This window comes from Cibotium barometz, chromosome 27 (genome assembly GCF_041138505.1).
Source record: "Cibotium barometz isolate CiBa-2024 chromosome 27, ASM4113850v1, whole genome shotgun sequence".
Classification (NCBI taxonomy): domain Eukaryota; kingdom Viridiplantae; phylum Streptophyta; class Polypodiopsida; order Cyatheales; family Cibotiaceae; genus Cibotium; species Cibotium barometz.
Window position 1 is genome coordinate 8,102,927 of NC_141072.1, and position 144,179 is coordinate 8,247,105.

Sequence of the window (144,179 nt, forward strand, 5' to 3'; positions counted from 1 at the left end):
AATTTAAGGCTGCTCTGCAAGTCTGACTGCCACCTAAATATTCTCTGACAAAGCCATTGTACCCCTTGGTTAAATGCAATTTATGTCTACTTAATGAAAATATTCTCTTTTTAATGTTAACTACCAAATTAAAGGCTGAAGATTTCCCAAGATTTACCTAGAAGAAATGGTACGGGCATGGCAGATTTGCTACGACTGTGTCCTGTGGGGATGAAGCAAGTGTTTGCTTCTTCTTAGAGGTTCATCTAGAGTGGGATTTTTGCCTTGTTTCCTCCTCTAATTATGGTAGATTTAGGTATCTTCCCAGTATTTTTTGGATTTTTGTTTTGATAGGGAGCTGGAGCTAGTCTCTAGCTACCTACTATTGATGCCTAGAATGCGTAAAGACACCTAATAAACTAAGATTAATTTGATGATTAAACTATGATGTAAAATTAACAACAAAAGATGAGCAAAAAAGCAAAAAATTTATGAATGTCAAGGGAAAAGATTGAACACTTACTTGTGTCTCCCACACTTGGTGAAGACCTCAATGCTCCAATGCTCCAGTTGACCTCCCTAGCTCCATTAAACACAGTCAATCAAACAAACAAACTCAAACAACATACATCCAACCTATGGATTTACACTCCAATAGGGCTAATTGAAGACTCTAGCACATGAAATGAGTGGAGGACCCTAAGCTAAGTGCTATCTCCATAAGTGGCACCAAATATGTTAATCCTAACATACTACCTTACGCACAAGAGAGGGAAAGAAGAAACAAAACAACCATGCAAGGGTCAAGTCGCAGAGATGTGCACTTAGCCAACCCTTGAGAGGGTTAACTCCCCCCGATGTGAGGCCACGAAGGGCTCACTCCACTACCACTTGTGCCACAAGAGAAAGGTGAAGAGCAAGAAGGAGGGAGCTATGGAAAGCTCAACCTTCACTCCATGCCACATGCATGCAAGAGGGACCTTGGTAGAGAGGCAAGAGAAGGGAGAGGAGAAGAGAAGCTAGATCAACACCATCTCTTCAAGCACACACAACAACAATCAAGCATGCAAGCAATCACCATGCAAGAAAGGAATCACAAGCTCAAGAGAGTGAGAGTGAGAGTGAGAGGGAGAGAGAGAAAAAAATTCAATTGAGACTAATGGGATTGTCCCTTTTCATATTTCTTAAAATGCCATATATACAAGAGCTCTCATTTAAAATGGTTGACCACCCTGGCCGGCCACCACTGATTTACAATTTGGGGTCCCAAAACTAGTTTCCTAGCTCTATGTACATCTCTGTCCTATGACTAGAATTACACAAGCCATAAGCTCAGTCATTCCATGTCTCTTTTATTATTCAGTGCTTTGCGCGGTTACAAAAGATAAGTTATAAAAGGAGCGTATCCACGCGCTTGGAAATAATGTTAACCGGAGTGGTTAACACCATGAAAGCGAAGTTGAATCTCAACTCAATCAAGGTGGCTACGATTCTTCCTATGAGGTCACTCATAGTAATGGTGGTTGGAACCAAGAAATTGGAGTTGAGTCTTACCTTAACACCCTTGAGAGTGATCTTATGAACTCAATTGATGAGAATATTGATGAAGAGGATTTTGATGCTATGCAAGCAAGAAGCAATGTTTATACCAAGCAACCTTCTTCAATCATATATATTATACAAGGACAAGGCTTCTCTCAAGCAAGCCCAAACCAAAGAATTTTCATCTTCAAGGATAACAAGTGGAAATGCCTATCAAAGGCCTTTTCAAATTGAGATTCAAGACAAAGGACAAATGGTTTTAAAGACATAAGGAGTATAGAACATTATGGTGGTAATGTTTAAAGTCAAAGGTTGTAGATGAAAAAGCAAGATTTAGGCCATGATCTATGGACTTTTACATATAGGTTGGTTTTGAAACCAATGAAAGTGCAAGATTTTCTTGAGTATATGGTGTCTACTCAAGTGGGTAGTTTATGGTTTAAAAGTGGAGAGCTATATCTTGTTGGTTGAAGGAAATGCCTAAATATGGTTGGGATTGACTGAATTTGGCATATGATGGTGTGTAACACTTGGTGACCACCCAAGAGGAAAAGTTCTTTAGAGATCAATGCATGCAATTTTCACAAGAGGACCCTCTATCTAGTTATATGGAGAGATATTGGTGCTTTTCCTTTTTCGTTCCTGACATCAAAGAGAAAGAAAGTATAGAGGGTTTATGCAAAGATTAAACAAATATTTCATGCAAGTATCTCAAAGTATTGTGAAAATTGATGAGGACATTAGTCTTGATAAGATCATGGGGTTGGTGGGACTTGTCCACATGCATAAGCAGAGGGTCAATCACAAGGGCAAGTTTATAGAGCTAATCAAGATAGAAATGAATGAGTTGGGTGTACCCATTCTTGTCTACACTTCACGCTTGAGTGGGGATTGAATGCTTCAACTCATATTGAAAGATTTGGATATCAAAAGGGATAAGAGGTTACCCACTCACTCAACCTTTTGGTCATTGCATGGACTATGATTATGTCCTTTGTAGGTTCATTGAGAGTATCCTTAGGGAGAACACACTTGCTAAAATTTCTAAAAAGAAAGTAATTGTGAAGCCTTACACTCAAGTGCAAGAAGTTTTGGACACTATCTCATGTGCCAATTGTATTCCGGCATGCATAGATCTTTTTCCTATGTTGGAAACATCCATATGTGTTGATGTAGTGGCCCATTATGAGCCAATGATGAGCTTTATGATGGCTGGAAAATTTCATCCCATTGATAGTTCATCTACTTTGTGTGATGCTCATGGTGTGGATTTAATCTTTTATTACTGCATAATCATCTCTAAAGCTACTGTACTCTCCCCAATCTCATCTTGCTCTCTCTTGCTCACCCATACTCTGTTTCTTCATAATCTTCTATTTCTTTATAATCTTCTATTTCTTTAATCGTTTCTTAAGCTGTTGTGCCCTCTCTTTTCCTCACTCTTCTTCACCCATACATCTCATTATGCCTACCTCTAGTAAGAGACCAAGTGATTCCATCTTTGAATACCTTCTCTACAACACTACAGATGATGACGGCGGTGAGTGGATCGGGCATCCATTTAGGGTGAAAGATTGGGTCTATATTCAACCAAGTGCCTCAACTCCACATCAAGTTCTTAACCGTGGTGTTTTGGAACACCATTAGAAGGGAGGGATTCTTCATTTCAAGAAGGATAAGAATGGAGAATGGAACACCATTAGAAGGGAGGGATTCTTCATTTCAAGAAGGATAAGAATGGAGAAATCAAGGCAATAATATAACATGTCTACATGGCTATAGACATGTATCTTCCTCCTTCCATGGAGAGGAATAGGCTCCCTTGCAACTGTAAGTATGTGGTTGTAAATTTTTTTAGAAATGGCTTATTTTGTTTTACTAATGATGTTATGTGGGTTGCAGACATTTTCCCATCAAGCTGTATTGAAGAACAACCTTTGAGAAGCCTCACTGGTGTGTTTAGTGTTTTTTATAGTACAATAGGTGAGCTTATGTTTCCAGGTGAGAATTATAATCATAGAGCCCTCTTCAACAAAAATATATTCTTTTACACACACTCTTACAAAGTCCCTTCTCAGCCTACACAATATGGTAGCCTTGAGGAGATCCCTATATGGACTCTTTACATTGTAGAGTGGCTAGTTCTTCCGGATAGGTGGAGTGTTAATGCTTTCAAAAACAAGATGTATTCTGACATACACTCCTCCTTAAAATTCTCTAAGGCCTCTAAGTCTGTGGGGCTTGGATGGTTTACCCCAATCCATCTATTTGTATTTATATTCTCTAAGCTTTCTCCACAACCCACCCCAACAATGTTCGTTTGCAAGAAATTGCAAATTGAACAAATTAACAATGTCTTGGGAATTGTGTCTCTATAAGCTCATAGCTGAATCCTTTTCCTCCCATTTATAGCATAAAACACATGGGCGGAGATAGATATCACACTTCCTTTGGGGTGCCAGACATGTAGGACTTTCAGATTTAGGACAATCCTTGAATCTGAATTTATCCTCATCCCCTTGGAAGCTTTGCAAGTGTAACCTCTTGGATTTGGATGGATCCCCTTTTTAAGAGAATCCATGGTACCACTTGAAGGGGGATGTATCTATACTTCCATTCCCATGGTGCAGAGGGAGCATAGCTTTGGGCAGAATAACTACACAACACTGCACCTCCCAATGACCCAGGACCCAAAAGATGCTCAATGCATGATCTGCTATACCATCTAATGAGGAGCTGCCAGGATATCATGGCAAACTTCTATGACTTTCTAGGAGCTAAATTTGTACTAGTGTAACACTGTTAGTGGGAAAGGAAAAGTCATTAATTCAAGTATGAGGAGGGTTCCACTATAGTTTTCATTGCCAAGGACCCCCTTGAATAATAGAGAATAATAGATTATTTTCTTAAAGAAATTATGCGAGTTCAACCAGAAGATTCTATGTGCAAGTAAGGATAGTTCTAGCTTATACATGTTCTCCAAATATGGAGTGGATTTTTTGATTAAAGACTACCCTTACAAATTAGGCAGAGATGCTTCTTCCAATCTTGCCATAAGCCTTTGCATAATTAGGATATACTTTGGATCGATAATGTCCCATTAAATATTTTTGTGCTCAAGCCCAACAATAGAGCAAAGATAAGGTAGATGTTCAATGACTGATTTCAACCTTTAAACTAGGCCAAAGGAGGCGGGTTAAGGAAGTGGGAAAGGGTGAAACTATGGCCCAAATTTAGGATGGTTTGCATGAATAAATCATAGAAACATGGTCAACACAACTTAATGAAGATGATTTTTTACTGCAAGAATGATGACAGATCCTAAAAAATAAGATCAACAGGCCAATGATAGACCTAAAACTCCTCAAGGAGAAAACGATTACCCAAACACCGAGAAATGTTTAGAGAACATTAGGAAAGACTAAGGACTAGACTAAGGGTTGATACATTGAATCCACGTAGTAAAAATGTGAAGGCAAGGAGAAAACGATTACCCAAACACCGAGAAATGTTTAGAGAACATTAGGAAAGACTAAGGACTAGACTAAGGGTTGATACATTGAATCCACGTAGTAAAAATGTGAAGGCAAGGAGATTGAGTGTTCTTGAGCCAATCCTTGAGCAAGGTGAGAAAGATCTCAGCTGCTTTGACTATGATCTCCTGTGTGAACCAAAATCCTATTTTCTAGATGGAGGGATGTGTTCAGTCATATGTCATTCCTTTTGTCATCATCATAGATAAAAATGTTAATAAACGATGTTGCTATGAAAAGCTTCCCTACATTATGTGAAGATGTTGAGGTGTTAGCACACTACCCTTCATGACCATTATTGGGGATGCTCGAGAAGTCATTATGTCATGTGTATGGTTCATGGGTGATTCCATTATTTTCGGACGCCAGACTAAGCATTGTGGGTGATACCATGTGAATCACCACAGTTGTTAGGTGTACATTTGGCCTAGGCCCTAAATCATTATTAGTGTGATTTATATTTACAACTTTGTGCGCCACTATGTTGGTGTGTGTAATTTGGTTTATTCACAGATTTGCACGGCACCGACATGATTATCTTTATGAGTAGGTGAAAAAACGACATAGGTGATGTCGAAAGTGTGTGCATTGTGATGACGGTCACAGTATATGCGGGAAGATGTCCGATGGTATTTTTATGGTGGTGTGATTGCCATGATTATTTTATTGACCACACACCATTATTTGTACATATTATTTATTCACCTTGGGTGATGCTATTTGTACTAGCACATGTGAAGTAGGTCTATTAGTTTTAAAGTCTTTATACACACCCTATGTGTGAACTACTCTATTTTTGAAAAGTGTAAGCTTAATTTTGTAGAGACAATATCTTTAGCTCCAAAGCTAATTTTGAATATACTCATGTCATGAGGAAGGGGGCTACACGCATGAGCAGGAGATTTAACCCAATCTTGTGTTGATAATTATGTTTAATTTTTGGATTATTGTTATGCTGAGGTTTTTGTGTTTAATTTTCTCAAGGCATACGTCTATGCTTATGTTTATTAATATGTGCATGAGGTAATTTTCTCAAGTGGTACAAAGGTCCTGACATAAGGAGTGGGTAGCTGGTAGCTCAAAATCAAGAGCTAAGCAAGGAAGGGACATGCCCCAACTTGAAGTTCCACTCCAACTAAGGGAGGATGGTAGTGTCCCCTCGATTTTTAGACTCAAGTGAAGGGTCATTTACTATGAAATTGATGAGACTAATGCCACAATTCTAATCCACCACAATGGATATCATGCAATTGCAATTCCAGATGAAGGCAAAAGAGTGAGCATTACTACCAAAGGATGTTGGAAAAAATGGAAACGCATTGGAAAGAACAGAGATGAACATTGGAAAGAACATTTGCCTATAGGGTCATGTAACAAATGCTCTTGTCTACCAACTTTTATCAATGGTAGATGTGTACATCATTCAAGGATTACCTATAAAAGTGGTTGGAACTCTTCATAGATGACTTGTGTGCTCACTCTAAATGTTTTCCTATAGAGTGATGCTCTTTGGACTGACAAATTCTCCTGAGACTTCATCAATGGTAGTTGATCTATACATCATTCAAGGACTACTTGCAAAAGTGGTTGGAAGCCTGCATAGATGACTTGTGTGCAAATAATTTTTCATTCACTTCCTTATGTATGTAGACCTTACACCAAGTTAACCCCCTCTCTCATACATCATGTGGAATATCTTTTCTACTCATATCTTGAAATCGTTTTATCTCAAGTTTGCCATAAAATGTCACTTACATCAAGCATACTTTGTCACATATTTCAAACACCCACGACCTAAGTATTTATGATAGATTTTGTCACAATTTTTGAACACCCAAGCGCATTGTGCACACGCTCAAAATCCATACATGAGGACATGTGCTAAGATTAATTATTTTTTACTCGTCACGCATCAACATAAAAGTAAAAACAATGTAAATTCTCTCTTCCTCAACAATGTCTATCAGCTACTTCCACTATCTCGGTGGTCATGGTTCTATCTATGTGTCTCTCTATTAATTCCCTACGCTCACCTTGAGGGATCTCTACAAATCTAAAAGATGGGGTTTATTTTACCTTGGTTATCTGGGCTTGCAAAGAAGGCATCATTAGTGCTGAGAAAGTCAATACTCTCTCCATGTTGCATTAGTAATTTCTACAAATCTAAATGAGTTTCAAACTATGGTAGATTAGCCTAAGCCTAAATCAATTAGAGCAGTCTCGGAGAATTTATTGGCTTAACAGGTTGGTATGAAATCTTTATACACCAAGGTATGCTAAAATAGCTTTGCCTCTCACTAATCTATTGAAGAAGGATATTGTTTTTAAGTGGACCTCAATGTATCAAAGTGTATTTCACAAATTAAAGAATGCTTTGGTAAACCAACCTAGTTTTAAAGTTCCCTGAATTCGATAAGCCATTTGAAGTTATTATTAATGGCAAAAGGATTTGCGAGAAGGGAATCCTGTAGCTTACGAGTCTCGAATTCTCAAACCTCACAAAAGCAATTATGTAGTGTATGTGTTAAAGTTGTGGAGACATTTTCTTGATCAAAGGTTTACATTAATATAACTGACCACAAAAGCCTCAAATGGATTTTCACTCAGGATGACTTGAATATGCATTAAAGAAGATGAATGTAGACTTTGCAAGAGTTTGATTTTGAAATCAAGTACAGACTAGGGGAAAAAAATGTAGTTGTTGATGTACGTAGTAGAAAAGTCTCCTGATGGTGATTGGGGTCAGGAGAAAGGTTGGCCTTTCGAGAAAATGCCATGTTTCACAGGACATTAAATTGTGGTTAGCACTCATATGAACAAGTGTTAGTTTTTGTGTGAAACTTGTCGGAGTGATCACTTCTAACCACAAGTGGGCAAGTTTCACTTCCCAATCCTCTTCCTCAAGGTCAACTACATGTGCCATGTTTACGGTGATTTGTCGGCCTCTAAGTTTTGCTTGTCATTCCTTGGCTTCTAGTTGTGTTATTTTTTTCATCTCATCGAGTTTATGTTTCTCCTCCTTTTTGAGGTGTATTTCCCTTAAGGCATTCAGCATGAGCAGTCCATAGTAGTGTTACAGTTTTCTACCATTGAAATGCCCAACCATCTTGACACCATCAAGAGTTTCAATGTGCAGTGCACCTTGCGGGGTTATTTCGATCACTAGAAAAGCTCCTAGTCCTTCGTATTTGAGTTTTTTCTTATGATTTTTAGTGTTGTAGAGGAGGACCATATTCCCCTCCATCTCCTTATCCTTTAGTTGGTCATCAAACCATTACTTGCACCTTCCATACTACACAGTCCTTAGACATGTTTCGTAGAGTTTCTCAAGCTCGGAGATGCGATCTCTTAAGACATTACAAGTGATTCTTTCCTATATGGTGACCCTTAAGCTTGGTACTAAGAATTCCATAGGCATAATCATGTCACTGCCATATATGTTAAGTTGAAGGGTGTTATGTTAATGGCCACTATATGTGGGGCGATAAGCCTAGAGTGCAGGGCTTTGGCAACTTCTATTCCCAGTCCTTGGGCGACTCACCTCTACAATCTTGGTTAAGATAGCGCATAGAGTATTGTTTGTGCTTTTTCGCTTGGCCATTGGATTGGGGATAATAGGGTGAGGATTTATAGTGTGTGCTTTTTTGCTTGGCCATTAGCTTCGGGGTAATAGGGTGAATATTTATGGTGTGTGAATTCTTGTAGCAAGAATTGTATTACCTCATTAATGAAGTGGGTGTCATTGTCACTAACAAGCTCAAGGGGGCACCCAAAGCAAGTGATCACGCACTCAACAAAAGGAATTTAGTCGTGGACCTTACGTTGGCTTTTCTTGTGGCTTTAGCTTCAACCCATTTTGTGCAGTAATCCGTGGTTGCTATGATGTATTGGGCTTGGGTGTGTCAGGCAGCTCGACTAATGGGTCCCACAAAATTGATGCCCCATTTCTCAAACAGTTATAAGGACATGACATGGTAGAGGTGAATCATGTCCTTCTTGTGTGGAATCCTCATCCGTTAGCACACTCGTCTCGCAACATTTGACTTATTCGGTGGCGTCCCCAAACAAGGATGGCCACCATAGGCCTGATACTAGAAGGATCTTTTGAGCAGCGGTATCTGCTCTGCGAAGTGTCCACCTATGACTCTAGAGTGGGCTTTACACAAAATAGACTTATTTGTCCTCACAGAGACCTCGTCTTTTGATTCTGTCCTTTCCTTGTTTGTAGAGTTACCCAACAACAATCCATCAGGGGTAGCTTTCTTGATGAGGCATGTTGCTAGATCCTTGTTGGTGATTGGTGCTTGGTGTGTAGGCCATTATATAGAAAGTGTGCTACTTCCTCTCCCCATTCAGGCCTCAAACATAGTTGGAATAGGGGGGCATCTAGCAAGTCATCATTAACACCCACTTGGGGGCCTCCATTTAGGAATACGCGACATATGGTCAGGATATACATGCTGGGAGCCTTTACGTACCATGATGGTAAAGTTAACTTCTAGTAGAATTAGGAGCCATCTGGTGATTCTTCACATGGTGCAAGGTTTGTTTACCAGATAAAGAATAGTTTGATGGTCTATGTACAAAGAAAACAAATTTAGTTGCCAAAAGGTAATGATGAAATTTTTTAACCAAATATACCATGGCCAATGCTTCTCTTTCTATGGTGGTATAGTTTTGTTCTTCTTCGTTTGATTGGCAACTTGAAAATCAAGGAAATCCATGTTGGGTTCTCCAGGTTAAGCTAGCACACAACCAATTGCAAAGGCAGAGGCATCTATGGGACATGGAATGGGAGAGCTTGCCAATGCTATTTTGAGAGTCCCATATGCTCATTGGCACTTTGTCCATTCAAAAATTACCAGGAGTCCGTAAAGGGGATGAGCTATGTTGGCATACATAAAGATGAAACGCTTGTAATAACCGACATGCCTCATGAATTGCTAAAATCCTTTGAAATTGTTAGGGGATGGCAGCTCAAGAATGAGTCACACCTTGCTGTCATCTGTGGAGATACTGTGTTTTGAGATAATGTGTCCCAAGATTACTCCATAATACAAGACCTAAAATTTATATTTCAGAGGGTTAAGAGAAATTTTGTAAAGTCATCATCTCTCGCACTTTCCTCAAACACCACAAATGCACTTTACATGTAGAGTTGACACAAAGGTCATCCATGAAGACTTCAAGGAATTTCCATAGATACTCCTTGTAGACTGTGCACATTAGGTGTTGAAAGGTGCCTAGGGCATTAGTCAACCCAAATGGCGTGTCACGATATGCATACGTGCCCCATTCGATGGCAAAAGTTATTGTGTTAATCTTTTGGGCAATCAGCACTTGGTTATAGCCAAAAAATCCATCAAGGAAGCTGTAGGCCTGCTTCCCTACTACTGTGACTCGCTCGAGCACATGTTCTTTGAAGGGCAATGTGGATAGTGGTCCCGCACTGTGGTAGCATTGACCGTTTTGAGGTCCACACACACTCTCACGTTTCTATTCTTTTTGGGAACTATTACAATGGCTCTGAGACCCATTCGGTGTGCTCTATCTCATAGATGAATTGAGCATCTACAAGCTAATCAATTTCTTCGCGATATCTTGGAGTATTTGGGGTTCATAGGGTATGCACTTTGCTTCACTTGCCTTACTCCCTCAACCATGGGGATGGTGTGTTTGACCACTTCAGGAGGTATGCCCTTTATATCTATATATTTCCAGGCAAAGCAATCGTGAAATTCTGTGAGGAGGTCAATAAGGTCTTTCTCTTCTTCCATAGAGAAGTTTTCCCCAATGTAGATGGGTCATGGATCTTCCCCTGTGCTTGTTGCCAGGCTGATTTCCTTGACCTTAGCCGAGCCATCATAAGATGTTCTTGGCTTCCCATCATGGGTTCTTTTAGCCTTTTCGTATTGAATGAAATGGTCTCCTACCTTGTAGGCTCTGAAGTGTTCTTGGACTTGTTTAGTCTCCTTGGCTTTAGCATTTTCCTCGTTCATTCTTTTTTTAGCTTCCCACTTGGTTAGTGCCAACTTTTTGTTTTGTGCACAGAAGCAAAGCTTTTAAGGTTCAGACTGGGAGACTTCTTATTTTGTGATCACGATGTTAAGTGAAATAGGGAACTCATCAAGCTCCTTGCTAGACTTGGTAGAAGTAGGAATGTGTAGCATCAACATCTTGCACAGAAGCAAAGCTTTTAAGGTTCAGACTGGGAGACTCTTCTTATTTTGTGATCACGATGTTAAGTGAAATAGGGAATTCATCGAGCTCCTCTTGCCAGACTTGGTAGAAGTAGGAATGTGCAGCATCAATATCTTCCACATATCTCAACCAGTGTTCTTCCAATTCTATTGGGAAGATGTAAGCCTCCTTTCCTGTGAAGCCATTTGATTTATAGGTTTTTCAGGAGTGTTTTTCTTGTAAAACGGTCTTTCATCTTTGATGTTCACAAGTTCTTGACTTGTAGCATCAAGCATACACGCGACTCTGAGCATGTAGAGGGATGTGATCTCTTGCCCTCGTGAGCACTGTAGGGAATCTTATACCCGTGCATTTAGGAAGTATGTCCATGGTAGCACGGATGTGCATCCAATTCTCAGAGTCTTCTGGCTCTGGGGACAGGTGCAAATTCCATTCTATCTCGTTCATCATCCAGCGTTTTATGGCACATTTGACATAGGTGTACTGTCGTGGGTCTTGCAGTAATTAGTGACTCCTTTGCTAAGGGTCCCCCACTCATAATAGGATGAATCTTCCAAATGCGTAGGTTGACCTTAAGCATTTGATTCTTTTTTTTATGTAAATGTGATCCGTGTCCCAATCATGGATCATCCTAGGTTCTCTCATAAAGGGGTGTCTTAAGATGCAATCATAGGAAACATGCTACTGGCCGAAGTTCATCACCACAAAGGTGTGTCGAAAATTGGTTCCAAGGATCTTAATCCTCGAATCCCACATAAGAACTATGGGCTTTGCAGTGGCTCCATGAGCTAGTTTCACAAAATTAATGCAGTGTCATCCATAGGAGGCTTCACCCATTTTTCCTAGCATTGCTTGTAACAATACTTAATCCTACCCTGCCAGCTAGGATGGTGATGGCTTTAAGGTCATTGAAAGTTAAGGGTAGGGTTGCGTTAAGTTCCTCTCCTTCAAAATATTGCCCTAACTTGTTCACTCGGAATGTGGGAACGTTGATAATTCCATCTGGTTCTATGAATCCATCCTTATCGATCTCGTCGAAACTTCCTAGTTCCATTTGATCTTCCATTCCTGCTCCAAGTCTTCCTTCCATCCAATCTTGCAAGTCCTTTCATAGAATCGGGCTTCCTCAGAGTAAGCTGCCAATGGGAATCTGGACTTACGAGGACAAGAAGGAGAAAAGATCTGCAATGTCTCTTGGAATAGGTGGGGGTTCATGAGTCTAATTATCCCTATTTATGCTTGGGCTTTTCAAGGTGTAGGTTATAGGGATATGAACTTCAATGTCAGTTCTTCTTGGGTGGTCGTCCCTCATATTCTTAAGATATGCAGCAAATAGAATCTACCTGGGTGTGGGATAGTTATGACTTTTGGGTCTACCTCTTGGGGGGGGATTCTCAGGAAGTGCTTGGTAATTGGGACTTTTGGTAAGATCTTGGGTTTCCTAGGTGATTATAAGTTAGGCATAGAGGAACTTCTTGCAAGTTGAATTGCTTGAGGGTTCCCCTCCGTTTGAGCTTGACAACCTTTGACCACCTCCTGAGCGGCCTTTAGCTTTCCCTTCTCCTCTATTGGGTTTGGATATTAGTCTAGCTTTTAGGGTAGCCGATTGGGGTCTATTTGCTCTCTTGCTTGAGGGGTGGATGGTAGTATCTTTTCTTTATTAGATGAGGAAGATGACACATTGGGTACTGGTCACCTCGTTGGACCTGCTTTTTATAACAATGCAGCTTTCTTCCTTGTTGATCTTTGTGGCCTTTTTCTTTCGAGAGTTCCTAGTTACTTGTGCTTGTTCAGGAATCTCCTTAGAATATAAGATCCTTGCATGTCCTGGGTTTTCCTGCTTCTGTGTGAAATAGATGCTTCAGCGGCGGCAGCGTATGCTTCTGTGAAGTAGATGCTTCAATGGCAGCGTATGCTACGGCTCTCCTTCTACTTTGCATTCGAGTGATTGCATTCAAAGGCAATGTGTGAATGAAGCCATTCCGTATACTTAGCAAGTTAATGCTGGTGCTAGGTTTAACTTTAAATCCCTTCCCCATTGTTCTCATTCTCATCAATGGAAAATCCTTATACATATGATCTATCCCACATCCTGTGCATAAAGGAGTTAAGGTGGGAGTATTTACATGAGTACTAGCCATCCCTTTTTTGACCGGACATTCAGCTTTTCGATGAGGTCGAGCAGAGTGATAGCACTCCATAGGTGGTCGTTTAGACATGCTATTCAAGTCTTGTCCCCATAGTTGTGCACTGCTAGGTATACGAGATTCTCTCCTTCCATCACGTAGTGACTTAGGATTTGCGAGGGTGGGCTGCTTGGCTCCATGGGCTCAAAGATGGTGTTGTTCATAGCATCTCCCTCCTCACCTTCTTCAAAGATCTCTGTCATGGTCAATTGGTGTGAATAGGGATCACTCGAGGTAATGGTGGTTGTGGTGGAAGAACTGTGGGTGGTAAGGGTGCTTCGGGCACTCTAAGGATTCCTCGGGGGGCACTTCATAGCCAGGTTGAGGTGCACTATGTTACGCTGGGGCTAGCAAGGCCAGTGGTTATCTCGGGTTTAGGTGGGAAGGCTTGTGGTAGAGCCCTTGCTTAAGCAGCTCTTTGGTGATAGTAGTTGGAGGTTTCATGGTGATTACCCCACTGTTGGTAGTAAGCAAAGAGAGTGGGTCAGAGTCTCAAATGTGGACACTCCGTAGTACTAGTGTGGTTTACTTGACAAATCGAGTACCATGCTAGTTCTCTCTTGGGGTCAGAGTCTCAAATGTGGACACTCTGTACTAGTGTGGTTTACTTGACAAATCGAGTACCATGCTAGTTCTCTCTTGGGGTAAAGGTGAGGTTCTCCAACTTGGTCATAGCCTTGGCATATTCTCCATTGCAAGGTATGCTGGTGCTAGTTGCTTTACTTGTTATCCTGAAGAGGACTCTTTTCCCTTTCCTTCATATTTTGAGCTCATGGTTTTGAAGGAAGCTTCAGAAGTTCCTTCATGCAATTCTTGGGAGGAGAATGAGTTCCCTTGAAATTGTCCTCAAAATCCATGGCACCTCTGCAACATTTCTCAAAGGAAGTATGGGCTAGAGAATACAAGGAGTTATGCACCACTACATCTTCAAGGCCCTCTAAAAATCGATTGATCAGTCTTTTGTTAGAGAACTTGTCTCTATCGTTACAATGAGAGTGAAGGTATCTCACTTGGTTGATATAGTCTCCTGAATGGATTCTCCCTCTTTCTTCCTTACATTGTGTAATTGCTCGATTGGGCTCCATTGATTTCCTTGTCTAGAATACCCGACTTTGAAAGCCTTTTTCAAGGCATCAAAGGTAGCCTTGTCTTCTAATCGAAACCATTGTCTCGCTTTTTTGTCAAGGGTGAAGGCCGAAGGCACTCACCTTAACCTGATCATCCACAACATGACCAAATGCCTCACAAATCTAGTTGAACATCTCCAGATGAGGTATGGGGTCTCTGGACCCATCAAACTTGGTGATAAGGTTGGAGATGTGGGTTTGTTTATTCCTTTTTGGTCATGGCTATTGCACCAGTTGTGCAGGTGCCCCCGTGGGGGGGTGTAATTCCTAAAGCTACTCGCTTCCTATTTTCATGGCTATCCTCAACATTTTTGATGTCAATTCTACCATGTATGGGGCTGTGCAGGTTGGAGTATAATAGGTGGGGGAGCTAGGCTTGGAGGATAGTATCCCATCTGTGGACCATGCCTTAGTGGAGGGCCGGTGTGTGCTTTGTAAGGAACCACATGGTACTCAGGATACACTCCACGAGGCAGGTGTAGCGGTTGTACATTTCTGTCGTGTCTTGGTTGAAATGTTCTTGGTGGGCTCTCTCCCTTTGGTAAGAGGTCTCTAGACCTCAGTGAGCTTGCCCTAATCTGTTGTGCAAGCATGGCTCCCCATATTATTGGATTGGTCTAGATTGGGTTACTTGGGCCCTGCCCCACCTCCATTCTAGGATCTAGTGGTGGTGTGATAGTTCTCTGGCTGATGTTCCATCCTTGTGTCCCTGGGGGATGAGGTTCTTCCGATCACGTGTTTCCCAAGATAAAGTTTCTTAGTCTTGAGGCAAGACTCCTTTGCGAATGTGCAAAGGATCCAGGGTCTTGCTCGTGAGTCAATGGTATGTCCATGGATTGGGTAGCCAATCCTCTTGTCTCTAGATCGAGGGTAGTGTGTCACATGCTTGGATGTTCTTCACTTTCACTGGTGCTGCCAAGGACTAACATCGTTTGACTCCACGCTGTGCCACTTTTGTCACCCAAGTGGAGCTTTCCTCAAGCTCATGGTGGGGAGCAATGAGAGAAGGAGCTATGGAGAGCTCAACTCTTACTCAATGCCTTCATATATACGAGAGAGAGAGAGAGAGAGAGAGAGAGAGAGAGACAGAGAGGAGAAGAAGAAGAGAAAATCAAAGAGAGCATCACCTAAATGCACACACACACAACCAAGTAAGCAAGCATGCACACACACAAGCTCACCACCATAGCTACGAGAGATATATATATATATATATATAAACTTAATTGTGATAATGGGATTGTATATCCTTTCATATTTCATAAGTCACTTATATATACATGAGCTCGGCCACCCATTTAGCAATTGGGGGTCCCAAAATTGGTTCTTCTGGCTCTATGTACACCTAGGCTTATGCTCATGGCCAACATTACACGTCGTAAGCTTGGTCATCCCATATATCTTTTACATTAAGAGCTTAGCACAGTTTACATAAAAATGAGTTACATGAAGCGTAACCATGCTTTAAAATGATGTTAACCATGGTGGTTAGCACTTACCCTATCCTTTTGAGAGAGAACCATCACAAAGGGCCATCTCTTCTTACTCCCATCTAGGCATTGTGAGCTCTCCCTTCACGCCTTGGGCAAGGATCATTCTGGTGTGATAACGGAGTGAGGACGCAACGGACGAGCTAGTGCACCCACATGGAAAGTTGCATTTACGACTCTAAGTCAAAACCCAACGATACATGTTTTGTCAAGGCTAAGGTAAGCTCTTGACTTTAATAATATAGCTTTTCACATTTTGATGTATGTTTGTAGCCACATTGGTGTATGAATTGGTGGTGATGGTAAAAGCTAGGTACACAAAATTGAGTTAATGACAGTTGAGATCAAGGGGACCTACATATGGTAGGTATCTTGATTCCCTAAATGCATAGGTTAAGTATATGTCTCTGTTGCATTGAACACTAGATTAGATCTCTTCATGAATAGAGATACACATTGCTTGACGTTTTCTATCTAGGATCATGTTGTTTACTTGCTTTTCTTGAACTCCAAATTAATGATGACTTGAGACCCAAGATAGTGTAGCCAATGATAGAGAATTCATATCCGGCTAGGGCAATCATGTTATCTTGAAACTATATGGTCATTTTACAACATGTATCTAGCAAAGTTTGTATGGATGCATATTTGGGTTTTGTACTCCCTTACAAAAACATGGTAATAAATGATCATCTCCCAAAGTATACACCAAGAGTTTATATGTTTTAATCGTGAGACATAATCTCTCATTGACTCATGCGCATGCTGCTTAATATTATGGAGTTGTGCCACTCAAATTTACTTGTCACCACTTCTTCCAATACTTGGAACAAACACATTTTAAGACTGAATGAAATTGATTTTTTCCTCAAGATTTAATAGTCACTTTAATGTTATGTACCATTGATCGAATCCCACGTGTCTCACGTCCACACAAAACCTAGTGGGGAAGATACCTATGAGCCATGCCGACTGTGCTACATATAGAGCTCCATCCAAGCCCCCCAATTTGCATGTGGGATTACTCCATGAGTTTCGTCTCTCTTCATGCACTCCACCACAATGCATTGGTGGCAACCCAATTCTAACAACCATTTGTGAGCCTTCCTATCTAAAATTAGGAAAAAATCATGAATTTTTGTCAAGTTATCTACTATTGGCACACATGTTTCACTTGTCGACTCAAAGATTTTTATGTGTTGGATTAAATACCATCACCCATTAATCTTTGCATCAATTTAGCAATGTGATATGGCTTCATATGTGCTTGTCTTGGTGTGTGGGGGGATGTTCTCCCTTCCTATTTCAATAGCCATTCTCAATAGACCAGTGGGGGTGGCTGTAAGAGTTGTGGGGTTGGCCTGGAAGACTACCACTTGTATTTGGTCTTTGACCAGGTCTTACCGATCTAATACTCCCCTTCCTTGTCCTCTTTCCCTTCCTAGGTCTGACACATATTGAGGTATAGAACCAAAATTGGTCATCATAGGAGTGTAATTATCTATTGATTCTCAGATGTTGTCGATTGGATTCCCCTCATGATTTTGTGGCATTGTTGCTTGCATGTATGCAGCTCAATCAACAGATTGCATCTTTTATGTACAATTGCTCGATAAGTCATTTCACATTATCAAGATTACACTCCACAACATCAAGTTTAGTTATCTTCCAATCCTGTTTTGAACCTTCTAAAATTGGCTCTAAAGGTGGCATAGGGCTTGAGAAAAAGCTTAGGCTTGTGCAACCACAAATCTTCTCAAAACTTAGACTAGAATCCAGTTGAGTCTAGAGTTCATTGTCTCATTATTTCTCCATTCAGCATTGGCACTTCGTATACCCAAGCCTAGATGACACAATCCTCTTGTCAAATTTCTCCTCAGTTCTTGAAGTGTTCTCCATGGATTCTCCTCACTACTAGTTTCAATAGATTGCAAACATGTCTAAGAAAATAGCCACAATTGGGTACTAGCCAAGTGACCAGATCCCACATTTAACTGATAGGAGCATCTTAGGAGATTAGATGCACTATCTTCTAGAGTGAGATCTCTCTCACCAATCACTCTCCCACATTTTAAGCGCATGAGAATAAGTCTAAACAAGAAAATTATGACTCACAACACCTATGTCCACATTTTGTCAATATTCTCATTTTCACATATTTAAGTTTTTCATGGCATGAAAAAATACTTGGTTTTTCATAGCATGAAAGTGTTAAGTTTTTCAGGGTGATATCTCCACCTTACAATTGATGTTTTTTCAATGTATGATGTATGTACAATACTCTAATACCCCAAAAATTAACACGATCTTCAATTTTTCACTATATGAAAAATTACATGGTCTTCCATGATATGAGAAAGACTTTCACATGTGAAAAACTAAAAATTGATTTGGAGTTTCCTAATGATGCAGAATGTTATCCTTTGATGATCAATGATGATTAATCCCCCATGATCAAAGAGGCTTGAGATTTTCACAATTGTGAAAAACTAGTGGTTTAGTTTTTCATGGCATGAAAAACCTCATATTTTCATGGATAAGAGGATAAGATTCTACAAATAAGGACTTACTTTTCTTAGCAAGGTAATCTCTTCAATCACGATGTGAAATCAGGGAACCTTTCACAAAGTGAAAGTCATGTGGCAGCTTTAAAACCCACTATTTGTCAAATTTCAGATTGGAGGTGCAATGAAAGTTTTTTTTGTCCAAAACTCCTAGATCAAGTTACTCAATTTTGCTATCAATAAAACTCAAATTTTTGCTTTTTATGATTTTTTAAAAACACAAAGGAACCAAAAAATTACACTTTCACATCGTGAGAAATTGCAATGAAAAACATCGGGAGAGTGATGGAATCTCCCACCCCCCACCGCTACCTCGACTCTCGCATGGGATTCCATCCCTTCGCATCCTGTGTTCTTTTTGCCAGTTTCAGTGCCTCATTGCATATCTCTTCCTAGCCTGCAGAGGGTGACCCCATCCAGCAGCGCGTGGAGTCTTTAAGCCAATGTTTCATTTGTAGACGGATGGGTCATTAAGCCAGAGCTTGCCCTTGGCAGCAATCCACGAGAAAAGTTCCAGTCGTTCCCCCCCCCCCCCCCCCCCCCGCTTCTCATGCTCATCCCCACCAGGAGGCAAAGAGAGAGGTAGACCCTTAGGTAGCTGAGCATCAGGCCCCGACTACATATGACCCAGCTGCTGTGCTGTTGGCGAATGGCGGACGGTTGGCCTGCGCCCGGGCTGCTAACAGACGACCACTAGAGCCAAGCGCCACCGTCGCGCACCAGGCTGGCACAGCTCAGGAGGATTTGGTTATGTCAGAGAACCGTTATGAGCATTTATCTCAACATTTTTCCATTGGTAGCGCGCCCTCTCCAGTCCCGGAGCGGGCCCCTCCAGCCCCACCAGTATGGCGGCCGATCCCTCGTCGAGATCCCCACCCGACCCCAGTGTTCTAAGAGGCCGGCCAGCTTCTCTAAGCCCTCAGCGAGCCCCTCCCCTCAGCTTTCCTCTCCGGTGGATCCCTCACAGAGCAGCACCCCTCCCTGGCCTCTCCACACCTCCACCCTCTCTCGCCGCCTCCCCCACCTCCTCCCTAGTCTCGACATCGACTTTACCTGCCGTAGTACACTCCGCCCCGCCTTTATCATCAGAGCCCCCCCCCCCCCCCCCCCTTTGTGCCTCTCCAGAGAGCACTCTCGATGCCCCCTAGCAACCCCTGACTAGGAGCGGAGGCAGTCAACAGGATCAGATCGTTGCTTGATTCACCGATTTTCCAAGTTGGTAGAGATGGTCCCCAGGTGGGGTCCCCAGGATCCTAAGACAGCCTGTGGACTACAATTTCTTTCGGTGTCTGTCTCGAGGGAAGGGACCGACATGTTTGAGGAGATAGTAGCCCCTATTCGGGTATGTGTGGTTTCTCACCACTCCAGGCCCTCTACGCCAGATAATGGCGTGATGATCTTCTCTTTCCCCTTCAGTGCAGCCCCCTGAGTTGGTGGCAGCTGCTATCCAGGGTCATGTAGTCGAGCTCTCCCACCATCTCCACGATCTCCACATCACCGACATTCTCACCCATTTTTGGCCTTTGGCTAGGATGGAGCTTGGAAATTCAGCCCATCGAGGCCAAGACAGGAAGATGGTAGTCTCCAGTCTAGAGGTGCTGCTCTTTGTGTTCATGCATACTGATGTTGTGGTACCTCTTTTCCCCTCTTACAGATACCTCCACTATGATCGATGGAGTCCGGAGCATGCATATGCACGCATGGCATATTGATCCAGCACCGGCCAAGGTGGCCAAGGAGGGATTATGGCGACTATGGGTATGGGAGTGCCGACCTCTCACGCGCCTTCAGTGGGATCCGAGAGAGTGGACTTGGCATGATCCATCAGATTGGGAGGAGACTTTGGATGCCCCCTTCTTTGCATATACTACGCGGCTAGGCCGCAAGATAGAGATGCCTGAGATAGAAGGCACACCGACAACAGCAACACATTGGTAGTCTAAGGGCCTCACATCCTTTCCTTTTAGATTTTTGGAAGAGACTGTGGGACAGCTTTCGGCCAAGAAAGATCACCCTCTTTCTTTAGTTGATGGCACATAGGAGTTTGGTGGTCGATACTTGGCTAGTAGTTGGTGTGGTCGACCAGCGACTTGTCCGCGCTGTGGCCACCCCCAGAAGACTCAGAGACATTGCCTTGGGAATTCCCCGAAGGCTCAGCAGATTTGGCATTTGCTATGGACAAGGCATCGACCTGGATCATCACATGGGGCACTGTCACTTGGACCATAGAGGCTAGAGTGGTCAGGGCTTATGTGAGGAGATGGGGGAGGGCTAGGCCTTCAGATCTCTCACCATCATATTACAGCGATACCAGTCACATCCCCACCTACAAGCAACTGGCGACCATGCTCATGCCAGAGATGGGAGATTTGCAGTACTCTCACCATCATATTGCAGCGATACCAGTCACATCCCCACCTACAAGCAACTGGCAGCCAGGCTCATGCCAGAGATGGGAGATTTGTAGTAGCATAACAACCTGGCACACCCACACTCCGCCAGTAGAGACCATCAAGAGCATATGGCTTGATATCATTCACACCCTCCGCGATTAGTGGGGAGAGTTACAAGGAGGTTCTAACCACATGCGGAAGCAGCGGGACGCTTTCTTGAGACTTTGGAGGCCTGACCCTTTCCTCAGATAGAGGCGGTGACCCCATTTGGCACTACATACCACCTGTGTGGTTGTTCCACCCCCCCCCCCTTCGCCCTATATGAGATAGCCTTCTCCTTACACAGAGCGATCAGTCGGAGGAGAAGCGTCTACTCCCCTCATGATCATTTGATTCTCGCCGTTAAATGAGGCAAGTTTGTATTTAACCCTCTGTGTTTGTATCTAGCCCTTTGTGGCTGTTTTTTCTTTCACTAATTGAAGGATCTTTTTCCCGAAAAAAAAATGTTGATGTGAGAAAAGGTTGTGACATATCACTCAGAGAATAGCTTCTACCTAGCAACAAAGCTTTACGATCTCACTCCACTAGTGATGAACCTTCCACCTTACCTTCTGGCCTCTTTAGATTGAAACCCTTTCATGTTGGCGACCGTCATTTTAGTGGACCCAATGGTGGTTGTTGCACTGTTGTCTTGGCATGTGGACTTCACAAGCTCTCACTCCAATGCTTGTGAATTCATCCTAATTGTGGCAAGGAGATCACAAACATTGTATTGACTAATGGAATCCAATGGCTTTTTTAAGTTAATGACCAATGGACCATATCATCATTCATTGATGAACAATGGACCATACACCTCGTATCAAAGTTTGTTTAGTGGTAGTAGGTATTGATAGTCAAAAAAAGCTTCTTGGACCTCTCGATCATGCTTATCGTAGTCGATTGGCTTATCATAGTGCCTCACCCATGGAATGATGTAAAAAGGTTCTCTCCTTGATGCTTTATGATGTGTCCATTTATGCTCCATCTTTTGTAGCTAAAATCCTTCCTAATTTATGTGCCTCATGGTGCTTGGCAATAGTCAACTTCCAAAAAATTTTGATTGCATGAGAATGGCTAAGTTAGTTTCCATGAATCTCCTTTTTTTGATACCTTTCATAATTTAATATCCATCATGTGACCCTTAAAAAAACATCCAAAGTTGAGAGCTTGGGTGGCCTTAGATCTTCTAGAGCCTTGGAAGGCTTTCGGCCCGCACTCCCTCTCTTGGTGGCCCCTGGTTAACAACCCTTCTTGCACGGATTTTGGCCCGCACACCCTCTTGGTGGCCCATGGTTAATAACCCTTCTTGTGTCTTGATATTCAAGGCGACTAGTTGCAGATTGCTTTTTGTTGGCTCAATTCCACAAATCATCCAAGCCCATCTAAATAATGTGGTTGACCAACCAAGAAACCCAACAAGACCATCTAAACAATGCGCTTGACCGCCAAGAAAGCCAACAAGACATCAATAATGAGGGGACGAAATCACGTGGCTACCTTTCAAAGATTTTCCATTGAACACTTCAATTTCGTCCCTTAGCCATGCATGACAAAGACCTCGAGTGGAAAATGATGATCTACACTTGCTTGATAGCATGATGATGATTACCCTCTCTTCTAATCCTTAGTGAGCCTTGGACTCTTTCACGATGCTAGCTTGACACCACCCTTAATATACCATTGTGATGCACCTCCTGTCATCTATCTATCTCTTCACCATCACACTCTCTTCTTCTCTGCTCATCTATTAGTCTCTTTACTATCACATTCTCTCTTTTTCCATCTTCACATATGATGAGGATGCAAGGAACAGAGGATAGCTGTACATAAGCAGGCAGTTATGGCTAGGATGAAGAGTGGAGTACCCTACAGACATAATAAATTGGCATAGGCAACTAGGCCTACAGCACATCGCTTGATCTCCCAAGGACATATATACACAAGTAATGAAAGTTAGGTTTAAAAAGCACCAAGGGAATCTTATGTAGGCTGATGATGCAGCTAGTAGAGGGCTAGCCAGTAAGGGATTCTTAAGAGGAAGAAAACCCTTTGCAAGCCTCAGCAACTCTAAGGGGCTTCTTAGAAAGACAAATGAAGCTTGAGGGCTTAAGTCACGAAAGGCATAGGAGCCCAGTGGATAAGGAGGGTGGCATTAGATCTCGGTTGGAATATCCTGTGATGGCACAGTTAATCCTTTCTTTTGGGCACAGCTGTTTCACAAATGGGCGGATGCGACCAGTCAACCTTTTCTTTTGCTCCATGGGTATTATGACATGTGGAAGATCATAATCCAGTAGTTACAGCTCACATGGAAACCAATCTATTGATGCTATGAAGATCCCAGGCATATGTTATCCATGCTGCTCATTGCACTGATCAAGAAAGTGCTGCTCTACTTGGTCTTCATTGGTTTGCCTCGACGGCTACATAGTGTAGCCACTTCATGGCCTTTCTACTTCTCCTCGAGGCCATGAATCCACAAGCTTTTGCCAAGCTGCCACTCTGACCTGCACCCTTCTCTCCACTTCCATTGCTGCACCTTTTACCAGCGGGTAGTGTGCACCCAATTCCTTCTGCTAATGTTTCATAAGGAGTGCTGCTTATTAATGACTTCTTAAGGTGTTGTACATTTGACAGTATTCCGCTTCCAGCTACCATCATGAGCTCAAGTTTGACTCTCAATTTGGGTATGGCTTGTAGGATTCAGTTTGGTATAAAAATCCCTCACCCTACCCAAGATACAAGGGAAAATATATAGTCAAGTATATATGCCCGAAAATGATGTGGGGATATTTAGCATGGAAGGCCGGCCTCATGTACAGAAAGGGGAATTTTTTTTTTTTTTGTCCGTGTAGGCAAAAATAGAAAAGCTGCATACATTACACTTGAGAAAAAGTCTCTCTGAAAAGTGAAGTAAAGCTAAGCCCTACCCGAGGAGGCCAAAAATGTAGTGAGCCCACTGTTTCTTATTGCACTTCAATTGGCAACTCACTCTATCTCCTGGTTCAATAATATGACAATGTGTGAGGTATCTCCTAATATCTACTCAACCCTCCATATCATTAACAATGTCCACACCTCCCAACCTGTAATTTTAACCAATCCACTTGTAATATAGTAGTAATTAGTACATAATAATCTTGAAGAAATACACTAGGGATAAAAGAAATCATGAAATGTAAATCTATATTTCTCCTGGACAAATTTAATCTCTCAAGGTTTAGCATTGCTATCAATTTTAAACCAATATAGATCATCCATAATAAGAACTTCAAAGATTAGTAGCACTTTACGATAAACAAACAAACCAATGTAAATGCTAGATCAAAGACAACACAAGATTAGTATATCCAAAACCCTAAAATGGTTATGATGACAAGCTTCTCGACAGTGTCCATTTGCTTAACTTTTTTGAGAAAGATACACATTACAGTGAATCACCCAGATTTTGATTTTTGAAGCCCTTTGGGAAAAATAATAATTGAGGGGTAATTCCAATCTCCAAAACTCTGGATTTAATGCTCATCTTAGATGTGTATTCCCAGGGTTTTCTTGGAGCTGACAAAGGGCTCTCAATTGGCAAAGAGAGACCAATTACGGATTTTGAAAGTCGCGAGCACAAGTCGGAAAATCTCACTTGCAGGCATGACTCCAACGACTTCAGCTGAAACCGTCACTCCAGGGCCCACCACATTTGCGCTTTCACTATGCTCACTGATCAAAATTCACAGCATAACACACACAAATGAGGGAAATGCTGCTACAGAGAGAGATGACTCAACATTAGCAACACTTGGAAAGGGACTATTTAAAGACTCATAGACAGAACCCATATGTTCACAACATGATTTTAATTATCCCTAAAATGAAAGTGGAGTTGTGCAAGGTTTTAAAAAACGATCTGTCTGGATCTTGGTTGCAATTTTAGGTCCCACACTGCATCACAAGAGAGCAGATTTAAGAGGGCAAAACAAATGACCTCCCCATAGGAAGGTTATGCCTACCAATCACCATGTGGAGTAAGAGCTCCCACTACCAGCACGCAGCCCCTCCCCTCTGGCTTATTGTCCATTCTTGGTTGCTCCCTAGTAGCAATGCACTTTTCTTTCGGCAATTGGTCAGCCACTTCTGGTTTTTCCCTTTCCCTTTCCGGATGACTCCATAGTAGCTGACCCATCTGCCCTGACCCAGGCAGCCCTCCAATCTCTTTTTTCAGAGCTGGACCTCTTGCTCCTCTCCAGCTCAGTGGCTTCACAACTGCAAGTTCGTTGGTAGCAAACCAGCTAGGGGTCAGGTTAGAGACCTCCTGCAGGCACATCATTGACATTCAGGCCCAGTAACAGATCTAGTTCAGCTCAGCCACCCTTGTTGGGAAGACCGGTGCTCACTACAGAACCTCACCCACTGCTCATGATTCTGCCGTTGGATGGTTCAAGCAGATTGAATTCCCACTTGCTTGGGCATTGCTTTGTGTGCCACCGTAACGGCCACATTGCGCGCTCCTGCCCTCAACATTTCATTGGCGTTTGGACAAAGAGCATGCACCTCCATAGGAGGTCCCTAAAGATCCTGGCCCCACCCTAAGCGCCAATACTGGCAATTTGATGCTCCCCCCAACACCACCCCCCGCACGGGGGCTGCGAGGCATTTATCACAGGATACTTCTGCTGAGCAACTCGAGGTAGAGGCTTTACCAGACCACACGCTGCTCCCACTTCCTTGGAGGGGTCCCAAACAAGGGCCCATTCCTTCCTAGTCAGAGGGTCATTAGACTGAGGCGATTGACTCCAGTGGGGGAGGTCGCCTGTGTGATCCTACATATCTTTGGACTGCTGACTTGACTTTTCACACCTTTAGTACAGCCCAGCAGGACCCCGGTCATTTCATCAATTCTTTGATTGTGTGGAGACAATAATTGCCTCTTCCCAGTATCAACTCTATCCCCAGAGTCCCCGGGTGGGCCCCCTCAAACCATGGGGCACCCAAGGGATAAAGGATTCTTCGAGTGTCTCCTGGTCAAGACGAGCGACACTGTCGAGGTGGCCGCCCCCCTTCAAGTCTGTCTAGTATTCCCGATGTACCAAGCATGATGTAGGGGCTGCTGTCTTCTCCTTCCCACTGAGTGTGGCCCCCAACACAGTTTGAGACAGTTTCTCAGAGGCTAACACCATTTGGGACCTAGTCATTGGCTTCTCCGTTTGTTCACTACCTTTGCCTCACGGATGCCGTCAGCTAGGCCTCACCAGAAGCAAGTCTGGAGCTTGATTGTTCCAGCTACAAAGAGCTTGATGGCTCATTTCACATGGACACAAGGCCATTGCAAAGTGGTCTTACTTGGAGACCTACATTCGCTCCCACTTGGAGCATCTCCACATCAGGACAAACTATCACTATTTCCCATCCAAACCAGCTCCAAAAACCTTGTGTGTCAAGGGGACTTGATAGAGCTCGCAACCTTTTCCCCTAGGCATGTGGATTCATCTGCAGACCCTTTCACTGCCTAGCTGAAACTGTCTGCCACAGCTGGGCATCTTTCCAGCCAGTGAAGATAGTGGCAACTTTTGTTCTCGGCACCCAGACTCCAGAGGGTATCAACACCCACCTGTCACATGCACTCTGCATTGCAGTGCATGGTGACAAGCTGGCTCATCATCATCAGTGCAACAGTTTTACAGTATTAGTTCCATTTAGGATGATATTTGCCGTACGCCGTGATCCCATTGTATATCCTCAGTCTAGGATAAGTCAGGCACGAGCTACGTAGGTCATTCTCAGCCATAGTCAGTCAGTCAGTCAGTCTAGGTCCCTTCACCCACTTAAAGAGACGCATTCATGCATATACAGTCAGTAGAAACCTTAGGGTTTGTGTCAGAAAGCATCCTGCATATTGCACATCATTCATGCATAGCATCTAGACCATTTCAGGAACCCCAGATAGCATCCAATATCTAGGATTTTTCTGGTATTTTTTCCAGCATTCTTAGCATTTTATACATCATTTAGACATTTTATTTGGAACATGTGCAGTCAGCCAGCACTGTAGCCAGCCGACTGGCACATCTTGTCCATAAAAATAGAGGCTTTGCATAATCATTTAGTCATTCATCATATTCAGCAAGAGAGCCATCAAGCGCTTGTCATCCTCAGCCTCAGAAGCATAAGCGATTGCAGTTTCAGCCCTCTCTCTTCAGCGTTTGTCTCCTACAGCCCTAGGCACCTCAACCGCATGAGCATTCAGCCATCTCTATCAATAAAACGCATCAGTTCAGCATTCAGCCTTGCGTTTTCTGCATCCATACAGTTTTCAGCATTCATCCATTCTTCATTTTCCTCCAGCCACTTGGTGAAGATAAAACGCAGCATTCTCATTCATTTACAGCATTCATATACAGTCTAGAACAGTCCCAAACAGCCCCTCTCTTAGCCCTAGCTTTGCATCCCTCCCTCATACCATTGGGAAGAGTGCATAGGCTCGAGATTGGACATCTTTGGTGCTTCTATAGCAGTGCACAGTTCAGCCCAACACTTGGTCTTCAGAGGTCTTGCGTTTGGCTTATCGTCCGTCACACCGTCAGTCTCTTTAAAGATTATAAAGCAAATACTATCTCGGTAACGGGATAGGGGACCCTTCAGTGGGTAATTCGGGACCCCATACGGTGTACAGTTCTCATCTCTCTCTCTCATATCTCTCTAAAGTTTGAAGTATTGAAGTGGATTGCTAAACTCGCGAAACTCACGATACAAAAGACGATGTGAGCCTGTGTGACAGGATCCTCCAATACGAAGACTTCCACTGCATGTTACATTGGTATCAGATTCAGCTTGTCCACACACACCGTATCCTAGCCTGAGGGCATCCTTGGATGGTCAGATTGCGTTCCGGCACAACCACGGACTTCAGCATCATGTCTACAGAGGAGAGTACTCATCAGCCGGAAGACGTCTCCCCCAAAGAAGACCTTGCTCCTCTGTCTACCGTAGACACCATAGCTCTTCTTAGAGCTCAGAACCAGCTGCTCATGGAGTGTCTCCGACTCTTGGAGGCAACAACAGCACGTCCTCCTCCGCCTCCAGCAGCACCCGACTACATCTCCCTCTTCTTTCAGATGGAACAACAAAGGAGAGAAGATGAGGCCCGAGGGAGAGAAGAAAAAGCAGAAGCAAAAGCTAGAAAGTAACAAGAAAAAGCAGAAAGATGGGACTATGAGGAAGCCCAATGCAGGATCGACGAAGACCGGCATCAGGCTGAACTCGCCGCTCGGGAGCACCAACGAGAGCTCGATCTAGAACGTATGTTACTCAAGCACCAACGGGAAAAGGAGGCCATCCATCTTAGATACCAGCACCTCTCTTCAGCATCCCCAGCCTCAGGTGCCATCAGCCCCAGCAGTCCGCAACATCAACTACCGTCATTCGCAGTCACCCAAATTTCAATAAGTATGATGGTAAGTGTGATCATCATTTAGCAGTAAGTTAGTTTATTCATCAATTTACTGCTCATTTTCCATTAGCTAGGATCACAGATCCTCAGGATAGAGTCCACGTAGCGGCCCCCCATCTCACTGGTGAGCCAATCACTTGGTGGCAGCATTGGTCTAATCTTTATACAAACCAGACCACACGTGTCACAGCTTTCAGCTGGGATACCTTTGTACATGACCTAAAGACCAGATTCCTCCTGCCCCAGTACATGACCGGTCTGGCATATGAGTTCTATGGACTCAAACAGAACGGATCCCCAGTGCTTCAGTTTTCCACCAAGGTTATCACTTTAGCACACCAGTTAGGGTTATATGCGCAAGCCAAGATGGAGCAATTCATTCGTGGATTGGATTCTAACATTCAGTTCACAGTTCGTATATTTGAACCCAGTATATATGACCGGGCTCTGACTCTCGCTCAGAAAGAAGAAATGAAGATGAACGGAGGCAAGCCCAAGCAGTCATCTCAGTCCAGTACCAAACCCCAACAGCACCAATTCGCTGCCCAGCCAGGGAAAGGTAACGCGTCTTCTAAAGACACTAAGACAGACGACAGTCCTAGCTCTAGTTCAGGGGGTAAGGAATCCAAGCCTAAGAAAACCCGTGAGGAAAAGGCTCAAGCAGGCATCACTAGAGACTATCTTCCTCCAGAGGAGCAAAGACAACATCAGCCAAAAAACTGATGTTTTTTATGTCATACCATTGGGCATGGTAAGAAGGATTGTCCAAAAAGGCAAGCGGAGCAAGCCTCCAAAGAGTCTTCTGCCACGGTTGCCGCAATATCCCCCGCTCCTCCAGACCCGCCTGCTACCACCAATGTGGTTCAGATCTTACCTTCTATGCATCCCATGCCATCCGTGGTACTTGATGCTAAGCAGGAGGGTGAGGCGACAATCACACAGAAAGGCCTGATCCGAGCCTATGGCTCTGCCAAGGGCCGACAGTTCATAATCTTTTTTGACATGGGCAGTTCTGAGGACACCATCTCTCCCCAATTAGCTACCAACATGAGCTGTACCTTAGTGCCCTATCATTTGGAGGTAGACGGGTTTACACCTGGTCTCCGCACCCACATATCTCAACGGGCACAACAGTTTTCTTTTCAAGTTCAAAAGGCCTCATTCCAGTGAGATTTCATTGTCGCTCCTCTTTTGGAATGTGACATGATTTTAGGAATTCAGTGGTTTCGTCAGTATGAACCTATTTCCAATTGGGGACAGGACACCTTTATTATCTCTAAAGGTTTTCCTGAGCCTGTCATGATTCGAGGAGATAGGAGCATTCTTGGCACTCCTATGATTTCTCATCTCTAGGCCCGACATGCTATCCGCAAGGGAGTAGAAGGAGCATTGATTTATGCTCAGACAGCTTCTATCTCATCGATAACCGCTGTCTCATCTTCTTCAGTCCCTCGGTTGGTAGATCTCCTTTCTCATTCAGACATTTTTAAGGATGATCTCCCACCCAGTATCCCACAGTTAGTAGAACCTCCTAGCAAGTTTTCCTCTTGTCTTTCCAAGACTTTCAAGGGCAAGCTAGAACAGCAGTCAGTTCTTAAACATTTGAAACCTGTTCCTTATGGACGCATTTTCACAGTCATCACAGACCACCAAGCACTTAAGTGGTTCCTGACGATGCCAAGTGCCCAGTGGAATAATCAGCACACTAGACAGGGTCAGCTCTTCCACCAGGTTGGAGGAAGGATCAAGTACATCCCTGGTCAACATAACCCAGTAGCAGATGTTCTTAGTAGAAAGACCAGCATCCAGACCATTCAGGAGTCTACCATTCTCAACATCTCTGAAAAAGACTTAGATAGCATAGAAGATCAGTATTCTGCAGAGTTTGGTACTCAACTCAGTTTGGCCCTCAATTTTTGAGTCTCGCCATTGTTCAATTCACAGACAGGCAAGTAAGTCTAGACGAGATGTCCACTTCAAGGAAGGGGATTGGGTCTATCTGCGTATCACGAAACAAAGATTGAAACAAGTGGACAAGCATTATCCCAAGCTTTCATTCCGTAGTTTTGGACCTTTCCCAATAGTTAAGAAGTTAAGTGATGTCTCCATGAAGTTAAAGTTGCCTACCACTTGGACAACGCATGATGTTTTCCATGTTTCTTGGCTAAAACCATATGTTGGTCCAGAAGTGTTTGATGTTTCAGATGAACAGCAACCAGACGTGGTAGACGAAGCAGAAGTCATCGAGCCCGAGCAGATCCTTCTTCATCGTTGTCAGCATGGTTCCAGTCGATGGATACGTCAGTTCTATACGAAATTCCAAGATCGACACGAAGCCGTATGGCTAGACGAGGAGTTCTTTCAGGAGCACCCCCAGTTGTTGGCGGACTACTTGAAAGCCATTAACCTGTCGCCAAGCTAAGCAGGAGGGAATGTCACATGCACTCTGCACTGTAGTGCATGGTGACAAGCTGGCTCATCATCATCATCAGTGCAACAGCTATACAGTATTAGTTCCATTTAGGATGATATTTGTCGTACACCGTGACCCCATTGTATATCCTCAGTCCAAGATAAGTCACGCACGAGCTACGTAGGTCATTCTCAGCCATAGTCAGTCAGTCAGTCAGTCTCAGTCCCTTAACCCACTTAAAGAGACACATTCATGCATATACAGCCAGTAGAAACCTTAGGGTTTGCGTCAAAAAGCATCCTGCATATTGCACATCATTCATGCATAGCATCTAGACCATTGCAGGAACTTGAGATAGCATCCAGGATTTATCTAGGATTTTTCTGGTATTTTTCCCAGCATTTTATGCATCATTTAGAAATTTTATTTGGACATGTGCAGTCGGCCAGCACTGTAGCCAGCCGACTGGCACATCTTGTCCATAATATAAATAGAGGCTTTGCATAATCATTTAGTCATTCATCATATTCAACAAGAGAGCCATCAAGCGCTTGTCATCCTCAGCCTCAGCAGAATAAGCAATTGTAGTTTGAGCCCTCTCTCTTTAGTGTTTGTCTCCTACAGCCCTAGGTGCCTCAAACGCATGAGCATTCAGCCATCTCCATCAATAAAACGCATCAGTTCAGCATTCAGCGTTGCGTTTTCTCCATCCATACAGTTTTCAGCATTCATCCATTCATCGTTTTGCTCCAGCCACTTGGTGAAGGTAATACGCAGCATTCTCATTCATTTACAGCATTCATATACAGTCTAGAACAGTCCCAAACAGCCCCTCTCTCAGCCCTAGCTTTGCATCCCTCCCTCGTACCATTGGGAAGTACATAGGCTCAAGATTGGACATCTTTGGTGCTTCTACAACAGTGCACAGTTCAGCCCAACACCTGGTCTTCAGAGGTCTTGCGTTTGGCTTATCGTCAGTCACACCGTCGGTCTCTTTAAAGATAATAAAGCAAATACTATCTCGGTAACGGGATAGGGGGCCCTTCAGTGGGTAATTCAGGACCCCATACGGTGTACAGTTCTCATCTCTCTCTCTCTCATATCGCTCTAAAGTTTGAAGTATTAAAGTGGATTGCTAAACTCGCGAAAATCAAGATACAGAAGACAGTGTGAGCATTTGTGTGACAGGATCCTCCAATACGAAGACTTCCGCTACATGTTACAGTTCTCATCTCTCTCTCTCATATCTATGTGACAGGATCCTCCAATACGAAGACTTCCGCTACATGTTACAGTTCTCATCTCTCTCTCTAAAGTTTGAAGTATTAAAGTGGATTGCTAAACTCGCGAAACTCAAGATACAGAAGACAGTGTGAGCATTTGTCTGACAGGATCCTCCAATACGAAGACTTCCGCTCCATGTTACACCACCCAGCCACCCACCCCACCCCCCCTTCTACCCTGCCCCCCGTGTTGTCTCTTGATGTAGCCTCCCTCTGAGAGCAGCCAACCAAGGAGGAAGCATGCCTTCCTATTCTGCATTGTCCTCACAGGGTTGTGGTTGTCTACTTTCTGCAAACATTCATTTCCAGCTGATAAATGAATCTATTGAGAGAGGATGAGGGGGAGGGAGGGAGGGGGGGCGGGGAGGGGAGGGGAGGGGGGGGTGTGCGTGGGGGTTTATATCAAGTGCTGCACAGTCCAGTTAATGGATTTTAGCACCAAGTGCACATCCCACAACTAGGTTCTAGCAGGCCCAAAACCAAAAGCAAACATGCTTTACCAGCTTCAACATCATACATAAAGGCATCTTTATAATCTTATTTTTTTCCAATAAAAGGTTCCTCTATTACTTAAAAACAAACGTCCACCCAAAAGCAACCCAAGGAAAGGAAGAGGGTGCTCCCTTTATGGCTGGCTGCTCTCAGTGTGGAAGACTATATCCTGGGGGGAGGGGAAAAAAGCCACAAGTAATGTCACCATCCATGAAGGTGAGGAAAGAGCCACTACTCAAAATATGCATGCAGCAGCGTTGCATGCAGTCTGAGTCACCTGCTAACAAATTTCAATGTCCTCACATGGTGTGGATAATGTCCGTTCAAATGCCACTGATGGACTTTGCTGGAAGAGTGAAAGGGTCCCCTATAGCCTCATTGTAGCGCTACACCAAATGTGTCAGGTCACGATGCTACTAATGATCTCCCATTTTCGGTCAGTGTGGGTGTCGGGTATCCAGGGGGGGCACCGAGGCCATCAATGCTGTGATGGCGGCGATCCTGAAGTGTGTAAGCTGAAGTGCCATGCCATCACCATCCTCCTCGTAGAGGAGGGCTGGTCCTGCCTCTGGCCCACACAATGGGCCCCCAAGTGAAGTCCCTGGATTTGTTGTAAAGAGCTGAAGGATCCACCACCAAACGATTTGCGCCTTTGGGCAAATCCCAAATGAGAATCCTAGTGAAATCCACACCTGGTACAGGAGACTGGCCATCCGCCACCAACTAAGTACCAACCACAAGGCCGCTGTTAGCAAGCTGCCAATGGAAAAGAGTGACCTTCCTGAGTCAAAAACTATCCCACATCCGCTTCCAACAGTCAGAGAGGAAGCGAGGGGAACGCCGTGAGAGCTTCAGTGCCGTGCCACGGCTGGTGTGCCGTCAACCCCAGCCATCTGGATCTGCCTGCCCAGCCTGACTAATCCAGATGAATAGCCAACTTGATGTCAAGGATGAGCTTCCTCCCTCCTCGGAGCCAGTCTAGAGAGACACTTGGTCTGGACAGAGATAGGAAGCCGTCTGAGGGTGGATCAATCACCAAAGGACTGGGTTGCACCCACGCAGATCTGGCCCCACGGAATGTGAGTGCGTGCCTTGCACTAGTGACCACTCGGTAACCAGAGTGGTTCCACATCAAGGGCTATTGACAGCGCTCCTTGGCGGTGGAGGGAGGAACCTAGAAGAGGGCGGGGCAGAGAAAGGCCCAAGTTCGCAGAAGGCTGGTTGCAAATTTGTCCTCAAAGGAGGATTTAAATTTGCACGTGCCAGCTTGCATGAAGATCCACCCGCAGCTCGGGACCCAAGACCGCCAAGAAAGGGAGTGCAAGAGATGAGATGTGGACAAGGAGGAAGTCCTTCCACAGCTCTCCGCCTCGAAAAAGGCCACAGACTATCAACTTGCCCAGTACAGCCCTGCTCTAGACCATTGGATCAATGAATCAATGACCCCCACGCCCCCTTTGTGTCGCGGCTGAATTATGACTCTCCATGTACCCTTGGCACAGGCGGCTCTGCCATTGCCCCTTGCCCAAAGAAAGTTCATGATAAGCTGTTGAGCCTGGCGGCCCCTGGCCTATGCAAGAACGCAAGAAAGCCCAGCATGAAGTGATTTACCACATGGTGACCAAAAGAACCTGGTTGGCCACAATGACCCGACCAGCCAGAGAGAGCCCCCCGGAGCTCCAGTACAAAATCTTCCTCTGAATGCTCAGAAGAAGGGGAGACAATCTGCTGCTTCAGGGAGATGTCTATACCCATCTCGCACCCAAGATATCGCATGAGGGTGCCACATGGGATCCACTGAAACCCTCAACTCAACACCAAGCCAAAGTGGGAGAGGAACCCACCCAAAAGACGCAAGTTGATCTTTGCCCTTGAGGCGAGACACACCTCATCGCTGCAGCAAAATGTCGCAAGTTCCCCTCATCTCCAGAGAGGAAAGCTGCCTGTTGTCAGCAAACTCTGCATCCAAAAGCTCCTCCAAAGTCCTAATGGGCAGCCAAAGGCCCTGGGTACCTGCCTCCTATGTTCTAAGAAAGTTGCTCGTGGCTTCCGCCACAAACAAAACAAGAGAGGGCCAAAGGGCAGCCCTTGCGCACACGTCTGGAAATGGAAAGCACTCTCCCCTGGTGCCCTAAATAAGAACCTGAGTGTGAGCAGAGGAATATAAGTCCAGCAGACCATGACGCCTCACACCCATGCAGCTGAAAATACCATCCTGAGCATGGTGCTGGGGATGAGATGGATCAAACCCTGTGGTGAAAGCCGCTCGGGCATGACTCCCCATGCCACAATTTCATTGAAGGCACTCAGCAAGCCAACCTTCATGAGATCCAGTGCTGCAGGAAGAGGCAAACTCATAGGCCATCCTTGCCTGGGAACTTCCTGTGGGGAAAAGCCTGCAGTGCTTCCCCGATGGTGCAGGGAGAATGCAAGTAATTGCTCACAACTGGCCACCCTCGTGTTCTTCCATACACTCTGGCGCACTAGAGGGAATCAAGGTCTACAGTAAGGAGCAAGCTGTAAAAGTCCAAGGCGATGGCCCATACCCAAGGTGGGTGTGATTCCACTGTCCCGTCAGGTCCCCTAGGCTGTACACACCATCCCACCAATGGTGTGGACCTGTGGTTGAAAAGAAATCACACTTGACTCTGTACTTTGATTGGGTCCATAAGGAGGCTCTACCATATACATGTACTCCAGTCTCTAGTCCACCAAGGCACTGAGCAACGTGCAGTTGTGCAGCATGGAAAAAAAATGGCAAGAGTTTAAGTAGGAGCCTCGGCACTTGTAACTTGGTTTAGGAATGGATGGTGTAAATCCATTCGGATTGCATTCCACAACATGGTCCACATGGCTAATGATTTTGGGGAATTATGGAATTCCACCATGGATGAGTATCAAGAAGGAACATCTGATGCTCGCTCTTCTCGTACTAGGAAAATATAAAGTAAAGAACATGGATGTATACATGGCACCATTAATTGCAGAGATTTAGACCTTATGGCAAGCCGTTCATGTGCAAGAAGATATGTCCAGACTACAGACCTCCTAGAAATCAATGAGATGTGAGCATCAACGCTATATTGATGTGGACCATGCATGACTATCCAAGTCTTGATGAGTGCTCAGGTATACTGTTGCAAGGATGGTATACGTCATATTTTTAAAGTTTATTATGCATGTCAAGCGTATCCTCTCATAAACATATTGAGGTTTTATATCACCTGTGGGTTCCTTATACGGGTTTGTCAACTAGTGGTTACCATGCATGTCTAATTTGTGGACCACATTTGGATGAACGCCACTCTAAACATCTTAAAAAGATGGTATATCAGGGTCATGTTTGTTACCTTCCAAAAGGTCATCCCTTGTGAGAAGACAACATTGGTCAAAAACCACCATCTTTGAAGGCAAGTGATTGGCTACAGCTGCCATCAGTGCACCAATCGAGGGTCTGTTCCTCTAGATGCTAAAGAGGCGCAACGCTGCAGTGAAGGCCTCTCTCCTCCTCACGGAAAGTGACTGCATAATCTAGCTGACCTCCTGAAGAGTCCTGTCCATGTCATGGGCAGCGATGCCAGGGTAAAAAGCATAAGCCTCTCATGCTTCCTCAATGCTCTGACAAATCTATAGGTCCTAGATAAGGCGATCCAGGATACGAGCGGTCTGCTGGCAGTCTTGACTCCACGGATCGCCTAGGCGGAGGATAGGTACCTACCAAAATGTTAATTGCACCACCAACCAAACTCTGGAAGGTGCCAGGCATCCTGGCCCTGAATGGTAAAGATCAGCTTCTCCCAAGATATGCCCTCCGCACCCATCACATTACTGTCTTGACTGCCACCACTCCGGTCCTCTGTGGACTCAATCATGTTAAAATCCCCTCCCATGCACCAGGTGTCCGCCTGATGTAGTCGTTGCCGAACTTGAGTCCAAAAAGCACCACGGTCTGCAGCCCCCTTGGGGGCATAGATGTTGAAGAAACCAACACGGGTCTCCTTAAGAGATAATCACCCACTATGCACGTCCAGGAGTTATGACACCAGAATCCACCATCTGGGCCAGAAGTTGGCTGCTGACCAAGATACACATTCTGCCCTGGTTCCTCTAGGGACCCATGGCGGGAGACCAATAAGTGTAATTGCGCCCCGGGAGAATCTTCTCGCAGCGTCAAACGCCACCCGTTGTGAGATGATGCTCCTGAATGAAACACATGTCCATGTCACCACCCACCAAGGTGTGTTGAAGCTCCTCTCTGACAACCATCTTCTGTTTGCAGCATTGGGCACCCCCAAGGCCTCGGGCGTTCCAAGATGCTATCCGCATGTCTAAGAGAAGAGACTATGGACCCTGCTCCAGTTCCACTTGGCTCGTGAGGCTTCCGAAACTAGTTTGGAGGGCAACTAGTCACAGCCTGTCTGAGTACAGAGACGCTCCAAAGCCCACTCTGCTCAGGCCGTGTTGAGAGTGGACTGAGGGCAGACCTCGCAGTTTATCTACCTGCAATCTTGGGTCACAGAGAAGCTAACAGATGTACCTCAATCCCTTCCATCTCAAAGGACCCGTCCTCCAACCTGTGGCCAGAGCTGTCTAGCTCCATCCTAGCTAGCAGCTAACTCTGGCTAATGGTGTCAGTCTGGCAAAGGCTGCCAATGTGGTGAGAGAAGTCAATGGCCTAATCCCGGATGGTCGAGGCAATCAAGTCGCGGTCCCAGTCATAGCCAGGGTGACACTCAACGGGAAGGAGAAGGTTGTGGCTCCCACATCCGGATGAGAGTCGTGAAGGATCACACAAGTACAGAGAGGGACCACCATGCCAGATTAAGAACACGACTCCATCAGTAGGCACCGGAAAAAGAAATAATCCACCGTTTACCCCATGATCCGAGGAGCCGCCAATAGACTCCGGCCAGAGGACTGCTACCAGCAAGAGGCTGAAATTGAGAGCCGTCAAGGTGGGGGATTGTGATTAACTGGGGGAGGTTCTCTCGTGAGGCTATGAGCACCCTCATGGATGGGAGACCAACCGCCCTCGCGACCTTGGAAGCTGCCAACGAGGGGGTCTGAATGACCTGTCCAAGGATACTGCCAAGCGCATCAAAAGGAGGTTGCAATACTCTTTGGGAAGACCAGGGAAGCAAACTGTCACTGGGAATACTGAAACAGTCACCGCACGCGCCGCGCGGGGGAAGGGGGGGGGGTGGTTGTCGGGCGAGAAGCTATGGTGCCATCAACTGAAAACGCATGAGCACTGCATAACACGACGGGGCTCTGCAGCAGGACAATCACTATCATTTACCCTTTCAAGGGGCTTGTGCCTTCCTCGTACAGCATCAGAACCACGTGAGGCACTTGATGGGCCCCTCAAATTAGGTACTTCCAAAGGGTTGCCTTGGCTGTCCATTGTGTTAAGTGTGCTAGAAGCGGGGTGTCCAATACACAAGTTCGTTTCCCCACTAAGAAGAGGGAAACAACCGTGCTCTGATACCAATGAAACCGATCCCGACAAGTAGAAATAGACTCCGTTGGACACCCACACGCGTAATAGCACAACTTAATATCACAATTTGAAATGGACAACTTAATAACAACTGAAAATTGAAATGAAATGAAATGTTGATAGATGGACACAAGCACTGGGGCCGGAACGGGCCGACCCCCCCTCAATATATGATATATTATTGGGAGTATTTAACAAATACAATGCTCCATAGGTTCAATGAACCAAATGATGTCCATGTACAAAATGAATACAATACCAAACAAGAGGCTCGAAGTAGATGTTCGAAGGAGAGCGACCACTTGAGTGGTCCAGTCTCTACGGTCCTGTGCCTTCACTGGAATCCGTGGAGAGCGCCCCACTGGTGTTCCAGGACCACGCACAATCTCCCGTACTAACGCTTGGCTCTCCCGATCACGGCACCTTTGGACCGTGGTTCTCCAAAAGCTTGGACTACCCGGCACTGAACGGGTGTTAGCCGTAGAGAGAATCCTTTATCAGATATACAACGAAGTTCTTTACTTAAATCTGAATTTACTTACTTGTAGCTCGCAAATGGAAGACAAATACCCGAGGTGTCTGTGTGCAGCTACTTGAGAGGGACACCAGGGCACAGCAGCCTGTCGTGCTGCCTGTGTAGAAGGTGTAGCCACCTAGGAGGTGCAGAGCCACCAGTAGCCGCCTATCAAGGGAAGGTGTAACCGCCTATCGAGGGAACGTGTAACCGCCTGTAGAGGAGCACAGCCAACTGATGAGCAGATCACAGCCGCCTGCTATGGAGGAGATGGAGCAGCCACTATGCAAAGTAGGTAGCCGCCTACTGGAGAGGAAAAGGGACGTGGCGCAGCCTGAGGAGATGGTGGAACCGCCTGGCTACAGGAGCACAGTCGCCTGCTATGGCCGCCTGCAAAGGAGAGGGTCGCCTGCTAGAGAACCAACGCAACCACGTACAGAAGCCACAGCCGCCTGCTGGGATGCTGAAACAGCCTGGCTGCAGCCTGTAGAGAAAGAGGCGTGGAGGAGCAGCCTGTAGAGAAAGAGGCGTGGAGGAGCAGCCTGAGGAGATGGAAGCGCACGATCATGTGTGTGTGAGCAGAAGGGTGGTCGCTTTATTTTGTAGATGTTGGAGGGGAGTTAAACGATCACAGCTGGCCGGCTCCCCACGTTTGCATGGGGGCAGCCAGCTTCATGGTGTGGTGTGGGTAGGTGGCCACGCACCCACCCCCACGCACTTAAGGGGTTAAGTGTGGGGTTTCCCTCCCCACCTTGGCCCACAAGTGGGTGCCCATAGTGGGTGCCCACTTTTAAATGAATGTGAACTTACAACCTTATAACATTAAAGGTTAGGAATAAAACTATTAAACCAACAAGTGCAATACACTTACCACCTGTTCACATGCAACAAAACTCGTCAGAAGACAGAGCAAACTTCATGACTCACTGGCAGGCATCCCCGCTCAGTAAGTGACACGTCAAGCAAGCAAACACAAGAATACAAGTCATGCGAAAACAGTTTCAAACATGCAAAACATGAGTGCATGTGCAAATAGTATCATGGACATATCTCCCGTTCATGGAACAAGTACAAAATATCTGTCACGCACAAAAATGGCACGACATAAAACATAAATCCTGGTCTTCCTATGGAGTGACAGTCCCATAGGTAAAACACAGTTCCAGGCACGAGCCTCCCTATGGAGTGACAGTCCCATAGGCAAGACACGGCACAAATACTGCCTCTTCCATGGCGTGACAATCCCATGGACAAAACACAGTCCAGGTCATACACGGGTGGCGCCAGTCTGGCTCCCGTCCATACGACACCATCCTGCTAACACACGGGTGGCACCAGTCTGGCTCCCGTCCATGTTAAGCAAAAATACTAGCCTCTTCACATGAGACACCGGCCTGGCCTCAAGTGAACGAGACACAAAACTGGAGATGGACCAAATGGTCGGCCAATTGGTGACATCCCCCCGGGCTTCTAAAGAGTTGTCCTCAACTGAAAAGCCTCAAGATATGCCTGCAACAACTGTGGGTAGTCAACAAAATAATCCTCATTTACCCACTTTGCATCAATAGGCAAATAATTTTTGAACTTCACAAGGTATCTCCTAGAAAGCTTTCCTGCAGGTAGCTTTCGCTCCTGTGAGAGACAATCTGTTCTAGCTGGAGGATCTCCTCAAGCTCATCAATCTCTGGCGGATCTTCTGTGATGACAGGCTCGTCAGGATCTGGCCCCACATATTTCCGAAAAAGACTCACATGAAATGCATTGTGAATCTTCCAATGACTAGGTAAAGCAAGCCTGTATGACACTTCATTGATCTTTTGAATCACCTTGAAGGGTCCATAATAGCGAGGAGAAAGCTTAGGATATGATCCTTCTCGTCCTGGCCTCTTCTGAAGCCTAGCCTTCTCAAATTTCAGCAAAACCCAATCACCTTCTTTGACTTGCATGTCCCTTCTATGCTTATCAGCAGCCATTTTGTGCTTATCTTGTGACCTTGCAATGGCTGTCCTTACTTGAGCAAAGGCTACATCCAAGTCACGAACATATTCATCAGCTGCAAAAATCTCATCCTTTGTACGAAGGATGGGTGGCAATACCACTCTGCCATAAATAATCTCAAACGGAGCCTTTCCCGTGGAGGCATGGATGGTATTGTTGTAGGCAAACTCAACAAGTGGAAGATACTTCTCCCATGCAGTCTTTTGGTCTGCCACATAACACTTCAACAAATCCAACACAGCTGAATTTGCAACTTCACTTTGGCCATCCGTTTGGGGATGATAAGCTGATGAAAACTCAAGTTTAGTACCCATGTTATCAAATAAAGCCCTCCAAAAGAGGCTGGTAGTCGTGGGATCTCTATTCCCAACAATGGATTTAGGCATACCATGATGCTTGAAAATATTAGCAAGAAAAAGCTTTACCATATGATCAACTTTAATGGTTTTCTTGACGGGCAAGAAATGAGCTTGCTTGCTAAACCTGTCCACAATGGTTCAAATAGCATCATTCCCATGTTGGGATCTAGGCAAGTCCATAATAAAATCCATAGTAATACTTTCCCAAGGTTGCGAGGGAATAGGCAATGACTGAAGCAAACCTGGAGGTTTCTGCCTGTCAAATTTCACCTTTTGGCAAGTAATACATGCACGTACATAAGCCTCAATGTCTTTTCGCATGCTTGGCCAAAAGAAATATCTCTCAATCATGCGTGTAGTGGGCATGATACCTCTATGACCAGCATAAGGTGGAGCGTGACATTCCTCCATAACCTTTGGACGCAAATCCTTCACGACACATAGGCAATTATCCTTCATAAGATAACCCTCATTGATAATATAAGAGGCATGTGAATGACCAGCCATCAAATCAGTCCATATATGGCAAAAATCAGCATCTAAATGATACAAATCTCGCATAGCAGATAAGTCTCCATGAGAGGCCACTGAGACTGCAGCTACATAAGGCCTCCTGGATAATGCATCTGCCACCACATTTTTCTTTCCTGGAGTATGCACAATCTGAAAATGAAACATGGAAAGAAAGTTTGCCATTCTCATCTGTTTCTCCGAAAGCTTTGTTTGAGATAAAAAGTATCTCAAGCTTTGATGATCTGTCTTGACTACAAATTCAGTCCCAAGAAGATAATGTTTCCATATCTTTAAGGCATGAATTACAGCCAAGAGCTCTTTTTCATAGATATCCATATGAAGCTCAGCATCATGCAAACGACGGCTCTCGTATGCAACTGCATGCCCTTCTTGATTTAGCTCCTATACAATCGCCACAAGCATCACATTCTACCACGAATGATTTGTGCAAGTCAGAAACAATCAATACAAGTCCACATATGATAGCATGCTTGAGTCGCAAGAAAGCATCCTGTTCTTTTGAAGTCCATTTGAAAGAGGTTTTCTTCTTTGTGAGATCATGTAGAGGGGTGGCTATCATGGCAAAATACCTTATGAAACGCCTACAATATGAACGTAATCCCAGAGAACTACGTACTTGATGTACGTTTTGCAATTCTGGCCAATTCCGAATGCTCTCTATCTTTGCAGGATCCATTGTTACTCCATCCTTGGATACAATGTGACCCAGATAATGTATCTCTGAAAGGAAGAACTCACTTTTCTTGGCATTAATGAAAAGTTTATGCTTCCGCAACTTTTCAAACACTGTGACCAAATGAGTTCTATGTTCCTGCTCATTCTTAGAGAAAACCAAGATATCATCAAAGAATACTCTTGTGAATTTGCGATGGGGTCGGAATATCCTATCCATCATACGATTAACGTAGCAAGAGCATTGGTGAGACCAAAAGGCATCACCAAAAATTCATATAATCCAAAGGCTGTCCTGAATGCAGTTTTATGGACATCTTGTGGCACCACTCGTATTTGGTGATAACCACTCTTCAAATCAAGACGGCTGAAACAAGCCGAACCATCAAGCTTATCCAAAATGTCATCAATACACGGAATTGGGAATCTGTTCTTGATGGTAAGCTTATTTAAAGCTCTATAGTCCACACACATGCGGAATGAGCCGTCTTTCTTTTGAACAAGAAGTACAAGAGAGCAAGAAGGTGAGGAACTAGGCTGAACCAAACCTTTCTCTAAAAGCTCATTTACCTGCTTCATGATCTCTTCTTGTTGTGCGGCACTCACATGGTATGCAGGTTTGTTAGGTGGAGAACTACCTAGCACAAGATCTATGCGATGATCTTCGGGCCTTTGGGGAGGTAATTCACCTAGCAATGCATCAACAAAACAGTCATTGAATGCATGAAGAAAATTCAGCCTATAAGTCATAGCATCCACATTTTGATGACTTGGTACAATGCTATCACGAACAAAAACCAAGTACGCAGAAAGACTCTTTTTCATTGCTTTATTAATTTGGATGTGAGATACAAGTGGGATGGAATCCCCTTCTTTGCCAGCATCAATGAAATGCATGCGGCCTTTATGCATAAAAGAAATCATGTTGGTCCTTGTATTCTTTGCGGGGCTCAAGCCTATGATGCCATGGCTTGCCCAACAATACATCACATCCATTTAATGGTGCAACTAAGAAATGTTCATTATCAAGGTAGCCCTGGATATGTATGCGCAACTTTCCTATCAGCGGAGTAACCTGCATCTCTTTACCAACAAAAGCAGCTTCGGCTTCAATCTGAGGTCCCATGTTCTCAACCTCAATACCCAAGGCAGCTGCCGTTTGTATAGAGATGAAGTTATCGGTTGCACAATCATCAAACATGAATCGGGCGAGCTGATCCTTGATTTAACCCCCCGCCTTGCATACCATCCGCTCTTTTGCATCATGATTTCTATTTCCCTGCACGTCGGGAACTGCATGTACATTAGCCTTGGTCTGCTTGTCCTCGTGCTTTGGTTTGCGGTCAGGGCATTGTCGAAACATGTGCTCTTTGTTGCCACAAGTATTTTCAGCTTTACCTCCCTTGAGAACTCCCGGAAGTTCTTTTTAGGTGGCTGTCCACCTTTTTGCAGATTTCGGACAGCCTTGTCTTTCCCCTTTGAACCACCTTGATCTTGCTTAATTTTGAGCACCAATTGCTCCGTAGCAAGAGCAGAGGCTGTGAGCTGTTGCAAAGTATGTTTCGGGTGCAATTCAATGCCCGAACGATAAGTTGGTTGCAATCCGGAGCGAAACTTTCTCTTTCTTTCATCCTCAGTGATTTGCATAAAAGGAGTTACCTCCAACAACACTTCTCAAAACTTGTTGACATACTGTTGCACACTTTCATTATCTCTTTGCTCAAGTCTATCACACTTTTGGGTGAGAGTTTGCTCCGCATTTGGTGGCAAAAACTGAGCATAGAATCTATCCTTAAACTCCTTCCAGGTGCAAATGGGATCCTTGGTGATCTTTTCAGTGATCCACCAATGAGCAACGGTCCCCTTCAAAAACATGCTAGCATGGCGTACTTTAAACTTCTCAGTGAAGTCCTCATCGCTAAAAGCAATGTCAAACTGTGCCACAAATGCTAACACTTTGGAAGCATCATGCTCTCCATGAAAAACATCAAACTTAACGGACTTGTCACCTGCATTAAATTCCTTGAGCTTTCTGGCATGAGGCTCATGGTCCTCTCTTTTTCTTTTCCCCTTATTCAACGGGGCAGCCCTATCTGCATGGGCTTCATGGGCCATCATGGAAGTTTCATGAAGCACGGTGACATGTGCTCCATGAACTTGAGAATCAGATGCATGTGACTTTCCTGCATAAGGCAATGTCTCTCCATGGGACAACTCAGAAGGCAAAGCTCTTCTAGTGGTAGACCTGTCACCCCTACCATGGGATACATGTCTTGAATGCATGTGACCATCATGCCCTCCATGAGCACTAGCATACATATACCTATCAGGCTTTATGCCTTGTGGAGAAGATGCATGACGAGAGGTGACTGTCACCTCTTCCTTTTGCATAAATGACCTCAACCTTTGAGATGCAGGATCTCCATGCTTCAAGCGAGGTGGATTTCTGAATTTCAGCTCTCTATCTTCCCCCTCTTTGATGTCACCTTTGCGGAGGAGGTAAGAAAGTGCAACCTCCCTTGGCTTCTTTCCCACTTCCCGTGCCATGGACTCAAAAGTCACATCTACCATTGCATCGGCTTTCCTTCCTTCAATGGCACTTTGCACATGGGGATCTTCATGCAAAAATTTCAGCTCTTGCTCTTGTGCCTGCAAAAGCTTTCTCATATGCTCCATTTCAGCCCTCATTGCATCAGGCTCTTCTTCTTGCATGACTGTCTTTCCTTGAGACAATTGCCCCTTTGAATCACTATCATTTTTCCTTTCAAGGGGCTTGTGCCTTCCTCGTAGAGCATCAGAACCACGTGAGGCACTTGATGGGCCCCTCGAATTAGGTACTTCCAAAGGGTTGCCTTGGCTGTCCATTGTGTTAAGTGTGCTAGAAGCGGGGTGTCCAATACACAGGTTCGTTTCCCCACTAAGAAGAGGGAAACAACCGTGCTCTGATACCAATGAAACCGATCCCGACAAATGGAAATAGACTCCGTTGGACACCCACACGCGTAATAGCACAACTTAATATCACAATTTGAAATGGACAACTTAATAACAAAACTGAAAATTGAAATGAAATGAATGTTGATAGATGGACACTAGCACTGGGGCCGGAACGGGCCAACCCTCCACCTCAATATATGATATATTATTGGGAGTATTTAACAAATACAATGCTCCATGGGTGTGTGTGTGTGTATATACACACATACATGCATGCATACATACATACATACATACATACACACACACACACACATACATACACACACATATATACATATACATCCATACATACATACATAAATACACGCACATATATATCTATATCTATGTATGTATGTATATATATATGCATATATGTATATAGACATATATATAGATACACACATACATACATATATATATTCATACATACATGTAGACACACACACACACCACTCACACGCACACACATACATACATACATACATATGTGTGTGTGTGTGTGTGTGTGTGTGTGTGTGTGTGTGTGTGTCTATATATATATATTGCTCACAAAAATCTCAATAGGGCATATTTAATTACGTTTCTTGCTTCGTGCACAATCCAACAAGTGCACATAAGCCTGATTACTTAGCAAAAGCCTTCCTTTGGATACTAGAAACCGCCTGGCTGCAGCCTGTAGAGAAAGAGGCGTGGAGGAGCAGCCTGAGGAGATGAAGCGCACGATCATGTGTGTGTGAGCAGAAGGGTGGTCGCTTTTTTTTGTAGATGTTGGAGGGGAGTTAAACGATCATAGCTGGCCGGCTCTCCACGTTTCATGGGGATGGCCAGCTTCATGATGTGGTGTGGGTAGGTGGCCATGCACCCACCCCCACACACTTAAGGGGTTAAGTGTGGGGTTTCCCTTGGCCCACAAGTGGGTGCCCACTTTTAAATGAATGTGAACTTACAACCTTATAACATTAAAGGTTAGAAATAAAACTTTTAAACCAACAAGTGCAATACACTTACCACCTGTTCACATGCAACAAAACTCGTCAGAAGTTAGAGCAAACTTCACGACTCATTGGCAGGCGTCCCCGCTCAGTAAGTGACACGTCAAGCAAGCGAACACAAGAATACAAGTCATGCGAAAACAGTTTCAAACATGCAAAACATGAGTGCATGTGCAAATAGTATCATGGACATATCTCCCGTTCATGGAACGAGTACAAAATATCTGTCGGGCACAAAAATGGCACGACATAAAACATAAATCCTGGTCTTTCTATGGAGTGACAGTCCCATAGGTAAAACACAGTTCCAGGCACGAGCCTCCCTATGGAGTGACAGTCCCATAGGCAAGACACGGCACAAATACTAGCTCTTCCATGGCGTGACAAGCCCATAGATAGAACACAGTCCAGGTCATACACGAGTGGCGCCAATCTGGCTCCCGTCCATATGACACCATCCTGCTAACACACGGGTGGCACCTGTCTGGCTCCTCCCGTCCATGTTAAGTAAAAATACTGGCCTCTTCACATGAGACACCGGCCTGGCCTCAAGTGAACGAGACACAAAACTGGAGATGGACCAAATGGTCGGCCAATTGGTGACAAGGACCCAATCCGCCAAGGCAACAAAGTCAAACTTTACCTGAACATAGCCGTTCCTTACAAACAGGATGCCAGAGATCCCACCCTGCTTGTGGATAAAAGCGGCTTGCAGGAGATCCCAAATTCAATCCATGGCCGGTCGGCTACCAACAAGCTTGCAAACCAGGGAAGAGGCTTGACACGAGCTGGAGATCTGGCAATGGAGGGCAGTCTCGGTAGGGGAAGATGCTTGCTGCCATCATGTAGTCCTCCAAAGGGGTGGAACCATAAGCAGAATTCCAATGCCGAATGAAGAACAAATACAAGACTGAGCAGACTGGAAACAGGAGGCAAAAAGATGGAGGGGGCGCGGGCGGCTCAGGGAGGCGGGAGGCCAAAAAGGAAAGCACAAGGGGAGCAGAAGGGAACGTTAAAAAGAGGAGAGCGGGGTGGCTGCAAGAGGAAGAGAGGGGTGGAGGGGGGAAGGAGGGAAAGCGCTGCAGAGGGGCGCCTGCTCAGATGCGCACGCAGGAGCTCGAGCTTTGTACAAATAGTTTTGTGCATCGTTGCAACCTTACACACATTGAGTGATAGAAACACTTGATCAAGCGAAAGGTGCACAAACACACCGAGCCAATCATGTGCTTGACATGTAATCAATCAACTAATTAAAAGTGCAGGCTGAAAGCATGTCTTCTTGTCATTTACCTGGTCATCCAATCATGTGTAAGCTGAATCTTATGTAACATTGTCATGAACAAGAAGCATGGCATCCAAGTGAGATGTAACATCAAGTGGATCCCTAGTCATTAATCATGACACTGGCCATCTCTCGAGTCCAAATTTTCTGTTATTGGCATTGAGGCATTTCATACTTGTGAATGGCATGGTGTATGTGATCATGAAGTCCAATAAGCAGGCAATCAAAGTTCTTGTAGCAACCTCTTGACCAGTCAGAAGGACAAAGACTCAATTCTTATCCTGACCTTCTGAAGCAACCACAGTAGTGCAAATAAGCCATCTACAAACTTTGAAGCTGGCAAAAAGATCGTAATGCAATAAAGTACCTTATCATTAGAGGCTCGTGCACAGTCACAAGGACATCCGTGTTTGCATTGCGCAACCGTATATTGGCAAGATAAACCTGAATTTTCAACAACAACAAAAAGTTAAGCCCACGATCTTTGCGGTACAAGGCTCTAATGTGAGTGTGGCATTAAAGGGTGTTTAAGTTCATTCATCGCACATACGAAGTCTTACATTTCAATGATGAGTATTTATCATGCAGTACCAAACACTTATCTTGCCTTCATATGAAAAACTTGTTGGGCATGCCCAAATACTCCCCTTGCAACTTCCATAACTCTTTAAAAGAATGTCCAAATCATCCTCCGTTGTAGTGCAAGATTTAAACTTGCAATTTGAGTGCAAGTTACAGGCTTGTTATAACAGCACAAGATACATGGCCTGTCAAGCCCCCACGCTTACAAAGCCTGCGATTAACCATAAACAAAAAAGCTCACCTCCCAACCATAGAGGCATTCTAGCTCGCCCCCAAGCACGGGGGAGTAGTAGCATCAGAGACATGGCTCCATGTGCAAAGTCTCTGGCATCCCATACCACCAGTACATACTCGTTGAATGTAAGCACATGGTAGTCTCAAGGCCTCAAGTCTAGGTTTGAGGAGTTGTCACCATTTGGTCCCTTCACTAGTCTTGATCAGTGTTTTGAGGCAAGCCCACAGGTGAGAACCGGGATTTTCTACTGAAGAAAGCTGAAGCATTCACCGGCAAAGTTTGGCCTGAAAAATGGTTACACAGCATGGGCGTCATGAGATTTTCATCTGACTTACAAGGTTTATAAGTCAGTGTGTTCACACATCACTAACAACTGGCTCGACATATTATTATTTTGGGCATGTACAAGTGGACAAAACGAGGCACCTAGCTTCAGCTTGGGGAGTAAGCGGGGAAAAGCAAAAGCTAGGGATATTTTGAGCAAACCCAGCTACTTTTGGCAAAAAGGAAAAGCATAGCCAAATTAGGAGCTGGTCGCCCCTATTGAAAAGCAAGGAGGGCTGTTTTTGAGATCATGTGCATGAAAGCACAAGCGACAGTTGTTGGTTCTTCTTCTTCTTCCTTGGCCGTTTTCCTGCTGGTTATAAGGCTGCCCGTACAACACCGTTTCTCTCTCTTTTCCCTGTTTTGGTGCTGGTCGCTTTTACAGGGTGATCAATAGCTGAATTTCGTTTTTGCTGGCCACCTCCAAAACTTGTCGACTAACCTGTTTACATCATACATGTATGATCAATGATGTATCATGTAACATGTTACATAAGTAGGGACTAGGGAGTGTGGAGTGCGCAAATGCCAAAACCTATCACCTGTAGGCTGCAGGTTGTGCCATGTGGACAAACATGAGGAGGTCCAAGCCTCAAGAAACTAAATAAAACATGAGTGGAAGCGAGCAAAACATGGATGATGGAGTGCTCACTGCTCAATGGGCAAGCTGCAAAACCTGTAAACGAACTCCTAAGCAGTAAGGAAAAACATAAGTAGGAAGTGGACAAACACAGGTAGAAAGTGGAAGAATACTAAGTAACCCTAAGCCTCATCAAAGCTCCCCTCATCCTCAGCATGATCAATGGGCTCCTCATCCTCATCTGCAAACTCCTCCTTCTCCTCATCATCATCATCAAACTCATAAGCCTTGGCAGCAACTCAGCATGATGTCCCAACATGGCCAAAGGATGGTTGGCCATCTGTAGAGGGTGGAGCAATCAAAAGAGGCTCCAAAGCCTCATCTGCCTCTGCAATAACCTCTTGCAAATCTTGCAAGGCAATCAAGCGCTCCTCATCTTTTTCTTTGTTAAGCATATCCAATGTGATCTCCATTCTCTCATGGCCTCTTTCTTTGATCTTGCACATGAACCTCAAGTTTGTGTGTATGAAAACAAGTTTCTCCATATGAGAAGGAAGAAGCCTGTTTCTTCTCTTAGTATGAATGAGAGAAAATGTGCCAATTTCTTTCACACGGGGAGGCACATGTGCCTTGAGAAAGCACCCTAAGTGCAAGAGCTTGAAATTTGGGTGTACAAGTCCCAAATGTCTCCCACCATTTCACACCCTCTTGCATTCTTTTCTCATCTTTTGCAATGGGACGAGTAAATGTGCCGCTTTCTCGCTTATACTTGTCCAGCTCATCAATGAGATCTCCTTGCAAGGCCAAATCACCCTTAGTGTATTTTTCCAACAGTGTCATCCTGCACCTCTAAGTCACTATCTTGCTCTTTTCCTTTCCATACAAGGTGCAAGATATAGCCCACAGCATGAAATGGTGTGTGCATCATTCCCCATCTACCAATGCATAGATCTTCGATCTCTTTTATTTTATTGGCCTCAATGCCTTGCATGTTTTGCACTTGCTCTACCATACGATCTGTAAGCTCATACATGAGGCCCATGGTGGCTCCTTCCCTGTCAGCCAAGCAGAGAATTTTCAAAATGGGAGCTTATATCGTGACAATGGTTCTTGCCTCTTGCCAAAAGATGCACAGAACACAATGTCTGACACCTCAATTCCCTGAGGGGTCTTTGATGCCTTCATTTTTACAAATTTATCATCAATCATCAGCTTGCGCACACCCTGCATACATCTCTCATCCAAGAGAGTAACTAGCATAATAAAAAAGTACGCAAACCGAGTTGCAGAAGGCTTCACCAAGTCCTTCTTGCTGAGTTTTCTAAACAGTGCCAACACTGTGGACTTTCTTGTGAGAAATGTGACAGCTTGAGTTGCTTGGTTTAGCACTTTTGCAACCCAAGAAATTTTGCCAATGTCCTCAAACAAAAGCACCAAGCAATGACATGCACATCTAGTGAAGAAAATGATCAGCCACTCCTGTTTAACCAATTCCCTAGCCCGAACGCAATTCGATGCATTATCCATGCATACCTGCACAACATTTGCTGGGCCAACCTCAATGATAACCTGCTTTAAATGCTGGAAAATAAACTCCCCAGATGTGTCCACATATTTCAAGAATACAGTGCCATGAATGGAGCATGCAAGAAAATTTATGATAGGCCTGCTCCTAGTGTCTGACCATCCATCAGAAACAATGGTGCATCCATATTTTTTCCATTTCTCGCGCACATCCATGATCTCATGATCAATGCATTTGACCTCATCCACTAACTCAAGCAATGGTAAGATGAAGGCACATAAGAAGGACCAACATGTCCAATTGCCTTCACCATCTCCAAAAAGTAAGGACTCCTCACTTTCCAATGGGAAATGTCCTCCGCATAAAAGAATCTGCACACTGCAATGGATGCTTGCTTTCGTGCTTGTACATTCCATGCATTTGCCAGATCCCCCTTCCCTTTAGACATCTTTCTTTTCTTACATGATGACCCAACATTTGCACTACCGCTGACTTGTGTACTTCCTTGTGTGCCCATTGATGCAGACCCTGCACCCTGAGATACATCTCCAACCATATCATCCACCAAAGCATCCACAAAAGCCTCTCGGCCATGAACACTACTACAACTATTTGCATGCAACCTCCTGCAAACATCTTTAACCTCTTCAGATACATTTGCGCAAGGCCCCATACCATGGCCAACCAAGCCCAAAATGTGTGCCCGAATGCGTAGTGGGCCTCCATCCCATTGATGAGGGCAATAATTGCATTTAAAAGTGAATTGCCCTTTCCCAAGGGCCTTTACTTGGGTCACATATTGCCACTCCGGACGCTTGGATTGGCTCATCTGTAAAAAGGGTGATTTAGACAGAACTTCGTTAGAGGTTGAAGAGGCCGACATTGGGCACAAAAATTGAAGTTTAAACAAACTCAAGTCTTGAACTTTGAAGTTTGAAGTATGAACTTTGAAGAGAGCTCCGAGGGAAGGCACACAGTGCACAGTGCACACTTGTAAGTTGTAACGTGTGAACTTGTCACTGCACGTGCCAGCAGGCAACAGCACTGCTCAGTGCTAAGTGCACACATGAGTCGTGACAAAGTCTCACGAGAGGGGGAAGGGGGCAAAGGCAGAAAAAAGGTGGGCGCAGGTAGAAAAGAGGGGGGTGCAGGCTGTAAAAGGGGGCGTAGGCAGAAAAAAGCTTAAAGGAGACTCGTAGAGTCGTACCTGAAGGCGAGCCTTGTGAGTTGTCTTGCTTTGCTTGGAAGTCGGGAGCCTCAACACTGAACGCGGTCGACCGTCAGGTACAGGCTACAGCAGCCATGCAGGCAAATTCGCGAAACGTCAAATCGACAGACCAAAAACCCAAAAAGCCCCAAAATTTAGGACACCGTACGGAATACCATATCGGACGTGATAAGACACTAACGTGGGCAGACGTACGGAACCTGAAACGGACGCATATGAAAAAAACTATGCGATCAAGGTCCACCCCCCCACTCAATATTCTTCGCCACCCTAGAAGGGATGTCTGATTGGTCATCTCTTACACCACCTCGTCCCAACCCCTCGGTCAATGTCGTTCAAGCCACATCTGAGTTAGCCTCTGGCCACTCTTCCGAAAGGAAGAAGAAACATCGGGCTAGCCAAAGCAATCAACGTATAGAAGCTTCTACCCTCGTTCAGATCTATCAGTTACCTGATGATCCATCTGTGCCAATCATCAAAGCCCACCCAACTCTTCCTTGTGGCCATCAAGTCACTTGGATAGTCGACAATGGAGCTACACACCATATGGCACGCAATGCCACATTTCCATCTCTCAGCGTCTTGCTAAGGGTGAAGTTCGATGTGGCAACAATACCCTGATGCCCATCAAATCTGTTGGCACCGTATTATTTGACACTACCATAGGCCCCAACCAATCAACCTTGGGACAATGTCTTATCTTGTTTCTAACTTGGGCCTCAACTTACTTTCTGTATCCCAGCTGACCCAACTCGATCGTGGAGTTTACAACAAGTGATTTGTCGAGCTGATTGATAAGACTACCGGTCCCGTTGTTGTCCAAGGTCAAGCATAGAAGGATGGCTTATACCGGATGTCTACCTTTCTATCTGAGCCATCTTTCGAGGGTTCTGAGTTTCATCGGGTTTGCGCCTACGTGACCAGAGCTCCTTCGGACACTGAACGACTATGGCACTATCGCTATGGTCACCTTCCCTATGGCACTATCGGATGTCTTACCTTTCTATCTGAGCCATCTTTCGAGGGTTCTAAGTTTCATTGGGTTCGTGCCTACGTGACCAGAGCTTCTTCGAACACTGAACGACTATGGCACTATCGCTATGGTCACCTTCCCTATGACACGCTCTATGAGTTGTCCAGGGACCAGCTGGTTGAAGGCATACCTCACCTCAAACTGACCAAGGATGTTTGCCAGGCATGTCAAATGGGTAAGCAGCATCGTACACCGTTCCCACAGCATGCTCCTCATCGTGCTCAGGGTATCCTCAAATCGATTCACTTCAACTTGAGTGGGCAATGTCCAACCCCCTCCTTGAACAAGTCACTCTACTACATGCTAACTGTAGATGACTATTCAAGGTACATGTGGGTGTATATCCTGAAGAGCATAAATCAGATGCTTTCCGATACTTCACCACGTGGGTTCGGTTAGTCACTAATCAAATGGGCCTCTCGATTGGGATTGCTCGTCGCAGTGACAATGGTGGTGAGTTTCTCCCATCAGTTTGCCGAGTTCTTGCAAGAGCGGGGCAATCAACGCTAACTCACCTCCACCAACTCCCCCGCACAAAATGGAGTAGTCGAGCACAAGAACCGTACCGTTATGGATATGGCACGCTCCATGCTCTTTGCAGCAGAGCATCCTAAACGCCTTTGGTCAGAATCAGTTAACACCGTGGTGTACCTTCTGAACCGTTTCCCTATAGTCATCGTCCCTCACACGACTACATTTGATGCATTTTATGGAGAGAAACCGACTGTTTCCCATCTCCAAGTCTTTGGGTGTCATGCTTACACACACACACTCCGAATGACACGAGAGGCAAGCTTGAGCCAAGGAGTGAGTTGCTTATTTTTGTGAGGTACTCTTCTAAATCAAAGACCTACAAAGTCTTTGATCCAAGATTGAACAAAGTCTTTGCTCGTCAGACATTGTCTTTGATGAGCAGGACTTACTTCGCCTTCCGCTGCCCATACCACCCAATCAAGAATCTCCGACTATGCCACATGAACCCAATTAGTCGACTCTTACTCCGCCACTTGAGGAGCCTTCCTCCTCCCGACAGCTACCCAAGGACCCTTTACCCCGCTGGTACCAACAGGCTCAATCCTCGTGCCTCATTTGCCTCTGTGTTTTCAGCAGACTGTGGCGCATGATGAGCCAACATAATCGAAAGAGACAATCAAAAAGCCCGCCTAGAAACAGGCTATGGAACAAGAACTCAAAAGCATTGACCGTAATGGCATGTGGTCCCTTGCGGATTGCCCTCATCATAAGAAGGTCATTGGAACCAAATGAATATTTTGCACCAAATTTAAGGCCAATGGTACCTTGGAGAAGTCCAAAGCCCAGCTTGTAGTGGAAGGTTTTCGCCAAAAAGAAGGCATTGACTTCTACGAGACTTTCGCACCTATAGCTCGAATGACAACCATCCGTCTCATACTCAATCTGGCCGCTGACCACAATTGGCCAGTCTACCAGATGGATGTCAAGAGTGCCTTCCTAAATGGCATTCTCGAGGAGGAAGTCTCTATGTTGATCAACCTCCAGGCTTCCCGCTCCCGGGGCATAAGGACAAAGTCTTCCACTTGCATAAAGCTCTTTACGGGCTTAAGCAAGCCCCCCAAGCGTGGTATCATCGCATCAACAAATTTCTACGCAGCCAAGGTTTTTAACCATCCCACTGTGATCGCAATATCTATATCCATACAAATCAGGGGATGGTGTGCTACCTAGTGTTGTATCTTGATGATCTCATCATATCCGGTTCAAATCAAGCCAAAGTGGCTGATATCATGGCACAGCTGAGACAAACATTTGAGAAGACTGATCTCGGACTTCTCTCGTATTTCCTTGGCATGGAGATTGTCCAACATCCTGAAGGTATTTTTGTGTCACAACAAAATTATAGTCTTCAACTCATTACTTCCTATTTTCCTGATGGTGCTATCCATGTGGCCACCCCACTGGATCCAACCATCAAGCTTACAAAGGAAGTGGATTCACCGCCACATGAAGAGCAAGCCTACCGCCAAGTGATCAAGAAACTCATACGGCTCACTAACTCTAGACCTGACATTTCTTATTGCACATCCGTATTAAGTCAGTATTTCAATGCTCCGAAGGAGCCACATTGGAGTTCAGTGATGAGGGTTGTTCGCTATCTAGCGGGTACCTATATGTTCGGACTTCACTACAATTGTGGGTTCACCCTGCGTGGTTACACGAACTCCGACTAGTGATATTGATTCCCGGCGTTCACATGGTGGTTATTTGTACTCACTTGGATTTGGCCCTTTCTCTTGGTCTAGCAAGCAGCAGGATACCGTTGCACGCTCTTCACTGAGACCGAGTACCGGGCCCTCTATGATGCCACAACCGAGGCTATGTATCTCCATCAACTTCTTGAGGAGATGCGCGTTCCCATGGACACTTCTACTACCATCTACGTCAACAGTCAGAGTGCGATTGCCCTCACTGACAATCCTATTTTTTCTAACCGTACCAAGCATGTTGGTATTCATTTTCACTTTACTAGGGAATAGGTTGAGCTTGGTACCATCAGGCTCCAGTACATTCCTATGGCGGAAAACCATGCTGACATTCTTACAAATTCCGTCAATCGGCCTATCCTCAAGCGTCTTCGCGAGCGGATCGGCATCGGTCCTCTACCATCACTCTTAGCATCTTGAGAGGGGGGCCATCCTCACCACTTGTATTATCTATCATTGTTGTAAAGGGCGCATGAGTAAGTGAAAACCCACAAGGGCACTGCTCATGTGAAAACCCATTGCATAGCATTTACCATCTTGCATACCCTTTGCATCACATTCTGTTTTTTGTGTTTGGAGTGCATGTGTGAATGAAAACCCAAATGGGCATTCATGCATGTGAAAACCCCTTGCATTGTGGCATTGATCCAGTACAGTCCAAACTCAAAAGACTCTACAACATACGAAGAGAAGAACGAATGATCTACACCCAACCAAACCTACCTAATGCCAAATACTTCATCATGTTCCTCTTCACCCACTTACCTTCTTCATCATCTTCATGGTCCCCTTTTGGCCTGAGAGGGGGTGTGCGACAATCAGGCCCAAAAGGGCAAGGACCCAACAAGGCCCTCATTAAAAGGCCTAAAAATGTTTTTATCTAGTCGGCCAGGCTGGCCCGACAGGCCAGCCGACCAGGTCGGCTGGGGGGCCAGCGCTATATAAAACTTGCGCGCAGCCCCCTCATTATTACATATTGATCAACGCAATCATCATCGATCATCACCACTGCAGCAATCCTGCGCAGCACACCACTACAGCAGCCCGGCTCAACCCAGATCATCACAAAGCATCCAGTTGCAGCGCTCCTGCCCCACAACATACAGCATCGGGCATATATCCTCAGCATTCCGCAGTGCGACACTCTGCCCCCGTTGCTACAGCAGTTCAACAACTCGCCCTGCCCCTACACCTGCATATCCATCTATCGTCGCCCTGCCTCTTGTGCAATCCTGTGTTTGCAGCCTTCAACCTCTACATCACTCAGAGTGCTACCCTTGTCTTCGACACGAGCCTTCGTCATCGATCGTGCTCGTGCTCCAACTTCGTCCTTGCTTCATCGCCACTCAGAGTCGCTTCATCAGTACCTCATATCAAAGGCCCTCTTGTAGTGGATTACATTCATCCATTTCATGCTGTGTTGATTTTCTCTGATCTCTCACACATCAGGTTCTTTCGTCCTTTTTGCCCTCACAGAGGACACCCATACAGTGGATCTTGTGGACCCACCTCGAGTTGCTCCGGACCCACCTTGCCCGAGAGGAGTTACCTGAGATAGGGCCTCCGCATTCTAGTGTGCCCGACACCCCAAGCCCCCCAGACCTCGGCCACGATCCCCTCATCAGCTCTAGATCCAGGACATGCTCCATCGCCACATCGAGCTACCTTTCCACGTGACAGCTGCGGGAGACCTCTCAGCCATACTCATTAGCTCCAGGCCTGGGTGGTTTTTCTTGACCACAATTTTACCATCGATGGAATGCTCTCACTTAAGGGTAGCCAATTTGGGTTACGATCTGCAGCTCTAATACCAATGTAGCATGCAATAGGTTGGTCGTCGTAACGCGCAACAAAGCCTTCTTTATACCCATGAGTCTATGCAATTCCACTCTGAGAGAGAAGAGAAGAGAAGAGAAAGAAGGAAAGAAAGATATATTAAGTGTCTACTAAAGACCCAATGGGCCTGTGAGACCAAAGTGATACAATAATGTCCATGGCATATCTCATCATGGAATGGAAAATAAAACAGAAACAAAAACATAGCTATCTCACTAGGGTGATCCACAATGTCAAGAGAGACATCATCATCAACCTACAAAGGAGATATTGAAGAAGAGATACATAGGGAAACACACTACCACTACAGAAACGCTTCTACAAAGTAATGACGACTTCATCAGATTGCTCTTGGAGAAAAACAGGTTGCTAAAGAAACAAATAGAGGCCAAAGAAATAAAAGCTAAGGAAGAGGCTGAAAAAGCCAAAGTAGCAGCTGAAAAAGCCAAAGAAGAAGCTCAAAAGCCAAAAGAGCTCTCAGAATTGGAAAAATTATTCCTTCTCATGGAGCAACAATGGCAAAAGGAAGACGCCAAAAAGGCAGAAGAACGACGGGCCAAAGAAGCTCGACGTGAGGATGAACTAAGGGCCGAAGACGCTAAACGTAGGGCTGAAGAAGACCAAAGACAAGCAGACCAAGCTACCCGAGAAAGGCTTACACGTGAAGCTATGCAACTCCAAAATCAGCACTTGATATCCACTATGCAGGCAAATGTGTTGTCTCTCTCCCTACACTGGCGAACCAAGGAGCAAGTTCCTCCACCACCCCAACCACCACCATCATATGAGCTCAACCGAACATCAGTAAGTATGATGGTAAGTGTGATCATGTTGCAGTAATGCAATTCATTCATCAGTTTGTAGCATATTTTCCATTGGCTAAGCTTTCAAATCCCCAAGATTGAGTCCACCTCGCAGCATCTCACCTTTCCGGCGAAGCAGTCACTTGGTGGCAGCATTTGTTGAGTCTACAGGGGCTCCGCAGTATGTATGGGACACCTTTGTGTCCGACCTAAAGAAATGGCTTCTACCTCCACAATATATGACCAACCTTGAGGATGAGTTTTACAAACTCTCCTAAAACAGGTCACCCGTGTTGACATACTCTAATAAAGTAATCACATCAGCACAGCAGTTAAGTATATCTGAGGAGGATAAGTTGAAACAGTTTATTCGAGGTCTGGATACTAACATTAGGTTTACTCTATGTAATTTTGATCCACAATCCTATGGCAAGGCTCTCACTCTTACTCAGAATCAAGAAATGATGTTGAACGAAGGTAAGCCCAAGCAACTTCAGGCTAGCTCCAAACCCCAACAGCAATCATCCACTACCCAATAGTACTCATCTCAAGGGGGGAAGGGAACTCAAAATAGCAAAGACACTAAGAAACAATCCCAGAGCACCTCAGGAGGCAAGAAGGATAAAAACTTCACATCTAAGAAAACACCTGAGGAAAAGGCCAAGGAGGGCATCATTGGTGGATATCTCCAACCAGAAGCGCAAACGCGCTAAAAAGGGGGGCATATGTTTCTTCTCCCACACCGTGGGACATGGTAAGAAAGACTATACCAAGTGGCAGGCTGCACAAGCTGCCAAAGCCTCTGCCTCCACAGTAGCCACTGCCACAGCTACATCTACACCTCCCGCATCAGCCCCACCAACATGATCCAACTCTTACCCACCTTAAACGCACTACCCACAGTGGTATTTGATGATAAGCAGGAGGGTGAGATTGAGGAGCAAAAGAAAGCCCTCATTAGTGCTTATGGCACATCAAAGGGACAACAGTTCATTGTTCTCTTTGATATGGACGGCTCTAAGGATGACATTTCTCCTCAGTTGGCTAAAAAGATGAGTTCGGGCGTAGCCTTGGGAGTCTGTGCTTCTCGCGGTCTGACAAGAGGAGCACCGGCCCCAATCTCATATCCCTCCTCATAGGTGCCCCATTATCCTTGCAAGTGGAGGACGCGCACGAGAGGGTCTTGCGGCACACGAGAGAGATGCCCCCCCCCCCCCCCCCCCCCCCCCCCCCGGCTCTCCGGACCTTATTGTTGTCTCCCTTCACAGCTGAGGAGCCGGCGGAGGCCTTGACGGCTCTTTTAGGGGCAAATGCCCAAGGGCGGACGAGCTTCCAGTTTCCTTCTTTCTTTGCCACTAGGATCTCATGGAAGGCGGCCTTCGAGCAACCTTCAATGAGATTATGACTACAGGCACCATGCCAAAGAGACTCTTAAAGGGTCCGATACAATTGATTCCTAAGGAGGGTGGTGATGGATTGGAGATTCGGCAGTGGAGACCCATCACCCTCCTTGGGACAGACAGCCTACGAGATTTCGGCCAAGGTCATCAGCCGGAGACTTCAACCTTTCCTCCCCGACTTGATCCATGGCACTCAAACAGGTTTTGTTCAGGATGCGGCAACAGGACCTCATTGTGCTCCTCCTGCATTTTGAGAAAGCTTATGATAGAGTTGCTTGGGGCTTTCTGGAGGGCACAATGTACCGGATGGGGTTCCCAGTAAAGTGGATCCGCGGTGTTATAGGCCTCTACTCGGCCTCTCACACTCAGGTTCTCATTCAGGGTGCCTGAGGGACAGATTTCCCCTTTCTCACTCGGTCCGGCAAGGCTGTCCACTCGCACCTTACCTCTTCCTATTTGTCGCCGAGGCCATGAGCAGTTTTCTCTCAGCTCAAGAGACAGGGCTCCAGGGATTGTCTCTCCCCATCCGTACTCAGGAGGAGCTGCTAGACTCAAAGTTTGCAGATGACATAGCAACATACCTATTTGGAGATGTGGGGAATCTCCAGAGATTCGCAGAGGCAATAGAGATTTTTTGTCGCGCATCAAGAGCGCAAATCAACTGGCACAAGTCGTGTGGTTTTTGGGTAGGCTCTACACCCACCCTGACTTGGCGTCCGGTTGAGGCTTTCCAGTAGATCATTAGGGGCACTCCAATCCACTACCTTGGATGCCAAGTGGGCATCGATATCTCCCCGGAGCAATAGCTAGCCCCTCTCCTTCTGAGCATTCGGAAAAAGCTTTTGTACTAGAGTTTTGTGTGGCTCTCCTTAGCTGGTTCAGTGGTGGTGGCGAACCAGGTCCTTTTTCGCACCATGTGGTATATTACTTCGTGTTGGGCCTTCTCCTGAGCCTGCATTGCTCAAGTACAGCAGTTGATTCGCAACTTTTTGTGGGCCAATAGTGATGGGAGGCCTGCCTAGGCCAAGGTGGCCTGGAGAGTGATCATTCAACCAGCCTCCGATGGGGTACCAATGTTGGATGAACAACCGAGCGTTGTCTTCAGCTGTGGCCGTTTCCTTGAACGGGATCAACATGCAAAACTTACTGAATCCGTCCACAATGGTCAAGCACTGTGTTCCGAGATCCAAATGCAACGAGAGGAGGTCCAACAAAGTCCATATTGATATCTTGGTAAGGATCGTATCACCTTCCTTGGAGGCCAACAAGACCACCAAAACATTTTCAGAGATCACTGAGTCTGTCAAATAGTGCCTTGCCAAAGCACAGGAAGCATACACTAGGCAAGCCAACAAATCAAGACGAGACTTTAAAGAATTTTTTTTATTGGCCTTAGGCCCAAGATCCTCCCATAGTTACTGATTTTCTACCACCCGTAGGCGCTTAATTATCCGCCCGTAGTAGGCAATGCCACCAAGGAAGCACCAAGGGGGGTTTTGAACCCAAGACCTCTAGGTCCTAGGCAAACACCTTCACCACTTGAGCTATCACCTCATTGGCGAATGGCCTTTCGGCAGATAGGCAGCCTCTTAAGCTTCTATACAGCCCATTTTGCTTCCATACAGCCCAATCGTGAAGGTACAAGGATGTGTGGCTAGAAATGGCCGTTTCCACCCTTGGGAACATTGAAACGGCATTTTCCTGAGCTCACATTTCTGAATCAGCCATTTTCAACTTCCCTTTTCTTGTTTACGTTTTTTTCTACTTATTTTATTATTTCTCCTGTTCGTCTTCTTCTATTCTCTCTATTACGATTTCTCTCCTAGTTTTCACCATTTTCTCTGAGAATTCAATTTCCCCCCAATATTCCCTAATCCTCAAAATTCTTAATTTTTCCACAGCCATTAGTAAAACTCCATATGAAGCAAACTTTGGTCGTCTGGACTCGCTGAGCCAGATGTACTTCAAAGTATGTGGATGCAATGGATAGAGTCATGGGACTGAGTGTAGCACAGGATCAATGAGGCCCACACCAATTACAAGCACCCGATAACAGGATAAATGTAAGGTGGGTGTGGGTGTACCACAAGATCCGATTGACAAAAACAATCAAACACCTACTAAAACCCAAGAACATGCCCATGGAGCACCAAGTGTATCCTCACGTCATCACAGCATTGATACCACCCACCACAAAGACCAGTGACTATGGTTTTCCCACCACCTTGGTCGATGCCCAACATGAGGAGTGGATAATTGCATGTCTTACACTCAAACATCTGCACAAATCCTAAGCATACAATCTATATTCTGGATTGTCGTACTATCCACCATCACAAATAAAAGCTTGCAAACTTCCTGTACAAAGGCAACGCAGGCTTACCCGCAAGATGTTCTGAGCTTCTACCCCTTGCCTGCCTTTAGAAACTGCCTGCAAGAAGAAAGACATGTGAGCCTATAAAAGGCTTTCACTGAATCTTGCAAAATTGCAACATTATATGCTACCATTTTGCCAATAGCCGCAGTGACCGTAAGTGGAGAGCCAAGCAAAGGAGTATCTGCCGAGGTCAAGGTTTTCACAGCTTCAATGACCTGCTGACAAGCTCCAAATGTCAAAATCTCAAATCCAGAAGCACATGATCCAAAACAAAATAGACACACCCTGCCCATTGAAACATTTTACATGAATTAAGTACAAAAACTGAGTATGATCTGCTTACTATGTTGAACCATTGTGTTCCTAGCGTGCTATCAAATATCAAGAAGCATGCAATTTTAAAGTAGACATGCACAAGTAACTGGTTTGTTCACTTCCCTACTCACTCCAGAGCCTCGCTCCCCGCAGATACAAGATGCAAGAGAGAGGGTCTGGCAACACACTCGTGAGGTGGTCCCACCGGCTCTCTAGAGTTTCTTGATGACACCCTTCTCTTCCGAGGAGATTGCAGAGGTGTTGCATGTGAGGGCAAAAGGACGAAAGGACCAAATGTACGAGAGATCAGAGCAAAAAACACAACATAAAATAGCTGAATGAGTCTATATATAATGGTGAGTGAAAATATGTACAAAAGGTCCTCTGATGTGAGGAGACTCTGTGAGGAAGAAGACCAGTGCAGAAGCAAAGACGATGTCGGAGCTGAAGCACGGTCGATGATGAAGGCTCGTGTCGATGTGAGGCAAAGGCACTCCGTGAGGTGGTCGGTGTCGAAGGCTTGTGTTGGTGGATGCAAAGGCACTCCAAGGTGGTAGTGAGCAGTGGAAGCTGAAGTGATGATGGTGGTGGTGACAAGGGTACTGCAGTACCTGAATGGTGATGAAGAGCAGAGAGGGCTGCCATCCCGAGTGGTGCAAGCTCTAGTGACAAGGGTGCTGCAATACCTGAGGGGTGGTGAGGAGCAGAGAGAGCTGCCGCCCCGAGTGATGGTGGTGCAAGCTCTGGTGACAAGGGTGCTGCAAAACCTGAGTGGTGGTGAGGAGTAGAGAGGGCTGCTGTCCCGAGTGGTGGAAGTGGTGCAAGCTCTGGTGACAAGGGTGCTGCAATACCTGAGGGATGGAGAGGAGCAGAGAGGGTTGCCGTCCCGAAGTAAACTGTAGAAAAACGATGATGAACTGTAGCAGAGAGTGGGCTGCTGTCCCAAGGTAAACTGTAGGAAAAATGATGAAGTACTGTACTCTAGCAGAGAATGGGCTGCTTCCCATGAACAGCAGAGAGGGCTGAGGTGCTGTATGTAGCAGAGAGGGCTGCTGTCCCATAAACTGAAGATAAAACGCTGGTGTGCTGTGTATGAACTGAAGTAAAACACTGATGTGCTGGAGCTGACAAGCGATGATGATGCAGCAGATGTAGTGCAGTCCCCAGCAGCAGCAACAACCAGCAGGTGTGGTACCAGATATGTCTATGAAGTGGTACTGACTGCTGAATGATGAGGCAATTGCTAAAGGGGGCTGCTGGTCGGCCAGTGAAAGGGCAGTCGGCCAGCAGCAAGACACAAAAAAGATGAATAAAATCTAATAAATCCAGAATAATCCAGATAAATCCCCTTTTTAGGGCTGGACTAAATGCCATTTTCAGACATTGCAGGCACTCCCTAGGGGCGAGTGCCCAGGTGAGGATGGGCTTCTAGTTCCCTATTTCTTCATCTCACTGGGAGCTCATGGAGGAGGATGGCTTCCGAGCGGCCTTCAGTGAGATCATGATTTCCAGATCTATGCAAGAGAGACTGGCAGAGGACTTGATTCACTTGATCCCCAAGGAGGAAGGCAACAGGTTGGAGATTCGCCATTGGAGACCTATCACCCTCTTGGGGACAGTCTACAAAATCCTAGCCAAAACCATCACTCATCAATTGCAGCCCCACGTCCCAGATCTAATTCATGGCATGCAGACAGGTCAGGTTTTATCCAGGATAGGAGCATCTTGGATAACAACTTCACCTTTTGGAGGGCGACCGCCACGGCCCGTTCGCATCAGCAATCGCTAGTCTTGACACCGGCTTGGCGATCACTTGAGTCCTTGAAGTGGATTCCGAGGAGTAACCCAGTTCATTATCTTGGCTACCAAGTTGGGATTGAAATCACCTCTAAGTAGCAACTTGCCCCCCTCCTAAGCATCAGAAGAAGCTTCTTTACTACGGCACAACCAAGCTCTCTCTCTCTCTCTAGTAAAGTAATGGCGGCAAACCAGGTCCTTCTCGCCACCATGCGGTACATCACCTCCTGTTGGGCCTTCCACAGGGCGTGTACTGGTCACGTGCAGCGGTTGATCCGCAATTTCCTTTGGGCGGGTAGTGATGGCTAGCACCGGCCAAGGTGGCGGGGACAGTCATCATTCAGCCTTGCAACAAAAGTATGTTGGGCATTATTGATCCTTCTATGTAGAGCGGGGCCCTTCTGACTCTCCCCGCCAACTTGGCGAGCACCGATGGTGTCACCATCTGGCCGCCCATTTAGTCCATCTCCATTTCTGGTGCCACTTCTATGGGACTGTCACTCCATAGAGCGACCAGATTTGAGCCATGCTCACATGAGGCCAAGCCGGTCTCTCGTGTGAAAGGGCCAGTCACTTTGTGTCACATGGACGGGAACCAGTTTCATGCCACCCATGTGTGACCAGGATCATGCCATATGGACAGGAGCCTGTATCGTGCCACCCGTGTATGACCAGGATGGTTTCCTATCCATGGGATTGTCACTCCATGGAAGGACCCGTGTTTGTATCGTGTCTTGCCTATGGGACTATTACTCCATAGGAAGGCCAAGGTTTTCACATTCTGTCGCACCAATTTTGTGCCCGACTAGAATGTTTTGTACAAGTTTCATGAAAGAGAGATTTCGTCCATTACATGTGCACGTGCATCCATCTTTGTATGCTGGATTTGTTTTCGCGTGATTTGTTTTCGTGTGACTGCCTGTTATGTCATGCCAGTGCACTAGACGGGGACGCCCTCTAGTGTACCGTGGGTGTGCCTATCTGCTGACATGTTGGTGTGGCATGTGAACAAGTAGTAAGTATTCTTTTTAACCCACTTTCTAAGGTTATATTTATAACTAATACTAACCTTTGTATTTATAAGGCTATGTGTTCACATTAAAACTTCTAGCCATGGGCAATAATAAGTGTGGGTGCCCAAAAATTCATTTGAGGAAAGTTGTGTACTTGCCATGTAAATGAATTACACGCAAGGAGGTTGGGGAGGGCCACGTATGTGTGAAGGCAAGGAGGAAAGGTGGTAGCTACCTTCGTCGACTCCTCTCTCTCTCTCTCTCTCTCTCTCTCTCTCTCTCTCTCTCTCTCTCTTCTCGAAGGTGCTACCGACTACTCTCTCTCTCTCTCTCTCTCTCTCTCTCTCTCTTCCGGCGTGCTGCAGCAAAACCCGATTTGCTCTCTCTCTAAGGTGGACAACAGCAACCCGACACAGTCTCGAGAGAGCGCCTCTTCCACCGCTTACAGACACTGGGCATACCCCCCGACATGATGTGGGGGATTTACAAATTATATGAGCAAGTGTTTGGACGAGTTAGATGCCCAAGGGGATTTATGCTTAAATATGGGAGCAAGTACCAAGAGGGAGGAACTGGATTACGAGATCACATACCCTGTGTAGTGTTCTCTTGTCCTACATGCTCTCTTGCAGATTGTTGCTACCATGTGTTGGTGGAACAATAGAGAGCAAATGGTAGGAAACATGGGCACTTGAGAGGGTAGTGTGGGTTGCAAGTCTACATCGACAACCACTTGTTTGCAATACTGTATTCATATGCATTGGTATGGAAATCTGGTCAGAAATGCCCATGACACTATGTACTTGATTCTCCCAAGATCAATATACTTTATTTGAGGGAGGGGTCGGCCGTTTCGGCTCATTGTGTGTCTCTTGTCAATTCAGCAATTTACTTCTTGTATTTGAACAAGTGTCCATCAAATCTTAGTGTATTTAAGTGTATTGATTAGCATTGTGTTCAACCAAGTTACAGTGGCATCATCCTCTGGGCTCTGTTGTGTCTCCACCTACTCATTTCCCTCCTCCTGCTCCATCTCCCACTGAGTAAAGGAATCTGCCTTTGCAATCGCACCCTTGCAAAGCATTTGCAAGTTTGCGCTTACAAAGACAAGATCATTGGCCTTTTCTACACCAAGGTTTCTCTTCTTTGATGCAATATGGCTGTAAGAACTCCAAAGCTGCTCCAAACAAGAGGAGCTTACAGCTTGGCTGAGAATGCGGATAGCCAAGTGTTGCAGCTCAGGCCCATCTAAACCATAGTCTTTCCACCACAAAGCAGCCCCAACCTTCAACCTATCCTCCTATGCATCCGCACAACCAAAAGCACCACAAAAGGACCTGTATGCAGCAAGTTGGTCTCTGATTTTGCGCCTAATGCCTCCATCTGGCACTAGACGATCCAAGATACGCCTCCAACCATCACTGACCTCTCTGTCACTCTCTTGTCCATTACCCTGAAACTCAAGGTCCACCATATATGTAGTTGCATGCATAAGAGAGGCATAGAGTTCCACCTCGTCACACATAAGGAACGAATCTCCTCGTATCTATCCTCATCGGGCTCTAACTCTTGCAACTTCTCTATCATTCTATCCATTGCCTCATACACCTTCCCGATGCATGGCTGCATAGCATCTACAAGCCTCAACAAGTGGACAATAGGCCTCACCATAGCATCAATGCGTTTCACATCCTCCCAAAAAGAAGTGCTCTCTGCATGCTCCCTGCATAATATGCCTATGGCTGTTGAAGTCAATGCAGAAGTGGGGAACTCGTCGCTGATGAAGAGCTGCCTCAATGCACCACTACACTCCCTCAAGCGGGCCAACATCAAGAAGTTGAAGGCAAATCGGGTATTTGAGTATTTGAGAAGTGAGAGCCTTGATTTCTTGGAGAACTCGTGGCGGAGGAACTGGTGGTTCAAGACAAATGTGACCATTTGATTGGCCTCCTGAATGATTGGCTCAATCCATGACTTCTTTCCAATATCCTTTAAAAGATTGTTCAAACAATGTGCCATACAATATGACACAGTCACGTGTGGATACATGCCCTCAATAATAACTCCAGCTGCCCTATTTACAGCCTCGCCATCTGCAACAAAACCCACCACACATTTCGGGCCCATGAGCTCAATGCCACTTGCCCACTCTGCTGCAAGCACGTCTACACTCTTTCCTGTCCCTAAGGCATCATGTGAAGCAATAAAGTACATCTCGCCACGGGAATATGCAACGAGACCATGGATGGACCGCTTTCGTGTGTCACTCTCCATCCATCTACAATGAGTGACACTCCATTCTTTGCCCATAGCCGCTTTGTGTTCTCTGCAGCTTGCTCGACAAGGCGCTTCTCCTTGTCGAGCAATGTGGTGCGCAGAGACTGCAATGATGGGGGGGTGTAGTTTGGACCACACTCCCCAATCCTCTTCACCATAGCCTTGAAGTACTCGGATCTGATTACAAAAAGAAACAAGTGAACTTTCAAGAATGAAACTTAGAAAAATCATGTCAAGAGGGAAGAGTCAAGGCTTACCTAGCAGTATGGAAAGCAATATGGTCATGGAAGAAGAAACGATCCACAGCTGTATCGACCTCTTCCTTCTTCTTAGGATCCCAACTTCCCTCAAGTGTACTCTGTCACCGCGCGGGTGTGGGCATCGCAAAGGAACCTACACCATGTGGCCGTGGTGTAGATGTGGTAGATGCACCCCTTGACTCTGAAACAGACCCCTCAAGTGGTGTCACAAATGCTGCAGGATCCACAGCCACACGTGCCGGCCTTGCAGCCCTCAAAGCCTCATGCCCGGCAATGCGCTCAAGAAGCTCCCTTCTCTTCTCCGATGTGATTCCCGTGCAAAATCGAACCTTGTGCTCGGACTCATGCATAAGGTGGGCTCTCACTTTGTCTGACCCACTCGTCCGCCTATAGGGGCAAAGCTTGCAAGACCACGCGCGTGAACCTCCTCCACTTCCAGGGCGGTTGGCATTAACCTCTTCCCACCATGACCAACCATCGGTTCTTCTAGCACCACCACGACGTGCGGAGCCGAAGGTTGCTTGTGAAGAGAGAGTGAGGGAGTGGGAGAGGCTAGAGCCTAGAGAAAGCTTGCAGGTTGAGACGAGAGAGAGAGAGAGTGAGGGAGTGGGGGAGAGAGAGAGAGAGAGTGAGAGTGGCCCGTGGGAGGGAGTGGGAGAGAGAGAGAGAAAGAGAGAGAGTGGGAGTGGGACCGGGGCCCTGGGCACTGGGAGAGAGAAATGAAATGAAATGATATGATATGATATATTAACATCTTCAGAAGGCCAAAATGACCTATGAGACCAAAAAGGTTACAACAATTGGTGGATCTGATACAATGTCTGTGTAAGAAAAGCTAAAAACAACTAAACAACTAACTGAAACTGAGAGAGAGGCTAGAGCGCTTGTTGCTTAAGCCTTAAGCTCTAGAGTGGGGCGGCTGGCCAAGAGTGAGAGAGTGGGAGAGAGAAGAGAGAGAGAGAGAGAGAGAGAGAGAGGAGAGCACAAGCCTTATAACTCATGGCAGTGCAACCTTGCAACCTGCGGGTCACGGGTGATGGCAGCCAGGCCAACGTGAGGAAAGCAACGGGCAACTGTCAGCCACCAACAGGAGGAAAGTAATGGGCAAAAGTGAAAAAAAAATGGCGAAAAAAACAAGGCGAAAAAACAAGGCGAAAAAATGGCGGAAAAAAAAAGCGAAAAAACGGCGCAAAAAAACTACGAAAAAAAAGGGTGCACGCGGCCGTCCCGTTTCAATCCCGTCCCCGACTTGCGTAGCCCGTTCCGCCGTTCCCAAGACGGCGTCCCCTTGTGATGCATCTGCCCGAGGCGTCCCCTCCATCCCCAGCCTCTGCCGGAACGATTCGCCGATTCGGGATAGCGTTTCCGCGTCCCGGCCCTTCGTCCCCTGTTACTATGGAGACTGCCTATGACATAGTCTTTATCAACAAATGGTTTCGACACCAACAACATCTACAATATTTGATTCATTTGTATTCACACCATGAATGGAGGAGTCTGGCTTATAAGCCCTTGAAACTTGTAATCATCAAATACTCCAAGAAATACATATTGTATTGAGGGGGGGGGAGGGGGGGGGGGAGGCCCTTTCCAGCCCCAGAGGTGGTGTCAAGTTGTGCATTGTCATTTTCAGATTTGTGGATGCTTATATTGTTCATTATTTATCAAGGTTAAGTGATCTAAGTTTGTGCATTTGTTTTATGATTGTGGTTGGTCTCCAATGAGGAGCAGCTGCATTGGTATCAAAGCCCGGTCACCTCTCTTCCTCAGGAGGAGACACGATGTTTTGAAATCGGAAGCAAACACATAGACACTTGATTCAATAGACAGCCAAGGCAATCCTTTGGAAGTGCCAAATTCAAGGGGTCAAACAAGTGCCTCTCGAGATTCTGATGCATTGCAAGGAAGGCACAAGCCCCTTGAGAGGGCTTATGACAGTGCTTTGATGGGATAGCCATCTCGTGGAAAAGAGCCAATGCATGAGGATGAGCCCGATGCATTGAGGGCTGAATTGGAACACATGAAGAAGCTTTTGCAGGCAAAGGAGCAAGAACTGAAATTTTTGCATGAAGATCCTCATGTGCAAAGTGTCATTGAAGCAAAGAAAGTTGATGCTATGGTGGATATGACCTTTGAGTCTATGGCTCTTGAAGTGGGCAAGAAGCCAAGGGAGTTGGCACTCTCCTATCTCATCGAAAAGGATGATCTCAAAGAGGGAGAGGATGGGGAATTAATGTTCAAGAACCCACCTCATTTGTGTTAGCACTTTCATCCCCAGTTTCTGCTCTGTATGGTGCCCATTTGGTCCCCTTTTGCATGGCCCTTGTTTGTGGGCTGGCCACCCCTTTTTTAGTATTTTTCTGGGATTTTTCCCAGCCTTTCTGGCATTTTTCTAGGGAGCCATGTCCAACAGCTCCAGTCGGCCTGTTTCCATGCTCCAGTCGGCCAGCTCTTCCCCACTATAAATAGTGGGTGCTGGCCTCTCATTTTTCATAGAGTCTTGTAGTTATTTGCTCCCTCACTTATGAGACTATCACTGTCTCTTGCTTGGGACTGTTTTGGTTCAGTATATTCAGCATAGTTTGCTCCATATCTCTCTCTCTCTTGCACTCTCTGTTCAGCACATTCTAGTGCCACTCTGCTTCCGCTCTGTGCACTCTTCCATGGTATCATCGCTCTAGGTTAGCAACCTTTCTGCTGCCCCAGTTCAGCCCTGTTTTCAGCACTTCTCCTCTGCGTTTTCTTCCAGATCCATAGCTTTTTGCTGCTGCGTTTTCTGGACAGCACTCTGCTGGTCGGTTCCTCTTCAGATTGGCTTCACCGATTCAGCCGTCTGGCTCTTGGAGATCAGCGTTTCTTTGCCCACTTGGAGATTGGACTGCAGGCGGCCTGTTTTCTACAGGACAGCACTTCTTCATTGCTGCGTTTTCCTCTCCAGTGGTTCTTTCCCTTTGCAGAGGGGGCTTGTGGTGTTGCAGGCTTTGGTGGCACACTTGGTACCTGTGGAGGACACCTTTTTCAGAGATTGTGCATTTCTTGAGATTGAGCCCAAGCTCTTGTGATGGCTGCTCCCACTTCTCTTCATATGTTTGCAGAGTCTGCCAAGTTGGATGGTTCCAACTACACCCTATGGAAGGTGAAGGTGAAATCGGCCTTGCGTGGCGTGGATCTCTGGGATTGGCTTGTTACACCCGCCAATGCCACCCCTCCCACCCTTGCTTCCGGTGGTGTGACTCAGGCACATATTGATATTTGGCAGTCGAATGATCGACGTGTTTTTTCCTTTCTGATGTTGAACTGTCAGGATGCTGTTCTCTCTCATGTGCGTACAGCTGATGCTACACATGAAGTTTGGAAGGCTTTTGCAGATCTCTATGAGATTAAGTCTCCGGGTCGGATTTTGGCATTGGAAAAGCAACTTATGAACTTATCAGTTCCTGCGTTTCCATCTTTATCTGCTTTCATCTCGAAGATGAAAGATCTCCGGGACGAGCTTGCTGTTTGTGGCAAGGACATCTCCACAGAGGATATGGCTATTCGGCTGCTCTCCAAACTTCCAGAGAGGTTTGATGCATACTTTCAGTCTCTGGTTTCTTCTCCTCGTCCTGTTCCAGTTACTTGGGAGGATGTTCTCCCCTCCATTATGCAGAGGGAGTCTCGCTTTGAGGAGCGGACTGGCACCTCCGGTGGCCCTGATGGAGCTTTGGCAGCACGAGATAAAGGGAAGTCTCAACAAAAGAAAGGTAAAGGGGGTTCTGACAAGAACTCCAAGGATTCCGATAAGGATAAAGACAACAAATCTTCAAAGAATAAAGACATTGAATGTCACTATTGTGGCAAGAAGGGTCACAAGTCACCCCAATGTCACAAGAAGAAGCGTGATGAAGCAGCAAAGAACTCTTCCTCAACGGCGGTGTCTCAACCCAAGAAGGATGATGGAATACTTCTCTTAGCAGGTACTCGGCGTATACTTGCTCTTGTGACTTCTCAGTCACGGTCTTGGATTGTTGATAGCGGTGCTACTGCTCATATGACACCCCATCGAGATTGGTTCGAGGACTTCACTGCCAGATCAGGCGAGATCACTCTGGGTGATTCTTCTTCTGTGCCAGTGCATGGTCATGGCACTATCCCCATCTTCCGTTCTGAAGAGGACAAGAGGTACTTCTCTGACGTTCTGTATATTCCAGATTTGGCTTTTAACCTTTTGTCAGTGAGTGCTCTTACAGCTCAGGGTGCGGAGGTGATCTTTTCTCGTTATGAGATTACCATTCGTGATAAAGCGACTGGTAGCATCTTGGCTCAGGGAGTCCAAGATAGTGGTCTTTACAAACTGACCGCTCTGCTTTCCTCTGGTGCTTCTTCTGCTCTTTGGCATGCTCGGTTTGGCCATTTGAGCTATCAGCTTCTGCAACGAGCTTCGAAGGATGGGTTGGTTGATGGATTACCAACCATCAAGGCTCCGTCTTCTCCTTGTTCCTCTTGTTTGCAGGGGAAGCAGCACCGAGCCGCCTTTCCGAAGGAGGCGACACACAGATCTTCGACATCACTTGCTCTCATTCATGCAGACTTATGTGGTCCTATGAGTACCGCGTCTTTGAGTAAGGCGTTGTACATGCTCGTGATGGTGGATGATTTTACCAGATATACTTGGGTTTTCTTTCTGAAGACCAAGGATGAGACTTTTCATCACTTCTGTGATTGGAAAGCCGAGGTGGAAAAAGAGACCGGTCACTCGGTCAAGGCTCTCAGGACCGATGGAGGGGGTGAGTTTTACATCCCAGGAGTTTAAGCAATATTGCAAGACACATGGCATTCGGAGACAGCTTACTACAGCATATACTCCATCTCAGAATGGAGTTGCCGAGAGGAAGAATAGGACCATTATGGAGATGGCCCGTGCTATGCTTGAGCATTCCTCATTACCTCGACGTTTCTGGGCTGAGGCGGCTTCCACTGCTGTCTACATTCAGAATAGGTCTCCTACTGCTGCTCTTCCCGACAAAACTCCATATGAGGCTTTCCATGGTGAGAAGCCCTCTGTTGTTCATTTCCGGATATTTGGATGTACCGCGTATGTTCATGTGCCTAAGGAGCACCGCTCCAAGTTGGACTCGAAGTCTCAGCGCATGACTTTTCTCGGATACAGCACTGTGTCCAAGGCATATCGTCTTTATGATCCTCAAGCCGGTAAAGTTATTGTGAGCCGTGATGTGGTGTTCGACGAGACTCCTACTTCTTCAGAGGGGGGTGGTGAGCTTGGTGAGCTTCTTCTTCCTGCACCTCCTTCTCCTCCTCCTACTCATCCTCCTGCTCCCGCTGTTACTGTCACACCTCCAGCTGAGGATTCTCAGTCAGATGATGATGACCCTGCTCCTCCTCCGGCGAGTTCGAGCAGATCTGTACCTGGTTGGTATTATCAGACAGTTCGTGACTCTGGGTTACGTGAGCTTCCTTCTGCTCCTCCGCCTGGTTCTCTTCGGCGTTCTTCCAGAGTTACAGGGAAACAAATTCATGAGGGCAACATGTTTGTTAATTATGCTCTTATGTCTACAATCATTAATGGTCCTTCTGATCCCACTTCTGTAGACGAGGCTCTTTCACATGAGTCTTGGCGTCATGCTATGCAGACAGAGCTGGATGCTATCGAACGGAATGGCACTTGGATTTTGGTGCCTCGGCCTCTGCAGCGTAAGGTGATTGGTGTGCGTTGGATTTTCAAATCAAAGTTCCGAGCTGATGGCAGCTTGGACAAGCACAAGGCGAGGTTGGTTGCCAAGGGTTATGCTCAGCGCCCCGGTGTCGACTTCGATGAGACTTTCGCTCCAACGGCCCGAATGACTACCATTCGTACCGTTCTTGCACTTGCTGGACATCATAGATGGCCCGTTTTCCAGATGGACGTCAAGTCGGCTTTCTTGAATGGAGAGCTTACACAGGAGGTTTATGTTGATCAGCCGCCAGGATTTGTTGTTCCGGGCAAACAGGATCATGTGTACCGGCTGAAGAAGGCTTTATATGGTCTAAAGCAGGCTCCGCGGGCTTGGTACCAGCGGATTGATGAGTTCTTTCAGAAGCTCGGCCTGCGCCGCTCTCATGCAGATTCGAACCTTTATATCCTCCTTGAGAGGGGGTTGATTGTTATCATTGTGGTCTATGTTGATGACCTCATCTTTACAGGTTCTTATTCTGTGCGGATCCGTTCTGTTATGGATGCTTTGGAGACAGAGTTTGAGATGACGGATCTGGGCCTCTTGCACTATTTTCTTGGCTTTGAGATTTGGCAGACCTCGAAGGGCATTTTCTTCTCTCAGCAGAAGTACACTCGGGAGATTCTCGACAGATTTCAGATGACTGGGTGCAAACCAGTATCTTCTCCTTTGGATATTGGTGAGAAGCTTTCTTCACTTGATGCTTCTCCAGGGACTGATCAGGGCCAGTATCGGGTTCTCGTCGGTTGTTTGGTATGGTTGACCTACTCCCGATTGGACATATGCTTCGCAGTCAGTTTATTGAGTTCCTTCTCATCCAAACCCCGTCAGCAGCATTGGCGGTGTGCTCTCAGAGTTCTTCGGTACTTACGTGGCACTCTGGATTTTGGCATCTTTTATGGCCAAGGACGCACTCTTGTTGGATGGTCTGACTCAGACTGGGCTGGAGATCCAGATACACGGCGTTCGACCACTGGTTGTGTTTTTTCACTTGGGTCTGGAGCCATTTCTTGGAGCAGTAAAAAGCAGCCTACTGTGGCGCTTTCCTCTACCGAGGCGGAGTACCGTGCAGTTTGCTATGCTGCATGTGAGGCGATATGGTTGCGGAGATTATTGGAGGAGCTTGGCTGTCCTCCTACCGGATCTACTCTTCTTTGGTGTGACAATCAGAGTTGCATCGCCATCGCCAAGAACCCTGTGTTTCATGCTCGTACGAAACACATTGAGATTCAGTATCACTATGTTCGTGAACGGGTTCTTGCTGGAGATTTGCGTTTGGAGTATTGTCCTTCCGCGGAGAATGCTGCAGATTTGTTCACCAAGCCGGTTTCTCAGGCTTCCTTGGCTCCTCATCTTCGGCTTCTCGGAGTTTGTTCAGCATCTGGTGCTGAGAGGGGGTGTTAGCACTTTCATCCCCAGTTTCTGCTCTGTATGGTGCCCATTTGGTCCCCTTTTGCATGGCCCTTGTTTGTGGGCTGGCCACCCCTTTTTTAGTATTTTTCTGGGATTTTTCCCAGCCTTTCTGGCATTTTTCTAGGGAGCCATGTCCAACAGCTCCAGTCGGCCTGTTTCCATGCTCCAGTCGGCCAGCTCTTCCCCACTATAAATAGTGGGTGCTGGCCTCTCATTTTTCATAGAGTCTTGTAGTTATTTGCTCCCTCACTTATGAGACTATCACTGTCTCTTGCTTGGGACTGTTTTGGTTCAGTATATTCAGCATAGTTTGCTCCATATCTCTCTCTCTCTTGCACTCTCTGTTCAGCACATTCTAGTGCCACTCTGCTTCCGCTCTGTGCACTCTTTCAATTTGAAGCGTAAAGACCCAGCATCTCAACGGTCGAGATCTTATGTGCACAAGGAAGAGGTGTCGGTCACTTCTCATTATGCATCTTCTCCACATGGGACAGGAGGAAACAGGTATGTACATGTTGGAGCCAATGGAAGCCATGATAGCCGGATTCAAAACATGTATTTCATGGTGAGAGTAGTTGGCATGCAAGCCGAAAAACTTTGTCCACTGAGTTGTCCCGTAGTGAGACATTGCATCATTCAAGGAGGTCACATGCATCTAGGCCACAGATTCATAGAGCACATGCCACCGTGCCTCGTGAAACACCGTTGGTTGCTCATGAAGATCATGCAGAGAGGTCTGTCCCGTTGGATAAGGGGAAGAGAAAGAGGGAAGAACATGAGTCACATGCCAAAAAGCTTAAGGAGTTTAAGGCTAGTGATAAGTCTGTCATGTTTGATGCCTTTCATGGGGAATATGATGCATCTAAGGTGCTAGCATTTGTGGCACAATTTGACATTGCTTTCAGTGATGAGGACTTCATCAAGAAGTCTAAAGTCCGCCATGCAAGCATGTTCTTGAAGGGGACAACCGCACATTGATGGATCACCGAAAAGACCACCAAAGATCCCATTTGCACTTGGAAAGAGTTCAAGGACAGATTTTATGCCTAGTTTTTGCCTCCAAATGTGGAGCAAACTCTCGCACAAAAGTGAGATAGACTTGAGCAAAAAGACAATGAGAGTGTGCAACAATATGCATCTCTCCGAAGATGAGAAGAAAAGGAAGTTTCACTCCGGGTTGCAACCAGCCTACCGTTCAGGTATCGAATTGCACCCGAAACACACCCTTCAGTAGCTCATAGCATCTGCTCTTGCTACAGAGCAATTGGTACTTAAAATTAAGCAAGATAATGGGGGTTCTAAGGGCAAAGAGAGAGCTGTCCCAAACCTGCACAGCCACCTAAAAAGAACTTTCGAGAAGCCCAAAAGGAACGTAAAGCAGAAAATGTCAGAATACGCAGCAGAGAGGATGACCAGATCTGGGAACACGAGCAAAAAAACGCATGCAAAAAAACAGCACGAGAGAGAGAGAGATGTAGGCATGTAACTCTGCTCTGATATACACAAGAAGATCCCGAATATGATACAATGAGTGGTATGGGGGTGGGGGCCTATTTATATGCCCCCACATGTGCAGTCGGCCTACTGTAGGCAGCCGACTGGACACAAGAAGCCTTAAACACAGTTTGCCAGCATCAAGAAGGGTCGGCCAGCAGAGCAAGAGAGTCCCACGACTCATGAGGTGCAGTCGGCTATCTCACAGATGCAGTCGGCCAAGCTCAGGATCCACCTGCCACTACAGGGCTGCCTCCCAAGCCACAGAAAAATGGGAAAAATAGGGGGAAAATGCGAGGAGTGAGGAAAAATGATAAAACACCTGATAAGGGCGGGCACACCCACAACAAAGGCCCTGGTGTATAAAACTAGACAGGAGATGACTTCTAACACCCCCTCTCAGCTCCTGGCTGTGAAACCAACAACAGGGAGCTGGGGTGCCGCCTGAGCAAATCCTGAGAGAGCGACTTCGTGAAGAGGTCCACCGTACTGTCCTCCGTCAAACAGAACTCCAGCAAGATGTCATCAGCAACGATCTGTTCACGACTCTGGATGACCATGGGTTCCGCCAGTGGAAGCCCAAACCTGCCATGCAACCTCTGCATCTTCACCACCTCACACACAGCATCACAAACAGCCCGGTACTCTGCCTCTGTTCTCGACAAGGCAAAAGATGACTGTCTCCAAGTGCTCCGTAAAACTGCTCCTGGGCCTAAAGTAGATCCCCTCGTGTCCGGATCTCCTCCCCAAACTGAGTCACTCCAACCGTGGAGTCGGACTCCATCCAGCAATCCCCCTCCTGTGTACAAGAGTCCATGATCCTTCGCATGCCGCAGAAACCACAGGAAACGCAATCCTGCCTCCCAAAGAGACATCTGCAACCATGAGCTCAACTGCCTCATCAGGAAGCTCTCGTCCAAACTGGTGTCCATCAACCAGATCAATGAACCATCCTGCTTCTGAGTCAAAGAGGCATCACACTGCTCACAAGGATCAACACCTGTTACGGTGCACAAACAAGTCCTAGAAACCTGATGAAACCTGTCAACCACCCCCTCTGAATCCGGAACCACAAAGCCTGGAGAAACCACCTCCTTCTGCAAGTAATCACCTGCCACCTGCCTGGTTTTCCGAAAGGTCCCCGTGGAAAGAACATCCTCAACTACTGGAAGTTCTATGTCTCGAACACTATGAGACATCAGAGCATAAGTGACTTGTTCAGCTTTCTCTGACTGACGAACACAAGAACTACCAACATCAGTATTGGAAAGTTCCTGCCAACTGTTGCCATCTACTGGTAAGCTATCCACCATCTGGTCTCGGAAAGCCTGTACCTGCAGCGTATCCACACACAAGTGGCCATTACCAGACTGCCACTCATCACAAACCTGAGGACCTGGGAGAGAGAGTGCTGAAAGCCTGTAAACTCCATTCTCCACTCCACCTTCCCAAACCACTTGGCCTGTTGCTTTGTCCCGGAGAGCAACAAAATGCTCATCAAACTCCACCCGTACGCCAGTCTTGCAAACCTGATGCACTGACAACAGATGAAAACCAAGTGCCGGAACATACAACACCTGGGAGGAATGCTTCCCCCCTCTGCCAGCGGGAACTATCTCCATCCTGCCCTCACTGTGAACTGGGATAGTGGACGTATCCCCAGTAAGAATATGACCAGAAAGCCTGCAGAGATCCTGTAAACCGGAACGGGAAGGAGTCATGTGCCTGGAAGCACCACTATCGAGAATCCACTCCCGAGTATCCGTTGCGGAGAGTCCTCCAATCTCCTCCCTGCCTGAAGAAAATGAAGCATCGGTGTCCATCACCTCCAGGTGCACAAAAGCCGGAGTCTTCATGATTGCTGCTGAGGAATCTTCACCCTTCTCGGTCTTCCGCTTGGGATACTGCCTCCAATAGTGGCCTTTCTCGCCACAATCATTACAGGTCCTCTCTGCCTTCAGTTTCTCGCGGTCAGCGTCGGACTTCTTCTCAAAAGACTTCTCCGATGAAGCCTTCCCTTTGCCCGAGTTACGGCCTTTCGACCGTTGGCCAGTTAAGGCCTCCGAACCTCCACCCTGACGAGGGTTCATGAATCGTTCCTCCTGGTCCAGGACCATGGGCACAAGCTCCTCCCACGTGATGGTGCTGAGCCTGCCACCACTGGTAATCAAAGAGGAGTAAAATGCTGAGTACGAAGAGGGCAAGTGTGATAGCAACGTGATGGCCATGTCCTCTGACGATATCTCCTTCCCATCCTAAAGAACTTCCTGCTGAAGAGCCTGCAGCTTGTTAATATGTTCCCGCATCGTCGCCGACTTTGCAGGGCTCATAACCCGCATCTGTACTTCCAAGGAAATCCTCTTCATGGGTGATACCCTGTTGTAAAGTGAGGCCAAATGCTGCCATATACCTCTCGCCAGCGTCATATACTTTATATGATTGATTACCTGCGGTGTGCAGTTGAGGAAAATAAACGAACGGACCCTCGCGTTGACACGATCCCACATCTGTGTCTGGGCCTCCCGGTCCTTTCGGATTGACGGTAACTCCCCTTCCTCTACTTCCGGCCGTGGAACACCAACAACGACAAAATCGGCGAGGTCGTAAGACTCTAGAACGGATTCCATCATCACCTTCCATATGCCGTAGTTGCTCCCGTCCAATTGACGGTCCACCGGGAACGTGGGGAGTGTCGGGATCTTCACATGTCTCTCGGCCATCTCAAATAGATCTGCCATTGCAGGGATGTACTCTGAAAAGGGTGGGTAGGTGGGAACAAAGAAGAACTAAAACCTGCAAGTGGCTGTCCAGCAAATCAGCCCGCCTTCCTCTTGCTTCTCCTCTTCCCGAACAGTCCAAAACAATCCACCAATCAGCCACAAAACAGTCCCCCTCTTGCTCACATAAATCCCAAGACCTATCTAGAGCCTAGGGCTCTGATACCATGTCAGAATACGCAGCGGAGATGATGACCAGATCTAGGAACACAAGAGCAAAAAAACGCATGCAGAAAAACAGCACAAGAGAGAGAGAGATGTAGGCGTGTAACTCTGCTCTGATATACACAAGAAGATCTCGAATATGATACAATGAGTGGTATGGGGGTGGGGGCCTATTTATATGCCCCCACATGTGCAGTCGGCCTGCTGTAGGCAGCCGACTGGACACAAGAAGCCTCACGGCGACCGGATAAACACAGTCGGCCAGCAGCAAGAGAGTCCCACGACTCATGAGGTGCAGTCGGCTATCTCACAGATGCAGTCGGCCAAGCTCAAGGTCCACCTGCCACTACAGGGCTGCCTCCCAAGCCACAGAAAAATGGGAAAAATAGGGGAAAAATGCAGGGAGTGAGGAAAAATGATAAAACACCTGATAAGGGCGGGCACACCCACAACAAAGGCCCTGGTGTATAAAACTAGACAGGAGATGACTTCTAACAGAAAATACCTCGTCTAAGGACAATGGGCCAAAGAAGAACAAGTTTGGCTTGACTCCCGAGCACAGGGAGCAATATGCAAAAGAGGGGAAATGCTTTTCTTGTGGTAGTAAAGAGCACATGTTTAGGCAATGCTCTACCCGCAAGCAAAAGCAAGAGGATAAGCAATCTAAGGTCAATGTGCATGCCGTTCCTAATGTGCAAGGTAGCAGTGAGCATGATGGCAAAGAGAGGGTGGTATGCAAAGCTTGGAGGCAAATCAAGGATCAGCCCGCCTTGTTTATGTTTGATGATTGTGCAACACATAACTTCATCTCTACACAAATGGCAGCCGCCTTGGGCATAGAGATTGAGAACATGGGACCCCAGATTGAGGCAGAGGCCACTTTTATTGGCAAAGAGGTGCAGGTTACTCCCCTTATTGGGAAGTTACGCACACATACACAGGGTCTTAATTGCTCCTGTGAATGGATGTAATGTATTGCTTGGTAAGCCTTGGCACCATAGGCTTGAGCCCCGCAGAGAGTACAAAACAAACAAGATCACTTTTATGCATAAAGGTCGCATGCATGTCATTGATGCTGGCAAAGAAGGGGATTCCATCCCAGTTATATCACAGTTATACGCACACATACACAGGGTTATCGATCACTTTTATGCATAAAGGTCGCATGCATGTCATTGATGCTGGCAAAGAAGGGGATTCCATCCCAGTTATATCACAGTTATACGCACACATACACAGGGTTATCTAGATCATGAGCATTTCTTAATTGCTCCTGTGAATGGATGTAATGTATTGCTTGGTAAGCCTTGGCATCATAGGCTTGAGCCCCGCAGAGAGTACAAAACAAACAGGACCACTTTTATGCATAAAGGTCGCATGCATGTCATTGATGCTGGCAAAGAAGGGGATTCCATCCCAGTTATATCACACATCCAGATTAATAAGGCAATGAAAAAGAGTCTTTCTGCCTCCTTGGTTTTTGTTCGTGATAAGATCGAACAAAGTACTGTGAATGTGGATGTATTGACTCAAGATAGGCTGAATTTTCTTAATGCATATAGAGATTGTTTTGCCGATGCATTGCCAGGAGAACTACCACCTGAGAGGCCCAAGGATCATCCCATAGATCTTGTGCCAGGTAGTTCCCCACCTAACAAACCTGCATACCATGTGAGTGCCGCACAACAAGAGGAAATCATGAAGCAGGTTAATGAGCTTTTGGAGAAAGGTTTAGTTCAGAAAAGCTCCTCACCTTTTTGTTCTCCCTACTTCTTGTGTAAACCAGGATCGTGCCATATGGACAGGAGCCTGTATCGTGCCACCCGTGTATGACCATGACGGTTTCCTGTCCATGGGATTGTCACTCCATGGAAGGACCCGTGTTTGTATCAGGTCTTGCTTATGGGACTGATACTCCATAAGAAGTGTAACTACTCCCTAATTTCTCAGGATTCATATTGTAAATTCTCTATTATCCATGGATATGGGTGTTGGGACACTACATGTAGCCATGGAATGTTTATGGTTAAGCTTCCCATGTATGTGTATGTTAGCTGTATCTACGAGATCCTGGCTGCATAGAAGCATGTTAAGCATTTGATGGATCTTGGAGAACCAAATGCAATACAAAAATGCCACGGATATTTGATGGATCTTGGAGAGCCAAATACCATAGCCCTTGTAAATATCAAGTACATATAAATAGATGGGGTCTCTTCCAAAATATGTGTTTAAATGCATACATTTGTGTGCATGGCTTATTTTTATTTACGTGAATTGTTTTGTTTTCCTAGACAATGCTTGTATTTTATTGCATGAAAAGCTCATGGATCTAGGGACGCCTAGATTGCACCCATGGGTTAGTATGTTGCATAACCTGTCTTTGGTAGAGTATAGCCTTGCCAAGGCTGGAGTTGAGGGTTCGAGTCCCTTTTTTCGCTTGCAGGATTGCGTCGTATGGTCACTTGGGCAACATTGACTAAAGAAACAGTCTAAATAACTCCCGTGAGAAGTGTCTCTGTGATTTGATTCCCTAGCAAGACGATCATGGCCATAGACAACGCCAAGCAATTGCAGCTCCTTCAAGGATATACGAAGAGATCAACGCTAAGCAACAGCTTCAAGAATACGAAGCAATTAACTTGTATTGATGAATTTGTATAGGAATAATTGGCATTTTGAAGGCAGTCCACTCTTATGCAGATTTTCTATCTCCATGCATGCATGACAGTCTAGCTAAGTATGGTTGATAAACTTTTTCTCCATGATGAGAAACCTCCATGCATGCGACATGCACGGTTAGAAACCCTCATGCATGCGACATGCATGGCTAGAAACCCCCATGCATGCGACATGCAAGCTTTTTCAGCTACATGCATGCATCATGCAATGCTTTATCTTTTCATGCATCTAAAAGTGTGCCATGCAAGCTTACTATTCTTAAAAGTAAAGCATGCAAGCTCAGTTTTCTCCAAAAGAGTCATCCAAGCTAGTTAACTCAAAAGAAAAAGATAAAAAAGTAAACTTTCCCTCCTCTTTTAGCTACACGAGTTGCTACTTTGCTAATAACCTTTCTTTGATTTAAAAGTCTTGCACAAACCTCTCCCTACCACATCTTTTCATGAGCAATAGCCTCCACCCCTTCTCTTCTTGTAGGCGCCTCCTTCTAGACTGAATAGAACTATATAAATTCAGATTTCCAGCCTCATTCAAGAGTACTTCTTGGCCTTTGTTTATTGCTCTATCTAATGCACTTATTCTAGAGTATTTTTCCAGACATACCATAGTGTTTTTATTTCCCCAAAACACTTAGAAGCTGGCTCAATTCTGATTTTCAGAATTGAAAGTCTCCATTCAAGCTAGAAGAAGAAGAAGAAGACTATTCCCAACATTGAAGCTGTGGAAGAATCATCTTTGGATCCGGTTGCTACAAGTTCTATGCAGGAGAACCCTTGGGAAGTGCTCGGCATTCTCCTAAGGCTGATTTTCAGCCATTAGGTGGTTGATTTTATTGAAGTTAAGCTACATTTGTAGAAACCAGGATTGCAGGGTAATCTTGGTGACAGGTGCTAGGCACCATATTGCTAACTTGTAGCTGGGCTACTTGTAGGCAACTATAGTGTTTGTAAGTTGTTTTCATATTCAATCATTTTCGAAGAAACGGTGGTGTATGGCTGGGCAAATCCACCCGTTTTATGTACTTGTAAAATTCTTACTCCCTTAAGGCAATACATATCCTTCAAGGGGGGGGGGGGGGGGGGGGGGGACCAACCCATCTTCTGGTCTCTAGTGCAATATCATTTCTTTTCAGTACTTCCACATCATATAATCAATTGTTATGGCTATGTATGTGGGATATGGCAGTGATCAAAGGATGATAAATCTTGTGATTTCAGTATTAAATTCTGTATAACCACACACCCGTTTGTAACAGTGGTATCAGAGCTTCGGTTCTCTTACTTTGCATAAATCTTTTTATGATACCGGATAAGACCGTGGAGGAGTCATTATCCGTGAGGGAAGTTGGGATTCTAGGGTAGCCCTCATCTTATTGTCACAGATGTCATGTGCATGACATGCTCATGTATATTCTCAAGGCTAATCCAGAAGGGGCAGCCAAGAAAAACAGGTTAAAGCTAGGATTTGGGGCACAAGGTGCAGATGAGACAGTAGGATGGACTTGGGGCAGGACTTGGAGGACTTAGAGGGGTCAGTCGGCTACAAGGAATATGGAGTCGGCTGTACCAGAAGGTGTCGGCTGCAGCAAGCGTTTCAAGTCATGGAGAGGCGCAGCTCGACCAGGGTTTATGGAGGTCCAAAGACAGTCGGCCAGCCCAGCCTTGAGTCAAGAGCCTATAAATAGCACAAGAGGCACATTGTGTTAGATCATTCACCTCTTTAGGAGTTGGGTCCTTAGGGTCCTTAGTCTAGAACAGATGTTGGGTGTTTCCCACCTTTTTATGAAGGCAGACAAGGGCTGTAGATTAGGAGTACCTTTTTGTACTATATGAATATACTGAATTTCCAGCATATTTCTCTCTCTCTCTACTCTCTCTTCATGTCTGCGTTTTGCATCAGCATGTTTCCATGAGTGTTTAGGGCTGAAAGAAGACCCCCAGAGCTTCTACGTATTACATTGGTATCAAAGCATCAGGCTCAGCAAAGTTAACATAAATCAGTCCCATATGATGGTGTACAAGTCCAAGGTACAGGAAAGTACACTGATACGAAGCCCAAGGCAAGGAACACAGGAACGGGAAGAGCCCCCACAAGGTTTGTTGGTGGTGTTCCACAAAGCCAGAGGGGATAGCAGCCTGTGAGCCAGATAGGTTCTCGAGCAACGGTCGCAAGGGAGGTTCATCCTTCAAGGGGTGATGTGAGAGTGCCAGACTCATTTCTCAGGAATGAAGACCAAGACAGTGTTCAACGTCAAGGCAGGAATGGGTTGTGGACTAGATGGAAAACAGATGCATAGATCTTAATCTGAGACAGAGTGGTTTTTGAGACCGGGCCGGGTTTTCAGAGAAAAGAGTTGCAAGGGATGGATGGATGACAGAGGGACTTCAGGAAAAAGATTGGGATGATGACAGTCATCCAAGAACAGGTTGGATTCCCGTCACCAAGTTTAGCAGAGGGGGATGTCATATGCATGACATGCTCATGTATATTCTCAGGGCTAATCCAGAAGGGGCAGCCAAGAAAAACAGGTTAAAGCTAGGATTTGGGGCACAAGGTGCAGATGAGACAGTAGGATGGACTAGGAGCAGGACTTGGAGGACTTAGAGAGGTCAGTCGGTTGCAAGGAATATGGAGTTGACTATACCAGAAGGTGTCGGCTGCAGCAACCATTTCAAGTCATGGAGAGGTGCAGCCCGACCAGGGTTTATGGAGGTCCAAAGCCAATCGGCCAGCCTAGCCTTGAGTCAAGAACCTATAAATAGCACAAGAGGCACATTGTGTTAGATCATTCAACTCTTTAGGAGTTGGGTCCTTAGGGTCCTTAGTCTGGGACAGATGTTGGGTGTTTCCCACCTTTTTATGAAGGCAGCCAAGGGCTGTAGATTAGGAGTACCTTTTTGTACTATATGAATATACTGAATTTCTAGCATATATCTCTCTCTCTACTCTCTCTTCATGTCTACGTTTTGCATCAGCATGTTTCCATGAGTGTTTAGGGCTGAAAGAAGACCCCCAGAGCTTCCGCGTATTACACTCCGAAAGGAGGTACCAATGGTTTTGATGACAATGAGCGTGTTGGAAAGACCTTATGGCCCTCCTGTCCATGTAGGGGCACTGTTGTACCCTTGTGGTCTATTCCGTATCATATTTAGACGCAAGTAGAGAATGGTCTTGGGTATACAAAATTGGGTTACAAGCAAAGAATTTTTTGGACAGCTTTGACAGTATTTTTAAGTTGTGCTCCCTTGCTCTACTGAGGGAAGGGCAACTCCAACAGCCTTCATGAGCAGTTCTCCACATCATAGTGAGGTTATGTTGCAGCAATTACACTCCGAAGTGGCTGAATTGAAGTCTTTTTTGGCCATCCCAAAAATTCAGCATACTCTTGAGTCTCTGAAGAAGAGGCATAGAGAGCCAACACTTCATGCCTCTCAAGAAGCCTCTTCAAGATCCCATACCCGCTCTCACTCTCATGCCCATAACCGTTCTCCTTCACCTAGCCATAGTTCTTCTCCTCGTAAAAGCCAGTCTTGCCATCACAAAAGCCATACTAAACCCAAAGCCCGTTCTCCTTCTCCCACTGAAAAACCCTCAAAGAGATTGAAGACTTTCAAGGTTGGGGATAAAGATTGTAAGTTTGAATCTTATAATGGGAAACAGGATATTACTAAAGCTCTTTCTTTTATTAGATAGTTTGAGGTTACATTCGTGAATGGCAATTTTATTGAAAAGTCTAAACTTCGTCATGTGGGCATGTATTTGAAGGCTACAGCTAGCAATTGGTGGCTGGCCAAGATTCTTGAGAACAAGGATCCAAAGTCCTGGGAAAACTTTAAAATTCAGTTTTATGAGCAGTTTCTTCCACCGACTTTGAGAAAGATGTAAAGAAAGAGTGGGATTGGTTGTCACAAAAAGAGCATGAAAGTGTGTCTACATATGTAGATAAGTTTTGGGCTGTTTTGCTTAAAATAACCCCCTTTATGAAGATTGCTAATGATGAGAAGATGCGGAAGTTTGAAAGTGAACTCCAACTTATTATTAGGATGAGCCTAAAACTCTATCCTAATAGTACTTTACAACACATGATGGAGTCAATAATTATTGCCAAAAGTTTGCATTCAAAAGGCACCCCCAGAAAGCAAGAGTTTAGCTCGTACAAAGCTAAACAAAGGGCAAATCAAGAGCTGTCCAAGGGTGGACAGCAAGCTAGAAGTGGAGAAAGAGAGCAAAAGAAGAAGGGGTTTGACAAAGAAGCCGGGGGATAAAAACAAATCAAACCGCCTTAGTTCTGAACAACTTAAAGAGCACTAGGAGCAAGGTAAATATTTTCAATGTGGTAGCAAAGACCATATGAAGAGGGAATGTCCTCAACTTGTTAATGATGGAGGCACCCATGCAACCCCACCCTCTTCTAATGCAGTACCAGATGTTCAAGGCAATACCTCAGCTGATCCAAATAGCTGCACTTTGCTAAAGGCTTGGGGTAAATTGCAAGATAAAAATGCTTTGTTTTTGTTTGATCCGGGTTCTGCTGACAATTTCATTTCTATTGAGATGGCAAAAGCACTTAAATTGCATCTTGAGCAAATGGGATTGAGTATGCATGCAAAGTCTGCTTTTGAAGAATTGAATGCACATGTAACGCCAGTGGTTGGCAAGCTTCGCATTCAAATTGGCAACTATGGTGATCATGAGGAGTTCCTCATAGGTGCTACTTCTTCGGGATATTATGTTTTACTTGGCATGCCTTGGCATTTTCGGCTTCCAGTTCCAAACTTCAAAAACAAGACGCTTACCTTTACTCATAAGGGCAAGCAGTATTGTATTCATGCAAGCACTACTGGTGCAACTATTCCCGTTGTAGGCCATATTGCCATTAAAAAGTAAATAAAGAAGTCTATTTGTTCGTACTTGGTTTTTATCAAAGAGCAAATTAGGTCTAAAGATGAAAGCATGTCACATCTAGATAAGTCTAGGACAGATTTTTAATATCATTATGAAGATTATTTTGCAGATGCCTTGCCTAGGAAACTTCTCCCACAACGTCCAAAGGATCATCGCATTGATTTGATTCCTAGGAGCTCACCTCCAAATCAACCCACTTATAGGGTGAGTGCAAGCCAACAAGAAGAAATCGTGACACATGTCACGTGTCTTCTTGAGAAGGGTTTGGTACAACCTAGCTCATCACCTTATTGCTCACCCGTTTTATTGGTACAAAAGAAAGATTGGTCATATAGAATGTGCATTGACTACAGGGCCTTGAATAGATAACCATCAAGAATTGGTTTCCAATACCGAGAATTGATGATATCTTGGATAAACTCCAAGGGGCATCTCTTTTCAGCCGCAATGATTTGAAAAGTGGTTATCACCAAATAAGAGTAGCTCCTCAAGATATACATAAGACAGCTTTCAGGACTACATTTGGATTGTATGAGTATTTAGTGATGCCTTTTGGTCTTACTAATGCTCCTGCTACTTTTAATCGCATGATGGATCGTATTTTCAAAAATCACAGAATGTTTACAGGAGTTTTCTTTGATGATGTGCTAGTTTTCTCCAAATCCAAGGAGGAACACAAGCACCATTTGGCTATTGTTTTTGAAGAGCTCCGCAAGCATAAACTTTATATCAATCCCAAAAAGAGTGAATTTTTCTTGGCTGAAATTCATTATCTTGGCCATATTGTTTTTAAGGACAGTGTACACATGGACCCTGCCAAGATTCAAGCTATTGTTGATTGGCTTGACTTGACTTCTGTGCATGAAGTTAGAAGCTTTCTTGGTTTATGTTCATATTATCATAGGTTCATTAAGCATTTTGCTCTTTTGGCTGGTCCATTGCATGATCTCACGAAGAAGAAGATTGCTTTTGTTTGGGGTATTAGACAAAAGATAGCTTTTCAAAAGCTAAAGGATGCCATTAGTCAACGGCCAGTTCTTATTGTGCCAGATTTACATAAGCCTTTTGTTGTGGAATGTGATGCAAGTGGTGATTGCATAGGAGCAGTGTTAAATCAAGAAGACCATGCTGTGGCTTTTGAAAGTCCAAGATTGCAAGATGTAGGCACACAATACCATCTATGAGAGAGAATTAATGGTTATAATTCATGCTTTAACCATATGGAAGCACCATCTCTTAGGTGATGAATAAAACAAATCATCAAAGTCTCCGGCACTTTCTCACACACAGAAAACTCTCAGAGAAGCAGATGGGTGGGCTAATTTTCTTTCCATGTTTCATTTTCAGATTCTTCACACTTCTGGAAAGAATAATTCAATAGCTGATGCATTATCTCGTAGGCCCAAGGTGAATGCTATCACCACTGCCTACCATGAGGACCTTTCATCTATGCCTCAAATGTATACTACTGATGAAGATTTCAAAGAGATATGGGCTGATTTATAGGCTGCAAAATCAGTCCATCCTTTCTCCATTAAGGATGATTATTTATATCACCATCAAGCCATTTGTGTAGTCAAGCAACTTCGTCAAAAGGTCATGGATCCCTATGTAGGTCATAGAGATATTTTGCCCACTACTCAAGCTTTGGAAAGATATTTCTATTAGCCTTCTATGCGGGCTGATATAGAAAAATATGTTCGTGAGTGTGTGGTATGCCAGAAAGTTAAATATGATAGGCATAAGTTACCTGGTTTACTTCAGCCTTTGCCTATCCCTCAAGCACCTTGGGATAGTATAGCAATGGATTTTATCACAGATCTTCCTCGATCTGCTTATGGTAATAATGCTATTTGGACTATGATTGATCGCTTTAGTAAGCAAGCTCATTTTATTCCCGTAAGAAAGACTATCAAGCCCAATCATATGGCTCAACTCTTTCTTTTTCATGTTTTTAAACATCATGGAATGCCTAAGTTCATTGTGGGAGATAGAGATCCAAGAACTACGAGCTTATATTGGAGACTTCTCTTTGACAATATGGGTACTAAGCTCAATTTCTCTTCTGCCTATCATCCCCATACTGATGGGCAAAGTGAAATAGCAAATTCAGTGGTCCTTGATCTACTCAAATGCTATGTTTTTTATCAAAAGGCAGCATGGGAAAAGTATTTACCCTTGGTTGAGTTTGCATACAACAATACAATCCATTCCTCCACACTGGCAAAGCTCCATTTGAGGTTATCTATGGCAAGGTAATACTTCCACCCATCCTTCGCACTAAGGATGAGATTTTTGCTGCCGATGAATATATTAGAGATCTGGATACCGCACATGCACAAGTTCGAGCAGCCATACAACGTTCTCAAGCAAAGCACAAGAAAGCTGCCGATCGGCATCAACGTCATATGGACATCAAAAAGCAGGATTGGATTCTTCTCAAGTTTGAAAAGGCGCATCTCCGCAAGAGGCCAGGACAAGAAGGCAAGGCTCTCAAACTTGCCAACAAGTATTATTGTCCATTTTAGGTTATTCCAAAGATTAATGATGTGGCTTTTAGGTTGGCTTTGGCCAATCATTGGAAGATACATAATGCTTTTCCCATCAGCCTGTTGAAACCATATATCGGAACTCCACCTTCTCAACCAGTTACAAAAGATCCACCAGAAGTGGATGATTTAGAAGAGGTGCTTCAACCAGAACAGATTGTCTCCCATCAAGAGCGTAAGCTTAAGGGAGGCAAGGTCATACGCAAATATTTGGTTAAACTCAAGAACTATTCCCCTATGGATTTCAAGGTAGATGCAAGAACAAGATCTTAAAGAATACCCCAATCTCCTCAACAACTATTTGGAAGCTTTTTAGTTTAGGACAACTGTTTAGAAGCCGAGGGGAATGTAACTGATCCCTAATTTCTCGGGATTCATATTGTAAATTCTCTATTATCCATGGACATGGGTGTTGGACACTACATGTAGCATTGAAATGTTTATGGTTAAGCTTCCCATGTATGTGTATGCTAGTTGTATCTACGAGATCCTGGCTGCATAGAAGCATGTTAAGCATTTGATGGATCTTGGAGAACCAAATGCAATACAAAATTGCCATGGATATTTGATGGATCTTGGAGAGCCAAATACCATAGCCCTTGTAAATATCATATCCTGGCTGCATAGAAGCATGTTAAGCATTTGATGGATCTTGGAGAACCAAATGCAATACAAAATTGCCATGGATATTTGATGGATCTTGGAGAGCCAAATACCATAGCCCTTGTAAATATCAAGTTCATATAAATAGTTGGGGTTTCTTCCAAAATATGTGTTTAAATGCATACATTTGTGTGCATGGCTTATTTTTATTTGCGTGAATTGTTTTGTTTGCCTGGACAATGCATGTATTTTATTGCATGAGAAGCTCATGGATCTGGGAACGCCTTGATTGCACCCATGGGTTAGTATGTTGCATAACCTGTCTTCAATTAAATTGTATTGATGGATTTGTGCAGGAATAATTGGCATTTTGAAGGCAAGCCACTCTTATGCGGATTTTTTATCTCCGTGCATGCATGACAGTCTAGCTAAGAATGGTTGATAAACTTCTTCTCCATGATGAGAAACCTCCATGCATGCGACACGCATGGTCAGAAACCCTCATGCATGTCAATGCATGGTCAGAAACCCTCATGCATGTCAATGCATGTGACATGCATAGTGAAAGCCTTGTATGGCCTTAAGGGTTGGAATCAGAAGATTGATTCCTTCCTTCTACGGAAAGGTTTTTAGAGATTAGTTGTAGATCCTAACTTGTATCTCTTTCGGGAACGCAGTATGGTCACTTTGATTATCCTTATGTGAATGATCTTATCCTCTCACTGGCGGTCATGTGGAGCACATAGTTGTGACGAAGGCTGCCTTGTTAAAGGAGTTTGAAATGACCAACTTAGGCTTACTCCAGTTCTTTTTGGGATTGGAGATTTGGTAGACCTAGAGGGGGTTCTTTGTTTCACAACAGCGATATGTTCATGAGTTGCTGGAGACCTTTGGGATGGAGAACTGCAAGCCTATTTCTTCACTGATGGACCCGAATACCAAACTTACAGTTAATGATCCTTGTCAGCAAGTTCATGCATGCAACATGCATAGTTAGAAACCCCCATACATGCGACATGCATGGCCAGAAATCCTCATGCATGCAACATGCAAGCTTTTTCAGCTATATGCATGCATCATGCAATGCTTTATCTTTTCATGCATCTAAAAGTGTGCCATGCAAGCTTACTATTCTTAAAAGTAAAGCATGCAAGCTCGCTTTTCTCAGAAAGAGTCATGCAAGCTAGTTAACTCAAAAGAAAAAGATAAAAAGTAAACTTTTCCTCCTCTTTTAGCTACACGAGTTGCTACTTTGCTAATAACCTTTCTTTGATTTAAAAGTCTTGCACAAACCTCTCCCTACCACATCTTTTCATGAGCAATAACCTCCACCCCTTCTCTTCTTGTAGGCGCCTCCTTCTAGGCTGAATAGAACTCTATAAATTCAGATTTCCAACCTCATTCAAGAGTACTTCATGGCCTTTGTTTATTGCTCTATCTAATGCACTTATTCTATAGTATTTTTCTAGCCATACCATAGTGTTTTTATTTCCCCAAAACACTTATAGAAGCTGGCTCAATTCTGATTTTCAGAATTGAAAGTCTCCATTCAAGCTAGAAGAAGAAGAAGAAGACTATTCCCAAGATTGAAACTGTGGAAGAATCATCTTGAATCCGGTTGCTACAAGTTCTATGCAGGAGAACACTTGGGAAGTGTTGAGCATTCTCCTAAGGCTAATTTTCGGCCATTAGATGGTTGATTTTATTGAAGTTAAGCTACATTTGTAGAGATCGGGATTGCTAGGCAATCTTGGTGAAGGGTGCTGGGCACCATATCGCTAACTTGTAGCTGGGCTACTTGTAGGCAACTATAGTGTTTGTAAGTTGTTTTCATATTCAATCATTTTGGAAGAAATGGTGGTGTATGGCTGGGCCAATCCACCCATTTTATGTACTTCTAAAATTCTCACTCCCTTAAGGCAATACATATCCTTCAAAAGGGGGGGGGGAGGGGGGGGGGGGGGGACCAGCGCATCTTCTCGTCCCTAGTGCAGTTTCATTTCTTTTCAGTACGTCCACATCGTATAATCAATTGTTATGGCTATATATGTGGGATTCAGCAGTGATTGTGATTTCAGTATTAAATTCTATATAACCACGCACCCGTTTGTGATAGGAAGGCTAGGGTTTTCACATTCTGTCGTGCCAGTTTGTGCCCGACTAGAATGTTTTGTGCAAGTTTCATGAAAGGGAGATTTCGTCCATTACAATTTACATGTGCACGTGCATCCATCTTTGTATGCTGGATTTGTTTCGCATGACTTGTTTTCATGTGACTCCCTGTTATGTCGTGCAAGTACATTGACAGGGACGCCCTCCAGTGTACCGTGGGTGTGCCTGCCTGCTGACGTGTTGGTGTGGCATGTGAACAGGTAGTAAGTTTTCTTTTTAACCCACTTTCTAAGGTTATATTTATAACTAATACTAACCCTTGTATTTATAAGGCTATGTGTTCACATTCATTAAAACTTTTAGCCATGGGCAATAATAAGTGCGGGTGCCCAAAAATTCATTTGAGGAAAGCCGTGTACTTGCCATGTAAATGAATTACGCGCAAGGAGGTTGGGGGAGGCCACGTATGTGTGAAGGCGAGGAGGAAAGGTGGTAGCTACCTTCGCTGATTGCTCTTCGAAGGTGCTGCCGGCTACTCTCTCTCTCTCTCTCTCTCTCTCTCTCTCTCTTCGAAGGTGCTGCAACAAAAACCCAACTACTCTCGCTGTCTCTTCCGACGTGCTGCAGCAAAACTCGATTTGCTCTCTCTCTAATGTGGACAACAGCAACCTGACTTGATCTCTCTCTAAGGTGGACAGCAGCAACCCAACTTGCTTTCTCTCTCCAAGGAGGACAGCAGCAAGAACCCGACTTGCTCTTTCTCAGCCCTTGTGCAACAAGCTACTGCTCCATACAGCATATACCTGCCCGACTTGTAGGCAATAGTTCAAAACACGTTCTTTCTACTCTTGTCCAACAAGATTTTTGTGAAATCAAATATCTCTACTTTGTTTTGCAGAATTTCTTTTACAAACGTTTCTTCTCTCTCTCACTCAAAGATTCTATGAGATTCAATTGTCCCTGTGTTTGCCCTAACCGTGATCTCTAGTTTTGAGAGCCAGTGAAGGTCAGAGGGCCTGGGAATTTGGAAGCAAAGCATCATTTGAGAACCAGGTTTTCATCCTCCGCGGTGAATCGCCCTCCCAGGTGCTAGTATGGGTGTGCCTGTTGGTGCACGGTCCCGGAAGACCAGTGTAGTGCGGATGCTTAGCCCAGTGAAGGTGGGAGACTGCCTGTGACACAGTCTTCATCAACAAATGGTTTCGACACCGACAACATCTACAATATTTGATCCATTTGTATTCACTCCATGAATGGAGGAGTCTGGCTTATAAGCCCTTAAAACTTGTAATCATCAAATACTCCAAGAAATACATATTGTATTGAGGGGGAGTCGGCCCTTTCCGGCCCCAGTGGTGGTGTCAAGTTGTGCATTGTCATTTTCAGATTTGTGGATGCTTATGTTGTTCATTATTTATCAAGGTTAAGTGATCTAAGTTTGTGCATTTTTTTTCCAATTGTAGTTGGTCTCCAGTGAGGTGCAGTTGCAGGCGAGGAGAGTCATCATTAAGCGCAAGGGATCGGCCCAATCTCTTGGAGAGTGGCTCACCTTCACGCGGCTCCCACTAGAGGCTTAGGAGAGGAGCCTAACTGGGATCAGAGGTAGAGACCGACTCACCTCGACTTCAACTCCTCCATCCCTCCCGAGTGGCTCGCACCGGTCGAGGACCCAGCTCCCCCTTAGTGGTTAGGGGTTTTTACTAGACATGATATCCCAATGGCAATCCATGGTGCAGATGGAGGCACCCTCGTGACTTTCTCTTTAGGGCCACAAGATTGATTGAGCCGATCCCCCCCCTTGACAAAGGACCTCGGCAGCTGCACCTTTCAGAGGGTGAGAGTGATTGGGTTTCACGTCGACCCACCTCTGGCCACTTTGGCCAAGGAGAGCTCTTGGAGATGATGTTTATGGGAGGGCTGGCCACCACTGATGCGTCTGAGTGGCAGTGGCATGATCTCTTCACCCCCGACATCCCATTCTTTGAGTACACAGTCCGTCTGGGCTACAGGATTCAAATGTCAGAGGTTGAGAATATGCAAGCTTCAGCACACTGCCAGACAAAGGGCATCCGCACACACTTCCTCGGTGATTTTTGGAAGCAGTTATGGGACAGCTTCTGGCCAGGGAAGATTTCTCTTGTCCTATGGGGCATATCACACAGGAGCTTGGTAGTGGGCACTTGGCTGGCAGTTGGAGGTCGGCCGACTCTCTGCTCTAGATATGAACACCCTCTTGGAGTCACAATGGCATTGCCTTTGAGATTGTCCCAAGCATAGTTGCAAACATTCCCGTTTGCATAGGTTTGCAAACATTTGCTACATTCTCACATTTGCAACACCTTGCAAACTTGACTTTTTTTGCAACTTAAAAATTTGGGTGGCCGGCCATGTTTTAGGTTTTTCTTGGGTAGCGTGTAAATACTAAACATTGGGTGGCATGGCTCATCAAAGCGTACCGAATTAAAACGTTGCTGAATGTTGGGAATCGCGCTCAAGTAAACTGCTATGCAAGGAGTACGATTGCCATTCACCTTTCAACATTGTGAAGAAGCTTGAAGGTGTGTGATGTGCACCACAACCATAGCCCACTATAACCTAAAGCCTACAACCGTGTCTGTTGATGTTTTTGAAATTTGAAACTCTCCTAGAAAAGCCCCAAATTTGACATGTTAGTCTACCGAGATGGTTTTCTTTTGGAAATTGGCCATCTAGTATCAACTAAAAAAGCGGCTTTAAGCAAATCAGCAATTTGGGCACTAGTTTTATGATTTCATGCATACATAAAAATGTCACGAATGCATCTATGCCAAGGTTTGAAGCATTCTTTGGCAAACTTGGCAAACTTGAATGTGAATGCACGAATGCAACGAATGCAAACTTGACTGCGAATGCACGAATGCAACGAATGCTTGCAACTCCCAAGGTGCAGCAAGTTTAGTTGTGGATCCTCCGCAAGCACCAGCCCGCACCATCACCTTGGGAGCGGTAGCCTCGGCTTTCGAGACAGCACCAACCTTAGCATACGAGAAGATGGGACAGGACCTTGCCCTTCTCCTCCCTCATCATAGTATCACACTAATGGAAGGATCTTTTTTTTTAAAATAAGTAAACCACTTCCACAAAGCTTAGTTGGCAAAGGGCTATGAAGCCCAGCAAATGTACTTCTAACAAGCTGAAGAACTACACTCAAAACTTGCAGTAACTAAATGAGATAATTTGTGAACATAGGTCCTTCGATAGCCAACCCAATTAGAAACTCCACTACACATAACTAACTAGAAAATCAAGACAAGAAAAGGCTTTGATGGCTCTACAAAATACAAAGTATTTTTTGCGTGTACCAAGGGGTGGCCAGCATCTTGCTCATCGGCAAGGTCTTGAAGAAACCAAAGGGCACTTTGATCGTCGGCCACGTTCTGCTCAAACTCTAATAGCTCCACAATGATGCTCTCGTCACGATTAGGATCAGTATACACCTCCTGCCCAATTCCACAAAAAAAGTCTGTTGTCACCATGATTAAAAGGTATTAAAAAAATCTTAAACAAAAAAAGAACGTAAATTTACGATGATTCAGGATGCAAAGTAGTCCAAAAATATATCACACTAGATAGTAAAACAGGTTAAGTTCCAACCTGATAATCAGGGACATCTCTGATAGAGCTCACATCCTTGCAAACAAGATTTTGGAAAACTAAATAAATCATCACTTGCAATAGATAAAAACGACAGAAAAAATGCATTTACCAAAAGAAATAGAAAGTTACAGGTTACGTGAATTTACATCCTGCCTTAAGGCCTCAGCCTTAATTATAACCACCAAAACCTTTACTACCAAAAAACAAAAGGATTTAATACTCACCTTAAACCCTCAACCCTTAATTCCCATAATCAACCTGAATTACCCTTGATTACCTAGTCACCTGAACCTTATCTACCCTCGATCATGGAACCTCAACCTTTATTATCATAAAGCCAAAAGAAATAGAAAGTTACAGGGTTAAGTGAGTTTACAGCCTGCCTTAAGGCCTCAGCCTTAATTATAACCACCTAAACCTTAACAACCAAAAAAGAAAAGGATTTAATACTCACCTTAAACCCTCAACCCTTAATTCCCATTCAACCTGAATTACCCTTTGATTACCTAGTCACCTGAACCTTATCTACCCTTGATCATGGAACCTCAACCTTTATTATCATAAAGCGTTAACCCTAATTATAAATCTTGGACTCAAGATAATTCCAACATCATACTGTACAATATTTTTTTAAAATACTTTTTCAAGGTTTATGTACAACCCAATAATATATTCTCTCTTCTTCTTTTCTTTTTTTTTCTTGGAGGGAAGGGGAGGGCCGGGGCGGTGTGTGTGTGTGTGGTGGGGGGTGGGGGGGGGGGGGGGGGGGGGTGTATATCGGGGGGTGGTGCGGGCGCACCGCGAGAGAGGGAGAGGGGGCGGGGGGGTTGTTTACACAATTGGGTAAGGGAATCTGGTGGGATTAGCATGTTAATCCGTGATTATTTCATGAACGAGGGATTAAAGTACCTGTAGTCTATGGGGGAAAGAGCAGGTAATGGCCCCACCAAAGAGGAGGCGTTCTGAGTAGGGCTCCACTTGAGGTGCCAGGTCGGGCATGGCTCTCTGCAAAAGCGTCAGCTCTGTACTGGAGAGCAGAGGATTGCAGCAGAAAGAAAGTTTTGTAATGCAACCCAAGTTCTGTGATACAACGCCGCTAATAATTTTGCAATCGTAAGGTAGCTTAGGGTGACATGTATTCAGCGTTGTTTTGGGTTGGATGGGAAGGAAGCATCGGCATGAAGGGCTCTCTCTAGATGCTGAGCATAGAGCAGGTCTTAGCAAGCAGCGAGACGGGATCGTCTTTGTAAAGTAAAGAAGAAGAAGAAGAAGCCTGCGCAGCCGAGACGGAAGCAATGGCTACCCGGCTAGGCCTTTGGGATTAAGGCACATTACGGCAGTTAATTAGTGCCCACATAGTACCATTAACACGAAAATGAAATGTACATCTGAAAAACCATAGCTCTTTCTTATTAACCACAAAAATGTTGCATAATTGAAACTTTGAGGCTATTATAGTATTGAAAACTGAAGTAAATTCCTATAAGAGCCTCAAAGTTTCAATTATGAAACAGAATAAATTAAAAAATACTCATACATGTGAGAAAAAGACGAGTGACATAAGGTGGATCATTGCATGTTAAGGGGCTCCGAGAACGCGGCCGGTGGCAATCAAGTGGGGGTAGTGGGGTGCCTGGGCAACGTACAATCAAGTGGGGGTAGTGGGGTGTGTGGGCAACGTGTGTTGCGCATGCAAGGAGTCTAATGGCTTGCATGGCGAATCGGATGCAAGGTATGAGGGGCAGAGGGGAGCAAGACGCCCAAAGTTGGGGGCGCTGAAGACTTGGACGAGATGAAGAGGGTGCGTGAGGAAGTTGAGGAGACATTGGAGAAGAAGAGACTACAGGCAGATTGGGTAACGAGCAGATTACATCCCTCGCTAGTACAGTCGTCGGCCCCCAAGGTGTGTACCAAGGTCTCTGCGGACCTGGTGAAGAAGCAGGTTAATCTGTTCTCCTTTTGCATTATTATTCTATTTTGTTCTGGTAGGCCCCCTTCCAAAGCTGAATTGGGCAAATGGCTTGATGATGTTCTGCATGAAAAGGTGGTGCTACATACCTTTTATCTGGGGAAAGGCTTTTTTAACCTCCTTTTCTCTAAAGGACACGCTATCTCTGATATTTTCTCCAAATATCCTTTTTTTATGGGCCCCAAGCTAGTGCATGCAATCCAATTTGATCCCCTGTTTAATGTTAACCATAGTTTGAAAAAGGCTTGTCATATGTAGGTGGAGCTGATAGGTCTCCCTCCTTAGCTTCGCCCAGCTCTCGGAGAGTTGGCAAAATCATTAGGTCCACCTCTGTTTATCCCCAAAGTGCATGATTCTGGCCGCCACGCGAGCAACATATGCATATATTGGAACACTAGCTTCAAAACTCCAAAAACCCTAGAGGTAGATCTTGGGGATCTTGGCAAAATTGAATTAGCTCTCAAATTTGGTCCTTTTCCCATAGCTTGTTTTAAATGTGGTGATCTTGGGCACATAGCTAGGTTTTGTGATGCTCATTCTCCAAAAATATAGAGTAGGAAGGAGGACATGGATCTTGAGGGTGAGAGACTAAATAATACATAAAAGGAAGTTAGCAAGGCTAAAGAGGATAAGGGGAAAGGTGTTCAGGACCCTCAAGGGAGTAGGTGTATAGAAGAGGGTTGGACTAAGGTGGTTGAAAAACCCAAGAGTAAAACCAGTCTTAGATCAACCAAAGAAGAAGCTAGAGGACCTCGAAATAAATCTCCTGAAAAAGAGAAGGGTATAGTTAACTCTCCCAAGATTCCTAGTCCCTTGATATACTCCAAACAGTTTAGTCCCTGGGATGAATGGATAGTGAGTGTCTCCCATGAAAAATTCAATTGGCAAGTGGAAACTACCTAGCAGATGGCCCGGAACCCTAACCCTGATTAAGAAAATAGTCGAGAGGTGGAGATGGTCCCTGACATAGCTATTCAATGATTAACAAGGCTGAGATAAGGGATGTACATGGAATGTTAAAGGCATCAAGGATAAAAAGAAAAATGTAACTTTTTGGGGTCTTCTATTGAAAGAATGGAAGCTGTCTTTGTTGGCCATACAGGAATATAACCTTTTTGGTGGAAAGGAGGTTAGAAGGGAGAGATTTAAGGATTGGGTAGTGTATTATGGGGGGTACTGATAAAGGATATAGTGGAGTTATGACCATCATAAAGGAATCCATGAAGCCTTGCCTTATTGCTAACCACCACAATGATAGAGCGTTGGTTGTAGAATTCCACATCGAGGGAGAGATTTTGGGTTATTAACATCCATGGACCTTATAATTACAAAGAAAGGGGAAGGATATGGGACTGGCTTACAGGTCTTAACATGCAATGTATGGGGATTCTTATGGGGGATTTTAATATGGTAGAAGCTCTAGCTGATAGATGTGGAGGAGGCACCATCCCAATGGGGCAAGAGATGAAATGGGGAGAACTTAGAGGAAGGTTGGGCCTAGTAGATGGTTGGAGTCTTGGGGAATGGAGGAATGGCCCGGGACACACATACTTCAATTTACAATATTTTTACTCTTCTTCCAGGCTGGATAGAGTTTTTTTTAGTCACCAAGCTTCTTGGGTACCTCATACCTTGGAAATTAGGATAGATAATTCCTCTGCTTTGTCTGACCATATGCCTTTAATATGGGGTGGCATGTTGGAAATTGGGATGATGAGAAACTGCGACATTTCCCAACCAAAAAGTTAAGGATAAATAACTTCTTATTGAAAGATGAGCTGGTTATAAAAAGCATTGAAGAAGCAATTATTAGAATAAGGACAAGAGGCATTGGGGACAGTGCCTGGAGGGCCTTTGCTATTGAGATGCAAGGAGTCATAAGGAGAGTAGGAAAATTGAGAGCTTATGAGAGGAAAGAGAATAAGAAGAAGTGGAGTGATCAACTGGAAGCTCTACAGAGGAAAAGACAACTGGGGAAACTCTCAGAGGAAGAAATCAGCCTATACACAGTTGCTAACTAAGCCTTAAAGAAGAAGATGACAAACTAGCAAGGTACAGATTGGGTGCTTTCAAAAGAGACCTAATAGAAATTTATTTAAGCTAACCCAAGAGAGAGACAACAGGGAAATTGCGGGAAGTATTAGGGATGAAAATGGGGTAGAGATCCAAGATATAAAGGAGCTGGCCAAGAAATGGGTAGATTATTTAGGTGCCACTTTGAGTCTCAAGGAAGATGATTCCAGAGCAAGATATAGTGCAGAAAGCAAAATTCTTAGACTGGTAAAGCATAGTATAGATGCAGGAGAGACCAACTGGCTGGAAAAGAACATAGAGGCAAGGAAAAGTCTCTAGGGTGGGATGGTCTTTTTGTAGAGTTTTTCATCTCATTTTGGCCCTTCATGAAGGATATAATTTGGAAAATGTGCAACCATGCTTTCAGTCATGGGGTCTTGGATAAAGACCTGAAGGAGAGGGTGGTGAAACTCATCCCAAAACAAGTTGCTTGCTGCATATTTAATCATTGGAGACATATTACCCTCTTAACAGTGGTATATAAAATCCTGGCCAAAGTCATAGCCTTAAGGATTACCCCAGTGATTCAGAAGGTGATTTCTAGGAAACAACATGGGTTTATAAAGGGCAAATCCATTTATGACAACATTCTGGCCTACTATGATCGGGAGAGATGTAGCTATAAGAACTAACCAGAAATCCATAATGCTTCAGCTTGATTTGGAAAAAACTTATGATAGGATTCACTGGTCCTACAAGAGTAATGGAGAAATTGGGATTTGGCCCCAGGATTGCTTCTTGTATATACACTATGTCTTTGGGGGGAGACTATAGTCTACTTTCAAATGGTGGAATAGTTGGGGGTTTTGAAATCAGAAGGTTTGTTAGATAAGGATGCCCTTTTAGCCCCTCATTTGTTTGCCATTGCCTCCCATCCCCTTATTGTTGCTTTAGAAGAGGCTTGTGAGAAAGGCTGGGTTATTGTCTGAAGTTAAAAGATGGGGAGAAATTGATCATCCAATGTTTTGCTGATGACTCCTTGCTTTTTCTTAGAGCTGATGGGGACAACATGAGATGGGATTTATCTATTGTCCAAGATTTTGCTGATGCCTCTCAGTCCAAGTGTAATATCTAGAAAACCAAAATGATTAGCCTAACAGAGGATAATGACTTTGATATTCATAGATGGGGGTGTGAGGTGATTAGGAGGGGCTAGGTTGTCACACATCTAGGGGTACCATTTGGTGTAGATGTCACTAATAAACAACTCTCTGAGTGGGCCATTGAAATATTTCTAATGAAACTCAAAAAGTGGGAAGGTGTGAGAGTCCCTTTTCATGGTAGACTTGCTATCTGCAACACAGTTCTAAATGCTTACATCATGTTCTTGGCTTAAGTGGTCAACTTTGGAAAAGCTCAATGGAAGAGGATTATGGGCCCCATAAGGGACTTCCTTTGGAGAAATAAAGGCAATACAAAGAGGGTACCTACTTGGGTAGCACAAGATAAAATAAGCCTACCTAAGGCTGATGGGGGTTTGGGTATTCTGCATCTCCCTACTCACACTTCAGCCAAGATTGCTTTACTCTTACCCAAATTCTTATCCCAAGAAGAATTCTGGGCCAGAATGTTTAGAGAGCTTCCATGTCTTTCTCCAGGTTCCAGCTTTCCATCTTACCTTCCAAGCTTTGGTGCAGCATACCACATTCAAATCTGATTTTCTTAGTTTTGTGCATAAGACTTTGGCTGAACCTTTATGCAACTCAACCCCATTGAACCAACCCTAGTCTTTGAGCTAGCTAGAGTCATCCAAAGCAGTGGATACCCAACCTTTCTAAAGCTCCCCCAAGATCCGATTGACCAGAGTTCTTTCTCTAGGTTTTAATCCAAATTCAATGACTAACTGATCAAGCTCTTTCTAGCCAGCTAGGGTCCAATCCTAGAAATCTACCAAGATTCTTAGCCCTTTGTTGTTCAAATTCTTTGCCACATTGATGTCTATCAAGGCTAAAGGTGGGTTAAAGTAATGGGACCACCAAATTCCAAGATTGAAGAAGGTTTGCATGTTACTCTTGCACAACCATCCCATTGTAGAAGATATAACATCTCCTTCCATTTTCCACACATGAACCTACAGAGTGAGGAGTTTGTAATCTTGAGAGGAGCAGAGGAAAACAACTTGTTTTTCCAGTTAAGTCCCATCCACACCCCTCTTTGATATACAGAGGAGTATTCAACACAACCTGCCCTTGAAGTTTTAGGCCTTTTTGTGGAGAGTATGTCTAGTGGCTTTACCAAATGGTTCCAAGCTTCTACAGAAGAACTTTATCTCATGCTGTTGTCCAAGGTGGACAGCTTTGGAAGATGGGAGACATCTTTTTTGGGGGTGCCTAGCCATGAGGGGATTTTGGGTTAAGATAGAGAAATGGGTGGCTAGATCTTTCGGGGGTTCAGGGATTGTGAGGGGATTGGATCTTGGGAAAGGGGAAACCTGATGAGGTTACTAACTAGTTATTTAACATTATCAAATATGGTTGCCTTTGGGAGATCTGGATTTCTGGAAATAACTTAGTGTTTTATAAGGGTGAGGAAAGTGGGTTGAATAGCATTAAAACTATGTATAAGTGTGTTTACCTCTGTAAATTTGTATACTTTGCTAATAAGCTGAATGATGCTAACATACTCCAAGCTGAATGATGCTAACATACTCCAAGCAATTCAATCTCTATGCAATGGAATTAGGTGACTTGCTTTACAGTAGACCTTGGTACATATTAGGAATTCATTATCAAGGAGGTGAAGACCAGCAGGCTGTTTGGACCCAGGATTAAGAGGTGGTACCTTAAGGAGAAGCACCCTATATATACTTTTGTGGAATTTATAGAAAATCCATTGGGTACTAGACCTATGGTGAAGGTGTGGGTTGGTAAATGTGTTTTGGAAAAGCTTCCATCCAAAGGATTTATTATTGAACCTATGATGGTAGCTTGTATGCAACTATGTATCTTGGAGTCAGTCCTCCTTTGTATGGGAAGATGAAAGATGGAACCTCCTTTGCAGACTATATGGAACTCAAGTGAGAGAGACTTGGAATAGGTAGGGGCCTCAGGTAGGGTGGTAAAAGGCTTGTGGATATCTTGGAATAAGGAGTATGCCCGGTTGGGAAGTTGTAAAAAGAAAGTTGGATGTCATTATTGGCAGCGAGACTAATATATATTAAATATTCTCCCAAAAAAACAGAAGTAAATTATGCACAAAGATGACAAGTAGTGTCACACAGGTTGCTGCGGCATAAAGCATATGTGCATACATATGTATGTGCGTACACAAGTGTGTGTGTGTATGCATTTATGCATGTGTATGCGTGTGCAAGCATGTGTGAGTGAGTGTGTGCATGTGTATTTTTATGTGTTGTGTGTGTTTGTATATGCTTGTGTACACGTGTGTGTATGTGTGCATATGTACGTGTATGTGCATGTGTCTATGTGCAACTCTCTCACATAGACGTATATTTATGTCTCTCTCTCTCTTTATGTCTTTGTCACATGCATAGACACAACCCTCTCTCACACACATGCACTCTTTCTCTTTTCACACTCGTCTCACATACACACTCTCTCTCTTCTCACACCTGTCTCACATACATATGCTCTCACACACAGAAACTTTCTCTCTCTCTCTCTCTCTCTCTCTCTCTCTCTCTCTCTCACACACACACACACACACACATGCATATGTGCCCCCCCCTCTCTCTCTCTCTCTCTCACACACACACACACACACGTGTACGCTCGCACATGCACTAATGCAAACCCACACTCTCCTCCCTCCACACACACTCTCACACACATAGACTTCTATGTCTTTCTCTCTCTCTCTCTCTCTCTCACACACACACACACACACACGTGTGCGCGTGCATGCGTATACACTCGCAATGCAAATGCACACTCTCCTCCCCCCACACACACTCTCTCTCGAGAACACAGAATTCTATGTCTCCTATCTCTATCTCTATCTCTATCTCTATCTCACACATAGACTTGTCTCTCTCTCTCTCTCTCTCTCCCCACACACACAACGAGACCGGTAGTCTTATCAATCACCTCGACAACTTGCTTGTTGAAGTAAACTCCATGATCGAGTTACGTCGGCTGGGATACAGAAAGTAAGTTGAGGCTCAAGTTAGGAACAAGATAGATATTGTCCAAGATTGCCTGGTTGGGACCTATGTTTGTGTTGTCAAATAAGACGATGCCAATAGATTTGATGGGCATCAATGTGTTGTTGCCACATTGAATTTCACCCTGGCTTCCCCACGATTGATTGTTTCTACGACAAATAGTTCATTAGGGTCCACTAGGTGTAATTTTGTGATTGCAACATTGAGGCCTTGCATAGAGAGGCAAGCACCCCTTTGATGTTTACCTTCCAAAGATTGATGAGCATAGCATTCAAGGATTATCTACAGAAATGGCTCGAGGTGAGATCGTTGAGATATCAAGCTCAACTTATGCTCTAAAGAATGATAACCCGCCTGGGTAATAGCTTCTACACTTATGTTGCTAGCTCTATTTTGGTGAGATTATGAGTGGCTATGTGATTGTCACTATGGTGTACTAGAATTATGACAAAGTAATTTTCCTTATAGTATGTGCTCTTATCTCAAAGCTTTTTTGCTTCACGCGCAAAGCACGCGACAAAAAGCTAGCGCCCGGAAAAAAAAAAGAAACCACCAAAAATTTAATAGAAGAAGAAAGTGCTAAAGCTGAGGAGACTAAACAAGTCCCCAAGCACTTCATGACCTTCAAGATGGCTGATCGCTTTGTACAATATGACTCAACCCAAAGAACCCATGATGAAGAGCCAGAGACCTCTTATGATGGTCCAGCCACAATTAAAGAAGTTAACCTGGCAGGCCTAGGAGAGAATCCAAGACCCATCTAGGGGAGAGATTTCTCAGGGGAATAAGAAAAAGACCTAGCCTCTCTTCTCAGCCTCAAAAAGGTCAATGCCGCCACAATACGGGATCACTATCCATTGCCCTTCACGAAGCATGTGCTCGAGGGAGTTGTAGGAAAGGAAGCCTACAGCTTCCTTGATAGATTTTCTGGGCACAACCAAGTGTTGATTGATCCAAAGGATCAACATAAAACAGCCTTTGCTATACTGAATGGGGCACATATGCATACCGTGTCATGCCATTTGGGCTGACAAACATCCCAGGCACCTTTCAATGCCTAATGTGCATGGCCTATAAGGAATATCTCCTTGAAGTCTTCATGGATGACCTCTGTGTCAATTTTACTTGGAAAGCACACTTAGAGTGTTTATGGGGGAAGTGAGAGAGAGATGCTGACTCTAGCAAATCTCTCTCAATCCTCTTAAATGCCAATTTTGGGTTTGGCATAGAGTAATCTTGGGACACATTGTCTCAAAACATGGAATCTGCACAGATGACAGCAAGGTGCGACCCGTTCTTGAGCTGCCACCACCGACCGATTTCAAAGGAGTCCAGCGCTTCATGGGACATGTCGGGTATTATCGACGTTTCATCTTCATGTATATTGGCATTGCTTGTCTCCTCTATGGACTACTTCTAACCATTTTTGAATGGACAGAGGGGAGTGATAATACCCTAAAGAAATCCTTGGTGAGCGCTCCCCTCTTGAGGTCCCCCAATTGGGACATCATATTTCACGTTTACATCGATGCCTCCGCCTTTGCAATTGGGTGTGTATTGGCTTAACCCAGCGAGCACAATAGCGATTTCTTTATTAGCTTTGCTAGTCACCAACTAAACGAGGCAGAACAAAACTATACCACCACAGAGAGGGAGGGGTTAGCCATGGTATACATGGTTAAAAAGTTTTGCCATTATCTTTTAGCAACTAAGTTCATTTTCTTCGTAGACCATCAAACTCTCCTTTATCTTGTAAATAAACCATGTACTACTGACAGAATCACCAGATGGTTGCTAATTCTTCTCGAGTTTGACTTCATTGTCATAGTGCGGAAGGGCTCACAACATGTTTTGGCTGACTATATGTCACACATCCCCAATGGTGAGCCACCGGGGTGAGCCACCGGTGGGGGTGTCAATGATGACTTGCCAGATGCCGCCTTGTTCCAACTATGCTTAATCCCGGAATGGGGAGAGAAAATTGTACACTTCCTTGTCAATGGCTTACCCACTGACCCACTCATCATCTCAACAAAGATTGAGCGAGGCGCCTCATTAAAAAGGCTACCCCTTACTAGTTGATTGCAGGACAACTCTACAGACAAGGAAAAGACATAATCATAAGACGCTGTGTTCGAGAAGATGAATATGTCTTCCTTCTAGAGCACCCCCATTTTGGAACTATGGGTGGACACTTCACAATAGACATAACTACTTGCAAAATCCTCATAGCACGACTGTGATGGCCCACCTTAATGGTAGACACTACGGAATACATCAAACGATGTAATGAATGCAGACGAGTGGCAACCCCATGATTTAAGGACAAAATGCCCCTGAACTTGGTCGTGTCCATCCAACCATTTGAGAAGTGGGGCATTGATTTCATAGGACCCATTAGTCTGGTGGCTTGATAAACTCAAGCGTAATACATCATATGGCTACGAACTATTGCACTAAATGGGTCGAAGCTAGGGCTACCCGCAAGGCGAACGCAAGATCCACAGCAAAATTCCTTTATGAATTAATAATCACTCGCTTTGGGTGCCCTCTGGAGCCAGTGAGTGACAATGGCACACACTTCATTAATGAAGTGATACAATTCTTGTTACAAGAATTCCTAGTCACTCACAAGAAATCCTCCCCCTACTATCCCCAAGCCAATGGCCAAGCCGAAAGCACAAATAAAGTCCTTTGTGCCATCCTGACCAAAATAATTGAGGCTAGCCGAAATGATTGGGAACAAAAGTTGCCAGCTGCACTTTGGGCATATAGGATAACCACAAACGCAACACCCTTCAGTTTGACCTATGGTGCAGAAGCAGTCATGCTTATGGAGTTGTTAGTACCCAACTTAAGATTTGCGGTACAGGAGAAACTCATGGACAATCTTCGAGCTACTGCCTTTTCGAACTTGAAAGGCTAGATGAAACACACCTTCTAGCTATGTACAATATGATTATGGAAAAGCTAAGGCGTAAATAGTGGTTCAACCAACTCAAAGATAAGCAAATGAGTGAGGGCGATATGGTCCTCATCTATAGCACAAAAAACCACAAAAAGAAACTTAAATTCACAGGCTTAGGACCTTTCCTATAGTCACTGAAATAAGAGTACGCATAGAAACACTCGACAACATCGAGATGGTAGGATATTTCAATGGTAGAAAACTAAAATGCTACTATGGCCTCACTCACTGAAACCACATTAAGGGCCATTCATGCCAAAAAAACAACAAAAGAAATAGCACAAGAGGAAATGAAAGAAATGGCCCAACGCAAAGCAAAAGAGCGACATGGAAAACTTAGGGGCAAAAACATCGTGGGGGTAAACATGGCCCAAGTAGTGGACCTCAAAGAGGAGGATTGGGAAGTGACACCCGTGCGGTTGGTTAGGAATGACCACCCCGACGAGTTTAACACAAAAATTGGCTAATCAAAATCTAATGTCCTATGACACATGGCACTCTCTCGGGAGACCACCATTGGTGAAAACCCCAGCCAAAACAGTCACTACTACTGTTGCTTCATAATCGGTCCAATGTTTAGACACAATTATGACTCTATTTCACATTAGCAAACCCCTTTGAAGGGAAGTTTCATGTGATGCCTACAGGAACATTGAGTGAAGAGATCCTTCTAGGGCATGGATGGATGGGACACAACCGGTGCTAAATTGATTGGGATGCAAGGACGGCAACCCTGCAACAACTGGCCTCAGGCCAAGTCACAATCCTGATGACAAATGAAGAACCCTTGTCACCCCATAACCCTCCCCAAGTAGACCACTCCATTCCACTAACCACCATCACTTTGCTCTTCGACCAACATAAAACCATGCCACCCAAAAAGAGGCCTCTCCCCATAGTGAATCCCAATTGCCTCACCAAACCTCATCTACACCCAGCTCTACCTATAGCTCAAACCCATATCAAAGGAGCGACTACCATTGCTAACCCCACTAACAAGACTAACCAACCCCAAATACAACTTCGGTCCCGATACACAAAACCCAAGAACCCTCACACTTGGGTGCCCAAGAATCTCCTTGCAGCCTAAGGCTATTATGTGGGTGTTACAACTCTGTGGATTCCCCAAAGATCCACTTCCCCAACTCACGCCCCGGTAAAGCCAATTCCTCATACGTCTTGCCCAACCTTCAATTTGACAGCCACAAGCGTGCAAGATACAGGAGAACCTCAATGCAGACCTTCAACAAGGCGGCCCAACCATCACCACCACAAACCTTGACCTCACACCCCGTCCACCCAGAGGTGGATCTATAAGCCTCTCCTACAAGCTCAACACTTCTATGAAGGCCATCGGCAAATCTAGATCCCACGACACCCAAGGTGCACCATTCCTACTCATGATTCTGGAACCGCAAAAATTTCAATGGCGGCCCAAGATGGCCTCCACCACTACTACTGTGCGGGATAAAGGGAAAGAAAAAAATTAGGAGAATGCCATGCATATACAACCCTTGTCCACTATCCCTGACAGTGATGTACCTTCAACTTCGGCTACTCCACCACCCCTTATCATTAGACTCCCTCGGTGCACCCCCACTCAATCCCTTGCTTCTTTGAACCCCCTTTACCCAACTACTCCCTCCGATGAAGTCTCCCAGCACTTGTGACAAAGCTACCAACCTCGCCAAAACCTAATTGGAGCCACCTCCTCACTCTTACCAACTCGGCAAGGAGTCAGTAGAAAACCCGCATTGGGGTGCTGGCCATATAGCACTAGGGTACAAAACCTATTTATAGGGTTGCCTATTAAAAAAACTCTCTAAAGAAATGGCCATTCCTTCATGAAGACACGGCTGTTCATTTTGTTTATCCACGACTGACACTCCTAGGACACGATCGTTCCCTCACAAAGCCACAGTCGTTCCCTTGTAAAATGCCAAGCCACGACTATTCCTTTGTCACCTGTTTAGCCATGGTCATTCCCTCACAAAGCCACGGCTGTTCCCTTGTAAAATGCCAAGCCATGGCCATTCTTTTGTCATGTGTTTAGCCACGGTCATACACTCGTAAGACATGGCCATTCCCTCCTTAAGACACGATCATATGCTCTTAAGACACGGTCGTTCCCTCCTGAAGACACGGTTGTTCTCTTGTCTCAAAGGCTAAGACATAGCCGTTCCCTCATGAAGCCACGGCCATATGCTCTTTCGTCACGCCTATACCTTCATGAAGCCACGACCATTCCTTTCTTGGAAATCTATAAAAAGGGCCCACGACACCACCTTCATTTCACTCACTTTTCTCTCTCCCCTAGATAAACTATTGTAGATTTTTATCCCAAGCATTCACACTTCCCTACCAGCTTTATATTTCTCAGCAGCATGGCAGCCCCCACCCACTCTAACTCCTCCTATAAGGTTCTCCCTCATACACCTCAAAAGAAGAAGCGACATGCCGGTGCTCATTTCGAGGAGTGCGGGAAGCACCCCACCCAACTCTCCCACCTAGGTGAGAACCTCATGCGCCAAGTCAACAGCCACATAGTCCACAGCCTCATAACCACAAGTTTCTATATTACACAAAACCTTGTTACGGGGCAATCACAGATCTCGCCCCATATGGCCCGCCGCCTGGAGAAAATAGGGCTCGGTGGTTTGCTCACTCTTCATCCTTGGGGCCCTGACCTTCTCAACTACCTCTTCTTCATCAAAAACTATGATACCAACTAGGCTACATGGCAGGTGAGTTCGACCAACGAGGGCCACCCCCAGAAAATCCACCTTAGTTTGGACCTTGTTAGGGAGGCACTACATCTCCCCCGCATATGGAGCAGCTCTATGTTCGACTGGCCAATGTGATGCACCATGTTCGTGGTACATACCAGGAGCCCACCACCAAGGACGGGGTGGAATGATAGAACATTTCTTGCCAGGAGCTTATTATGCCAGCATGTGTCCTCTCGTTCCTCCTCTCACCACCTGCTGCCACTGGACCGACTGCATCAACATGACGTGTCCACCCTCGCTCGCGTACATCAAGGGGTGTATGTCACATAGGCACAATTCATCCACAAAGAGCTCCATGCAGTCTGTGCCGACCCCCCCAGGGCGGACTTGCGCCCACCTCCCTTCTCACCAAGGTGCTATACCATACTGCTGGCTGGCCAGAACTCCCCCAGCCTATTTGACTCCAAGGTGTCGCCCCTATTCTCACACCTATGCAAGAACCTCAACCCTCTCTGACCTCTCCACCCCCCAAATGCCATCACCCCGACACCCAAGAATAGGAGGCTACCCAAGCTGGGGCCGAGACCCAACTCAAGGAGGACCAAGAAGCAGAAGCTCGTTGAGAGAACATGAAGAGGAGGATCTGCGGCACACCACCCAATTCTTTGAGGTGAACCTTTTTGAAACCCCCCCTCATGTCTACTCTCCGCCCCCTCCCTTTTCTGAATTAGGTCCGTCCTCCCCCACCTCCTCTGAGTGGAATATGGTGGACATGTTGCAATGGGCACAAGCAGGAATTTGTGTTCCCAAGTGGGCTACTCCGAGGGCACTACTCCGAGGGCATCCGCGGTCCCGGATTTTGTACATGGCTTTTCTAACTTGGACCGGGAGTTGCTAGCATCAATGATAGATTACATGGAGTGATGACAAGAGGAGTAGGTCACCACTGCACAACAACAAATGCTCATTACCAAGGCCAATAAACACAGAAAACGCTACATGAAGCTACGCTCTCCAACCAACAACTCCATGTGGCTTTGGAGGACCGCCAGGCAACCCTCGCCACCACCCTTAGCAAAAGCTATAACACCAACTACAGGCCACTCAAGAGGCTGAGCAGCGCACTAACCAAGCCCTTTCCCTCGCCCAAACCGAAGCTGATCAACTCAAGCAATGCGCTACTCATGCTAAGGATGAAGGCAACCACATCCGCCTCTCCTTTAGCCAATACAGAGAAGTGGTCGAGGACTGCTTTTGTCAGAAGGACCTTTAGCTGCTGCAAGCCACAGAGGTCCACCACACTCTCCCTCAACCTACACCCTTCGGGCCAATACCAAGCGCGGCCCGTAAGGTCGACTCATTGATGGATTCTACCCCCACGGAGCTCTCTACCTCACCCACCCCCCCACAAAACCCTCCTACCTCGCCACCCACCCACAAAACCCCACCCAAATTCTTGACCTCCACCACCACGCCCTTAGCCTTAACCTTCTTCAACACAATATCTTCATCAAAGGTCCCATCTTCCCCGCCACCTTTCCTACATTATCACCAAAATCCCCTCCACCTCCACCTCCACCTCCACCTCCATCTCCTTCCTCCTCACCCTCTTCTTCCAATCCCAGATCTCCTTCATTGAACCTGCCACCCCCTGTCCACCCTCTTTGTACCAACCTCATCAACACTCAGCAAACCTCATCAGGTACTGGCACCCCACCACCGACGACATCCTGGATCTCTTCGTTCTCGAGGGTCTCTGCCCCTACTACACCCTTCGTCCAAAACTGCCCAAGCCCTTCATTTCCTCCAACACCAGGGGGTGGGAGACTATATACTTGACTTAAAAATCCTTACATCAATATGAGCTCCCACCCTACACCCCTCAAGGGCTCCTCATCCTATACCACCACTGCCATACTCCAAGTCATCCACGCCATTGGGATCATGTAGCTTGATGATTCACATGTAGCCTTCCCCCTCGACTTCTTGTTGGAGAATGCAAAGGCGGAAGCACAAACTAAACAAGAGAGAGAGAGAGTAGAGAGAGATGGTGGACAAGATCACCTTTTATAATAGCAATAGGCTTTACAATGGCAATTAGCGAGTAAGAGATGTTGAACTTGTGAAAGGGATTGAATACAAAGAGGCACTTTCCATAATTCAGAAGAAAGGCCGGAGTCGCTACTTCTCTTGTGGGAAAAGAGGCCATTTGTCTAAAGATTATTTGTCCAAGAAGAAGGACAAGACCAAGGGAAAGTCTTCATCTTAGAAAAAGGGCAAAGACATGACAAACAAGAGTGATACGGATTCCTCTGGTAACACATATAGGGCTCCCAGGGCCTAATGGCTCAGTAGGACCCAAATGGTGTACTTCTCTAGTATACATGCAGTTCCCCCCATGTGCTTCCAGCCAGAGGGCTTGTGGGCAGGAGAGGTGGCTGATTACAGCTCCACTTATTACTGGTGTATGGGAACCGTGATTCAAAGTTCCAAGCATGACATCTGGCAGGACATGGTTATCTTTGGTATAGCAGAGATTATGAACTAGATCTGTTTTTCGAGGCTTTTGGGACATGATGTGTTTTTCGTCCACTGTTGGGGATTATGGGCGTGGTGTGTCCAGTAGCTCATTATCTATTCTTGGAGTTCACTGCACACTTGTGTGAGAATTCATAGCCAAGCAAAGTTCCTTGCGGTTCATGGTGGCATTTTGTTTTGAGGAAACAAATTGGCGGGTGCTCTCTCTGAGGTGATTCTAGTATTTGCAGTGCTGGAGGGTCCATGGTTGCATCTTCATCAACTTATCTTCTTCAAACTCTTCAACACTATGAGCTGTAGAGGGGGTGCTAGAATTAGTGCATCTTAGTGTATTTGGGTAGTACTAATTTTATGGTATTTTATGTATTTTCTCTTCTGTAGTAGGTCGTGAGCTGATTGGCATGTTTTAGACGCAGTCGGCCAGGTCATTTCTCTACTATATAAGGAGGCCTCCCATTGGTCAAAACTATTGAGAGACACCTTCATCGTACCTTGTGAAACAAGGAGGGACTTTTCCTCCAAGAGTAGGGAGCTAAGATCATTAAAAGTCAACTGAGTGGACGTGACCTGGCACCTCAAAGATCGAGAAATCACATCATAGTATGGGGGAATCTTGGTGAGGATAAGTGCAGCCAGCTGAGCAGAGGATAAAGCAACACCCATTGCCAGCAGCTAGTCATGGACGAGGTCAAGGATAACCTTGGTCTTCATGAGGAATGACTGCATAGAACTGCATGTAGTAGGGAATAACAAATTGTAGAGTTGCCCTTGCAAGGTAACTGCCCTCATCGAAAGAATCTCGAGCAAAGAGATCCTACAATTTAGACCATACTTGATGAGCAATGGTGAGAGTTTGCATGGTTGGTGAGACCTCCTCTATGATGGTCCACACAAGCATTGAATGCGCCTTTGAATCCTGATTCTCCTAGTCTTGTAATTCTGCAACAAGGAATTCATCCTCTTGATCCTTAGTCCACCGCCTAGAGTTCTGAGGATGCTCCGGCTTCTTTTCACATTGCCCTGAATAATATTCCACAAACCCTTGTGGATGAACCAAATCCGCATTTGCCGCTTCCAATAGGCATATCTCAGCTCTCCAAGACTCCTCTCTCGAGTGCTTTCCAATGAAGTGAGGCTCAAGAACCAATTAGCCTCCTTTTAAATCTAAGAGAGAGAGAGAGAGAGAGAGAGAGAGAGAGAGAGAGAGAGAGAGAGAGAGAGAGAGAGAGAGAGAGGCTGGACAATAACAAAGCAGTGCTAGAACCACCGAGAACCTCCTATCGGAAGGGCATGGACTCATGGAGGAAGAAGAAAAAATAGTATCACTTGTATGGCAACACCATATGCAAGAAAACTCACCAATAACTAATGCTAAATCAAAAAACGCAACCACAGCTCCTAAGCTTGCTTCTATAGAGGAAAACACAGCTAGTAAGGGGGCTGGTCGACAACAAGAGGGTGGCTTGACCAGAAAACACAGCAAGTAAGGGCTGGTCGACAACAAGAGGGTGGTTGGACCAGAAAACACAGCAAGTTACACAGTAACGCACCCACTATTGATGCTGATATGTAGCTTGGAGAAGCGATGGAAGTAAACGCATAACAAAGAAGAAGATAGTGAGAAGTTTGCAGAAGGGTGGAGCAGCCTAAACCTAAGTGAGTGATATCATGTTGGAGAATGCACATGCGGAAGCATAAACTGAACAAGAGAGAAAGTAGAGAGAGCTTGTGGACAAGATCACCTTTTATGATAGCAATAGGCTTTACAATGGCAATTAGCCCCAGCAAGAGATGCTGAACTTATGCAAGGGATTGGATACAAAAGTGAATAATGGGAGGCCTCCTTATATAGTAGAGAAATTACCTGGCCTACTGCCTTTAGAACAAGCCAATCAGCTCATGACCTACTACATAAGAGAAAATACATAAAATACCATAAAATAGGTACTACCTAAATACACTGAGATAGACTAATTCTAACACTTCTCGCGCCTTCTTCTACTCAAAGTGCACCGACAACAACTCTGACGAGACGACGATGACAAAATGATGATGGCAACGACAGAGGAGTTGATCCCGGCAACCCCCCCACTCATCCACCTGCACCCTCACCAACCTCCACCCCCTCATCCATCCTTAGTTGAAATGCAAGCAAGAGTGGGCTATGGTGGATCAAATGTAAGAATCAATATAATTAGCAAGTGATTAGATGATGATTAAGATGAGATTAGTGAACAATTAATCTAATAGTATAATGTAGGCATGGATACTCAAAAACCAACAATTTTTTATTAAGACAATGCCTTAATTTATAGGTTTTACATCCACATGATGCCAAGCATCTAATCCCATTGATTTCTCCTTGATTTGTGCCACCTCCCCTACATCTGGGGCACCTTTTCCTAGAATCTTTCCACACCCCTATATTCACTCATGCTACCCTTGATTCTCTCATCATCAGTAGATTCTTCTCACCTTTTCAGTGCTACCCACTTAATTACAGAATCTCTTTTATAGTCTCTTGCTGCTATAAGGTTCCCCCCTTCTAAAATAGGAGAAACACTTAAGATAGTCCACTAAGTCTTAACTTGGAGAAAATTTCCTATTTATCGACACCTTGACCATGTAGAGATTTAAGGATACGATTCATAGGTAAGACCTAGTCCTATCCCGTAGGGGAAGCGTGATTTTCTAAAAGTCAAATCACCCATAGGGTAATTCATCATAAATTGGGCAACTACTAGACTTGATTTCTAGAGGCAACGCTTTTTTCCTCATCCATGCAAGGCACAGTCGCTGACCTAGTCTTCTAGAATAGAGTTGCCTAAGAATCTAATTATATAGCGTAGGGCTTTCACTTAATCTGTTAGAAAGCTACCCGACTAATCGGGTCCACCCGTCCGTAGGATGGTGCCATCGGGGCATTCCATCCTCCCACTTTCCACCCTACTCACGCGTCAATTTGTTTTCTAATTAATCCTACCACACTGTTTGATATAAATAAACATGTTCCTTAATTAAAGCCCTTTTCACAAGGTTTGTTAAGATAGCCTTTTTTCACAATACAATCATACCAAAGACAAGATATATATATATATAAAGTTTATACATGAATCAATTCCATACAAGCCAAACCGGCTCTCTTATTCTTTTTATTCTGCCGATGATCTAGAATTCGGCCTTCCAGCCTCTACATGCTGGGTAAAACCCTACGAGACCATACACCTCATCGTTGGCCGTTAGCGAGGACTTAAGCCGGCCTGTCGCCCTCTCAGGCTCCATCGCTCGATCCTCCCACCCCTCAGAGGGATGTCTGCACACTAGGGTGGGCTTATTCACTGCACTAGCCTAGGCCCTCAGAACTAGGCAGCATCATAATCTCGCACCTCAATCGGCGAATCTTATTCTCCCAATGGTATGAGGGATACCCGGGCTTTGCTAACGACATCGCCCGACTACACAAGTACGGAACGGAGTTAGCATTGAAGCCAAGAAAAGCTCGCACTCTTTAAAGATAACAATTTCAATGCAATTTATTGAATACATCATCACACAATTCGTAACTTCATACAATTTTATGTCATTATTTTAAAAGGAAAAGATACACATTTATTAACACTAATATTAAAAAAAAACTCTTCTTTAAAATATAACCAAGCTAACCTGGCCACCATTTCCTTGAGGAGCTTAAAAAGGGAGGGTTGGAGCCGCATCGGGAGCATCTTCCCTAATCGCGTTGTTGCGCGCTCCTCTCGAGGCAATATTCTGACATTTTTGGGATGGGGCCATCTTGGACGTTGACTTGTAGGGCTCGCTGCTGCGGTTGAAACGCTTCAGTGGGATCTCAATTCTGAGATCGTTTGCTCACTGTATGAGCAAAAGACTATAGCGCATGAACCCTTAAGGCAAAAACCTCTTATTAAAGTCTACGCAAATGGGGGGGGGGGATTGTGAGATGTCCTTAAGACAAAAACGTTTTGCTAAAGGGGGAGAAGGACTGAGGGCTACTGTAAGTCTATTCACACGGGTTGGAGAAGAGTTAACGACACTGCCTCCTATAGCAAGAGGGGGATGGAGGAAAATTGGCTTATCTGAAAAGAGGCAAATGAGGGGGTGTGAGAGGGGCGGCTGTACTACAGCAAGTACACCACACAGGGGACGGACGGCGGTACGCTGTGCAGAAATGCGTGTAGCATGTGGAGCACCCCGGCGGGGGTTTATATAGCTGTGGGGTACGGGTACGGGCGTTGCGCAAAGCAAGGACGAAAGAACGGTGTACCAGCAAAGGCTATGGATCAGTGGCTTGCATGGGTCTAGGGGAAAGGTACGGTGTCAGTTTGTTAGGGAAAGGAGTGGTACGCATGTACCTTATCTAGTCTAGGGCAGCATGGGTGTCCACGTAGGGGTACGTGTGGACCACACAGTGGGTGGCCATCCTTTGGTTCTTGTGCAGCCATCATATGGACGCCCTAGTAAGTGTGTGCGGCCCAAATTTTGGGGCAGGATCCCCAATTTGGGACGCCCGCCTTGATTTGCATTCAGGATCGCTCGGGGGGAGCGAAATTGTTTTTTGTCCGGGAGGTTCTCCTGGTCGTTGGGGTTCAGACCGTTCGTCAATCGGACGCCCGGTCGTGCATTTATTAAGGTTTAAAGGTCGTTGATTTTTAACTAAAATGACTGAAATTTGAGTATAAGCTTGATCCGGTGTCCGTTTTAGATGTTATAAAATCCTATATTAGGGTAAAATTGCATGCATATTCTAAATTTGGGCTCAAAATTTGAAGATTCTAAGTAGAAATGACAAATAATAAAATCATTGATTTTTATACCATAAAAACTCATAAATTTATCTATTACATGAACATTTTTTTATTAGTGAAGATGGGTATGTTACACTTGCTAAGGGCTTGTTCCCGCACACACCCATTCACTGGCATATTTCAACACCTCCCCTCAAGTGAATAACTCTAGCACACTTGGACCCTATACCAAGTTTCCCTCTTACTTGGTAGCCCGCGACCAGTGCCTCAAGTCCCTAACTCATAGTCCTTGACACACTCTCTCTCTCTCTATGTCCAAGGCTACTACAAGTGCCCGTGACCTTGACTAAAGTACTCACATATACATCTACCACATGGTCTATATCATCGGTGGCTCTCAGAGGTGGTTTTACTCTATTGGGGCAGGTTGCATTGGGTTGTGGGGTTTCTCTCAGAAAAGATGTTTTGACTCCTCCTCTTCCTTAGGAGTCTGAACATCTTTCCTTTATGTCAAGTTTGTAGAATTGGATTAGCAAATTTATCTTTGAATTGTTTGCTTGAGTGCCAAATAATTTGTTAAGTTCATCCCATGCATCTTTAGCTCATTGTATCCTTGCAATATGTGGTGAATTATTTCATCATTTAAGCTAAGTGCAATGAGTCCTAATGCTTTCTCATTCCTGCTCTTCCACTTACTCTCCCAATTCTCCTCTGGACATTCATCTCTTTCCTCAACTAGTCCCCACAGATTCTTCCTCATGAGCAAATTCATGGTCTTTGTTTGCCATATATGGAACTGCTCCTCGTAAAATTTAGCTATTTCTTGTGTAGTGCTCATGATGACGTGAAGGGGGTCTTAACTCTTGATCCAATCCAAGATTCAAGGGTAGTTTTGACTCTTTTATAGCTCAATTCTGGTGTTAAATGATGATTACAACATATTTACAAGCATGAATACACTAAAAATTGTATAAAGCCAAGGGTTACTGATTTGTACTGAATAGTTGGGATATCAAACATCCTTCAAATTGCAATATAAAGTGATAGAGATCTATATTAGATACCTAATGGTAAATTTGAACCATCAATTGCATCAAAATATAATGATTAGTACTAATTAATCATTGATTAGTGAAATAATCTCATGTTTTGTGTGCAATAAATAGTGTATGGGGAGGCGAGATCTGGTGCCTTAGGGTTCAAATCAGCTCAAATCCTTTCAAGGCCATCAATAGCAGTTAGTCTAGCAGAGGATCAAGCCAAGAAACAAAAGATTTGACCAAACATTGAATGCTTAATCTTTGTTTTACCAAAGTCACTTGCAGATTTGATTCAGAGCTTGATGCCACTTCTCCTTGAAGAATTTCTTAAATCTGAGATCACCAGCATGTTTAGCACACCCAAAAACCCTTTGGTCTAGCTCCATTGCTCCCAATTCCAAGGCACGATGACCAATTTGTGATTTTTCTCAGAAAAAAAGGCATTGGTAATTTTGCGAATTATTGTTGCTCCTCTTGGCAGTTTGACAATTTGAAGCGATGGGTTGATGTGTGGGCAAGATGGCTATGTGCTTAAGAGCTTGTTGCCTAATGTTAAGGTTGGAGGGAGATCAAGCCCCTCCACCAGCTAGGGGTGTAGAGGTTTAGTTAAAGAGAGCTAAAAAATAGATTAACTCTTAATCATGATTAGTAGTAGGTAGTTATGCTTAAAAATTTGATGGATTCCTAGGCTATGGCTTTGATACCAAGTTGAAATGCAAATAAGAGTGGGCTATGGTGGATCAAATGCAAGAATCAATATACTTAGCAAGTGATTAGATGAGATTAGTGAGCAATTAATCTAATAGGATAATGTAGGCATGGATACTCAAAAACCAGCAATTTCTCATTAGGCCAATGTCTCAATTTATAGGTTTTACATCTACAAGATGCCAAGAATCTAATCCCACTGATTTCTCCTTGATTTATGATACCTCCCCTACATCTAGGGCACCTTTTCCTAGAATCTTTCCACACCCCTATATTCACTCATGCTACCCTTGATTCTCTCATCAGTAGATTCTTCTCACCTTTTCAGTGCTACCCACTTAATTATAGACTCCCTTTTACAGTATCTTGCTAAGGGCTTGTTCTCGCACACACCCATTCACTTGCATATTTCAACATCCCAACCCACCACCAGCTCACAACCTGTCACCACGTACCCAACATTGTACCTCGGCACCCCCCACCACTTCCTGCCTAACTCTTTCCCTATTCCCCCCACCATCCTCTACACCCCCTCACTTACGCTGTCCTCCTCCCTCACCATCCCCCACCCTCCATATTCATCTGGGCCTCCCCATGGACCTCAAGGAGCTACCCTTGGCATCAGCAAGGCCCTTACCCTTTCTCGACGCCACCCTTGCCCCCCATCATAACCTCTCCCTTGACTGCTCCTCCACCCCTGTCACCAACCAACCAAACTCCCTTTCCCCATACCCTTGAAGGAAGGAGAGATTCCCCCACCACCATTGCAGGAGCACGAAGAGGATACTACTCGGTTGACAACTCCAACATGCCCCCATTAGTAGGCTTACAGACCAACTGGATATCCATGTCCCTCGGCCTTAATGCCAAGCACGACACCTAGAAGTGCCAACACCCACATCGACAACGGGGCAGCTACCAACAACGACCTTCTCCCATTGCTCGCCCCATAACATTTGAGCTCATGGGCGAGCAACCCGTTTAGCGCTCTCCTAAAGCCCTACATCTGGGAGCAATACTACAAGGCACCCCGTCACCTACAGAACAACCTAGCATACATGCCTATCCCAGACGATGGGCTTGGGACTTATCCCAGAGAAGGAGCACATAACAAACCCCAGGCTACAGTACAACTTTCCTTGGTTTGCCCCACCGACATCCCAGAGCCCATGCACAGAGGCCACCATGCTGACAAAGAAACATGCCTTCATTGACAAATATGATCAGGTCCTTGACCGAGCCATTGTGGCCATAATCCGCTTCTTCAACTTGATCATCATGCTCCTAGAGGCCTTCCCGAATTGGAATCTTTACTATGAGGGTAGCCAAGGCATTGTCTTTGTTCTTAACAAAGGCCCAAACTTGAAGTAATTGTTTAGCTACTAGGAACGCATCCAATGGATGCTTGTAGACTTTCGAAGACATGATGGAGACCACCTTTTGGACAAGCTACAAAGTATTCCATCATGCCCCTTGCATCCCAAGTCATCGTACGACTTCATCCGAACCTACTCCATCTACTACTGCTGAATCCCCTTCTGGCTTGAGGATAGATATGAATTAGGGAGAGGGGGTATATTAACCACACTGGTGAAATTTATTTTTAAGCATGGTTATGCTTCTTGTAACTCATTATTATGTAACCGCACTAAGCACTTTATGTGAATGATGAATGGGATGACTAAGCTTACGACATTAGTAATACCGGCCATATGAATAAGCCTAGGTATACATAGAGCTAAGAAATTAGTTGTGGGCCATTGTAAAAAGAGATCTCACGTATAAAAGTGACTTTTGAAATACAAAAAGGGACAATCTCATTATCACAATTGAGTTTTCCTTCTCTCTCTCTCTCTCTCTCTCTCTCTCTCACACACACACACACACACACACACACACACACACACACACACACACTCTCTCTCTCTCTCTCTCTCTCTCTCTCTCTCTTGTGGTGTTAATCCATTTCTAGGGTTAATAAGAGCTATTGCCATTATCTTACATCAAGGAGTAGGAGTCAAGGTAGACACACCAAAAGGTCATACATTCAAGATATGAAGCAATGGTGTCCAAATCTACAACTTGAACGGGTGCCCATAATGGTCCGACAGAATACTTATGGGCGATTTTCCCTACGAGCATGTGGTAGCAAGTTAGGATGAAATCCGCAGTGATGTACTTCATGGATATATTATGAGAGTAGTCATTGTACTAGCATTAGGCCTCTTACGAGCCTAAAGTGCCTGGACGGCCACAGTTTCACTTATGGCCATGTATATAAATGAAAATCTCTCATAATACAAAGAACTCTCCCATTGCGTAATTGAGTGTGGCTCTTGCTAATCCTCTTGCTAATCTCTCTCTAATGCATGCTAGTGAGTGTGTGTGAGTGAAGTGAGGTGAGAGGAGGGACGAGTGCATGTAGTGCAACGTGGCAGTGTGACAACGTACACGGGAGGTTATGCCAGAATTTCTACTCAAGGAGTGGTGGAGCTTGGAGACCTCCAGGGTTACGAGATCGGCCATTGGAAAGACCTCAAGGGTTACGAATTGCGGTTCACTAGGTAATCTTCTTGTTGGATGTGTTTCGAATGGGGGTTTGGGTGAGCCTTAATATTTTTGGTGCCACTTGCTAGGGAGCTATCCCTTGGCTTTTTCCATCGTATTTCTATAATGTATGCATCATCCATTGCCCATTGTCTTGATTAGTGGTTTTCCACAAAAAATATGTGGTTAATATGGTGTGATTTTGTGAGAAATAGCTCTCTTTTTTATCTTTAAAAGAATGATTGTTTTGGCTTAAATGTATTGTTTTATTAGTTTTAATCTAGTTTTTATAGTTTGTTAAGTGTGGACATAGAGTGTGTTAGGTTTAGTTTGCATCCATTGCATCAAACAATGCAATGGATTGTAATTTTATGTTTTTAATCTCTCTTTAGAGTTAAACATAGAGCTAAAATCATTAATTTTTGCTTGTTTTGTGTGCTTTTTGTTTGAATTGTATGTATTAGTGTTAGTAACTATTAAGGGCAGCTTAATCATTTGAAAAATTTCACAAAAACTTTAAAAAACTCTTGAAATTTTCTAATCTTTCTTAATTGATTGGTTTTTATCATTAAAGGATAATTAATCCAATTCAAGAGGCAAAAGAACTAGAAAATGTGTTTTTCGGGGTCAAAATCGATCATGTAGGGTGCTAAAGTTAATATTTTTGGGTGCTTTGGGAGCATTTAGATGCATCAAAACATCTAATTGTATCAATTTCTTCACCAATTAGAGATATATTTCTCCCTTTTGTCTAATTTGCATAAAGAAAAGAGTCAAAATTAAGGACTTAATTAATCTTTGATTATTAGTTCATTTACACTTTAGATTAAGCACAAAGCTTAGCAATCTAAGAATCTATCTAATGATGTACTTAATGGTGTGGATTAATTAATGATTAAGGATTAATTAGGGACTCTTGATTAATTCAAAAGGAGGAAAGATTAGTAGAAGGATTAATCTTTGAGTAATTCTTAAGTAATTTTTTTCATAACTCATTAAGGCTAATGGGCATTGAATGAAAAGATGTCCCTTAGTTAGCAAATGGTCACTTTTGGGGGTCATTTATGAAGGGTGTAAGGGGGTGTCATAAAAGTGTTGATAAGGGTGTAAGGGGGTGTCAAATTAGGACAAACGGGCCCTCATTTTGACCCAGAGAAGGGTGCGCCATGCTTCCTAAAGCTATATAACGGGCTGTAAGAATACCTAAAAAGAAAACAAAACAAGAAAAAAACCATGTATGCTTGCTCATTAAGGAGCAATTGGCAACGTCAAGATATATCAACAATAGAGGGATTACATGGGCCCACACCCAAAATGAACCCAATATGGCTAAAATATTTAAGCCATTAAGATCCATGCCCCAACAAATGCACCTCCCAATACCATTTGCCATGTTGACAACAAGCGTGTCATCGGGTTTTACATTCCTTGTCACATCATTCTGTTTAGGATTTGGTCGCTTGCCTAGCACTACCACAAGTTCTAACCCTTTAGAAGTGCTAGGTACCAACCCTTTACAATCCCTAGATTCCCAAACCTTGGACATATTGATTAATCTAGGAAGGGGAGTTTCCCAAGGATTAAATGAGGTCCTAATCACAAGAGCATCCACACACGGCCTCAATGACTTATCCAAGAATGTGGCCGTAGAGATTTCCAAAATCATGGGTAAGTACAATGGAACAATTGATCCTGTTTAATTCATGCAAATGTTTGAATAGAGGTGTGAAGCCTTTGGAAATCCAAATTGCCCCGCCAGGGTACATACGTTGAATCTTTGCTTAGTGGGAAAGACAAGTTGATGGTTCATCACATTGATGGCTGCGATTAAAGCAAATTTTAGGACCTTGAAAATAGTCTTTATCCATGTCTTTTTAAGACAAGATTATTGGTGGAGGGCAGCAAGAGAACTATATTCGATTGAGCGATAACAAAACGAAGCCATTAGAGATTTTATCCCTTGGATAAAAATCTTGGACCATGGGAAAAACTAAATGATGCTCAATTGAAGAGATGTTTCATGATGGGGCCAATGCATTGACCAGAATTGTTAGTGCGCCTTTAGGTTATGAGTTGTGGTGATGGAGTAAGTTTGGATGATGGGGCTCAGATTCATTCGAGAAATTTGAGTTAGCTCCCTCTTCCACATCAGCCTATAGTTTGTGTTCCATCCAATCTCGAAGGTCATTCCATAAATTTGGACTACCTTTTAACAAGGTTCCAATAGGCATTTGGATTTGCGAGGAAAGGATGGTAGAGAGGTCAGCCAGGTTGCATTGATGAAGGAGCGTCCTCAGGGATGTGAACGTGGGATTTGGGCTTGGCTGCCTGTGGAATATGCACTGGAGGAGGAAGAGGCGCATGTGGGAAAAAATCATCGTGTGTCAACATCAATGGTTGCTGAACAAGAAGTATGAAAGGATGACACGAGCATGTCATCAACAATCATGCTTTTATGTGGATGATGAGTGTGAGGAGGGTTAGATAGTGTGCTAACAACCATCCACTCCATCCTCTCGATGATGTGTTTGCTACCTTTGATGTCATGATATTTACACTTTGAATTCTATTTGGTTTTTTTTGGTTCATGGATATGATGAGAGCGAGGAGGGTTGGATTGTTTGCTTACAACCATCCTTTCAAATGATGTGTTTGCTATCATAGATGTTATGCTATGTACACTTTGATTCCCATTTGGTTTTTTTTAATTTTTGGTTTGTGGCTCACATGTGCTGTTAGAATGACAATATGTGTTAGTTCTTAGAAAACACATGCTCGTATGGTGGGAAAGGGTTTATTGCTTCATCTTGCAGTGACTCTATTTTTGTGCTCCGAGTATGTTGTGTGGTTCGCCATTTGGGACTACGTGCTAAATGGAGAAGACAAATGATTTTAAAATATATTGCGACACTAAAATGAATTTGAAAAATATTATGACTAAAATGAATTTGAAAAATATTATGAAGATTAAAATGAGATAGAGCACAGTAGGGTTTTTTTCTATCGCTCGATTTTGGGCTTTGCTCGGTTTTTCTTGCTCGCGGTGTATTGTATGCCTCTTCTTGCATGCTTCTTCCCTGGTGTTTTTAATGCTTTTATGTATATTTAAGTACTCTATGAAGTAGATAAACATGAAGTACATTCAATGAATCAAAGAGACTCTTATTTAGCTACTACTTATTGAAGTAACCACGTATTTGACATTAGGAAAAGAAGCTTTTTCTCTTGTTGGTGAAGATGGAGTCGGAGGAGTAGATGGTAGATCGGAATTACTTATTGATGTAGAAGTTATGTTTTCATTAAGAGGGGCTTCCGAGGAAGAGGTTTGTAGCTTTTTGTATTCATCATCATAGAAATCCCTTAGGGTTGGATCATCTTCCTTGTAGTATGGTATTGTTTGTTTTGTGTCGTTGAGCAAGAAGATGACCTTGTTGCTAGCAAAGCATAATGGTGCTTGGGTGGCAGTTGTTAACTACATAGTGGTTAACACATTCCTATGACAACTATGTCCACACACTTATTGTAATGGACGCCCATACTATATTGTAAATCCCATCATTTGATGAGGGAAACACCCTAAAGACGCTCCCAAGTATTGAGCTCCAAAAGACAAACAAGAGGATCTTGGTCAATTGGCCAAACCATAGAGAAAAGTCTTGTAACTATGTTTTGGGTGCCTTGGGTCACTTACTCTCGGGTGGCCTAGTGGAGGAAAAGGCTTGGAACTATAAAAGCCCATTTCTCTTGTTTATAACTCATTCTCCCATTTGTGCAGCAATAGAAGTGGAGTGTTCTCTCTCTTCACTGTGTTTGATCTTAGAGCCATATGATGGGACTTCCATCATATTATGATGGGATTTTTATCATAATATCCTTGTTCTTGAAGCATGTGCACAAGCACCACCTATCTTTGATTAACATTATGAATTGGTGGGCTGATGCTTTTGCTGTTGCTAAGGTTTCTTTCTTTGTTGAGGTTTGGGTGACTTCTTAATGCGCTGGTAATCCAAGCTTTGGTATTACCTTGGTAGTACCCTTGAGCTTGCAGTATTCTTTTTGGTACCCACACTTGTTGAGTGGCTAGAGTTCTTTGAGGAACTCACAAAGGCTCACATCCCTTGAGGCTCCCAAGGTCACTCTTGGAAGCTCCACTCCTCCGAACTCCACCTCCATGCTGTCACCACCACCACCACGGAGTCGCTTGAACCACGAAGGCAAGGCAATCGACCTCTCACTCTCTCACACAAATGCATGCATGAAAGAGGAACATGTACTAGAGCACTCTCTCTCCCTCTCTCTCTCTCTCTCTCTCTCTCTCTCTTAAGACAAAGTACAAGAGCTCTCATAGCACAAAGGGGGATTGTGTCCTTTCATTATGAGAAATTACCTTTTATACATCTAGGCTCACACTTGGGCGCCCAAAACTTACTAACTAAGGACTTGGGTGCCCAGTATCTCATAATGTACAACGTTTATAGTGCCTTTACATAACACTTATTAATGTCCTCAAATGGAGGAACATCTTTGTTAATCCAAAATGGGATTAACATCCCCCCCTACCTGATAGGTTCTATCCTTATAACCTTTTATATCGAGGTCGAAGACCTAGTTACCAACCTCGTGTTTGTAGAAGTTCCAGCGTGATTGAAGCTTTTCAGGGTTCTTTGGAATGTTGAGTGGGAAGTCCAAAACCCGGTGTCTACCATGTCTTCGAACGTGACATGCATATAGCTTGGAAGACACCTGAGGTGATGATAATATAACATCATGCCTCTCATTCATTGGGGCCTCTGTTCATGTCAAAGTAAAGCTGCTTGGCCTCAAATCCATCATACCATTCCCTTGGTTGATCGATAAAAGGAGTACAATCAACTTTAGGAGTCTCAGAGCAGCCCCACGATGTCCGGATCATGAATTCTGGCCATGCTCGGATCCATGTGAGCATTTGCTGCCATTGGATTGTGATATCCTAGAAGGTAGATGGCAAAAATTACAGAAAGGTGTAGCAGATATGAGAATCTTGGTGCTTTGCTTTGTGGAACTGAAGTGGGGTGAGTCTTTGCTTGATGGGCATGTGGAGCAGATCCACTTGTTGGGTTGGTGGGGAGCACTGGTATTGATGACTATATTCTAGAATTGTTAGATATTCCTTTCGCCAATCCGGTTGTATACCAAAATCCTCCATACGGGGATTGGTATCATTTGTGGTGATGGCTGTATATCCTCCCCTTGTATGAACTAGGTGTGCCTTATGCCGTGCGGATACAATAGCTAATCATGAAAGTGACAATCTTGATTTCCAACAGGTCGACCAAGTGGGGGTTTGCCAGCTTTGTGTGCTTAGCCACATTCTCCCACAATGTACCTTCTCCCCGATTGGTAACAACTCTTCTAAATCTAGCATTGGTGCATGGAGAGGGTAAGGCACGTAAGGTTGCCTTTGTGATTCCATTGTAGAAGAAGCATTAGGCATGATCCTTCTGGTGGGTTCAAATGGTGTGATTTGCATCAACATCTTGAACATGAGCTTTGGCTTTAAAAGTGGGTTTCTTGCTCTGATGAACCCCATGTATTCTGCAGCAGTTGACAAAGATTCAAGGACATTGGTGCATGGAGAGGGTAAGGCACGTAAGTTTGCCTTTGTGATTCCATTGTAGAAGAAGCATTAGGCATGATCCTTCTAGTGGGTTCAAATGGTGTGATTTGCATCAACATCTTGAACATGAGCTTTGGCTTTAAAAGTGGGTTTCTTGCTCTGATGAACCCCTTGTATTCTGCAGCAGTTGACAAGATTCAAGGACATTTATGTCAATAAAAACTTTAATGTCATCCTGAGGTTGAATATTACGTACCTCATCAAGCGGTTGTGGTGGAGACAGATTGGGTGCCGGCATCTTCTCGGGGGCGAGGAGGGTTAGTGTGAATATCAATAGAGGGATAGAATGTACAATCTACCTCAATTTTGTTACTAGGGGCTACACTTAGAAATGGATTTAGTAATTTACTTGTGATGGAAGAGAACACGGGATAAGTAGTTAAAATGGATGAGCCTTGAGTCTCTTCCTGACCCTTGCTTGCACTTGGGGTTGGGTGGGTGGGCTTGTTATTTTTCATGAATTCTTGGAGCTCAGTTATATCTTATGTGGTTATATTAGGATATTCAATATGTTCTTTATCAAAATTATAACACACACACACAGTAGTAAGCATAGACTCTAAATGCTTATGGATATTGCAATAAAGTGTGAACCATTAGCTGCTACTTCATGACATGAACTGCATCTGCTGTTTCACGGCATGAAACGTAGTGTGTTGTTTCATGACCAAAAAAATTAGTTTAGCAAAAAACCACGAAAGACGGTTTGGAGTAGTGATTTAGCCTATCAAATCACATTCTCATGCAATTGAGAATGTGATTTAGCCTATCAAATCACATTATCATGCAATTGAGGTCAGGGAAGCACATTGGAGATGATATTACACCAGACGACAGTGCATCCAATCACCTAGGATCTTCCTACCAAAAGAGTGTGGTTAAGACTGCTTGGCGAGCACTCAGTTGAGTGTTTCAGCTTGGAGGTATCTAACCACCTAGGATCTTCCTACCAAAAGAGTGTGGTTAAGACCGCTTGGCGAGCACTCAGTTGAGTGTTTCAGCGTGGAGGAATCTAACCACCATTGATACAAGTAGTGAAGAGTCCATGGAAGAAGGGCTACGGTTCTATAGCTTTGGAGAGGAAGAAAAAATAGCTTCTCTTGTAAGGTCCAGCGGAATCTTTGATATGGCTAGGGGATTTTTTGGTCTCCAGCACGCCACGGAAGATGAAGTGCAATTTGCGGGTGCGCAAGTCCATCAACAAGCACAAGGCATGGTCCCATACCAGACTTACCAACTTAACCATCCTTAACTCCTGGCCCGAGAAATAGTAACACAGTAAGGATTAGAGGGAAAAAGAAAATGCTGCTAGAACAGGTCAAATCTTCTTCCCCACCTCGGGAGGAAGTAGACCTTGACATGAAGCTGGCTGATGTTGAACGTCAGTTGTTGAGACTATTGGGATTAAAGAGGCATGAGCTCGATACGTAGAGAACAAAGATAGAGTAGAGGGAAATGGATAATTTTAATCTGTCTCTCAGCCACCACCGGGCAAGGATATAGAAACATCCAAGGATGCCACTGATAACATGTGGATGGGTGAGGGGGAAACCCAACCTTAGAACACATCAATGAGGAACCCAAGGATGAGGAAGTCCTCAAACCACAAGAAGAGGTAGACAATGTACCTAGGGCAGCTGTAGAAGGTGAGGATCGTCTCTATAACAAGAGAAGATATACAAGAAATAATCAACGATCCCATATTCTTGCAAAACATGGAGTTCATGATCCAACAAAGGTAGGCTAAAGCCGCTAATAATGAGCCAGGTAACGAGGAATTTTTCGAAACCAGCAATAGACCCAAATTTCCTAGAAGGACCAATGCAAGTAGAGGACGAGGTTAGGTAGGGGGGGAGTAGCTCCTCAAAGACCAATTGTGGATCCAAATGCAGATCTTAATGCAGTCACAAGGGGGGGAGTAGCTCCTCAAAGACCAATTGTGGATCCAAATGCAGATCTTAATGCAGTCACAAGGGGGGGAGTAGCTCCTCAAAGACCAATTGTGGATCCAAATGTAGATCTTAATGCGGTCACAAGGGCGGATCTGCTTAAGTGGTCGCAAAAATAGGCCAAGGTATGGTTAGGGAACTAGCCACCACCCTAGAATCCAAACCATCCAAAATGAAGCCACATATCATTTCCAAGCTTGTACAAAAACTTTCCGGGGGGGGTGATGGGGACCCAATCCAACATATTGAGGTCTTTGAGTCAACCTGCAAAACCTGTGGGCCAGTGAGTGATGTAACCATGATCCATGCTTTTTCGTTGACCCTAGAAGGAAAGGCTTATCAATGGTATCGAACCTTGAAGCCTGAGGATAAAGTCATTTCACTAGGCTTAAGAATGTGTTCATACTAAGCTTTGCTCAAAGTGGTGATAGATGGAGTCCTGTGGCTTAGATCCACAATATCAAGGAAAAAGAAAACGAGTCCATGTGAGATTATGGATCTCGGCTCAAGCACTTGAATTCAAGATGCAAGTTAAGGGAGAGGCTAACTTATTGTCTTGCTTTCAGAGAGGAGTCTGGGATCATAAAATGCATGATTATCTAGTGTTAGGCCAACCAACTACTCTAGACACATGCTATAAGCTTGCAATCAAATATGAGGAACAATATGCTTGCGTTGCCTCAACCTAAAGATGCCAAGGCAGCTTCGGTAGTGGCAACATCATGAGTCTCAACTCACCAAGACACAGGAACCAAGAGCAAGCAAGTTATAAATATGATAGTGGAAGAGCTCAGTAATGCCATACTGGAAAAATTAAAGGCCAAGGATGGGAGAGAAGCATTAGGGAATGCTCATCTCTACCCTCGAAGAGAGCTGATTTGGTGCTCTATTTGTAGACAAAATCACACAAGCACCAAATGCCCCCACTGAAGGCAAAGGCAATTACTTTATTGTGCTCATTGTGTGAGATTGGGGAACCATGCCACTGCCATGTGCAGATGTCTGAGGGTCCAGCCCTTAACACAATTGTCAGCACCCAGAGTGCTGCTAGTAGCCACCTTACCCCAGCACCCGCAGTGGTTTGCACCACCAGTGCAAACCACTGCGGCTACAGGAGGGTACCCAAACCCATCTTACTTACCAAGAGGAATGTTCCGAATGCAGGACATGTCGCCTTGCCGCCACCTGTTCTACGACCACTCTTTGGTTGACTGTAACAATGGCTTCAGTGAGTGTAGTGATGTGCTTTGTAAACCCTTCTTCCTTGGTGTGGAATGTTGCATGTACCACTTCCTTTTGAAGCTGCTCCTTGGCTGGTCTACTTGTGCTTTAAGTTTCGTGTTTTCCTTGATCCTCTATATAACTATTTTGTTGCGTAGTTTGTTGTATCCTAATGTTTGGAATCTAGCCTCTTGTTTTTCTAATGCCTTTAAGCTCTTGAGAATTACCTCTCTCTATGTTGCATCTGCTACAGCCATTTGCTCCTTAAGCACTTGCACTTGGTATGTCCCTTCTTGTACTCATTTCCATAGGGTGGCATTCCTATCATGTAGCATGTGAGTAGTAAGTAAATGACTTTGCCATACCCTTTGCTCTTGTTCCCAAATACAGGCACTTGTTGTGGAGGCCGAGCCACCCTCTGTCTCATGGAATGGCAGTTGCAACATGCTGTCAAGGCCTTTCATGGCTTCTTGTAGGAATCGATCAGCCTCTAAGTTGTGCAAGAAGGAATCTTCTCTTATTGTGCCCTCATCTTCTATTCGCCTCTTCTTGTTGCTAGGGCTTGTAGGCTCTTCTTCTCTCTTTCTCTTTTCAGCTTCTTGGCCATCTTTAGTAGCCTCCTCAGGTTGTGTTGATGTAGCTTCTTCATACCTTGCACTTACATCTATTTGTGGCATTACTTCTACTATAGCCTTCTCTGCACCAATATCCACTGCTGAAGGTGGTTGATTTGAGATGACAGAGTCGCGGAGTGGTGAGAGGTTCTTGAATACCATTTGAGCAGGGCTGGGAGGAGGGAGTGTTGGAAGTTCCATTCCCTGCGTCTCTTGCTATATGATGCAATATCTTGTGCTACTTCTGCTTTTAATCATTGGGGATTCCTCTGCAACTTTTGGAATTATGCCCCTCATCTTTTTGTCTTTGTTTGTCCTCTTTCCCTTCTTCAACTCCTGCACTAGCTCCTTGGTCTTCTTGAAAAGAGCTTTTTCCTCTTGTAGCTCTTCGGGAATGATAGTTGATGGCTCCAAAGACCCTGCAGCTTGTGGTACATGTGCTTCCTGAGTGCCTTTGGGAACTGGAAGGTTAGATGCATGGCTGAGTACTCTAGTAAGGAGATTGGGATTACACACCTTTGATTGGTGCGACTGAAGGTAATTTTCCATTTCTCTATGTATGTACCACGCCCAGCCTTCCTCTTTTTCTTCATGGACCTTTGCTATGCAGTTTAGGGGTACCCCGTTATATCTGTCCATGGGTTTCACCTGCATTATCATGGACATGGCTCTGGAGGCTTTCTCATCTACTTCATCCCATATATTGTGGTACTTTTCCCCGTTAGAGTTATAGGAAATCCTCTTTAGCATATCTTCCATGGGCATTTGCTCAAAATTGTGGACATGTGTCACGATGGGTGGGGGAAACTGCAGAGCATCACGTATCAGCTCTTCTATGATAAGGACATGCTCTGTGGTGCCATCTGACTTTGTTACTGTACCTCTCTTGGTGCCTTTTTCATAAGATTTTAGGTATTTTGCACATAATCTGGGTTGATGGTCTGGGGGAGGATTTTTGCCATTCTTGCAAGGCGGCCCACCTTCTCAAGCTTGTTCTTGACCTTTGTATCCTCCAATATTTGCAAACATTCTGGGCTGTAGTACTTGAGCATAATCTTTCCATGTACTATCTGTATGTCCTTGTTGATCATGGAACCCTGGAATCTCTGTGCATATGGCCCAAGGTAGCTAAGCTTGGTGCCACGTGGTGCTCTCTTCTTCCTTTCCACTAGTGACCTTGTAGTACTGGCCTAAGTTTACGGCGGCTGGATTCCCTTCTTCGACTTCTGGGTCTGATGTAGTGGAGGAGGCTATCTGTAACATTGAAAAGAATGTCAGTTATAATGACTGGTAGGAGCTCGTGGTCCTCCTCTTTTTTTTTTTTTTGTTCGTGATGTGTGTGTGTGTGTTGATGCTTGATGGGAAGGGTGTTAGTGGGGTGAGAAATAAAGGTGTTCATCGGGAAGCAGTTCAATGTCATGAAGTTGGACTCATGAAGGGCTTAAGCCGTGAAAGGCTTAAGCTATGCAGGGCTTAAACCGTAAAGGCTTAACCCGTGAGGAGCTTAACCCATGAAAGGCTTAACCCATGAGGTACTTAAGCCATGAAAGGCTTAACACGTGAGGTAGCATGTTATTAATACGAAACAACAGATTGTGATTGTGATGATTATCAGTGTGGGGAGAAGGTATTAGGGATGTGTGTGGTATGAACAATGGATTTTGAGTGATCCATGCAATGGTATTCCACCTGAGGGGGGTTAGTGTGGACTCCGTGAAATAGCAGACTGCATGTTCACGGGCAGGTTAAGAGCTCATGCCCTTGTGAGGTAATTTGGGGGAAACGTTACATACTTGCATGCAAATAGATTAATGATCGAGGATTTAACAAGACATGGCAAGACGAAAAACAAGAAGAAGGACATATGCAGTCGATTGAGTGACAAATGCGTTTGATTGTTTTGCATAGGATGTAATAGAACACTTTTATTCAAACGAATGAAACAATTGAAGGTGGATAATGTGCTCCTACCTGAGATCGATGGTTGTGCAAGCAAGGAGAAGGCGATGAACACCGACACAATGCAAACCAGTAATAAGCGATGAAGATGGTGATGATTAATGATCAAGCTCTGAAAGCATGACAGTGAAAAATGCACAAAAAAGGAAAAAAAAGGACTATTTATGATTTGGTCATTAGTCCCGATGGCTAGCTTAAATGGGTATGCCATGTGTCTGCTTGTGATTGGTGGAGCTTATGACCATTTCACGGCGTGAAGTGCTAAGGTCGGTTCACGATGTGAATCATTTTGAAATGTTTCATGGCCTGAAATAGTTCTGAGCATTTCATGGCATGAAGTAGCCCAGATAGGTTCACGGCGTGAAGCTGTCTGATCCCTTATGCATGCAATTTTGATACAATATGGTTTCCTATATGCTCAAACACTCAAGGCCACATATTATGCACTCAGAGGCGGAGAAGAATACATGTGAAACAAATGAACTTGTTTCATGCCATGAAAGGCATACTCCTTTACCTCGTACCCACTTGCTTGGGGTGCCAAAAATGTTATGGGCTACCACACCTCTCAAGAGGGAACTCCACACAACCAGAGTTGAGAGAAGCAATAGACACAATGATCATTGGGTACTTACCAATGTTCCAAGCTCACGTCCCTTGAGGCTCCCCAAGCTCTCTCTTGGAACCTCCACTCCTCCGAACTCCATCTCCACGCTGTTAAACTACACCTCCATCCACCTCCACGCTGTTAAACTGTAGTCACTTGTAGTATGAATGCAAGGCAATTGACCTCTCACTCTTTCACACAAATGCATGCATGAAAGAGGCACCTGTACTAGAGCACACACTCTCTCTCTCTCTCTAAAATGTTATGGGCTACCACACCTCTCAGGAGGGAACTCCACACAACCACAGTTGAGAGAAGCAATAGACACAATGATCTCATTGGGTACTTACCAATGTTCCGAGCTCACGTCCCTTGAGGCTCCCAAGCTCTCTCTTGGAACCTCCACTCCTCCGAACTCCACCTCCATCCACCTCCACGCTGCCAAACTACGGAGTCACTTGCAGTACGAATGCAAGGCAATTGACCTCTCACTCTCTCACACAAATGCATGCATGAAAGAGGCACATGTACTAGAGCACACACACACTCTCTCTCTCTCTCTCTCTCTCTCTCTCTCTCTCTCTCTCTCCAAAGTACAAGAGCTCTCATAGCACAAAGGGGAATTGTGTCCTTTCATTATGAGAAATTACCTTTTATACATCTGGTCTTTATTCATACTTGGACACCCAAAACTTACTAAGGCCTTGGGTAGCCAGTATCTCATAATGTACAACGTTTATAGTGCCTTTACATAACACTTATTAATGTCCTCAAATGGAGGAGCATCTTTGTTAATCCAAAATGGGATTAACACTGCCTTGCTATGTCCAGCCTCAAAATAGATAAAGCATAGATTTCCTTTCTAGCTTTCTCATCTTGTTCCATCTTAGTGTATTTCGAATGGTTTTTCTCTCAAAAATGGCATGGTTTCTTCACCTCGCGCCCACTCTACCGTCTCTACTGCTTGCTCACTCTGGCCCCCTCCTTGCCCCCCTGTCTCCCCAAAAGAATTTCCTCTTAAAAACTAGAGCTCTCTTTACCCTCAGTTGTCTTGCTAAGTCCAAATTTAGAGTGACGTGAAATGTTGTTATAAATCTGTGCATACTTTATGGCCTCACTGAAATGTCGTCCTCATAAATTTGTGCATACTTTATGACCTCACTGAAATCTCTCCTCCTTAGGCTCTACAAAAGCCTCATAATCTGGGTGTGTAAATCTCTCATGAATCAACGTAAAGTCTGCAATTCATTGATTCCCTTTAATTTCAACACAATCTCGTGCGATAGTTGGAGATGTACTGTGTTAGGGAGATGCCCTGCATTGAGCATTTATTCCAATCATGCCACGACCTCTCTCTGCAACTCATTCATAGGCAAAAACTCTCTCTGAAGAAACATCGTTTCAAACTCTACCCAAGTTCTTGGAAGTCTGGCACTCTCGGCCAAACTCATCTACCAGTTGTAGGCTTTGTCTATCACAGGCTTGCCTCTACGGGCCTCACCTCCTCTGGTGCCTACCTGAGGTTGTGGATATCCAACCACTTCTGCATAAAGATGTTCACACTAAGTCCTTGTTGTGTTCTTTTTCATCTCCCCCAAAGCTCAATGACTTGAGGAGATTAACAGTCACTACAAACTACTTTATCAGACACTTCGGCTCGCGAGCCTACTAAAAGTACTACGTCCTTGGTAGGAGGAAAATGCACCCTCCTGTGTGCAGACCTTGGTCTAACAACACTCTGTACAGGAGTAACAACACTAGCATCCAAATGGTCAAGAATACTCCTAATAAGCACGAATAAAATCTCGGCCTAGTTTCTCTCCAATGCACTGGTCCTTGCAAACAACTGGGCTAAGGACCCCCTTGAGATATCCATCTTGGCCTCTAACAACACATCTGTGGGTCGAGTATCATCTGCATAGGCATCCTCATTATCAAGAAGATCGTCCTTAGAGTAATTCTCGTTAGTGTTGTCAACTTGCAAGAGCTGATCGTCCACTAATTCCATGTTGTCAGACCTATGAGGTCATCTACGCACAAGGGAAACATTAGGGGCTACACCTATGGGAACCAAGCTCAGCCTAGGATAGGGCGGACATGGAGGACAACATTTGAGAAAACCTCCCTAATCCACCTAACGGCGGTGAACTAACACCATTAGCCATGCTGGAATCGGATTTTCCAAGTCTATTTATTTTGCAGATAAATAACAAAATACGATAAATAAATAAATTATAGGGGAGAAATTAGAACTAGCTACCCGAGTCCCATAGAGTGTGCCGGCCAATGTTGATGCCATGCACGCTACTACGACGAACGAATTTGATCTCCAACACGTCTAGGTTTTACACTCTACCAAGATGAACTGCAGCACTGGAACTTTCTCACTTCACTGTGTACTCACCAAGTGCTTGGGCATCCACACTGTGTTGGGCAAACACCTCTGGGCCAGCCACAACTCTGGAGAGAGTTTGGTCTGTTGTCGCAGGAGGCTGCTATGCTCTCCTCTCGTTGCTACCGTGTGTGAGAGAGACAGAGAGTGAAAGTTTACTCTCTTCGCCAGTCTTTGTGTGCGCAGCCCGTCACTGTGTATTGTGGTCGCTTCGCGCTGCAGGGGCGGCTATGGTTGCCCACTGGTGTGGTGCTAGTAGGCATGCTATTGTTGCTGGCTGGTTGTTCGCGCCCCCGTCCTCCTTTGAAGTTGCCATCTGCTGTGCGCTCGCTCAAACTACGTCCACCTTTTCTCCTTGCCGACTGCAGTAGACCACGAGAGAGAGAGAGAGAGAGAGAGAGAGAGATAAAGAGCTCTTCCCTCACCTGTGATGCTGCTCCCCAGTTCAAAACAAAGAGAGAGAGAGAGACTTCCATGGTCATGGCTGCTTGCTTCTCCTCCACTCACACACAGTCGCCGTGTAGAAGATAAGAGAAGGTGATATTAAAAAAATCCAATTCTATGGTTCAAAAAACCATAGTGGGCTAGGCCCCTGTTCACGCAGTCAGGATGACACCTACGCTTTGATACCAATGTTATGCAAACGCAGTCACGTACATAGAGGAGGGAAGCCCTGGATCACCACCTAGCCTAAGAGATAATGGGGAATCCTCCTTGCGCTGCTGCATATATAGGGGATTCCTTGCCCACACATGCCCCCGGTCGCCCCCATGGAACTTCGTCATGGGCATCCTCACCCCTGAACCCTGGCTCGCTTGCCGTCCACACTCCGGTGGACGGCGGTCTCAGAGCCGATCGGGCCTCCCATACGTAGCCACCTACGAGCTACGTAACACCTCTAGATCCCTTTCTTACACAGCATAAGTGTGAAAGCTATAACCCAAGCAAGTCATCAATGTCTAGAGCACTAGTTGACATCAATATCTCAACAATCCCTTCTCAGTAAGCTCCTAAACTTGTGGAGCTTCTCTCTACCCAATACCTAAACTTGAGGAGCTTCTCTCTACCCTATGTCTTTGTGAAGATGTTGGCCATCTGATCCTCTTTGCCTGACATATACTAAATCAACATCACCTGCTAGAACCTTCTCTCTACCCTATGTCTTTGTGAAGATGTTGGCCATCTGATCCTCTTTGCTGACATATACTAAATCAACATCACCTGCTAGAACCTTCTCCCTCAAAAAATGATAATGTATCTCAATGTACTTTATTCTAGCATGATAGACTGAGAAACTAACCAGAAATATGCTACTCATGTTGTCACAATAAATGATAACGACCCTATCCACATGGGCTAATCCATATCACTAAGTAGCTTATGAAAACAAGCTACCTCATAAGTTGCCATCATAGTGTCCTTGTGCACTCAACAAGGAAATTTTACTGTTTCTTATCGCTCCAACCCATACCAGCAACACTCCTAAAAGAAAACATAAAGCCACTAATAGATCTCATGGTTGAGAGACTACAAATCAATGTCTATATACCCATGTAGTATCTCTCTACCAACCTCATCAAAAAGTCCTTAATGAAGAGTAGACTTTATGTATTTTAAAGTTCATCTATTCACATCCAAGTGTAGCTTCTTGGGGGGACAGGCCTGCATAAATTGACTCATGAGTCTAATAGCATAACTCAAATCTAGCTTAGTAATGGTCATGTAGATCAAGCTACCTATACTACGTCCCTGTACATAGTGGGGTCATCCAAAAGCTCACTTATCTGTGAAAATCTTAGTGTTATGCTCCAATAGCACTGAAATAGGCTTGTAGCCTACCATATCGTACTTGGACAACATGTCCAAGCCATACTTTGTAACATCAAAATGTGATCATGTGATCTCACCATCTCTATACCAAGAAAATACCGCACCCCACCCAAATATTTCATCTTAAACTTTTGGTTCAAAAGCATTCTAGCATTATGTATATCAAGCATCCTGACATCATGTATGTTAGCATCACTATAATCAAGTTATCCACATAAATTAAAAAATTTTCATTTGATATCTGAAATCCAATGGTAACAAGATACTCCCTAATCTTGTTTGACCATGCTCTGGGTGCTTGCTTCAAGACATACATGGCTTTGTATAACCGTCATACAAAATTTGGATGTGCATCACTTGTTTGGTGGCTGTATCATGTAAACTTCTTCTTGTAAATCACCAAGGATTTGCATAATCTGCATATAAAATCTAGATGTGCATCACCTGGTGGCTACATCATGTAAACTTCTTCTTGTAAATCACCATGCAAGAATCCGTTCTTTACATCCGTTCTTTACATCCGTGATGTAAAGATTAACCCTTCACTGGTAGCCATAGAAATGCTAGCTCTCATGGTTTTTCCATTCTCACAAGTGGACTAAAATGCAACATTAGGGTAAGTCGTATCACCCAAGTCACAGGCGTGCGGCCAACTAGATCAAATATGAACACCTCCCCACCATCAAAAGGTGGCCCCCAAGATACACCACCAAGATCATGGTCTAGATATCCACCAAGGTCAAAGATGAATGTGTCATGATGGTGTGCCGCATCAATAAGCACAAGGATCTCAAGATGATCTCCGACATGACCAAAATTGAATCCCCAATAAAGTGTATCCACATCAATGCTTAAGCATCCACAAGAATTAAAAAAGAATGCCTAATAAATCTGCTCAAAAGACCGGGTCCACATTTTCTGAAAATTTTAGGTTAAGGTTCTGAGGGACCAATTAGATTAATCCAAATGTAGGGAGGAGATAAATTGAAGAAATAAAGAAAAACCCCCGAAAAATGAGTAAATACTCACATAAGATGAAGAGTGGACTGACCAAGGAAAATAGTTAAAAAATTGATTTTTGACACCTCAAAATGGGGATTCCCCCTCATGAAGGAGGCGTCTTTTTTCTCATCATTGCTTTCCATTTTAAATCAATAAAATGAGACATTTCATCTCTCCTCTCTCCTTATTCAAGTCTAGTTCCAAAAAGTAAGCTAAACTAACCCAAAAATAGTCAAAAATTGACCAAACTGATCTGGAAAATTCTAGAATCAGTTTGCTTAGTTTGAGGCTCACTTTTTCCTATAAATAGAAGCCTCTCCCTTTGTAAAAGCTTAATAGTGTTTAGGCAGTGTTACTCTACTCCTCCCCAGAGCCAAAAACATTGAATTCACTTGGTAATTCAATTGTTTTTGACTAAATCCTCTACAAAGAATTGGTGGCCACTCTTGATCCAAACAAGAGTAGAACCCTCAATCCCTTAAGCCAAAGGAAAGCTCAGAAAACTCTATGTAAGTTAATAATTCTACTTTTTTTAAATTCTAATCTATGGTTTTCTGAATTCTTTGCTTTTTAATGTGATTATGGATTATAAGCCTTGATGAAAAGGCTTCCCCCTTCTCTTCATTAAGAATTTCAGCCTTTCTTTATCCTAAAATGAGTAACAAATAAATTGAGTTAAACTTTTCCTATTGATTACTCTTTAGAAGTGAAAAATTGATTAGATTAGAGTGCTTTATTTCATCTTGGGATAAATTTTAAAGTAAATTTAGAATGTAAAAATTGAGAAATGGTCAGCCATACAAAGGAGGTTATGGTAAAATTTTCTTGAATTTTGTGGAAATAAGTTTTATCTTTATGTTATTCAAAAAAGAATAATCCCCACCGTTTGTGCATTCTAAAAGAAATTCTTTTTATTTTAAAAGTGTTATTCCTATTTTATGCATAAATAGATATATAAAAGGATTCTTTTTATTATAAAAGTGTTATTTTCATCAGATTCAATTTTTATGCATAGAAAGATGCATATTGGATATTTTTTTATTATGAAAGTGTTATTTTCATCGGATTCAATTTCTATCGATAGAAAGATACATATTGGATATTTTTTTATTATAAAAGTGTTATTTTCATCAGATTCAATTTCTATGCATAGAAAGATGCATATTGGAAAGTTTTTTTTATAAAAGTGTCATTTTCATCAGATTCAATTTCTATGCATAGAAAGATGCATATTGAAAATCTTTTTATTTTAAAAGTGTTATTCTTATTAAATTAATTTTATGCATAAATAAATGCATAAAGAATTTTTATATCAAAATTAGATTCTCTTTAATTCTATGTTTAATTTCCATGAATATTTGATAAATGAATAAGTAAATACTCTGAGAGGAAAAATTCTATCGTTTTATATTCACTCGGTTTGTAAAGAGAAAATTTAGGAAATCTATCGAAGTCAAAATATTCAAATAAATGATTAATTTATTCATCGAAATTCGTGATTAATTTAGAAATGAGTTAAGTGAATATTCAATGAATGAAATTCAATAATTTAGTAATTGAAATATCACCCCCTTTTCGAGAAAGATAATTCAGGAAGAAAAAGAGATGTGAGGTAAATAGAAGTGAAGAGATGTGTGATGAGAATCAGATAGATATGAATGAAGGGATAAATAGATGTGATGTGAATAGAGGTGATGAGATGTGAGATAAATAGATGTGAAGAGATGTGTGATGAGAATTAGATAGATGTGAATGAAGGGATGAATAGATGTGGTGTGAATAGAGGTGATGTGAATAGAGGTGATGAGATGTGAGGTAAATAGATGTGAAGAGATGTGTGATGAGATGTGACGAATAGATGTGATGTGAATAGATATGATGAATAGATGTGATGTGAATAGAGGTGATGAGATGTGAGGTAAATAGATGAGAAGAGATGCGTGATGAGAATCAGATAGATGTGAATGAAGGGATGAATAGATGTGATGTGAATAGATGTGAAGGGATGTGTGATGAGAATCAAATAGATGTGAATAAAGGGATGAATAGATGTGATGTGAATAGAGGTGATGAGATGTGAGGCAAATAGATGTGAAGAGATGTGTGATGTGAATCAGATAGATGTGAATGAAGGGATGCATAGATGTGATGTGAATAGAGGTGATGAGATGTGAGGTAAATAGATGTGATGAGATGTATGATGTGAATCAGATAGATGTGAATGAAGGGATGGATAGATGTGATGAGAATAGAGGTGATGAGATGTGAGGTGAATAGATGTGATGAGATGTGTGGTGTGAATCAGATAGATGTGCATGAATGGATGGATGGATGTGATGTGAATAGGGGTGAAGAGATGTGATGAGATGTGATGTCATGTGAATTAGGATGTAAATGAATGATACAGGATGTGAGTGGATGTATGTGAAAGAATGGATGTGAATGTATGTAAAAGAATGTGATGTGGATGTGTATGCGAAGGAATGTGATGTGATGTGACATGAATATATGTGGATGTGAAGTGATAGATATGAATGTATGAATAGATGTGGGTAGTCGTACAGGTGCACGATTGGATGGCTGTGTATGAATGAGATATGGTGTGGACAAAAGTGATGTGATATAATATGGATAGAATGTATGTGATGGAATGGTTATGAGAATGTATGTGGTGGTATGAATGAACGAATGTGATGGATATGAATGAATGAGATGTAATGGGTGTAAATGGATGTGATGGACAAGAATTGATGCAGTGTCATGTGAATGAATGTGATGGACAAGAATTGTGAATTGTGATGTGAATGATTATGATGTGATGAGAAAGGGAATACAGATGAAATAAATAAGAAATTATGTGGAACAATGTGAAAAGACGAGAGTTCGCTATAGAAACTGTATTTATAACCTGTTTTTTTTTAATGACTGTTTTATGTCAAGAATGTTGGGGAAGCATTTTGACCGTCTTGTGGATGAGGTCGTGGAGACCTAATCTGATCAAGTTGCAACAGCTGACGGAGAGTTAATGGAGGATGTCTTGCGTAGCAAGGTCGCGGCAGAGGTCTTGACCAGCCTCGGTTCGATTAAAATGGTGAGCTTCTGGTATGGTGGATGAGGGACCAAGGAAGCGGCTTATGAGTGAAGCGCTAGCTGACCTGCGATCCTAGAGGGTGCTGGCCATACAATGCTCGAGCCCACACGTGCGTCGTGAAAGATATTGGAACAAGGAGTAAGAGTTGTTTTCTGAATTCAGGCATGGATCTGGTTGATTGGCCTTGCTGGTCCTCAATGGATGAGTCCATGGCTCTTTTATATGGATCCGTTGGTTGATCTTGCTGATCTTTAAACGGAGATTCCATTTTTGATATGTGAATATATTGCCGGTTACTATGAGCTAGGAACGATCGAAAAGGCCCCTGAGTGGATAGGTTGTGAGCGTTCTCGTTGCCAATGATGCCAAAGATATACCGATGAAACATTAGGAACTCAATGGAGTCTTTTTGGGCCCTTTAATTTGCCATGAGGTTATGGAAACGTTTAACTTTTTGACAAATAGGAGCCCGCCATGTAAGCAAAAACCAATGGTTTGTAAGAGAGGTGTAAGAGTGGTCAAAGGGTGCACTTTTTCCCCCAAAAAGGGGAGGGGGCAATTTTACAATTTTCGGACCTCCATAACTTCTACATACAAGCTCCGATTTGAGCGGAGATTAAAGATCCGTGATCTACGCATCAAGAGCTTTCCATAGATATGTTACATGATATGGTTTTATCCGCTAGATTTTAAATTCCATTTTCCCCCCAAAATTCAAATTCGAATAAAGTAGCCGTTTTGAAGCTTCTAATTAGAAAACGTTTCTTCTTAAGAGAAAAGGTTTGACTCCCTTAAACTGCCAAATAAAAGGGCCCAAGAAGACTCCATTGAGTTCCTAATGGAATGATTGGAAATAAAGATTCAACCGGAGATTTTGAGGATTATGACCAGTGATACTATGGTTTCATTGAATGATTGTTTTAAAGACAGATGATTTTGTGAAAAAGGCAATTTCATATTGAGTGTGTAACTGGTGTGACTAGTTTTAAGTTTGCATGAATATCCAGCTAGGGGCCTGGAAACTCTTTTCCCTAGTATCCGGGACAAAACCTAACCAAATTCTTAATTGGATCCTATCACTACAGTGGTTGGGTGGCTGGCTAACCCATGGGACTGGATGGGGTTAGGCTGGATTGATGGATCCCTAAATTGAGACTTAATTCTGTTATGGTACGATAGATGAAGTAAATCTCGAACGAAAATCTCACTACAGTGGTTGGGTGGTTGGCTAACCCATGGGACTGGATAGAGTTAGGCTGGACTGATGGATCCCTAAATTGAGACTTAATTCTGTTATGGTACGATAGATGAAGTAAATCTCGAACGAAAATTATTCTATGGAAAAGAATCCAACGGCTGTGCCTCTCAATGAGGAAAAAAGCTTTGGTCTGACTTTTTGACTACGTTAGAGAAAATTTATCCTGGAGGAATTGCTCGTGCTCTCCGGGCAATGGAAAGTTTTTTCGGGTCTGGTTTTGGAAGAACCGATGGATTAGTCTCTTGTCTGGATATCCGTGGGGGCGAGGCCCCGAGTGAGGGACCCCTGGCCCGCGCACTGCTAGCGGCCCTGAATTCGTTGCCTGGTGGGGATAGGGACCTTACACAAGGGATGCACACATGAATTATAATGAAATATGTCATACCTTTACCTTGATGTCCCATACCATCAAGAGGTATAACTCCAATCCAATAGCATGTAGCTATAGTGTGAAATGGTAGGTGAGTAGTTATGATTCTCTACACAAGAGAGCATAACATAACCTAGCCTCAAGCTAACATCAAGAGAGCATACCCAAGTCAAGCCTCGGACCCAAAAAATTTGCTGTATTATCAGAGGTGCCATTGCCTCATTCATGAGTGTAAGTCCCATTCTTTTTGATTTACACCCTTTGACAATTTGACACTCATCTAGCTTCAATATGAAAGAGACCACTCCCATAGACTCTACAATCATGAAGCAACACATGATTAGATATACATGTTATTTGATTTTTCACCACTATGAATAAGAAAGTTTAGATCATACAAACCTTTATGAGAGACTATAAAATTTGATCATTGCTTGTTGAAGCCTCTTTAAATCCACAAAAATGTTGTTGAAGGCATTGCAATCTATTTTGATATCACCCTTTGATTTGTCCTTCAATACTTTTATTCCCTCTACATGGAAATACTCACCAACAAGTGAACTTACATGTGCATTGTTTGTCTTCTTTGCCAATGTAGCTTATACGGAGGTGGAAGAAAGTGGCTTTTGGTCCCTTGCTTGTGAAGATCCTCCTTTGTAATGGCATGGATGGACTCATAGCCCTTGTGACTTATACTTGCTTCATTACAAGCACTTTGAATATCATTTGCACTCAAAATCCCCTCAATGCCCATCATGATTTCTCATGAAAACATCATGAAATCCCTTGTAATTGGGGTTACAAACAATAGCCAACATGTCTTGCTTCCTAATGCAAGCTTTCAAAAGACTTTGGGGGTGAAGGTTTGTGTATTCCCCGCCGATGCATCAATCAAAAAGTTCCTGAAATGTAAATGTTGAAGAAAAGTGTTAGTTGTAGAACTGTTATTTATATGTAAATTATTCAACACTCAATTATTCACCTTGTTGCCATGATTTGCCTTTTCCTAGAACCACCGCCTATTGCAAGCCTATCAATCTTTGATAGCTCTCTTTAGTGTTCCCTTGCACCAATTAGGGTTTTTTTCAAATGATATAATTTGCCTCTAAGCTTATTCAATCTTGTTCCTTTATTTGTATCTCCTTTTCTTTATTCTTATTCTCTAAATTTTGCACTTGGTTTGTTAATTCTTCAATATTTGATTGAAGATGCAATATTGATGTGTATATATGTTGCATGTAAGCCTGACCACAAACTGTTAGACGTTTACAATATCCAAGAAGCCCATTTTCCCATCACCAATGCGACGTATTAAACTAGTCAGATCACTAAATGGTGGGTTATCTAAGGTTGATGGGTCACGTGGATAGAGCGCACCATCAACCCA

The 144,179-nt window shown here is 44.4% G+C and overlaps 1 protein-coding gene and 1 pseudogene across 3 annotated transcripts; both read right to left on the reverse strand.

Annotated features, from left to right (window-relative positions):
• Positions 1-24,383: 24,383 nt before the first annotated feature.
• On the reverse strand, positions 24,384-96,795 carry LOC147623035 (uncharacterized). Of its 3 annotated transcripts, none has more exons than XM_086821060.1 (7): positions 96,298-96,795; positions 95,386-95,421; positions 95,094-95,231; positions 61,811-61,900; positions 61,689-61,736; positions 47,887-47,963; positions 24,384-24,771 (listed from the first exon to the last, which is right to left on the reverse strand). In XM_086821060.1, exons 1-7 carry the CDS (start codon positions 96,385-96,387, stop codon positions 24,630-24,632), a joined length of 621 nt encoding a protein of 206 aa, XP_086677186.1. In that variant the 5' UTR covers positions 96,388-96,795; the 3' UTR covers positions 24,384-24,629. The 3 variants fall into 3 exon arrangements, with proteins under 3 accessions (XP_086677186.1, XP_086677187.1, XP_086677188.1); XM_086821061.1 differs by having other exon boundaries at positions 61,811-61,897; positions 96,298-96,792; XM_086821062.1 differs by lacking the exon at positions 95,386-95,421.
• LOC147623036 (uncharacterized) lies at positions 49,423-51,594 on the reverse strand (annotated as a pseudogene).
• Positions 96,796-144,179: the final 47,384 nt, after the last annotated feature.

Bases quoted from the DNA above. Each gene is read 5' to 3' on its own strand.
- LOC147623035 (XM_086821060.1), bottom strand. From the start codon at position 96,387: ATGCCCGACCTGGCACCTCAAGTGGAGCCCTACTCAGAACGCCTCCTC. The intron at 61,901-95,093 runs GTACACGCAAAA...GGAGCTTGTCAG, and splicing joins AAGATGCTGGCCACCCCTTG to CAGGTCATTGAAGCTGTGAA. The intron at 47,964-61,688 runs GTAAGCCTGCGT...TTGAAAATTCAG, and splicing joins AAGCTCAGAACATCTTGCGG to GTTTATCTTGCCAATATACG.